The following is a 144,179-nucleotide window of genomic DNA, read 5'->3' as shown; positions in this document are numbered from 1 at the left end:
GAGCTATGAGACAATTTTATCATTCTGTAACTGTTTTCAAATCAAGCATTTTTTCTGAGAAACCATAGGAAGAGCTTGCTGTTTCTAGCCTGTAATCTCATTAATGTAAATATAACGCAGCCTGTCTGGAGCTGTGTGCTAGAGCAGGGTTGTAATCTACTATTCAGCTTATGTAATGAACTTCTCCTCTGGGCCATGTGTGCTGCAAAGAAGTCTGCTAAATGCTTCCAGCTGCTTTAATCCTTTACTTTACACTGTAAAGACTTTGATCACTGTTCAATCTTCTGTAATAGTCAAAATGGTGGGCAATACAGATGAACAGAAAAAACAGTGGGAAGTTTTCCATGAAAACTGGTGGTTCGTGGTGGCGTTTGGGGTGTAAGGAATAGTTCGAATAAAATTGGTCCATGTTGCAGATAAAATCAGAAATGGGATTTAATAAGAGAGATCTTTGTTTGATTTACCATGAGAAAATCCTGCCCAGTGTTGTAACCATAGATACATAAGTGCCTTTACAAGGCAGGTGCAGTTTGTTACCTTCTGTTTCATTTGCCATGGCCAGCCAATTATATGCTAGGATTGAGGAAGGTATGTGCAATGCAGAATAGCCAGAAGCTGAGTTGACTTCAGGAGAAATGCAAGGAAGGGAAATAGATTCAGGGCAGGTATGATCCTATTATTCAACAATTGTATAAGAGAATTTCCTCATTCCTTCCTGAAAATGGAATTTTTCCATATAGTGATTTCCTCTGTCTCTTGACACTCCTCATTCTGATGGGAAGAAATCATTGCTTCAACTACCAAACACAGTATGAACCAATAATGGTTGCATGAAAGGGGTGAAGGCTAAAGTTTCTCCGTAGAGCGGCTCCAGCATTGCAGAGTTGAACATCCAGTCAGAGATCAAGACAAGTATCTTCATGCCTGACCAGTTGCGGAAGATCCAGCTTTATAGTGCATCTAAAATTATGAAGCTTATCAAGCTTTAACTTGTGCTAAAATCTTTTGCAATCGCTGTGTTTTCTGATACTGGCAAAATAAATGGTATTTAGCTGAATGAATAATGATAAGCTATATGAAGGTTAGGGAAAATGAAGATCAATTACAGTCCATATTTTTTTAAGCAAGTTATATAGGATGGAAAATTTGTGCATCCTTGAGGAATAGTAAATGGCACACTTCTGGAGCTGGAATCTGTTCATGTATTGTTGCCTCCTGGGGCAGGCAGACTTTTTTAGTGACCACTGAGGGAGCCATTTCTTGAGTGATCATTTCTGTGCTGTAGGAAGGCAGTGACCCAGATTGGTAATAGGGCTTTGCCGATCCTGCAGTCACCAGATAGCTGGCTGCACGATCCACATTCAGCACAGTGCTCTAACACGTATGGGAGATACGTATGCCCAGAGGCTCCATCCCACAGTGCGCAGGGAAGTGGCCTGGGAATTCAGAGGTATGCCTCAGAGCTGCTGAGATCATGCAGTGTTTGTTCCAAAGCAATACTTATTGAGCCTGTAAAGACATAACTGGGAAGAGAATTAATTAACCTGTCAAGGAAATTCAGCTCAGGCTTTCTGCAGAAAATAACCATGATAGGAGAATGCTGACTGTTGCAAGGGCAAGGCAAAAGAGAGAGGCTTTGGAAAAGGAGCCAGTATGTTAAGCTCATTTGACAAGGACAAGAATTGAAACAGGTAGAGCCACTAGGTAAGGAGTGATGAAACTTGGGGTGTTAGTGGGAGGAGGGTGGGGGGGAAAGGGAGGCAAAAAAACAAATAGAGGGAAGAAGTCTGCAGGATCATTATTTCTGGTCAAAATACTCTGTGGTGTGCAAAACATTCAATAGCTCTGTGCTGCTTTAGACACTTCTACGACTAAGAATTGCTTCAAAGTGATGCATCCAGCTCTCTGATTTAAACCCTCGTCTGCCTAAATCAGACAATTCTGTCAAGAGAGTGCCCTCTGTTGTGTGTAATGGCTAAATACACTTCAGAGCTGATAGCATTTTTCTGGAGGCTGTCGGAGTGGATGCTATCTGCCTCTAGATTCCAGCTTTTAGGGAGCCTGATTCTTCTAAGTTACTTGTGAATACATATTAATTAAGTTTATTCCTGGATGAGCAAATAGTAAGTACCTCCATGGTAAGGTGAACCTGTGTGTAGATGAAAACTGTGGATATAATATATACATATTCTAGCTTTGAATTATCTCCATAATAATGAGATTTTAAAAGGACAATGAGTTTAAAATACATAATTTAATAGAATTATTCAGGAAGTTTCCTCTGTAAAAACTGTAGCAATATTTATTTCATGTACTGCTGAGTTCAATGCAGTACAACAGCATCCACACAGGGATGTTCCTCTTTTTGAAACAGTCCAATCTGTTCTGGGACAATGGGGGTCTGGAACACCCAAGAAATGCAGAAGCACAGCTAACATAGCGATGCTGCTTCAGGATGTCTGTGGTCCTCCTTGCTTCCATTTCCGAGAAGGCTGCTTTGCTGAGATCCACCATTGTTTTATGGCCTCAAGCCAGCAGGGGTTGAGGCAGCATTGCCGTGCTCACCAGAAGTACCATCAAGCTAAAAAGTTCTCAGAATTGAAGGGAAGCGAGAAAGGAGAAGAGAGAAGCACTTTTATATGGCAGCTTGAAAAGTATGCAAGTGCTTCAGGTAACTTTGTGAAAAGTGGTCTGCAGAAAGAGGGCATTAGGGATTAACCTAGACTCTAGCTTTTAGGATCAAAGACCGACCCTCGTGTTGGACATTTTGTTCCAGATCCATTCACTGCAGAGATCCTCGTACCATCCTTGGGATGTCTGAACTGTTGGAGAGAGGGGACTGGGCTAGGGTAACTGTGTTTGGTACAGTTTAGCAGTGCTGAGCTGTAGTGTGTACAGACACATGTACACACACCGTGTTCATTAACGGGGACAAATAAAAATAAAGTGTAATAACTTTAGTCATTTTCCTCTCCTTCAGCTTTAGGATCCTGAAAGTTTCGTGGAAAAGGCCTAGGAATATTTCTTACCTGACACTTTCAAGAGTTTTGTTGAATGGTATTTTAGTACTAACTGGAAGTAAAGTGCATTCCCATCTCACTAAGGAATTGTTCCATGTCCTGACACTTCCCGCTCTTTAGAAATCATGATTTCTGTGTCTAATGGCGTCGTCTTAGTGGTATTAAAGGGCTGTTGTTACCTCAGGTACAGAGCTAACACTGGGCCCTATTGTATCTGACACCAGCTATGTCTCCAAGGTTATATTGTAAACCTCACAAGCTTGTTTTCCAATGCCAGGTGTGCTTAATTTGCATCCATACCATACAGCTGTCCAATACTAAGCCTGTCCAGTCAGCAAGACATCCTGCTTTGAACAGTGTTATGCCTACTGCAGCACATGCCGTATTCGACTTAACCCAACTAATCAATACTGACACTGCTGAGAAGCAGGGAAGGAATGTCAGGTAATACATTCTGAGGACCTTTTAACTTTTGCTACATGAAAAGCATCCTTTTCTCCCATCCCTGACATGTTGGGTTAGTTTTCATGTTCTGTGGGAAGTAAAGGTACTGAACAGATAAGAGACAGCATGCTGTCCCTCCAGTAAGCACTCCAAGAAAATGCCTTCTGATTCCTCTGACGTTGGTGGCTATAAACATGAGCAAGAAGAGAAGGAATGAAAAGCTGTATGAGGATGTTTCTAGGGAAATACGGTTTTAGAAATAGATCAATCTTTACATTTTCACATTTGTGTTCAAACTGGTTTATGATTAAAAAAATAAATGTAAAGGTAGAGGCAACCAGATAGGAATCCTAAGAGAGAGCTCTTGAACTTCAGGAGCAAAGCTAGGAATTTGGAAGAGCAAAATAGGTGGTATGGGGAGAGGATAGGTGGAATGATTTGCTTATAAATTTGGCTTCCAGATTTGATGCACCTGTGAGCACAGGTTGATGAAGAGATGTTCTTGCTAGGATTCAATGCCTGATTACTTTCCCCATGCACATATTATAGTCAGAAGTACTAGATTTTGTATGTGGACGCAGTATTACTGGACAGCTAGGGCTCAAGCTGTGAAAATTAGTTTTAAGTCAGAAACATTGATACATAGCTGCAAAAAATTTTGAGACTTTTTGTGGATGAGTATAACCAGTGTAGCCATCCTCCAGACACATTATTTCTTTAGCCTGGATGGTGGAGATCGGTTCTTACGGAAGTACTAAATTTCCACCTTGTTCCTTCTGACAGTGAAATCTATTTCTACATGGTCCCGGGTAAATTATGTTAATTTTCTATTTTGTAGAGCCAAGTTTTGTGGACCCTACTGTTCTTTGCTTGAGACTATGCTGCATTTTCCATGATACGTTCCTGGTGAGCTCAACGGAATAAAGAGGGGAAAAGTGCACAAAATGTATAATGGATAGATCCTGGAAGTGCAGATCTGATCCACTGAAGCACTTTGCACATGAAAAGTCTGATTTGCTTCAAAGGGACAAATTGCCCAAGGTAAACCTATCCTCAAAGGCTGCACAGATCAAGCTGAAGTGTTCAGGGCCTTACAGGACCAGGCCTAGCAAGGAGTTCTGCAGCACATGGGGAGGCTGACAGGGAAGGGGACCCTAAAGGGAAATTTGGCCTTGGAAAATACTGAGTTTGCGTATCCCTATGTTTCTTATAGAAACAAGTACTGTTGGCATCAAAACACTTTAAAAAGTAGGCATCAGTAGAATATATAACCCTTGGGTTTTCACTGGTACAAAATACCTGCAGGGACATGGGAACGGCAAATTTGCCTTTGGATTCCCCAATATTGTAGGCACAAAGCTCATGGAATATTTTATTTATCTGGTAAAATGGTGCACAAGGATTTTCTGTGGTTTTCTTTTTTCCTCTGTAAAATAAACATCTTTAGTAAAGAAGTCCAGTTCCAAAGAGGATTGATAAAAGTTACGAAACACAGCTGGGCTGTATTTTATAATGACACAGCACAGAATCCAATCATGAAGAGCAGGTGGAAGATGATATCTGCAAGAGAAACGCAGAATAAATGCAAGTACTTCACTGTCAGCTACCTTTCATGTTCTGTTCTTGTTCTCTTCCCATCCCCATCAATGTAATTGTTTCCCTAATGTGGCTCTGTCAGCATATCAAGTTTTAAAAAACAGACTTTGAAAGAGCTTTTGCAAACCCTCTCCAAATAGAAATGTTTTCAGGACGCCTCTGCTAACCTGGTGAAACATATTTGTTTCTTTTTCTTGTTCATCGAAATATTCCTCTCTAGGGTTGGAAGTGTGTGAAAATATGAGCAGAAGTGATGTTCAATATTGAAAATTATTGGTATGGTTTCATTGTCCATGTGCCAGGAGGAGGGAAACAAGTGTATAATGTTGAGAAATAAGATTTGATTTTTCAGTGTTTCTACTTCTGTCCAATTTACTGATTTTATCACGTTTTTCTTTGAGCTATGGATTTTCATGTTGACGGAGTCACTTAAGATGCAAATTTGGGATTGATATTTTGATTGTCATATTTTGCTGTTTACCTGAGAAAGTGTAAAAACTGGATAAACCTTTGCCTGTATAAAATAAGAGAAAAAGAGAGAACATTTGGATGGCATGTTTAAAATAGGGCAAAGTGCACCAGTGTGCTTTGTAAGAGCAGAATAGATAACACTTGCCACATTTTGAAGTTCTGGATATTTTTGTCTCTTGGCTTTACTGTCTGCTTTGTGAACCTGAAGTTATAAAAGGATCCTCAGTTCTTTTATCTGCTGAAATCAATTGAGTTTTGCTGGTGCAATGGAAAATATTCATTTGCAATAATGCTGCACTATTTGTATTTGGAATTATGAAGGGGCTTCCAGATTGGTGTGGATGTAACTGATAAACCAGTATAAACGGCTTTAGTGAAAATGTGATTCAGGCATACCTTGTTCAAAGGATCCGTTTCAGCAGATTTGCTGGACCTGCAGAACTGAACCAACTCAGGGAGAAATTTCTGATGCCTCCAGGAGGCAGTAGTCAGAGGAAAAAGGTTTTGCATTTTAAGGAGAAAAACAGATGACAGTTCAGTGTGTGGGTATATCTGGAGGGATGGACATGACAAGTAAACTTACTAGATGTAGGGTTACACTGAAGTACTGACTAATAGCATAAATCATCTGTACAGCTTTCCTGCTGTTTCTAAGCCTGATCTCTCCCCCTGTTTGTAAGCCTGATCTCTCCCCCACTCATGTGCACCCTGTCAGAGCTTGTCTGGACTATTGCTGAAGTCAAATGCAGGTAAGCAGAGTTTAGATTGCTAACTTGATGTGCAAGTGGTTTGTCCCTTTACTATTAATGCCAAATGGGTGTGTTAATTCACTCTGTAAATGATGAGTGTGTCACTTCTGTCAGAGCCCTGAATCTGGAAGAAACCAACTTCTATTCAAGACCTCTTCCTAGTGTCGTGGAGGGGGGAAGTGGCTTTGAGAGAGTAGCTCTGCTCCCCAGACTCGCTCCTGCACTCCAAGCCACTGACTGCTCCTGGATTCATTGCTTCTGAAAGGGAGGAAGAAAACCTGGAAACCTGATCACTTACTGCGTACAGCGAGCTCTGCCATTAAAACACCTCCTGTTTGTTCCATGCGCCATTTTCGTTTTTCACATGTCTCGAGAGATCAGAGAGAAAACCATGCATTTTCTACCAAAAAACCCCCCCAAACCAACTCTGTTTCCAGCCAAGGAAATGAAATCTGTGTCAGTTTTGCTGCATGTTTTCTGTCCATGCACGTCCAATTATTGCTGTAATTATTGGAGTTCTTTTGATGCAGGAGAGGTTCCTTTTGAAGGAGAATCTTTACTGTGTGTTTTCTGAGGATTTTTGTGTGCCACAACTTTTACAGTGGCTGTCAGTGTAAGTGCTCTTTTCAGTTCTGAGATGGCAGAAATCCAGATGGGTGTTTGCTTACTAATCACAGGTCCTCCTGGCCTGCCCTTTCCACACTGCCTGAAACCTCCTGTCAAGGAGGAAGGGGGTAGCTGAGCTCCATCTACTTAATCCATGACCTCTAGGAAGACTTCTGTTGTTATTTATTGCAAGTTATAATTGTTGCCTGCAAGGCAGGAACAGGAAGCACCAAATCCCTTCCATATTTATCATCTCACATTCAGCACTAATGACTCCTGTCACAACTGACAAGGGCTGTATTGGAGGCAGTGCTCTATACATTAAAGGTCCTTGTCCATTCCCTGACCTTTCCAGATGCCCAGCTGTGAGCATTTTTACATACTCAGCGTGTGGTAACTCTCGTTCCAGGAATAATGCATTGCTTGTAAGCATGGATCCCCAGCTTGGTTGGGACTTAATTGCAGCAGACCCCCGTCTGGATTTCTGGGTTGGAAGTGGGCTTCAGGGATGTTACACTGATTAAGCAATTGTTCTATGCTGAAGATCAAGGAGGGAATTTCATCCTGTGTCTGTAAGGAGGATGTAGATATCTGGCAGCACAGTGAAAAAGGCAGATATGGAGTACCAAGAGGAAACCATGCTTGGTCTTAGCTACGGGTAATGAGTCATAGTCTCAGAAGTTGCATTCTAGTGTTGGCTTGGAAAAAAGCAACAGTCTTTTAAATAGGTTCATGTACATTTTTCAGTAGCTTTAAAATTCTTTTCTATTCTGTTTCTTTTAACTGTCACCTGTGGCTGAATAAAAAGTTGAAAAAAATCTTAAACAAAGAAATACCTACACCCAGCATTTTTTTCTTTTGCAGTTGAAACTTAAAATTTCTAGCAATGTGTTGTATCAGACTTGCCATTTTTGTGCAAATCAGTCCCCCCTGTGTAGTGCTGGGGCCGGGTAAAAAACTGCTATCTTTAATTTGGCTCCTGAACCGAGACAGCATTTAGAAAAAAAGCTGGTTTGACCAAGAGTGATTCTTCCTGTCCTTCAGCAAGAAATATTGTTGAAGTGACTCTGTGTGTGTGTGTGTGTGTGTGTGTGTGTGTGTGTGTGTGTGTGTAGGCAAGGGAGTACTTTGAGCTTTCATTTCACAATAAATAAAATCCACTTTATAGCAATGACATGTTCATTGGGTGAGACAGGAAAAGAATAGTGACTCTCTGATTTACTGAAGGAGGGAAAGAGAAGTCTTTAAAGAAAGACATTTTGGTAACCCTTACCCCCACATCAGTTGGTGCAGTCAGTGCACACTTCCCCATGTTAAACAGCACATCTGTATAGCACTTCCTCTCTTATTCCCCCCTAAGGTCATAGTAGCCTGCTCCTTGATCTCAGTTCCTGCTCCAGTGCAAATTATGTATTTTATGCAGAACAGGACAGCTCCAAGAGCAGTAATTTACTGCAGAGCTATTGTATAGGGGAGAGGCTTTTGACTGGGAATGAGGGCTGGGTAGGTTTCATTCAAGTAGAGGAGAGCCTTGAGCCAGGTTCTCCCACTGCCCCCAGGGTGCCCTTACCACTGAAATATTTGGTAAAATGGTAACAGCTCTACTTCCTCCTTTTTTCAGTTTTTTAAGTGTAACTTGTTTGGTAAATAGGATTCTAGCCAGGAATATTGACAAAAACTGGATTTTTAAATGGCTACGGTATTTCTCAATATGTTTAAACAAATTACTCAATGTTGCCTATAGCACCCATGGCGTGACAGCGGTCAGGGTGCAGGAGTGGCCACTCGGATTAGTGCATCGTGCCAGCTCCCTCTAGTGAAAGCTCTTGCACTTCGTTCGAGCCCTGGCTCCACGTACGGCAAACCTGAGGTAGGTTCTCTACACCTCTATCTAAATTTAGTGCCTGGTGTTTCTCTTGGAGAGAGGCCTTACCACAGGGCAGGAGAACTTCTCGCTGTCACAGACGTGGGTCTCACAGTGCAGCCAGACCTTGGACAGCTTGGGGATGTTACGGAAACGGAAAGCATTAAACTGGAACGTAGCCCGGCTTGTTTTCCCGTTCTCATGCACGAGGATAGAGTTGTCTGTGGCACACCTGTGTTGTGTATGGAGAAGCAGTGTAAGGGCACACATGGCTTCAGTGACTAGTCTCCTGAGGTTCAGTAACTAGTCTCCTCTAATGGAGGTATTTGCAGGACCCTGCTGTGGTCCAGTTTCTGCTCTTGACTGCTGGGGAAACAATCGGGGTCCTGGAAGATAACTGTGACTGCAAAGATCACAACCTGTTGTTGGAATTTGGCTGATTTTACAAGCATTAAAAGGTCAGCAAGGCCTTTCAGGCACTCTCAAAGCCTATGGTTAATTTGCAGGGAGTTACCTACTTTTAAACCAAAATACCAGAATTCAGAGTACTCTTGCTTTCTTCCTCTGCTTTTGTGACTACAGATGCTAATACCATAACACAGGGCCTGCTGTACATTGGGGCAAAGTAGGCAGTAACCCAGGGTAGCAGACAGCTGAGCTGAACAAATTGGCCTGTTCCAGCAGTCTGAAAAGCCTGGGTGGTTACTGCTGTCAGGGCGGAAGAAGAAGGCAGGGACAGTGGGGCCAACACTACTGCTGGAAAGTGAGGTGCTCCTCAGAGCACCAGTTACCACACTTGCCCCTTCCCCTGTTGGCATGAACAGCAGTGGTTTTGCCTTCTCATCTGTGTTCTGCCTTTCTGCCCTCCTCTCAGGTGGCTGGGGTGGCCCAACCCCTCCAACCTGGGGTGGAAATACACAGTCAGGCTTGTGTTTGCTGAGAAGCCTTGGGATAATCCTACTGCACCGTATCATCATGGGTGCCCTGGGGCTGGGCCATGCTGGAGGTGCTCCCCCGGCTCCCACCAGGACCTACCCCTTGGTGATCAGAGGCCACTGGATCTGGTAGAAATACTCCGAGGAGGGAGTTGCCCAACAGTTGTTGAGAACAACTTTGAACCTGAGGAGACAAACCCCAGATCAGCAAGTAATGTCCTGATTGCCTGCTTATTAATTATTACTCCCTCCCTTGCCTACCTGTCGCTTAAGCCCTTAGCTTCCACTCCAGCAAATATGTCAGAGCCAATATCTGATGTTTCAACGATGAAAGGGGCTTCTTTTATACTTGAGAACTTGGCATTCTTTGAAAGAGAAAGAGAAAAGTATTGTGGATTACTAGCAACATGCAAAGCAAAGGCATGTGGCAACTTCAGATAGCTTTGGAGAGATGTAGTCCAAAAGTCTGAGTCCTTACTACCTGCAGGCTCCACAATCTGGGCTTGATAGCAGGGCTATTGCAAGCCCAGTGTGGTTTTAGAAAATATTTTTTGTTAATGCTTGGCTTATAATGGTTATAAATGACAGAAGTTGATGCCTTGTGGGCCGTGGGGCATGTTGTATCCCAGCACATGAGCAGAAAGTGAGCTTGCTGTCGCCTCCAGTACACTAGAGGTGATAGGGGAAGCAGACAGGAGGGAGAGGCTGGAGATGAGTGTATGAAGTGGGAGTGGGGTGGGGAGATAGCTGTGTGAGGGTCAAAAGGAGTGAAGAGAAGTGGAAATAACCCCCCCAACCATCTGTGATTTATACTGGTGGTGACGGCCAGCGTGGTGAGAGCTGAGCAGAACATGGCTCTGCCAGCCAGTCATACATTGAGTAAAAAGAGCCAGCCCACTAAACTTGTGCAATGTGTGTTGTTTAGCTGAGAAGGTTTGGTTACAAATACTCCGATAAAAGTGCCTACCTTAAATCATGCTCCTTTTTATTGCATCAGATCTGAACAAAAATAGCACCAGAACTATATAAAGTGTAATGTGCTTAGTCATAGCATTTGTCTACTCAGTTAAATCTATGCAGCAGGATTTGGGTAAGCATAGTCCCAGATCTCTCCAGAGCTCTTAGACTATCTTTCCCTGATGTGTTTTCTCAGCTACCTGAGTACTATTTTTCTTATGTTCTTCGACGTGGAGAGGTGGCTGTGAGCTGCTACGTTATTCGTATTGTAACCTCTGACAGATTGGATGCACTGAAGTTAAGGTTGAAGGCTGTGTTTAGGTTACTGATATGTGGTTGTTAGTGCACTGAGGAATTCTGATTTAAGCAAAGATTTCTCCCAAAGGAAAGTGCCGAGGTGAGCTCCACAGCTTCAGACAGGAGGCTGGCACCTGCTGAACGGGGCGGTTCCTGCTCTCCAGCCTCTCTCTCTTACAGAGCTAGCAGTGTTCATCAGAAACTCGAAGGGAAAGTGGAGCGTTTGTACTGCCCCGTGCTGCGGGGAAGCCTTCCTTAGCCAGCATTGTTTGCTGGCCATCCTGACAGGCCTGGGAAGCACTTGATTATTTTATCCTGAGATGGCTATCGCGTTTAAAGAAAACAGGGCATAACTCAACCTGCAATTTGAGATGCTGGCACAGGAATCACTACAGAAGTACTGTCGCAAGACTCTTATCAATCCTTTTGCTAAAATGAGCTGAATCTGGTATATTGCTTCTTTTGCCAAACTCCATCAGTCTACACTGTTTTACAGTAGTATCTTTCTTTTCTCCCTAACAAGTTTCAGAGTTGAAGGTCTGATTTCCCTTCAGTCTCCATCCCTGATGCTACATCACAGTCCTTTGCTGTTACTGGTGTGTCACAGACTAAAGCACAGGCGTGACTGAAGTGGTCACTGCGGTGCGATGCAGCTTGGGTGCTGGTTCCCGATGAAGAAATGGGCATACCAAGCACCTGGCACTGTGGCTGCCATGAGGCTGTACCAGGCAGCAGCAGAGGTGAATGGCAAGGCAAAAAAAATCCTTTGTTTCCATTTTGTCAGGGGAAAAAAAGTTTAATCAAAACTGTCATTTTCTCACCAATGAAAACAGGAATGAAATAAAGGAGTGGCCTGTTAGCATTTTGAGCTTGTTATGCATAACAAGCTTATGCTTAGTGGGTGAGTGTATTATATGAAGTTTAGCCCCTCTCCCCTTGACTCTTGGGAGCCCCAGGAAAAAAACAGTCATTTGGCTAAAAAAGAGTACCAGAGATCCATTGTTCAATGTCCATGAGTTATTTTTGCAGTCATTCAGTCATGAGTTGACAGCAGCAGTGTGGTACCTACTGGGACCTTTCTTTACTATATCCAACCTGTGTGCCATATATCAGAAATAATGAGCGCATGGAAGCACCAAAGGCTGCCAAAGCGTTCAGTGATCAGCTGATGCCCTAAATCCGAGGGGGGGATGTATGTGGGGGAGATTTCCATCTATCCACCCTGTGCTAAATACTCTCTACACCTGGTCTATAAATTTAAAGTGGTATGTTACTAGTTGTGCTTTTTTCTAGTTGAAGTAAAATAGAGAGGCTGCTTTGGTACTCTTGACTGTGCTTTGGAAAAAAGACTTAAGGATCAGGTGCTGGCTGCTCCAGCAGGACAAAGAAGCCGTGGGAAGGAAGTTGATGTTTCAAAAGATCAGGGACAAGTGTTGGAAGCAAAATTCCAGCATGACCTAAAGATCTCTGGGGAACATGAAATATCTGTCAGCTGATAGGACAAGGAAGCGAACTGCAAGAGAAATGCGTGGAGCTTTTCTATATTCATTGAGACTATGTCATAGCAGTGGTGCCTGAAGATTCATGCTCCTCTTTGAGTGGAACTACAAACAAGGTTTTACTTTTTCTCACAAAACCTGTCAGCATGTTAGAAATGCACTGCTCAGCAATCTGCCTCATTTGGAGGAATCAAAAGAACAAATGGCATGTCTGCTCTGTTTGGTTTAAGGACATCTCTGTTAATCGGTAGAAATACGGACCCCCATGAATCTCACCATAATTAGCTGCTACATGCTAGTAATGTGCTCCATGACATAGAAAACTCAGAAGCAGCAGCCCTTTTTTCCAGCTCTTAGTCTAGGTTTCCCTGATGGCTAGGAAGTCAAGAGAAGGTGAAGGGGAAAAACTGAATGACAAAGGGCACTTACAGAGTAGAAGTTGAGGGATAACTGACTTTCAAATGAACCAGAGCTCCCATTCTTCACGTGTACAGTGGCCACCCTAGGAACATAAGAAAGTTTCTGTACAAGTGAAACACGGTGTTGAAAATGAGATGAGGCTCACTCCAAGAACAGGACTTACCTTTGATCGAAGGCAGCCTGGTTCACCAAGTAGTTTGCATTGTATGTGCAGGTGAATGAGTAATTCACAGGTTGGCTCTTCACAATTACTGAGGAGTCATTGGACACAATGGAGTTATAGAAGTGATAGACGGGATTCTTAAACTGTAGATGGTGAGACAGAAATGTATGCTGTGAGTATTTGAGGCATCAGAAACAACTCAGTACTTTGAAACATGAAGATTCAATGTGGTGACAAAACACCATCCCCGAGAAAATATGGTTTTGTAGCTCTTTATACCCTGTGCTGCCTACTCTACATGTATGTTCTGTGTAATACAGGTATGTGCAAATGGAGGACCAACATTCAGACCTAATATCACTAAGCCAGGGGGTATTTTGCCTGTAGGTGCAAAGCAGGACGATTTGATTCCTCCTTTCCCCCAAATGTAAATGAGCCCTGATACTGGTGTTTGCCTCTACTTTTCAGCAGTATTTACTACTCCAAGTTTGCTGAAGCAAATGGGATTCTTTCAGGCAAGTTCATCTGATTTGTGAGTCCAGCTCAGACTATTGCGTTGCTACAATCTTTCTGAAATGTTGACCTTGATAATCTTACCTCTGACTGCGTCCCACAGTATGACTTGTTTTTAGGAGACAAGTCTGGAATTGTGAATTGGTAATATCCTGAATCATGGATGCCATTGTAGCAAATGCCTCCAAGTGCCAACTGATTAACCTCCCATCCATAAGGACACTCCGGAATTTTTGTGATGATGCTTTTAGGATAGCAATATACCAGAATTACATCTGAAAGGAAAATAACACACCTACAGAGATATTCATGTGGCATTTTTCTTTCAAAGAGACTGGCTTGCACACCTACTTTCTAATGGAATTAAACTTCTGTGAGCAGGAGTACGTGCTGGAAGGTCCCCTAATGTGTGCAAGTGGGGAATCAGGACTGTAGTGTGCTGCACAGGACTGACCTTTGGGTTGTTCAATTCTGTCTCTGGAGAGACAGAATTTTTGTTAAAATTTCCTTGCCTTTTTGTTAACCAGAACTTCATGCAAATTTTTAATCTTTTTAGAATAGCTGTTCAAAGAGCAAAGAAACTGGTGAGAAATCTGAAGTGAAATATTGCTGCACTGAAGTACGACATATTAGATTGCATTGCAAAGCTAGTTTCTGTTGGTATAGTATCACTGACTCTGTAAAAAATATTATTGTTGTAGTTGTTTGTTCAGTAGGTCTGCATCTATTTGTAGCAGTGTTAGATCTGGGCCACAATATATATTCTTGCCTTCCCTTGCTTGCACTAGTATTCCAGTGCCAATACAAACAGAATTGTTACAATTTTCAAACTGAAAGTTAAGATAAAGAATGAAATGAAAAGTTGAGCTCTGTTAATAGTGTGATAGTTAATAGCAATGCAGTGTGTTTCCAAACACAGCTGTTGTTAATACAGCCATGAATACTGAACATCATAACCTATAGGCTGCTTGCTTTGCGATACCAGAGGAATTTGGACCTTTTTCAAAGAGAACCAGTCAGTGCAAATTTTATTGTCTGATATGAATTTAAAGGGCAAAATACAGACTAATTATTAGTGAACTGAAAATTGAGAAAAATTACTCAAAAAATACCAATTACTACAGTCACAAAAAAATACCCTGCCCAAAATCATTTAATTATTTATTTAAATAAACCCAACACTCTCATTTTTGTGATAAAAGCCTGATTTTCCAGTCTTTTCATGTCTGCTGGAGGCTAGGGAATATGTAGGGAAAGATAAATAGGGGACCCTAACGATTCACTCCTTTCTGATCAACAAACCTTCATGACGCAGGCTGGTTCTGCTTGTGTTGATGGTCAGATCTGCACTACCAGTGACTTTACAACTCCGCTGCATTCAGAGAAACTGCCTGTGCAAGTGAAGATACTGGCATGAATGGCTAGAGAGCCAAATAGTTAAGATATCCCCTGAAATTTCTGTCAGTAATGCTCACCAGCTATTTTATACACACATGCCATGCACGTACAAAGCACACACTCTGTACTGAAAAGTATTTCAACTCATTTCTAGAGCATGTTTCCTATTGTATTCTAAATTACAGTTCTGTCTGGCACCAGATCATTTGGGTTCCTACTCAAACATTTGTGTGCAATTAGGGCCTTAACTTCCATGATTTTTGTGATATAGCAGTGTGGTTCAGGAGTCCAGTGCAGCACATTCATTCAACGCTAGTCATCTGATTGCAGTCAAAGTCCAGCTTGGGCAGCAGAGATCTGCAACATCTAGCCTTTGCTATTGTGGATAATTTCTAATTACTGCTATTTTCTTTTCCATCTTAGGCACAAGCGGGATCCAGGCATAACTATGCACTGTGATTATCACAGAAAGTTAGGCATATGCCTTACTCTTTGTATGGCTAGGATCTTAGTGGTGCTTGCTTTTCTGTGCTAGTTGAAAACAGTCAGATCAATATAAGATATGCAAGGATTAGCTCTCCAAAACCCACAGTTTATCTCTATGAAGAAAAATCTTTCCACTCTTAAAAAGACAGAAACTCCCTTGCAGTTTAATTATAAGAGAAGATCATAGGAGACTAAAATTAAGTTATTTTACCTGCTTTATTTGGATTGCAAGGCCCTGCAAGAGCTTGAGCCAAGATGACCAGCAGATAAATAGTAAGAGTCACCATTTCTTGCAACAATCTGGAGACACAGGGAATAAAAGCTGAATTTGTCTTCAAAATTGGAAAGAAAAAAAAATCCATTCACTGCAAACCTGGAGCTGTAGCTACTGTTTAACATGTTATTCTTGCAGAGAGAAACGAATAACATCACTGATACTCTTTCATCCAAATGAATTCCATCTACAGGACGTGTTTATGGAAGACCACTATTTTCTCTATGTCACTATTGTGACAATTTTACTATTTCAGCTGAGTGGTAGCTTTGAGTTATTTTAGGATTTTTTTGCTCTTATAGAGTCTAAACTTTAAGGGGTTAATATATCTAAATGAAATGGAAACAACGGAAGCTGAAAAAAGACAAGAGGAATAATTAGACAAAATATCATGTAAGTAACATACTTTGCTTATTAATTTAATGCTGAAACTATTCTTTGGCTATCCTGATCTATATAATCTTAATTTTGTGTAGATCAGTTCTGGTAAATGATGTAATCTCTACTGCTAAACTTTGAGTTTTCAGAGTAAGCATATGTAACAGTAATTTACATTTCAACTGCAGGCCTCAAACCTGCAAGCTGTTTCCCATGGGTAGAAACATGTTCCAACAAAGAACAGCTTGCATGATTGGGGCTGGAGTTCTCATGGCTTTTCCTTACAAGACACTCTTCAGTGTTTGCCCTCAGGTACACATAATTGAGAAGACTGTCAGAGGTAAAATTATATATATAAAATTTAGCGAGACCTGTGCCCAGGTGAAGAAAAAAAATCTTCTCGATTGAGTATTTCCAACAAAAAGAATCCATTTCAACATTTTCACTCAGCCTTGATTTAAAAAATATATATACATATGTATGTATGTACACATACACACACATACACACACACAAATATATATAAAAACTCATACATTTCAGTGATGGTTCCTTCTTGTTATAATCCTATGCATTCTATGAGAAGTTAAGTATAATACCTACAGGACAGGAACGGGCTAAGTATTTCAGATTTTCATTCCGGTCTTATTCCAGTAGCTGCGTATTGGCTCTTCCCAAGATGTCCTTCTTTCAAATGAACCCAGCTGGTTTTATCTTCACTTTATATAAGCAATCTTGTAAAAGGAGCCCATCTCTGGTTAAATCTCAACCCACCAGTATTGTCCAGTGTGGGAGGAAAAAAAAAGAGCTGTAGAAAAACAGTTCCTCTGCTCTAGATGAGACTGTTTTGCTGCTATTTGATTTTTTTAAAACCCTTTCTATGGTGTTTTTTGATGGCCTTGAAAATAACTGGACAGAAATCTGCTGAGGGTATATAACTGGCACAAATTTTTTTGTTTTACAAGTTAATTTGGAAAACATAACATTTTTGCGAGGCAACAGGTGCCTTCCAGAATTCAGCTTAATTATAAACAGATTCTTTTGTATTACAAGTAAATTCAATTGAACTCTCACAGGATGTGTCTCTTAAATGTACCTGAGAGAATTATGTGCTCAGCTCACAGTGAAAATTTATAGGAATTAGATATCTGTCTTGAGTGTTTTATTGACAGTCTCACCCTTTCGTGCCATGCAAGTAAGTAGACAGAAATAATTTCAACAGATCATATGCCAACTTTGGGTGTTGTTTTATCTACTTATTTTTTCTATAAGTTCACAGGAATGTAATCTGAATATGGAATGTAGGTAGGATTTTCCATAAGCCTAAATATTATACTATATAATTATGCCATACAATGCATAATGCTGTGTGTATATAAAACTATATAATATCCATTAAATGTCACACTGCAGAATATGTAAAATTCCCCTTTCTACAGAAAGCTCAAAACAGTTTGCTCTTCATATGACCATCAGTTGTACGTTTGCCTTATGACAGTCATAGCTGCTAAAATGTACTTGTGACCTATTATATCCTCTTTAAGTGTTAACTTTTAGTGATAGGTCCAGAAAAAGGACTTGGATATACTTCTGCTGTTTTATGTACCTGAATAAAAACCTTGTGTCTTAAAAACCAGTCTTGCCATGTAAACTGGTGTGTCCTATACTTTGTTGGACAAGTGCATATCCAGCCAGCTCCGAGTGCTGTTAAGGTATTTATGCACTGATCTCTAGCTTGAGTCACAAAATACAGAGGATCTTACTGGCCTTGCCTGTGGGACCCAGTGCTATTGGGATCTGCAGAGCTGATTTTGGTGCCTCCTTCTGTCAAGCTGTCTTAATGATTAGAGCCTCATTCTGCCTCATCTGTGGAAGGAGTTTAATAGGGGTCTACTTTCTCTTGGGCAGCCTTTGGGATATGGGGGTCATGCAATAAGCTCTTCCAGTTGTCATTGGTGCTGGAGGTTTTGAGGGAGGAGGGAGTGGGACAGAAGAACACAGTGGCCCTGACCTTAACCTGAAATGCTGGACAATAAGATTTCAGCTCTTCTGTAAGTACTTTGTGCGGGAAAGGAGTGGTGACATTTATGGGCCCACCTCCAGAAGATGCTCTAAATCACTTCACTGCTCTAAATGCAGACTACATGCAGTGCTTTAAGCCATGTGGCGTTAGCTGCTCACAGCCGTGACTACACCACGCATTGTAAGGGATGCTAGCTCTGGCCCAGTCAGGGATGGTGAGGGTGTCTCTGGGACTAGCTCCATTGCTCTGTTGACCTTGAAGAGGCTGTTGTCACTAAATCCACAAAGTGTTTGTCCTTGGTTTGTCCTGCAGTGTGATTTGGTATCAGCGTGAATGTATAGTGATATGAAAGTGTTTATAAGTAATTAGGATGACTTCCAATTTTTGCAAACTGATCCAAAGCCATTAAGAAACTTTTTTAAAAGGCTATAAAGTTCTGTCCTTAGTTTCAAATAGTAAACCTGAACGTAGACCTGAAGCTTCACTAGGATTGCAGTACAGACCACGTAACGTTAAATAGGCTGCTCCCTCACTTCTTGTAAGCCAAGTCCTGCAAGCCATCATGTACTGATTTAAATGAGATTACTTGAATATGTACGCATGGATAAGGCCCTTTGGCCAGGGATGGTTGTTATTTTAATTGAATTAACGAATAATCCACTGAACAAGAAACAGGGCTCATAAATAATCTGGTGTGATCTAACAAGGGATTATCCTGACCCAAAATCCTAAAATAAGGAAGATTTAATGCCATATGTTTTTTATAGCTTCACCCCAAATTCTTTTCCAGGCATTATGAAGCCCAAATTTGATTTCCAAATCCCAACTTTGACCAAATATACGGTGTGTAAAGATTCACTTATTTTTATCTTTATGTGTGTGTGTCTCTGCACTTAGTCTGGGACTAGAAACCGGAGACTGCTGACACATTATGAGCAGCCCTGTTGTCAAGTCTGTACAGCCCAGAAACAATAGGAAGCCTTGCATGAGAAAGCCAGTCCTTGTGACTTAGATCAAATCAATTCTCCAAACTCAAGGGATCAGATTCAGCCCTGGGGTTGAACTCAGGTCTCTCAGGACTACCCACACAGGACTGATTTGGAGCATAAGGTATTTGGCAGAATTTAATCCAAGGTTGTCCCAGTAATAGACATAATTTAAATATCTTGCTAAAAAGCATGCAAGTTGTCAAATTCATCGTGGCATTTACAAAAGCATTTGAAACACATAGATTAGTTTTGTTCTGAGGATATTATGCAAATAATGAAATTAAAATATTGTTGGTGTAATCCTACAGGTTTCAGTGGAATTACTCCAAGATGGATCTAGCCCTGTAATTTTTGAAAGAAAATAAATCTCTCGCTATCTCCTCACAGAAAAGTAGTCTCCACGTACATGATACCCCTTTTAGGTGAAAGATACAAAACAGAATGAAATCCATGAAATAAATTTCGTGAAAGTGCAAATGGTCTGTAGATGTTTGTATTTGCATATGAAGCAAGCGCAAAATGTACTTAAGCCAAACAGTATTTGATACTTGTTCTGATCAAAGGTGAAGGCTTGGGAAGGTTTAGGTTTCTTCTGGTAATTGCATACACAAAAAAAGGAAAGTCATTAAATTGCAAAGGACACCATTGAGGTCTGTTGCATTTTCCTGAACCTTTTCAGGCCCATTGAATAATTTCAGCGATCCAAGTATCTGTAAAGATTTCAACAAAGAGTAAATGGAGGCCTCATTGTAAATTTTACCTAAAAGGGCAGCTTGTCTCCTTAGTTTTGTTCCTCTCATTGTGACTGAAAGCTGTGTGAATATCTACTGTCTGGTTCTTACATGAAGGAAATGAGGTTCTGCTGTTTGAATATGCAAGCGATACTGTGACATCCATTTTTCATTGTCTTGAACAAGACAATAAAGCTGAAGAGCTCCTGTAGCTAAATGGAAGGCTCTAATGGGGTACGAGTAATCAATGGAAAAGGCTTGCTGATTCTAGGAGTGAAGTCTGGTGACACTTGCCTAGAGGCCACAATGTATTCGTGGTGTTTCCAAGCATGTGTCAAAACCTGGCATACTTAAGAGTTTTGTCTGAGATAAGAGGTGTATCTACCCCACAGATGCAGAGATGCCCATGCTAGATCTGAAAGCATGATATCTGCATTTGTATTGTGCTGGATCTCAGTTAATGCATCCTGTTGTGAAAACGCAGCACCGTGTTGGTATGGCCAGAGCTGTTCTGGATCCTGAGTCTACAGTGAGCTGTGCTACACTATGTAGATTCATTGCCTGAAGTTGTAACTATGTCATGGATTTCAGCATTGTTTTCCATTTTGTAGAACAAATACCTTTCCAATACTTAGTTATTCATACCATGTGGTTGGTCAGTCTTGTCAGCACACGGTGTTGTTTCAGCCTCATGAGTGGATGGCAGAACCATGCAGATTCATAATAGAGCACCTACGACCCACAGGTACTCAGCACCCATAAGTCCTCAGATAGCCTGCATTTTTCAATAACTGTATAAAATCAAATCAGAGCAGGGAAATTAGAGGAAATGGTGTTAATGGGGCAGAAGGTACTACAGAAAAATCAGAGATGGAGGTTAGGACTACCAGAAGAGATGGTCTTCTGCTATATAAATTCTTCGTGTATCAGCTGTCTGTCTGTGTAACTACATAATGCCAAATCACAATTTTTTAGCAATCACCTGCAGCCATATGCTTGGCATGGCAGTATTGCTGTTTGTACATGCACTCCCTGGGGTGTGGGTGAGCACAGATATTCAGCTGAAGAAGCATTCCCTTGACATTTCTGCTGTCCAAGGCATTCACTCAAACATTTACAACAGCAAATCACACAGAACGTAGAATCAAGGCTGAAGTAAAATAATCACATTTCGTGTTCATCTCAGTGGCTGTTCTTGTCAGTGCTTAGCTCTTCTACTGTATTCAAAGTAATATTCTTTGGAAGCTTCTCCAGTGAAGTTTTGCCTGGGATTTGCGACTGTGGGAACAAAGCATTGGTATCCAGCTGAGCTTCCTTGAAGCCTCTGTGTGGGTAAGTGTTTTGTTTGGCCTATTTCTTTATGGGCTGTCTTAAAGTTAGCTAGTTACACAGGACAAGAGTTTAGGGCTTGATTTAATAAAGGCATGAGAAACAAAACAGGCCTGTCATGGGATTGGTTATGTGAGACCGGAATTGATGACTTACACTGGTCATGTGAGACCACAGTCACTCTTGCACTGCTACCTCATTTTGGAGATGCCTGAACTTGCTAGGTGCTTGATTCATTTGCCTGTGTAGTTGCTCCTAATGTAGTAATTGAGAGGTTCTGTAGGATGGCCAAGATACCCACAGGTGTGACACAGGAACTCGAGGAGACTCGTGCTTTTGGAGTGGGATCTGGAGGCCAGGCAGGATACTCAAGGGCATCTCAGATGGCACTAGATGTCTCTGTGTGGTCATCAGCATTGAGTCCTAGGCGCGCTGCTTTGGTTGACTTGACATTCGTTTTTTGTTTCCCTGGCAAGTTGTTCAAGCACCCCTGCACGGTCTGCCTTACACATGCCTCCCGCTGACACAGCGCCCTCACATGGTTCCTAAAAATGGAGTGCCTAAGGGTAACATATAGGTGGAAGTTAAAGCACTTTTGGGAAAAGATAGCTTTGAACTCTACAGACTAGGAGAATTGTATCTGGATTTCCCATAATCCTGGGCAAGGGCTGTGACCACCAGAACTGTCTCCTCCAGCTATGCTTTAAAAAGAGAGTAGCTGTGGCTGCTGGATCCAGTTGAAATCAGTGCTGCTGTGCCATTTGGTATGTGCCAAAGCAGAACTGTTAAGAATACGTGGATTAAGTGTTTTGAGGGAGAATGATGTTTGTGGGGGAGTCACATTCTGGAATTTAGTCACCTGAATTTGGTCTAAGTTGCTTTTGAGATGCCTAAGTGCTTTTTTGGATCTCAAACTCAATGCTGTGCTGTATAACACCTTGTAAGCCTTTTAATTCTTGTTATCTCAGCAACAGGTCTTGATCTCTTGGCAGTGGAGAAGCAGGGGAAGGAGTTTTAGTGGAAGATGAGGAAGACGGCAAAATGGACCCTTTGTGTCATTAATTAGGTTATTTTTCTCAGGCTGGCAGCTTACTCTGACACCGTAACCATTGCTCTTTCTGCTCAAGTAATACTCTGTTTTCTGGACATTGTCCCACTAGTGCAGGGAAGTTTGCAGCAATATAATCTTCTCAGCTTGGGTTGAGCTATGTCACTGCAACTTTAAGAGGGCCTACAGTAGCTATCAGATTTCCTACTTGGTTCCTGGTTGTGGTGCATCGGTCATAATGCTGCCCACCCAGTCTTCACAGTATGCTACAGAAAGGCTAACAAAACAAGGTTGCAGTGCAGCGAAGCGTTAAAGAAAATACTAAAGACAAATTCCTTCTCTGCTGTAAAAGAGAGGCAGTTCCATTGACCTTTGAGGAACTGACCCTAATTTTGTGCTGGTTATTTAAAAAAAACCCAAAAAGCAAAGAAAAATGCAGAGGCAAATTTATGCAGAAATCTTACAACCCTGAGAAATGTAGAGTCATGGGCAGCTATGTAGCACCTTCCTTGGAGGTGCCTCTATCCATTCACACTCCTGAGCCCAGAATCCTTTCCTCACATTTGGTGTCTGCATCACCCCTGGGAGCCCAGAGTGCTCCTGCTCCCTACATACTAGCCCTAACCTTAACTGGGCTGCAGAGTCAGTCTTCAGCTTCCTGCTTACTCACTGGTCTGAGCCAGCTGAATTATAAACCTGTTTTGTGGGATCTGGAAATGACGGCACACGTGAGAGACTGGTAAAAGTTGTGTTCTAGAAGTGGGTTTGCATTATTTCTGTGACCCATGAAGTCTGCATAGAAAGCTGCATGTATCCTTTTGGTGTCTATTATTAACCATTTCAGTATGCAACAGGAGAGAGATGTCTGGAATGGGTTAGGTGGAGTTGACCTGTTTTGGAGAAGGGCAAGCAGACTAGATTAACTTTTTCAGGTCTATTCCAGCCCTGCTTTTTAGAATTCTGTGAAATAGGAGCTTACCCTTAAAAAAATATAGTGGGCGCCTTTGAGGAGCTAGAGAGTAGCATGTGCTTCTGCGGTAAGAGACTAATTTTTATCCAAGTCCTGGGGAAGATTTACGGTGCCAGAAGAGGCCGCGAACACCTGCTTTAAAGACTTTTTCGGAGGGGGTAAAACAAGGTCTAATTCAGGTCATGCAGAATGTTTTACAACAAAGCAATTAAAATGTTATTTTAGTTGAATTCTAACAATATTTGATTTGATTTATTCTTACAGTTTCTGAGACTGGGTGCTTTGTGAATCTCAACTACAATCTAAAAATAGATTTTTTTGTTATGCTTATCAGCAGAAATCCTAAAGGTTTCAAAAGCCAGAGTGCAAATAAACAGAAATCAAAATACTTTCAGTTTCTAAATGTTCATCTACAATTACTATTTTCCTTTGAGGTTGGCCATTTCTCCTATAGAAATGTGAAGTGCCCATGTTAATCTGCCTACCATAAGTCTTACCCTTCAAAGAGTTAAGATCCAGTTGTTTTCTGTATGAATCAATCTTCCAGTATCTATAGTGCTGCCCTTAGGAATCACAGTTCTGCATAAAATGTAAACGCAAACCTCTGCACTTCTATCAATAGCCATTGCTGATTAGAATCACAGTTGTGTTTTCCCAAGCTACATAATCCCACTAGTTCATTCTTAGACCTACTTTTCTTAGCACACGGTATCCATTAGCCTGGTTTTGTCCCAATTTTTAAAAGTTTCTGATTTTTTCAGCACGTTGATAGTATCATGCTTAGAGACGGCCTCACTTACTGTGAAGGGATCTGTTGGTTAAAAAGAATTGTTATGTGGCTTTGAGAGCTACATCACGAAGTCATGTATCAAACTTAACTGTATTAATTAGCTTGTGCTGTGCTTGTAAAGTGATCATAATAATGCTTATCATGATCTTAGTATCATTATCTCTATTCTGCAGATATTGGAACTAAGCCACAGAAAGGCAAAGCCCAGTGTAGGGCTCTTGAGCAGGCCATGCTGCTTTTATTTTCCCTGTGTCATTTAAACAGCAAGCAGCTTGGAGAAGGAGCTATCCAAGCAAACTTTGGCTGGTTCTGTCCTGTGAGTAAGAAAAGCTTTCTATGAAGCTGCAAGGGGCTTGCCTGCACAACCAAGCCATGCTTTCTGGAATGAAGAGGACTCCCTTTTATCGTGATAGGCTCTTTAGAGGCTGTTTTACCACCAAGAGTACCAAATTCTCCTTGCTTGTTGGTTTATTATTCACACCAGCACTTACGACGGATTATTGATGACTCGCAATCACAGTTGAGTCTGGATGACTCATTTGCTCACAGTTGAGTGTATCAGTGGTTTTTCCTTCTCCGATGCCATAAACAAAATGTTGTTTTCTTCCCAATTTCTCAAGACATATCTTTAATGCATTCAGCCCCTAAAGGCCACTTTCTGAGATTTCCAATGGTAACAACTAAATTTCAGACTAATTAAAGGATATAGTTCTCTTCAAGTTGCACCCAACACAGCAATGATATGCACCGAGATGGTTTCTTCCATTCATTGTGCTTGACAGTAGAAGAGAGATGCTATTGTCCCCATGCAGTGGGGGATGAAACTGAGCAACAGGGACTAGAGACTTCAGGGACTCAATTAGGTATTTGTATAATTGTTGCTTTATGACACAAGTCACAAATAAAAAACAGGGGTTTTTTTGAATTGGCTACTTAAACTTAGAATTTCTTATAGAATCCTTCAAGTACCAAATGCAGGAGATGGGCTGTGTTGCTGCCCATGTGCTACTCCTCAGAGATTTTCACAGGCTTCCTCTGATATCCAAGTTTGAGATAGTTGTCACGTTTTTTTTCTCTCGTGCTGGACTGTAGCTGGTATTGCACTGATTCACTCAAAATCTGCTTAACCATCTTGCACGATGAATGTGAGTGTATTTTTTCTTATCTTTTAAAATGACCATTTGTATCTTCTACTGTGGCTCAAAGAATGAATATTGTAATTGGATGAAGTGTGCACTCTGCAGAAAGAGATCATTTCAATCTAAGCTAGCTGAACACAGCAATGAAAATTGTTGTCATCTGCAAAATATTTGCACTTATAGTACACCAGAGATATTCATGAAGTATTACCTACAAGCTATTGCAGAAGGCATGACCCTGCAGTGCAGTTCTCTTCTTCCACGAAAATCCCTCAGGACTACAATCAAGCTGATTAACTTCCAAGGGATTCATAATGTTGCTCTCAGAAACCTGCTATAGCTCAACATGCTGAATTATCTAGAGCAGATTGTGCTGAAGACTATCTAAATTGGTTATGTGTTAATGGTCTAGAGCGGCTCTGCTGCTGTTTGTTTATTCTGGGAGTAGCTAAAATTAGAATTTGACCCTGTGTGCCTGAAGCAAATTAAAGGGGAAAAATTAATTCACTGATTCTGTTGATTTTTCTGAAAATGTGAACTCTAAAGCCAAAGCTAAGAAGCTATCTTCCTTGAGTTGTTAATCAAGTCTTAAAGGATCTGAAATGAAATTGTCTGGGACAATTGAGATATGATACCCCTGAGCACTTTCCAGGTTAACTCCTTAACAAGTTGTGTTGTAGACCTACTGATATGTAATGTTTTGGAAGATCAAGAAGATGTCAAAACCTTGTTTGAAATGCTTGAGAACATCTGAATAAATTCAAGGAGTGCTGTTTGGACAGACCTGTTGACTGTTCATCCATAGCAAGAGCACACAAAGCAGGACAGATATTCTTTGCATCTCTTCATGTCTTGAGATCTTCAAAGCAAGTAAAAAGAATCTTTTAAAAAGAATGTTGAATATTTGACAGCAATAGGTGGTGAAATCCATTGCAGTTGGTTTAAAATGATGAACTTGAAACACTGGAAGAGGGTATGATTTTTCACAGGCTTTTCCTTAATTTCCATTTTGGTTTTCTCAGTCCTTGCAGAAAATAAAGCATGCCCAAATGAATGGTCAGTTCCAAAAATGTAAGCCGAATTCAAACTTCTGACACCTCTCACTGGAAACCCTTTGGAAAAAAAAAAACTGTGGTCAAAATGTCTGCACCCTAAATCTAATTCTTTGAGGGGTTTGTATTATTTTCGTGTAGTAAACTCAGAGGTGAATGAGTATGAGATAGGTAGTATTTCCTGTGTTTGCCGTTTGCTTCAGGCTCTCAAAGAGCTCTACAAAAGAAGACTTGACTCCAGACACCAACTGGCCAGGAGATGGTGTTAGTGGTGTACTATAAACAGACAATATGTGACATAGAAAGGCAGAGTGACTCACTGAGTCATATGAATTCTGATGAAGGCATCTCACCCTTTTTCGAGTGCTGCCCCATCCCTTGAACCTTTCATTGGCCCATTCTGATTATTTTCATTATCTATAATGATTTAGCGTTGCCATTTCAATATGGCAAACAAACAACAGTATAAAAGCAAATCTTCCTTAAATTTTGGTGATACATTAGCTAACTAATGTCTGTAGATCATTTATTATCTGCTAATTTAAAAGAGACTAGATCAAAGCCTACATGGATCAGGATTAGAAGACATAAGTGACGGAAGTTCAGTCATCCAGACCTTTTCAACTCCTGTTCCAAATCTTAATCTTGTAGGTAGTAATAAGTAATTTGGAAAGCTCTTCCTCTCCAGGGGAGCAAATTCCACATGTTCTCTTCCTCCTTCAACAGCACAGACTCCGATCAGGAGCAAACTCAACTGAAATCTCCAGTTGCAGAGTGACTTTCAACCCTTTCAGTCTCCCTTTCTATCACCATTATTAATCCCTATGCCTTTACCAGCTCACTTCTCTACTTTCTACTCTTTCTTCTCCTCCTGTAGTTGCAACCCTTACAGTTCATCCCCTATGCCATTAAAACCATATTCTTCTGCTGTTGTTACTACGTAATACCACCTTCTGGGAATGTGGGCTGGCTTCTGATCTTCACACCTCTTTGAACATTTCCTCTCCCACCTTCCTTCTGTTCAGTTACTACTTTCATTGAGCTCAAACACTGATGCTCATATAGTCTTCTTCACTTCAGGACTTTGTCTATGGTACTTAAATATGACTGAAATGTGTTCAGCATTTGTGCATGAGATTTTCTCTCTGTAAACCTTCCCTTCCAATACTTTGTGCAGCATTTCAGTGGTGGTTTCCTGTTCACTTTTCTGCCTCTGCTCTGCTCACTTTAAGTATATCATCAGCTAGGAAAGGCTGTGTGGTCAGGGAGAAAGTAGTTGGTATTGCATAGTAGATTGTAGTCAGCTAACACAGCTCCTTGGCACTGGGTGGTTTCTGTAATCCCAGGTTATTCATCTGTGGTTTTGCAATTTATCAGGTATTTTAATAACTACCATCTGAAGAGAAGGGAATAAAGACTCTTGTACAGACCATGTTACTATGCTGTCATAGCCTGTCTTGACCCTTAAGTCTCAGTCCCACTATTCTCTCGAGAGGAAGGGAGGAGGTCAGGTAGAGCTCAAGAGTTTTGCTGCTCAGGGGCCACAGAAGCACCAAGGAGAAAGAGGGAAACTACAGCTTTATATTCCCTTGCTCTGTCTTCTTCAGGAATGCTTTCCATGGCTCGGTGTGAAAGGGGACCTGCTCCAGCCTTTCCAGATGCATGGACTGCCCTTGCCTTTCATTTTGCACAGATTGCATGAGAAGGGGTAGCTCCTCTTGTCCTCTTACCTCTTTATTTGTCTGTCCATGCCAAAGTCAGGGGCATCCTGACTAGCAGACAATACAGATCTTATGCTGGGAAATGCCCTGATATTTGTATCTAAATGCTGTATATAGATGTTATCTACAATAGTTATTATCTTTTGGTTTTAACACACTGGACAAAGTGTCCTAGATGGCCTGGGAAAAGAGCCATTGAGATTAAAGGCCATGGAGATCAATCACGCTGATGAGAAGCTACTGATTTATTTATGTGGTTGACTGTATTGTGATGGTAACAGCTTTTTCTGCTTGGTCAGCATCCTCTAATTTTGAAATGTACATAGCTATTCTATTCAACTTCATGTATATGGTCCAAAATCTGAACTCTAGGGGTACTTGGCACCTGTATGTCTTTAAAAAGCTAGACCTAAGTGATTTAGATAGCTAAGTCATATTTTCAGAAGAAGTTATTTGGGAGTCTAAATCTAGTGATTTTCAGGATTGCAAAACTGATGATCCTCTTGCTGTTGTTTTTCACCATTGGAAGCCTCTCCAGCTATAGTTGCCGAAGAAATCCATCGCACTTTGAATTTTACACAATAGATTTTTAAAAATAGCTATCTTTCACAAAATACCTTTTGCAATGAGACTACTTTATAATGAGCTACTGGACCCACCATTTATTCTTCCAGCTGGTCCTCTTCATCCTGTAAGTACGGAGAGCCACTATCTTTTCTGAGGGCAATTTAGATTAATTCCCCTGAGAATTCAGGCAGAAGATGCGCTGAAGATGATCTATGGCCTTTATTTTTATTTAAAAATGAGAACTGTTAAGGAGATAATGCTCCCTTGCACCATAGGGATATATCAATATTTCAATAAAGCTCATCATTTCAGTTTTCCATCCAGATTCTGGATAGAATAAACATGGAAATATTGCAGTGTTCTTCAGGATGGAAATTCTGAATTTTGATCAATTCTGCTTCTAAAGCTGGAGGTGGTGTGTTTTTTTGGAAACTTTTCTCTCCCTGCTCCATGCCTCAAATCTCTGAAACAGAAGTCTTTTATCTCAAGAATTCTATAGCCTGAAATTTTTACTTAGGAAAAATGGAGAGAATTGCCTACTTATTCAGTATATTTATTTTTAAAGATCGGAGATTTAACAAACTGGCAAGGATTGTATGAGAGGATGGAGGAAACTGTCTTTAAATAAGACAATTGACACAGGATTGGATGTTTGTCTATGAGACTGTGGGGAAGCAGAAAAAGTGTGTGTGATTTCGGTACATATGTATGGAATCACAAAGAAAATTCTATTAGCAGTAGAATTCAGGAAATATTTAATCAGTGTTTTTGACCATACCTGCAGCTCAAGCTTGATAAATACTTGACTACTTAAGGTAAGGATGACAGAACTGGAACATTTTCTAGCAGGCTACTGACTGTTATATTAAGTGGGCCTTGTAATCTCTTGCCTCTTTTAAATATAATGCTAAGAAATTGTTTGGGAGCCCTAGTATCATTTTTTGTTAAAATATTTTATTATTTTCCCAGGTCTGTCTTTGAGCTCAGAAATCTGTTGATTACAATTTCATTTAGTTGCATACAAGTACAGAGTGACACCTTTCAGGAGGTTACCATACTCAGTTCTGCTGAGTAAATGATGTTTTTCAAACATTGTTTTGGAAAATAAATTGGCGTTATCATCAATATATAACTATGATAATGAATTATGATGGCTTCAGTCTGCCTTTCTGTAATGCCAGTGAAAGATTTGTGTGCCTATCCAAAACAAGATGAGAGGCTTTAGGTGTCATTTACAGTAACTATATTAGAGACCTATTAGGGAAACATCATTACGTTATAGCCCTTGAACTGACTATTTTGATAGTCCTGGTGCAAGTACAATATTTCTCCTTATTTTAGTGAATAAGGACTGTTACAAGTACCCAGGAAGAGAATGGCATGAATGGACCTGCCACTGTTTAGCGGTGCAAGTCATGTCCGTCCATCCAAGACAACCAGTTTCAGGGCATGGCAGGATTTATCTTCTTTTCAGATGTGTCGAATGTGAGACATACTTCTGAGAAATGGGAAGAAACTCAGGAAGTACAGAACATGCGGCATAAGCTGGCCACATGCATTAAACTGTGTACGTGCTTGAGTGAGACTGTGCTTGTGCTTAGCAATCATTATTTTTCTTATTTTGCTTTCTACATTTTGTTTTTCTTTCAGTTCATAAACTTGTTGAACTGAACATTGTTAACTTCATCCATTCAGATAGAATTAGTGAGGCATCCTCGTGTTTTCCTGTTACATGGATAAGTTGTTTTTGTCGCCTTTATGGAGCTGTATGTGTATATATCTATATAAAAAAGACATGATAATTTTAGAAAATAAAATGAGCCCTTTTTTTTTCATTAACCTCTTACTGATGGTGTTAAAAAGAATCCAGGACTGGAGCCAACATTGCAGCTGATCGAATGGCCCTGGTGACAGTTAAAACTGATTCTGTTGTACAGAAGGCAAAGAAAAAGAAAGTATGGAGCCTGGCTGGTTTGAGAAGGGTTTGAGAATAATACGTTTGCACATTAGGGCATCAAAGCACACTGGATAATTCTGGAGTGCTCTGATAAGCTGTAAGGCAGAACTGAATTCGACAGCTGCATGCAGATCCAATGGCTCAAGAAATGTCATTTTTAAGATTGGTTTCCTTTACTCATTGTGGAAGGCTTTGAGGGGCTAAGGTAAAGGAGAAAGGGGCAGGCTGGCCAGTCCAGGCACTAATTAGGGCCAAGGTCTGTTGAGGAAGTTAATGAGTTTCTAAATAGCCAACTAGCAGCAGGTAGGGAGTAAAAAAATATGCAGCCTCTGGATCCTCCATCTATTTCTGTCCTGAAGTGAAAGATACTTTTAGGGGAGCTAGACTTTTGTAGTCTTGTAGTAGGAAATATTTGTTTGTGATGTTAAAACTTCTTTTTTCTCTCACAGTACAAGGGAAAGTTTAAGCATATTTTTAGTCTGTTGAGATTGGTGATGGTTTATGTACGAGTATCCCCTGAGTCTTGCTGCAGTGCTCAGGAGAGGACATTTTGACTGACTATAACTGTTCAGGTCTCTGCATTTGGCTATGCAGAGCTTCCAAGAGCGTCTGGCATGGCTGCCCTTATTTGCACTTCTCCCCCATCTTTGTATGACAGAAAGTATTTGCCATCTTCCCGACCTTGCCGGGTAAACATTGCACTAGCACAGCTTTTGCATAGCATTCATTTGTTTTGGAAAACAGGGAAAGGCAAAGGAAATGGAGGGAGGTAAGTGAATGAGAAAAAAGAAATGAGATGGGAGGTCAAATTAGCAGAAAGCGGTGGGGGGGATATGCTCTTAGCACAGACCAGAAAATTGCTGCGAAGGGGTGTGGGCTCTTCAGCGCATGTACGATGCTGTGTGGATATGTCACCCCGGATCAGGACAGAGGTGCGTGCTGGCTGGTGTGCCTGTATTCAGGTGTGGGTGTAAGTACAGCCACTAGCTACGCGCCCACCTGTGGATATTTGAATCAACAGTGCAGCGACAGTGAGGATTTACTCACTCAGGGGTTCTCTGCTCTAGAGGGGTCTGGTCTTTTTGAACCACTTGCACAGTGGGCCTGAATTCATCATTTTTGTTCCCTGCGGGACTCTGTGCTACTTGTACTCATAGGTATTTAATAACATGCATGTGATAAGTAAAATATTTTATCTGCTGTAAGATTCTCTTTCATTTTTACCTCCTTATCACCTGCTGGATCTTCATCCAGGAAGACCAGTGCATTTCTTTCAAGCTTTGAAACATTGTCATTCCTGTGGTGGCTCAGTTCTGAGTCACTTCTTTTCTGATCACTATAAAATAACATTAATACAGCAACATGCAGTTAAAAAAAAACCCTCAATCTATTTGGCCCACACTATTAATTGAGCATGATTCCAGGGCTGTAATTAACTATGCAGTATTTGGAAGCGTGTTGTATCCACTGCCTGCCTCCCCTTTGCTGAATTTCTAATCTAAGTATTAGCTGTATGGAACTGAGCAAGAGTTAAAAAGCAGGGTGTAGAACTGAGCTGTTTCTTGACTGAGTATCAGAGAGCCCTGGACTTCTCCTGTGGTGTCATTACATGTCTTCTGCTGTCCTTGTTGAAGCAACCCAAAGTGGTGGCTTAAATTTTATGATATTAATATTGAGAGCATTAAGTGTCTCCAAAACAAATTGTCTGCCACCTTTTCTTTTAAAGAAGAATATTCTCTCCCACCTATAGAATAGGTAGCTGTTAACCTCTTTATAGGTCATCCTCTGCTCTTATGTGATGGCAGGTTTTTTTTGTCATAGATGTAATGGCCTCTGGATACTGCTTTACTTATGTCATGTTCATCCTTCTCTTGTAACTGTTTTAGGTTAATAATCTTTGGCTCAGGAACCTGGTTAGCAAACAAAATACTTCAGTGCCAGTGCCTTTATCAGATATATATATACATATATATATACACACACACACACATATACACACATAACCTAAAACATATATGTGTGTGTATATTTATAGAGAGAATATAGCTGAATGTATAGGCATAATTTCATGAAGTGAAATACTGTTCCCTCTAAACTGGCATAGGAAAGAGAATTGCCAGTGCGTCATGCCTGCGCCATTGCAGGTTATTACTGTCCAGAACCTGGTGCCAGGGAAACTGTGATTTATGCTATGTTATTACTGTGTTATTCATTGCATTGAGTAATAGTTAATTACAAACATAAACATATTGAGTAGTCTGTGGATAAACCCTGCTACATTCAAGTACCTACATGCTAGCCCTGGCACGGGGAATCAGAAGTCTCATATAGTTTTTTCAGATTTTGAATACTCTGTTGCTAATATTTTGAAGCAGATTTTTACATTTGGCTGTTTCATACTTGATGGCAACTTTGAAGAAGTGATTTGAACAAGACATTTTGGACTTGTGTTCTTTGTTCTGAAACTCAGCATGCTCAAGGGGGTGTCCTTTTTGTGTTTTTGAGCTCTGGGAGTGTTTGACAGTGGCATAAGCTTCTGGGAGGATGTCATTTCATCTTGACTTTCCCAGCAGGATTCAATAGTTAAGGTATGTTTCTCTTTCATTGGTTTTATTCTGTTAGATTTAGGAGACTGAATCATTTATGTTCCATAGTTCAGCCTCTGTGTTTTTATATAGAACATATCCCTGTTTCTTGCAGCTTCTTGTGTTCAGGCTGGAGGCACTCTAGGAACTTCTCTGTAGTACAAAGCCCCTTTCCAGGCCCATGTGGCAGGTTCAATAAGGACTTCTGCAATGCCTTGGAGCTCTCCTGAGGGTTACTTGGTGATTTGCACAATGGTTTCTTTAAAACAACTTGTAAACTCTTCTGATCTGATTTGAGACCACTCATAGTCAAATCCCACTACTAGTTTTATCAGCCTTCAGACAGCACTGATAGGATTTAGTGATTTAGAAGCAGATTCTGCAATCTAATTGTTTTACAGAAAAGTAGCCAGCAACTCATGCAATCTTGCACTGATTGATATCTTTGGCTTCATGTTAACTGAAGAATAGTGTGAAAGACATTGTTTTGTGAAGCCTTTTTTGGTAACCTCTAGAGGCTTTTCTCATTTCTACAGTCACTCTAGTATTTTTCTGGGCTGTATTTTAAGCAGGGCTGTAGGGGCAGAGAACAGTCCTTGGGCACAGACCAAGCATGTGATCACAGACACAGAGTGTCACCCTGTGCCTCTGGCTGCCCTTCAGCTTTTGCCTTGTATTTTTAGCTTGCAGTCTCCTTTGTGGAGGAATTGTCTCTTCTTACTATATTTGTACCACATTTAGCACAGTGGATGGATTGGCAGTTCTGCCCGCTCCTCCCATGGTCTCTAGTAAACAGTAAATACTCAGAAGTGATTCCCTAGTTGTAATTAATGAAGGATTCTGTTTCCAAATGTGTACGTGATCGGGCCTCCTTGTCTGAGGGAAATTCGTTTGAACTGTTCCTTGTCTTGGATGTCGTTGTCACACAACAGGTGCTTCATATCACTGCTCTCCTGCAGTCCGAGCTGGTATTTATTCCTGTTCAATGTCAGATCCTTTTGCTTGGCATAGCAGAGCATACCACACAGCCCTTAAATTGCACTGGGGAGCATATTTAATCATACATCAGCAGATTACCTATAATTAGCTTCATCACAGCTATATCCTTGGAGATCTCCAGGGTGAGGATAATGTCTTCTCAAAGGACTGAAGCAACCCTGCAGGGAAGAGGGAGCCCAGCTGCAAAGTACTGCTCTAATAGATTTGAGCTGACAGAGCCTTTCATATCAGTTTGAAGTTATTCATAGTTTAATATTTTGAAGTCCAGCTTTGACTTGCTTGAGCTGTTCTGGTGGTTAAATACAAATACCTCAGGGCTTTGTCAGTCCTGTACGTTATATAAACTCCTCACTTACTTGCTTTCTACTGTAGTGGCAAGACTTGTCAGTTGGGATGGGGTTTACCTTGCCCAGCATTAGAAGTCAGCGGTTTGTCTATATTTGGGCTAGTCAGCTTAAACTCTTTCAGAGCCTGTTAGGAGCAACATATCTGAACTGTCTAAGACATCTACTTTTGGGATCAGATGAACTGTGCCCTAGAGATGACTGTTTCTTTCCAGAGTGACATACAAATAGAGAAGTCCAAGCTTAGCTGGATGAAACTCACTCAGTACATTCACCCCTCAGTCCAGTCCAGCTTTTCCTTAAACTCTCAGAAACCGCTCAGTATTAGCAGAACTAGGTAGGACTAATCACAACTTTTCTCTGTTGCAGGAGGCACAAAGAAAGCAGATAGAAAAGCAAAGCAGGGTGTGGTGAATCATCTATATTGCTTGTTTGGACCTGTGGGTCCGTCCCAGTTCTGTTACTAATATTTTTTCAAAAAACTCCAAATTATCATCCCTTCTGAGTGTACCACATCTGCTACCTCGTAGGCCATTTAGACCCTTGCAGATCTGGCACATATCCAGGGAAACAGAATCGTGGCTCCTCTTGGGCTAAAGCTTTGGTTACAGTATTGTGGTTACGATACATGCGGTATTGTCCCAGATGGGTAACTCTGTTAGACTGAGAATCACAATGTTTTCCTTTGTTGTTGTTTCTGGCATCCCATGTGATTAGCACCAAAGCTGTTTTCATTCCTCTGAATATTAATCATATCATACCAGCAATTAGTTTTTCCTAGTTATTAATATCTAATAACCTAATTTCCTGTAGACATATATTTAAAAAAGACTGTGTTCTGATTTGGAGTGACCTGTGTCTGCGCTCTCCTGCCACAACCAAAGTTGCTACATCAGGATCACTTTTGTGACTTGAAAATCAGAATGGAATGCGTATAGAAAGTAGAAGCAAGGAAACATCTGGGGATGAGAATAAAGGACAAGAATGTAGGAAAAGTCAGGAAAGGAAAACTGAATTATATTTGGGAGGGTACATAAAAAGCAAAAAGAAAAAATTACATAATTAAAATGTAAAAGAAGGACAAAGGCAGGTTAGAACTTCACTACTTAAGTTGGAAAGGGAGCAAATAGCAGATGATAAAAAATAAAATTGTTTCAGGTTTTCAGTCTCAAAGTTAGTTATGTCCATAAGTTTAGCAAAATTCTAACAAAATGGTAGGAGCTTAAGTTAGAAAACAGAAAGAACAATTAAAGAATATTTTAAGGCATATATATAGAAAGAACCAGAATCTGAAAAATGTATCCTAGAATATTTGAGGAATTAGCAAAAGCTGCCACTGAATTGTTAGTTGTCTGTGACAGCTATGGAGAATGAAAAGACACAGCACACTTCAGCCTTCTCAGCATCATTCCTCAGTAGATTTCCATCTGAATAGTGAACCTATTTTTTCCTTCCTCTTATTCATGCATAGGTTTGTTTCTTTTTACCTTTTATGGCTCTTGCATCTTGAATCTCATTCTTTCCAATATGAATATCCAGGAGTTGGTATTGAAATTCAGAGGAACTGGTGTGAACATTTAGACATGCTTGTGTAAAAAAAAAAAAGAACTCCTTGTAGCCTTTATTCTGCCCCACTGGAAAACTTCTGTTCCACTCCGTGGAAAGTGCTGATTTGAAGTATGGCACAGCAGCAGGTATCAGGTCATTCAAATTATTATGGAGAGGTGTGTGCAAATATACACCTGCTACTGTATTTTACTAGACCTAATGAGCACTATGTGCATCAGAAAATTAATATGTTAAAAAGTTTTGAATGCTTGGAGATTTTTGCTACTCCCACTGCTGTATAGTTAGAGCATATGTATCCATGTATGAAAGCCTGCCATTCAGAGAACTGGTTGAAACCACACTTACATAGTTAGCTGGAAATGAATTTCCAGTCTTGCATTGTGGCTCCTATGAATAGTGTGTATGTCACAGGCCTCTTCAGCATCAGGGAGATTCCTCTCCTGAGAGAGGACTGTTCATCTGAACAAGTGTTCAGTGCTCAGTGATGTGCATATCATCTGTTTATGCTCTTCCGCAGCAAACCGTCCTGCATGGCTGAACTTGCTAGGAATAGTCAGGTGCATGTGCAATGCACAGCTCTGAACGGCCAATAAAGAGGACAGAGAAAACCTAGTCTGTGCTCACAGATCTGTCCGAAGATTTCTTAGAGAGAAAACTGAAATGCTTGTCCATTCTGGAATATTTCTGCAGTGACCTGGGGAGATGTATTTCGGGTGCATCAACTTCTATCTCAGATGAAATCTCAGAAGATGCGCTATGCTAGGGAAAATGTCACAGAACATATAACCTAGCCAAGCATCCTGGCATCCAGGAGAATGAAGCCATGAAGCAAACTACATCTCTCCTGAAACACAGGGATGTCCTAGATAACGTGCCAGCCAGCTGTGAGCTGATCCGACACCTCCTGAAGGCACTGTTGCAGTATTCGTAAGCTAACATCTTCATTTGTCAGCCAGTGATCAGGTCAAAATTTCTCATGTTTTTAGATGAAACCAGAACTGAACAATATGGATACATACACTGAACAAAAACAAAGAATTACAAAAATTCCCATAAAGACTAACATTTATATAATACTTTTCATACATTCTTTCATGCAAAAATATCCTTCCGGCTGTAGAGCAAGGCATTATTAAAACCTGTTATTAACATTTTGTAATTGTTTGGCTCTTAGATCTGACAACACCAAGTTAAAGCTAGTGTAATAAATCTGAAAGCTCAAACTGGTTATGATTGAAATAGCCATCATGATATTTCAGCATGAAGATATGAAAGGTGAAGACTGCAGCTTCCCAAAGCCATTTGAATAGGTACATTGTGTCAAATTGTCTAGTATCATTACCATCAATGCCAGTGGGCATTAAAAATAGAAATTTATTAAATACATGATGAAAACATCCTTCATTACACTTCTGCAGTGGTGCTGCTGCAGAAAGTGTCTTTGGCATCTGGAACTTGATGATGCTTTTTTCGTTCTCCAATGCCTTTCCTTCAGTACCTTTTCTCATTGCGTATTCTATCATGAGGATTTTGTCTAGGTTAGAAGGATGGTACTAGATGAAAAGAAATATTTAGATTAAACAGGAATACTAAGTGTTCTAGAGGAAAAGATGTCAACATACTGAACACATTGTCCAAACCCATTATTAATTTTGAGTAATCCAGTCTTGCTTATAAAGGCCACAGGGGTGATATCATGGGCGTTTATTACCCAAGTGTCAGTGGATCGTATCTTCCTCTCTCTTGCAGGGATTTCTGTTCAGCAATCCTAAGGGCTTCTCCAAACAACAGTTAATTATCTTTCCCAACATCCTACCAGATAGGTAAGTACTTTGCCATTTTACACATAACAATCATAAACATGCTGGCTGTGTGGTATCATAGGGAATTCTTAAAGGATTGTAAAAAGAGGAGCATTGTTTCTTCATCTCTGGCAAAGCAGGTGTATAGACATTATGGACTGAGGGACATGTACTGAGTTAGCCAGCCAGCCAGCAGTGGGCATCTCTAAATGAGAGTCTATGTTCCAGCTCCCAGGCAATATGTACCATTTTTACCTTTTGCATTTATTCAACCATCAGCCTGAATTTGCTGAACTCATGGTAGATGTAAACACATGTCCTAAGCAGAAATCTCACAGCTGGCTTCAGTAAATTAACAAGATCATATTAATATATTTATATCCTGGAGATAACTTCTTGACATAAGTAAACAGATATATTTTGCTTCTCAATTAATTTTAGGTGTAGCTTTGCTACCTGTTCTGATAGGCAGAACATATAGCATGTTCTAATAGACTAACTTTGAAAACCTAAAGGCATGAATGAGTTAGTAACATTTTCATTTAATAGAAATGAACACCATTTTCTGAGTGCATACGCAGTGGCCAAAAAATAGTCTTACTAATCACTGTAACTAAAATGATCAACTAAAATAGAAATTTAGAAGTCTTGTTATGAAATATATTTATCTTGACAGCTATGCTGAAGAACATTTGATGTTCACCAGAAGAAGCCAATCTGAGTCAAACATTGGTTCATTTCAACTGTTGGTTCATGTCCAACAAAAGCTCCAAGATAGGAAATCTTGACCATTTATTGTTAGCATAAATATCTAAGAGGCACTTGGATACTTTGAGAATGGGGCTAGGGTGTTTATCTATATAAACATTGTAGGTAAACATCCTCTAGTGATCAAGAGCTTGTGAAATTTGTATAATGATCTGTTCTGTTTCAAACTTCTGACCTGAGATAAACCACACAGTCTCTCCTCCCCTATTTGGGTGTTGTAAGAATAGCTGTATGTTCCTGTGTATCCAGGCATCATAGTAATAGGAGCCTTGTAAATGCCTTAGCAAAACAGATAGATAAAATAGCAGGCGACAGAGATCATCTCTGGCACATCTCCTGGCTATTTCCCCTCTAAATATGAATCAGGCTTCATCCAGGCAGAGCTCATTCATGTCCTTGTTCATGACCATGCGTTTGGAAGCACTTGTTGGATGTGATAACGCACTATTTCATTGTTAGTTTTCTGCATTAAAGGAAAAGCAAATGCAACTAGAGATCCTGTACGGTGCTCAGGACGCTAGCAGGCAGAGGGAAGGGTGGGAACTGGTCTCTGGGTGGTTCTCTGGTCTCTTACAATGGTCAGAGTGGATTGAATTGTTTGGGGCAGAGCAGCTTAATGCCTTGCAGAATCATGGCCTGCTTTCCAGCTGCCTTTGCATATGTTCCTTTATTTTTTTAATCAAGGAAGGAAAATCCCCAATTAAAAGTAAGTCTGTTGAGATGTTTCATACTTACCTGTTAGTTAAAGCAATGCAATTAGAATGCTGTAGATGACAGACAATTCTGCAATAAGCACAACACAAAGAAGCATTTAAAAATTAAGAGATGGAGGTAAAAGTAACTCAGAAGATATTAAATAAATATTTCATCATATTTCCCAGATTCTTCTGTATTCATAGATCCTTAGTTTATATGCAGAAGTTTTAACTCAGTATATGCAGATAAAATGGCACTGTGCCATTAGTGATTGACACTGTGCCACAATGATAAGTTGATTTTTGCAAGGAAGGAAAATAATCTATATCAGAGTATACTGGACGCCAAACTGTAGGTAGTAGAAACCACCTAGGAAACCTATTCCATAAAAAAAAGGTTGCTGACTGATATAATTGTATTGTTTGCATGCATGGCTGGATTGGATGTAACCTGTAGCAAAACATCACATTTAGGAAAATACCTGGTTCAAGAAAAACATTTTTAACTGGGAATTTAAATGTGGGAAATTGGATATTCTGAGCATTTAAGTTATTTTCCCTTTTTCACCTTCCAGAAAACAAAACCAAGCCTAACCTGGATAGTCATGTAAAGAATGTACTTCTTAAAGCCCAGATTTGACCTCATTCTCCATTAAGTCTGTTTTCCTCCTGGGGCACTCCCTCCCTGCTGTTTATGCTCCTCGCGAGTAAGATAGGATGCTTAGAGCACAGCTACGCATATATTTCTTTCAATGGCAGTGCGACCTTGCACAGCTCCTGCGCCTCTCGCAGCTCTTCCTCCCACCCTTCCCCTGCCTCTGTGGCTGGGCCAGCAGGATGGCTTTGCAGCAGTGGGAACAAGCATTTGGGCATGGAGGAGGGGAATGGGACCATTTAGTATCATTGCTACTGAGATGAATGCATGTGCAAGTTTTGCCTCTAATCTGGGTATCTTTGCAGGTATCTTCTAATCCATATGCACAATACTGTTTTGAGTTGTTTTATCAGTGTCTTTTACTGCATCAGCAAGGTGGTGTGTGAAGCTGTTTGGGCTTTCAGATTGGGAATAAACAAACTAGTCACATTGGTTCCTTACTCTTCACTTCAGTCTAAGAACTGGAAAGAAGTGAAATACTTGTAAGTGCCATCAAATGTCAATGCCTGCTTTCCTTTTCCCTATTGCTGCAGACATCACAACTGAGATATTTTGTCATTAGTGTGCTATAACCAGAAAACCCCAAAGCAATGATGCATTTTCTTTCTGTTTCTTTCTGTCCCATAAAATAGTCTATATGGCAGCTCAGTGTCTGAGTACTGCAGTGTAACTTATCTGAAAGAGGTTTGGGAATGCTTGTTTTGTACAAAATGAGGTTTATTTATCAAAAAAATACACCAAATTGTAACAATATTTCAAAATTAGTAGAAAGATAATTGAGTAACATTTCTTGGAGTTAGAACACACACATCCATGGGCATAACTGTCTCAGTTTAGACATACCCTTTTATCTAAGTTAATATCCTAGATGAAAGTATTGCCTGAATTAACGGTTATAATCAATGCACACTTTCATAATCTTTGCACACAGAGAAATGTTTTTCATCCATGCTAGACTTGAGAAAGCTGCAAGGCCCTGGAACTACAAAGGCACATTTGCACATCAAACTCAAAGCATGTGAACAGCGAGTGAAGTAAGGGATGGTAAGAGGAGAAAAGCCTAAGCAACCTAAGTGCACAGAGGTATCTGTTTCCTAATGATCTGTTTGTTTTAGACCAGAAGTTTCATATTGCAATCAGTAAAGATATGTGAGTTGCACTGCACACACATTTTTTGTGAGTGTTGGTCAAAGTTTATATTAGCAGGCTTTGAAGGATAAAAGCTTTAGAATAAAGTGCCATTTTGTGGCAGACCATATTAAGGCTTGCAAACTATCTGCCTACCAGCAGCCAAAAAACTCAGAGCATCTCTTGAAATGCATTTAACGTGGAAAAAGTTTTCTACAGGTAGAATTTGCTTTCTGGCATTGCTTTGACTGTTACTCAAGAACCTGTCTGTGCCATGAGTTTTCAGCTGTTGGTGGTGTTTGCATTAAGTTGTGTAACTGGTTCTTAATGCCCGTTACGTAACGATGCATAGATTGCAGTCCCTGCAGAAATCACAGCTGACAGGGTAAGCATGGTTTCAGTGGTTACTCTCAGCTGAACTAATTCTACATTATTTAAAATCCTCCCTACATAAACCAAATGTTGCAGAGCTTGATTAATATAGAAGCCTGTAAAAGTTCAGATAGGCCTCAGAAAGTATGTAGCTGTGATTGTGTTTTAATATAGTATATAAGGATGCACGTAACAGTGTGATGCAGCTCTCCTCATGTTGGTGTGAGTTTAGCGACAGACTTTTGTGAAGACATCACAAGAATCTTGGTCTAGATTGGCTAAAATATGATAATGTGTACACAGAAAAGACATTAGAACAAGACTTGCACAGTCAAAAGCCATGAGGTATTTTGATTTTATACAACATCTACTGTGTTAGTCCTCTTTCTTGTATTTAAGTGAATTTTAATTAGGCTAAATCAGGATCTGGATTGGGGAGAGAGAGTCTAAAGATGTCTTGGACATTACTTTAAATAGAATCTAGCCTAAAACGGAAAAATATTGAAGAGACTCGAGATTAGGGGAGTATCTTAGTGTAACGAAAATGAAAATGAAATAAATATTTGTCTAAATCTAAATCAGAAGATTTGTAGACAGTTGTAATTTGAAATGTGCAAGTTTACTTATAGTAACATTTACCTCTTTTCCTTCTCTAACATTAATTTAACATCTTTCTAGATGATTGATGTTGAATTCCCAAAGCAAACCCCAAAAGTTAGGTTTAAGGCATTTCTTCATCGGAATTCCCCATCCACCATATATTCCCCATCCCTATCATATATTTTCCTCTGTGGTCCTCTGAAAATGAACATTTTCCTTTGCAAGGAACCTTCTTCAATTCTTCACAGAAACTGACTGCATGAATACAAAATGCGGCACCTCTGCGGTCAGAAGCCACATGCTGTAGCTTTACCAGGGGGACAGATGGGACAGAGACAGGGAGGGAGTGGATCATGCTACTGACCACGGTGTTGCCAAATGGCTCTCCGGCTCTTTGATCATGATTGTAGCAAGCACTGTCCTGCTTCCAGATGTTGCAAGTACAGAGATATGGATGACTTTTTCTCCAGAACTGTGTGACCCAGGCTATGTGAGATTTAACAACGCCCAGATTAGAAAATAAATCATGTTTCAAAATATATTGACTCTCACTTTGAGGGTGGAGCATGAGCAGATATCTATGCTAGTGCTTGAAATATTAGTTAAAATATAGTAGCTAAGACATTTTTAGCTACACCCTGTCTTCCTAGTGTAAACAAACTACAAAATTTTGCTCCTTCTTTTGTCATTGGTGGTACTTCCTGGCCCAGGTACACTAATAGTCAACTAGAGGAGCTAAAATGGAACTAGGAATGAACAGAAATATCTGGATGATCCCATGATGTAGATTGGACCTGAGGCTGATATTTGCCCCATTGTCCTGTTGGAAGCTGTTCCAGAAATTACTTAACTGGGTAGGAGCCTTCCCCAGTTTCCAGTCTGGCCAGTGCTTATTCAGTTTCTCAGTGTTTGCCAACTTTACCTCCTACCTCACAGAGGCTTTCTTCCCCAAATGGTGCTTCCTCTCATGAATTTCCAGAAGGAAGCCTCTCTTGGTCTTTGTTTCTTTAATCACCATAAACATGTTAAGATTATTCTGCTAGCCCTCTTTTGTGCCTGCTACAGTGCCAAGTCATCTGTTTAGAAGATGGGTATCCACACTGAACGCAGTATTGTGGATGAGGTTTTATACCTTTCCTAATAATGACACTTCCTAATAATGCATGGATATGTTTTAGTTTTGTTGGAAATATTGTGGGAAATACTTGTCTTTCTCACATGGCACCTGGCTGGTGGCTCACGCTCACACTATGATCAACTTAAAGCGTTTTTCTTTTTTTTTTTCTTTTTTTTTTTTTTACCATTTCTAATTGACTGTAATGACAACTTAAAATAAAATGCTGTTAGTTCCTAGGTGCACTCTTGCATTTCATCCCATTTCTATTACTTTGGTCCCTAAGATCATCCAATTTTGATTCTCATTTTATGGGCAGTGCTTCCCAAACTTTTATTATTCATGAACTTCATTAGCATGTTCTAACCTTTTGTGACATGTGAGAAATACTGAATAAGAACTATCCACAAAAACATGCATGAGAAATGTGATAGGTGAAAATGTGGAGAAAGTAGTGTTGTGAAAAATGCTGGATAAACAGCACTCAGCTCTGTTTGATCCTGATGACACTGCAATAATATAGGTAGAAAATGAGAGGAAAAACTGTTCTTGTAAGGAAGACTTGGAGGCAGATGCACACCCAGCCTAAGCTGGCCACTAAAGCAGAATTCTGATTTTATGTTACCAGAGCTACTGTGAACTTTTAACAAATGGCGATGATGGATTAGGTGCTCAAATTTGACCAATTTTTTATGCTAGATAAAATAGTGTTTTTTTTCAGTTCTGTGGTGCTGAAAAACAAATGTTTTAAAGGAAGAAGCTGATATAACCTTCTCTTGTATCTCAGGTAAGATTGATTAGCTCCTAATGAGAACCATCAATCATTTCACTTCATTCCCCCAAACAGCTGTCTCAGAATACTTCTGTCTTATGGCCTAGGTTATTTTCCTCTGCTGCAGGGAACCTGTATCATAATCTCCTGCTGCATATAAGGGTAAAACAAACAAAAAATGTCCAAAAAACACTTATGCTAGCCCTGGTATGCAGAAAAAGAAAGGGGAAAGTGAAGTAGGAAGAAACAAGGAGTATATGACCTGCATTATCTTAAATCTGAAAGATCTGTGGAGTGACTGTGTGAAGCTGACAAATAGCTTTATGAACCCCCCGTCATGCTATGCCCCATGTAATGTTCCTGAAGCGAAGCATGGCCGTGTGGAAGTTCCTGAGCTGGTAATATGCACTATCGTTTTGTAAAGTGGAAAGGACAGAGCTGCAAAGAGATCATTTGCAAGAGACGGCATCCTTTTCAATAACTCTGATATTCACCCTGGAATAATGAAGCAATTTAATAGTTCAGGGTATACACATAAAAGATTGCTGCTGCCAGTAAGGTGGAAGGAGCTTGCGAAAGTATCGGGTAATGCTTCAAATAATTACCCCTCCCCCAACACCCAAAACCAAAAACACCTAAGTAGGATTTATGCGGTTGTGAACTGAATAGCTGTTACTTAATAACTGACCAGATATCCTTCTGCCTGATCAATCGGTATCATTTTGGTCAAATGATCACTGATAGTTTGTGAAATCTAGCACTATAATACAATTGTTGGCTCAGTCTTGGGACTTAAACAAGAATATTTTTCTGCAGTTCCCAGATCTAGGACACACATCAGTGGGAGCAGGAAAAAAATGCTTTTGTTTGGGAAACACGCTGTGGGAAAATCACTCAACATGATTTGAATGTCAGAATTAAAATGCAACGACTGGCGTAGCTAGATTACTGCAAAGAGAAGACCAAAGGCAAAAAATTGCTTTTGTCAGGGTTCTCAGTTAATTTTGTAGTGCAGAAACAAATTTATAGTTTATCTTTTCTTTATTGCATTCACAGACAAAATTTCAGTTACATAAAACCAATTATACATAATTACAACAAACTAAAGCCAGGAGACCATGTATATATGAGAGACTGACTTACAAAAAAGAAATATATCTAGACATCTATGGGAACTTTTAGTTCCTGTTTACCTTTTGCAAAACCAAAATCAGTGAACCCATTCTGTGTTTACCTATGTAAATCTGTTGGAGGGTTTTTTGTTTGTTTTTTTTTTTTGTTTTGTTTTGTTTGTTTGTTTTTGACCTTTGGAGATGGCTCTTGGTCTGCAGAGGAAATAATCAGCTCAGAGACAGCAAAATATTGGGGGTTGTAGTGCCTTCATTGGAGTGTGCAGTAGTCCCGGGGAGGATGTTGTTTGCATCAGGTTGTTTAACAGACTTCTGATACTCTTTAACTTTTCCAAGGTGTTTTCAAAAGATGTTCTAAAAATCCTGCCATAACTTCCCATGAGCAGGTCTCATGCCTTTCATATCAAAGGCATTATGACTCTTCCAGTGGCGCATCCCGTAGCGCCCACAGCTCGCGCCTCGCCAGTGCCGTACCAACGCCTCTGCTGCTCTGTGGGACTGCAGGGGCCAGATGCTGCCGGTCTGTGATCTGCTGGGTCTGGCACCGGGGCTCCCAGGCTGGGAGAGGGGCTGGACTCTGGAGACAGTCAAGCACTGTGCACTGCAAAATAGCACTCTCCTGAATACCTGTAACAGAGGGGAGGGATGGCACACCATGCGATTCAAAACCCATGTCGTATAACCTGCTGCAAGGAGCTTTGTGCACTGTGAGTTGAAAGAGCTGCCTATGATCCCAACTGCCAATCTTTACAGAGCTTTGAGTTATAAGATCTGAAAAGTCCTTGTAAACCTGTCAACTGCTAAACAGAGCAAACCTGAGCAGTGAAAATCTCTTCCTTTTAAGACACTGATGAAGGACTTGTCTGGCATCTCATGGTAACTAGGGATTGTGTTATTCTACAGGGATGTTGCAGTCCTTCACAGATGAGTCACAGCAAATTTGATAAGATCATAATTTATAATATTCCTTTTTTTTTCAAAATGGTCCATACTTCCCTCAACTCTGATTTCTTTATTTCTAAATTTCCTTGGTTGTTTCTTTGGAGGGACAGAAAGCAGCTCTGTGTTCCTGGTGGGGGAACTGAATCAGAGGAAACTGTTCGTTGTACTGTCTTCTGCAGGGACTTGGCAACAAGAAGTCAATTGACCTTGACATAAAATAAAGCCATTAGTAGAACTTGAAATATCTGCAAACACAAAACTGGATTTATCCTTTATATAACCAGTCTTGTATGGTAATTTTTAATGATTTACAAATGGCTAATATTTTTATGTATCCAAAATCATCTATGGCCTATATACAATAAATTAGTCATTTCATCCTTCTTGTGTTATTTTTCAGATAAAATCAATATTTAGATAAAATATCAACTTTGCAAATTGTCTCAACAAACAAAAGCAGAGAATTGAAATAACCACTTTTACAAAACTTCCCGCTTGTCCCGTGCAGGGACCTTCTCTCTAGGAAGATGAAGGAACGGGGAAATTTGCACTGCTGTGCTAGATGCTGATTAAGGTCTGCGTATGGGAGAATCTTGTCCCAGATTCTGGCAGTCAGTATCCCTGATCACTTGTACGTAATATAGGTATGTGTGTAATTGCTTAATAGATGAATGGTGCCATGATTGCAAGTTTAGAAGTTAGTTGTGCTAGTTTTAATCCAGTAATGCTTTCTGTTAGAACAAAAGCCCTTTTTGTACTAATGCGGGTAACAAATTCAAGGGAAAAGCTAGGAGCAGCTTTGGCTGAAATGCACTTATCTTTTCAAGATTACAGTAACAAAGATGATGTTTGAATGGAAAGAAATTGCAGAAACACAATGTTCTGTATTACATAGCAGAGAGTAACTGTACTCTTAATGAATTTTGTATTTGTTCTCAAGATAAGGGAGATGAAATAGATGAGACGGAATCATTTGTCTTGAAAGGGGATAAAAAGCATAGCCAAACCATTTCTTTGTACAATATTATCAGTCCATTTCATGGCCTGTTGCCACTCTCAAATGTTTTTAATATATTGTATACCAAAAGCAATAATGCTGACACTGAGTTCTGTGACTGCCAGATTGCACAGTCGTTATTGTTCACAGTCATGTGAGGTCAAGTCCGATCACGGCAGACAAAGGAGCTTTGTATGTATCTTTACTGCCTCCTCGCCCAGTTTTTGGTTTCCTAACTTTTGTAGCACTCCCTGGGTTGCAAGTTTCTTTTTAAACAGGATGCTGTGTACTCTTTTGTAAACATGTCTCCATTACTAAAAGTGACATCATGGGAATCGCTAAAAGCTAGCTGGAGCACAGAGCAGGGATAGACCCTATTTAAAAAGAAATCCCCCTCTCCCTTCTCCCTCCTCCTACCCACAGCATTGTCTAGCAAAGAGATACTTTGTTGCACTCCTCTGGAAGCCAGTGAGGCATTTAAACAAAGGAAGGACTAAGCCTTATTTAAAAAAGATGAATCTTGCCAGCTTTTTCTCATTCGAGGACTAGTGCGCACAATGCGGTTTGCAGTTAGTTCACACAGAGCCAGGCATCTGCTGATTTGCCATCATCTGCAAATCCACTCACTGGCCTCACTAGCACAGTAAACACCTCATCTTAAGAAGTTTAAAAAGATGTATTGCAAAACTCGGGCATGCTCCCACTCCCGCTGAGAGCAGTGGCAAGCCTCCCACTGACTTCGACAGAAGCAGGACAGAGTCTCTTTTCTGGACTCGGGGCCCAGCGGTATTTGAGCTTTTGGGACACATGCAAGCTCTGAAAGCCTGCTCCTTTCGGGCATTCCAAAATTTTCCCCATTTGCTCGATTCCATAGCAACACAGCATCACCATCAAGCTCTGAATGCTGAAATGAGATTTTACTACTAAGCCTGAGGATTTATACAAGCGTGTCCTGTTAAAAGACCTTGCTGAGCTGCAATTGCCATTGGACTAATTCTTCATCCTTTTCAGATGAGTGACAAAATTATCTCTGGATTTATTTTATAACAAGCCAACAGTTCAGTAAGGTTAGAAAAACTAGGAAACTACAATCATATCAGAAGCAAAATTCTTTTTTGATTACAAAGAATAAGCTATGTTTGAGTAAAACAGTATCTATTTACTGTTCTTTCCAAAACAATGTAGAAAATAGCCTAAGCATTTTTCTCATAAGTGATGATAAAGTCAGACCCTAGAGACTGCATAAAGTGATGAAAACACCATTGTGGCTAAGACAATTGTTCCAGTATTACTTATATCACGGAAATAATTTTTTTGCAACCTGAAAAAATACACCAGGGGAAAAGGGTGTGCATGGAAAAAAAAGTGCCAAAAGACCCTTACTAGATTCTGAATGTATTACAGTTTATCTTTAGAATTTAAAATACAGTGCAGTTCAGTTTGTGTTACACTCCGTGACTGAGAGTTTGCTCTGGGTTACATCACAGTATGCTGAACCAGTGCACTGTTTGATCCTGTGTTATGACAGTAAATACTATATGAAAGGGGAAAAACATCGAATAAATTCTATACCTAGAGAAGGTAAAACTGCATGTAAGAAATACTAATGGTCCTTTATAATGTAAAGTACCTAATAGTAAATTTTCAAGTAAAAATGCAAATGCAATGGAGCAATGAAATGATTAGACAACACTAATAAGAATTTTAACTCCATTTCATACATTTTCCTAAACTCTAGATATAAATATTTATTGTGAAGCCTGTTTCTTTGTATTCAATTTTCATGTGATCCAGTTGTTGAACCGTTTCCTCTGATCTGATTTTTGAGATCAGTTCTGTAGCTTAAGTCACAGCTATGGGTTCCCCTTATCGCATGCTGTCCCAGTTGCAGAAATGGACCCATCCTGGAAGCAAATTACTGAGCAGGATGAGGGCTGGATCACTATGTTGGGCCCTTGGCTACTTCTGTAATGTAAATGGAAGTACAGAAATAAGTGATAGAGCACTGGATTTCAGTTTTCTCGTAGTTTTCCCTTTTGACGCACGCTTTTACCACTTAGGATACGCTGCATTCAGTCCTGCGTGCAGGATGTGGCCCAGCTAACTGGCCGAGTCCACAGCAGCAGAGACGGCCATTTCTTTCTCTGTCCTCCATAATTCTACTGAGTCAACAAGATGTTCGTTATGCAAGTGAAATTGAGATTAGGATGTCATAATTGAGATGACACTAATCTGACAGGAGCACTGGTACTCTATAGCAATTAAACCCTGATGTAATTTTTCTCTTCATATAGATGGCCTCTTGGGCTAGATTCTGGGTAGTTACAAATCCATTTAGCTTCAGTCCACACAAATGAAACCAGAATCTACTGTCCCTTGCTGAAATTCAGTAAATCAATCAGTGAAAAACTACTTATTTGAACTAATGCTCCTTCATGAGAACGGAAAAACACAGAACCGCTAACCAAATTTGAAATTCTTGGCCAAGATGAAAAAAATTGGGGAAAAGTTCAGGATGTGAATGTGCTGTAGGAACCACAATTGGATATTGTACTTTCAGTACGCAAAATATGATGCCCTGAAAGTGGTGCTTTGCTCAGGCACTTGGTATTATGCAGAAAAACAGTATTTTTATAAGAACTGTATGTTTCACTAGATGGTATCTTATTGCTATATTTTTGTAATTCGAAAGACAGACATCTTTCACTCCAAAGTCCACCTTGCATCACAGTGCACTCTCTTTTGTTGCTGGGCCTTAAATGGAGGGAAATTCAGACCCAAAATCACTTCTGGCCCATTAACTGAGGAAGACTCTTCATAAGGTAATCAACTGTAATAGCTCCATGATATTCTCCTGGGTGCATTCAGTTATGGGGTATAAGGCAATTCATGCATGCAAGTAGCAGTGTGGATTGCTTGCTTGGAATTACTATTATTATTATTATTGTTATTATTATTATGCATTTTCCTCTGTATGTGTGAGAAGCTCTTCTTACTTGTGATAAACTCAAAATGACAGCCAGAAGGAAAATATCTTCTTGTATGACATAAAAAAGTGTATGTGGCATACTTACATTAGCATAAAATGGTGTCTTATATTTTGTCACTTTGTACCTATGTTGCACTGTTCTAAGTAACAGTGAGGAATCACACGTTTGGAGGGAAATGCAGGTATTAGTCTCTCCCTGTGTATGTAACTCAAATTAAGCCGCAGAAAGGCTATATTTAAACAGTTCGAGACTGCCAAAGCCAAAAAATACCACGAGGCCGTGTTTGTTTATCTGCAGCAATCTCAATCAACATTTACTTTTGCATCCAGCAGAAGACCAGCTGGCTCTGCCGCAAGGCCAGCCGCCGGGTCGATGCCCGTCCCGAGTTTTCTGCCGCTGTCCCGCCGCCCGCGGCAGCCGAGCCGCCCCGGCCCGGCCGCCCCGGCCCCGGCCGCCCCGCAGAGCTCCCCGCCGGCGCCCCGGGCCCCGGGCAGCGGCGCCGGGCCGGGAGGGGGCGGCGCGGCCGCTCCATGGCGACGGGCGCTCAGGAAGTCGCGTCAGGCGCGGCGCCGCCGCACGCGGCCGGCGGGAGGGCAGAGCCGGGGCCGGCGCGTCGCTGCGGGGCCGGCGCCGCAGGTAGGGGGGGCCGGGGCGGGGCGGGGCGGGGCGGAGCGCTGCGCTGCGGCGGTGCCGCCGCGGGGCGCCGGCATGTGGGCGCGGGCTGCAGCGCGGAGCACTGGTGCGCCCGGCGCGGGGGCCTCGGGGCGCAGCGCGCGTGGCCGGGCCGGGTCGGAGCAGCGCCGCGCCGGGTGAGGCAGCGCCGCGCCGGGTGAGGCTGGGGCGGGGCGCGGCGGCGGCGGGGCCGGGACCGGGGCCGGGGCCGGGGCCGGGAGCGGGAGCCGCGCGGGGATGGCGGGCTGCGGCGCCTGGGCAGCGTGAGCGCTGGAGGAGCGGGGTCTGTTGGAGGTACGTGTAGAGCTGCTGATGGCCGGAGAGGCTTTTAATCAGCTGCCTTTTAAAGCCCGTGTTTTCCGTGCGCAAGTGCCGCGAAGGTGACTTTGGGCAGGGTTGGAGGATGTGTCTCGCTTTCGCTGCTTAGGCACTCATGAGCGTTATGTTGTGTTTGTTGAATAGTTAAGTATTAATTTGCCCGAGCCCCAGTAAAATGAGAAGCAAGGTAAACCTGAGATCCGGGGAAAACAAAAAAAGGATAACTTATGCGCTTGGGCAGTGTCGAGATAAGTATGTGCATACGTACATATATATATATATGCTACCTCAAACTGCAGCTCGTGCTGGGAGCTTTGCACATGGAGATGTTACAGGAGAGTATTGTGGCTATGGGTTTGGGGAGGACTGCAAGTAAAGTAAAATGCTGGACTAAAAATTTAGGCCTTGCTCTTGCAAATGTTAACACACAGGTTGGGAACAGTCTTATTCCTGGAAGTCTTATAGCATCGGGGACATAAAACAGTTTCACTGCAGTAACGGGTTGAAGAGGCAGCGTTGGCACTTCACTGTTTTCCTTGATTAAAATGCGAGGAGTCTTTTTCCGTAGAGCTCCACAGCAAAGCGGTTTAATGTGTCTACCTTTGCAGATGTGCGATATAGTGCTGAGTTCTTTTGGTGTATTTGGCCTACCGTTTTGTTTGGCTGAGGGAGAATTATTCTGTTTTCTCTATGAACTGTAAAACTTCAATTTAAAAATCATTATGCAAGTTTGGACTTCTTACTGCTTTTTAATCTACAACGTCACTTCAGTCAGCAGCGTGTTCAGAGTTAGGCATGCATTCGTACAGTGCATCCTTTCCTTCAAAGAGTTTGAAAACTGGTTTGGCTACAGTGAGGTCAGACATATGAAATCTTCTGTGAGATAGGATTGGGAGAGAATATTAAAGAAAAGTTTTACAAATGATAGGTGTCCTTGAGAGAGACATGATGAAAGAGTGAGGTCATGTAATGCAAGAGAGTAGTAAACTTTTGGAAGTGGCTGAAATACGTATCCTTTTGGCTGAATAGTTTAAACCATGTATGGTTTACACACACACACGCACTCACACACACACATATATAAAAAAAAATTATTTATTTATCTTGCAGCTTCTGGTCTTCAGTTCAAGTTGGGTGTCATGGATGAAACTGCCTTGTCCCTTGGAACAATAGATGTTTCTTACCTGTCCGCCTCCGCGGAGTGCAGTATCAGTAGATGTAAGCATTCCAGTGAAGAATGGGTAAGTACGAGTTTTGAATGCAGCTGGCCATTTTTGTCTTATTTTTACTTCAAGTTGAAGATGACCTTTTATTTATTTATTTATTCATTCATACTGTGAAGACTTGAGATAAGGCACTGTATCTCTTTTATGCATGATATAGTTTTCTTCTCAATATAACTTGAAGTGTGAGGAGAAACCACCAGTTCAGTGTTGTGTCTAAGACTAATGTTGCTAGAAAGGAAAAACCTTCATATCAAACCCTGTTAGCAGTCCTGTAGTGTCCTGGTATGATGTTATTAATCATTTTATATGGCAGTAAATGATCAAAGTTCCATTCTGTAATAGATTAAAGTCAAACAGAAGTCTGCCTGCTCTCCTGAAGGATGTGGTGGTTTTAAAAGCTCAGGTGAAAAGGAGTGTGAGGCTGAAGATGGGTGGTCATGTAGCCGTTATAGCTGGAGCTATTCATGCAATACAGGAGGCAGAGAAAATTTGGTGGATATAAAAAAGGAGCTATTAAAAGTCTGTGTCCTGTGTTGAGACTTGGGATTTGAAGGAGGCGAAGAGGCAATGACTATAGAGAGGGCTGGGTGGAGCATGAAAAGCTGCATGGGGACTGGCCTTGTACTGGCTGGTTTTGAAGCACAGATTGGGTGCAGAGTTAGACGCTGCTCTGGAGAGGAGGAGTTGAACTTGATACGGAGGAAGAGTTGGAGACATGGTCAGAGTTGAGGGAAAGGGCAGATGTCTTGGCAGCTGTGTCTTCTACCTGCCTTGACGTAGGAGCCATGAGACTGAGCAAGCTGCAGTAACCAAGAGGATTTGTGAAAGAGAGTGGGATAAAGGCAGGCAAGCAAAAGAGATAGATTGTAAGGAAAGTAGTAGTGAATTTAGTCAGGGCCTGGAGGCAAGCAGGAGGAAGACATTTTTGTTACAATGCCATTAATGGGAAATTGGTATTACAGACAGTGATAGAGAAGGGACTGGACCAGGCTTAGCACCTTGATACTTATTTCAGATGGAGGACTCTTTAGTCTTGAAATAACTGCCAATTCGTGCTACTTGCCAAATTTGATACACACACATTTCAGTTTTTAGTCCTCTTCAGCATTGCACTTGACTTCATGGTTGTTTCCGAATGGGCTGGCTTTCTAGCTGGGTATATGAGGATCTATATTTGTGTTTTTTAACTCTTATGTTGGTTTAAGGTACTGGTTCCACCCTATTATTCCCTTAACTGTGCTATTTTAAACATATTTCAATTTATTTTACCATCTTTTTTTTTTCCCCGTGGCTTCTCTTCTGTTACAAACTTACAATACAGGATTCAGAAAATTGGCATCTAGTGGGCCAGATGATGCATTCTCAGGCAAGCAGTAATTCAGGAGATTTTAATAGGAGCAATCCACGTTTGCTTGTGTAAAACCTGTAGTTAGGAATATTTTCATTATGGTCTAACAAAAAGAATATTTTCTGTGAATGAAGTTACTTTCGATTTTCAGTTCAATAACCTTTAAAAAGACAGCCTAACATTGGAGAAGGCGTGGTGGTTCCTTTTTTATCCTTTTTGCGTGAAACTGCTGAAACTGAGCTTACAGAGTCAATGGGGTTAATGTTTTCTGTCCATTCAGTTTTCTTGCAATTTTACAGGGCCTTGTCCAGTAAAAGTTTAAAACACTTTGCTTATATTATGAGCACCTTTGCATTATTGAGCGTGTAATTTACTGTTTGCTTCTTTCTGTTTTCTCAGTTGTCAGTTAATTTCCTTGATATTTCTTACTAGAGTTAATATTTATTTTAAAATCAGAAAATGCTGTCGTGCTTAGGATATATAAGTACAACACTGATTTTTGGTTTTATTTTTAAAATCTCATCATCTGGAGATTGTATATATATATATATATTTTTTTTTTAGAAAACATTTTGGGAAAACTTGTGTTAGTTTTAGGTAACTTGTTTTTATAGTGCATGGCAGCTCCTCTAATTCAAAGTTTTCATGTGCTCAGTAAAGCATATGTTTGTGGATATTTACATGATTGTCTTTTGCTTCGTAGGGAGTGTGTAACTCTAGGCCTACTCTCTTTCGAGCAGCTACTTTGAAATGGAAAGAGACTCTGCTGGGCAGAAAAAGGCCATTTGTGGGACGATGTTGCTACGTATGCACTCCCCAGAGCCGGGTAAGAAGATTATGGCCTGGATTATGTTTGATGATAATGCACAGTTACAGTGTAATGAAGTTTCAGTAGTTTTTTTTACCTTCAGAATTAAGGTCGCAATGTTCTTGCTTTGTAAAGGAACACGTTTTCTCTTTTGTTTATAGTTATATTTTCTTTGTCACGGGATGAACGCATGGGACAGATATTGTGATACTTGTCTCCTGCTTTTCAGTATGGACTTACTCCTTGCAGAATACTCTCAGCTTTTCAGAATTAGCACTGTAAAATTTTATGAAAAATGCATCTGCTCTGCCAGATTAATAATTGGAATTTGATGCTTATAAAAGTGTAAAGGCTTGCCTTTAGGACACTTAATTCTCTATCCACAGAATAAATACAGTTTTGAGAGTAAGTAGTATGTTCCCCTTCAAACTTGAAGGGATCAGTCCCATGCTTGAGAAGACAGCTTGATTTTCTACACTCAGATAACTCCTGGCTTGTCTGCCCAACCTGGCAACACGAAGTGCTGGTTATGGTAATGAGAATATTTGTTTGCTGGGCACAGTGTCAAGATGGTTGCACTGGAGAGGTTGTACAAAATGACTTTATAATTTTTTTTCCCTGACTTTATTGAACTGCATTGGGCAGGCTTTCCATAAGCTGCAGATGTAAAATGCTGATAAATGGCATATTATAGTTTGCAACCAGTTCATTATTTAGTTCAACTGTACATGTTCTGCAGGCTTTAAATTCCACTTGGCTACCCCTTGCACTGAGCTCTATAATTGGCTGGACTAAAATGATAATTTTGTTATTCCTTTGACCTAGGAAGAGTTATTAGTTCACTTTATTCCTATACCAGAATACAAAACTACAGCAATAACACGCAGATATGGGATAGAAATCCAAATGTGCTGTGGAGACAGTGTATGGTATGGGCAGCAAGACAATTAGATAAGCTGAGTCTGCTTCTAACAGACATTTAAGTGTTCTGACTTGTATAGAGGTGTGCAGGAAAACTGGCTTGAGCTTTTACAGGTTTGTAATTGCTGTGTTAGTAATTAGGCTGCTTCTCTCAAGTTGGGAATTACGCCGTAGGAAGAAAAATCCCATTCTGTATTTTGTCCATTTAAAAAGAAAATCATTACCTGTCTTAAGAAGGAAGATCCTGCGTAGGAAAGGCACGTGACCTGTTTTTTTTTTTTTTTTCTTCCCTGTACTGCCTTCTGCCACAAGGAGAAAATGCCATTCTAGCAGCAGACCATAGCAAACCAGATACTTATGTTAGTCCTAGACTCCAGATGTTATGCTTTTTTGAGCCGCCCCTTAGTTAACTCTGTTTTGGAAGGAGAATGGATGAGTGAGACTGATTTCACGAGTGGCTGGGCCAGTCTAACACCTGGCTGGTGCTGCGAGTGGGAAGTCTCACTTCTGCATCTCCCGCTCCTTCCTGCTCTCCTTCCGTGAGTGGATAAAGCTCACTAACTAAGCAGATAACTACCTGCTTTTTTTTTTTCTTCCCGTCTTAGTTTTCTGCCTGCTAACTGAGCTAAATTTGCTCAAGGAGGGGTGTGATGCGTGCTGGAGCTAGTGCACGTTAAGAGGTAGGGGCTTAGTGTTCAATCAGAAGGGGTAGGATATGGTGGTGGGAGCTGGGCTTCTCCCTTCGGGTGGCGGAGGGCTGTTCCATGAGCTCATTCATCTCGCAGAACCACGTCCTCCGCCTGGCACAGGGTCAGGGAAGAGTTAAATGAGGAAAAGCTAAAGCGTGACGTTACACCTGGAGGGTGAACTTCCTATTTAAAGCAAGATTATAGCCAAGGTTAGAGCACTGGAGCAGACTCAGGAGTTCTCTGTTCCTCTCTCAGCTTTGCTGCTGATTTTTTGGGAGGCCAAGAAACAAGTCATTTAATTTCTCTTTGCCTGAACGTTCTACCTAGCTTTGAGAATATTAACTGGTGATACTGTGTAGGTCTAAGAAATCAGCTTTACCCTCAAGTTCCCTCTTAACAGCCTGAAGCAGCAAGTTGTTGGTTTTAGGTACTACACAGACAGGCTTTAATGTGGGGGGAAAAGAGTGCTCCCACTGTAGTGCATAATTGCTACCTAATCTACAAATGACGTAGAACATTCACATGTTTGAATTTGTGGCAAATTGTATGTGCTAAAGAAAAATAAGTACAAACAAATCAGAATCTTGTCTGATTCCCATTGTAAAATCGGTAGTGGGGCTGTTCTGTAGCTGCACTGTTATTGGTAACCATCATGTCTTTAGCTCTACCTGTGAAACAGTTCATCCTCACTGTCTTCTGTGTCTGCCTTCCTTGACATGCACAGTCCCAACGGTTTGAGCTGTAATTCACTGTTGGCATGGTACCGTCTTTATAATTGAATACGATCTGGGCAGAAAGAGACTAACTTCTTGGTCCAGGTACTTGCTTGGAATATGGAAGACTAAAGTTCGGGTCTGCTTGCCAAGGAATATTTGTTTATCCAAAGTGAAATGCTTCCAAACTAATCCCAGAACAGCTAATGGCCTGGCATGTGGAGTCTTTACCAGGGATGTAGAAGACTGGATTGAGTTTGTTGTTCAGGCAAAGCGCGAAAGTGAAGGTGATTTGTCAAGTAACTGTAGATACCATAACACTTTAGTTACCAACTGTTACAGGGTGCCTGAGTCTGTCTTAACAAATTTGTCTCAAATATGACTTCTGTGTTATGAAAAGTCCTAGCTTATATTAATTTCAAATATAATGTTATAATAAAATATTCTGGCTTGAAGAATACAACCAAAATAAAGACCCCTTTCCTGTACACAGTAAAGCCTGGAGAATGCAATAAAAGTGTTGGAACTGGGAACAAGGACTTTCCGAATTTTGTCTTTTATTTCAGAAGTTTATACGTACTTAAGGGAAGTTCATAACTTGCTTATTATTATGTTATTATGAATGTAGAGACATGACTGTTCTTGTACCGAGAAAGCCTACCAATCTTTTTTTTCCTTGATTTTACAGGACAATTTCTTCAATGCTAGTATTCCTTCTTTGGGCCTACGTAATGTCATATATATCAATGAAACACATACGAGGTAATGTAGCAAGTCTTTCTTTTGCCTTTAAGATTTCTGATCTCGCGGCAGGGAAATCTCCTGGATAGTCCAGACTGAGTGGGTATGTTGCTGTCCTGAAATGCAGGAATTGATGCTGCCTTCAAATAAGTAACATACCTGTAAACTCTGGCTGTGTACATTTTGGAGCTGGACAAAGTTCCTTGGGTTTATGAGCAAGGAGTGTAAGGGTCACACCGATTTCACAAAAAACAGAGCAGCCTCTCCCGTGTAGTGCAAATGGCAGCATCTGTCCTCATATGAGGCTGAAAGAGGCCGTTTTTGTCCGTTTGCATCGTTGTTTTACTGAGCAGATCTGGCTCGATTTAGGCTTTGATAGTTATCTCTAATAAAAATTTAATCTGAAAGCGACCTATTATTCTGTGTCTCCTGTGCCTCAGTGGCAGAGAGCAGCCCCTGAAAGATGGTGTATATGACACAAAAACGATGATGCGTTTTCACGCTGTTTGAAATGTATTTTGTGCTCTGGGATGAAGACACTGGAAGCACTCAAAAATCTTTATTTTGTTCCTTGGAAAGCTAATAGTGCTTGCTAAAGTTTTTAGAGTAATCATTAGCATAAGAAGGTTCTGCAGTGTTTGTTGTAGAGTCGGAGCAAACAAAGAGAGGCCAGCGGGCTGCGAGGAGCGAGCCAGAGGGTCCGAGCGGAAGAAAGGCAGTATTGTGCTGTGCCCATGAGGGAGGAAGCTAATGTCAGAGACTGTTCTTTCTTCAATTCTGATTTTTTTTTTTTTTTTAAGAGTTGAGCTAATAGTTTGGAATACAGAGAAATAACTGAAATACTGTTTAATTTTAACTTTTTTATTAGTTTTAAAAGTCTAGTCCTTGGATAGATTTGAATGCTCAAGATTTCTTAAATTAGAGAGATAAGGGCAACAAAATATGGGTTAATGAATTATTCTGAAATAAAATGCCTTTAGCTCAGAATGTCATTATAGGCAGAAAATTGACAATGTTAATGAAGTTCTGGGGTCCAGCGGGGTTAGGCAGTGACTGTTTCTTGGCCCCAGAAAACAAGGGGGATTTTCTTTAACCTCCAGTGTGCAGTAGCTGTACTGAGAGATAATCGCAGCTTTTCTGAGCTGTGAATATTTTAGTTTAGTGATTGGTTGCAAGTTTCTGATTCAAATAACATATCTTGACTGGGTCTATAGTCTGTTTTTTCTTTTGTCGTTACTACATGATTAGAAAACATAGATTTTTCTAAGCTGTAAAATGAATATCGAAACCTTTATACTCTTCCAGATCCCTTTAATAGTTGTGTGTTATTGTGATTATATGTTCATAGTTACTAAAATATTTGTCAGGAAGAAGTATATAAACTTTGCTTTTTAGAAAAATCTATAAAGCTCTCAAACTCAGATTGGAAGAGGGAAATGGAAAAGCAATTAAGCCTACTTCCCTGACAATACGGTTAGCAAAATTCTTTGGCCTTAGGAGACAGTCTCATTATTTGTATGACTGTCATGTGCCTGACTGTATTGATTAGGCATATGTACTTACCTTAATTACAGTGGAAGTGGCCTATGCATTTAGGTTGTTTGGCATTATACAAGTGTTAAAACCAACTAGAAAAGATGACAAGAATCTTTTATACTGTAAAAAGATAGTGAAATGTGGCAGGGAGGTTTAAAAACTGCCACTAGTAATTCAGGTGACAACTAACATGAGCATTTTCGTCTGTGGTTGGCTTTGGGACTCCCACTGGTGCATCAGCAGTATGTTGCTCCGGCAGTCCTAAAGACAGTTTTTCTGGAGAGGGAGGAGGAAGGGAAAAAAAAAAGGGATAGGCTTTGTATGTTTCTGGAGTGTCTTATCCTTCCTGGACTTTCCAGCATGTGTCCCCTTGTGGTCTTACTGCTCTGTGCGCGATGGCAGCACGTGGAGGTCACTTCTTCTGTCACTTGGAGAGAGGAGAGAGACGCCTCGGGTCCGTGAATCAGGCCCCAAACTCTGCCCTGGCCACAGCAGCCTGTTCCCTTCTTTCTCGGGATAGTAGCCTCCAACAGCTTCCTCTGCCGTGTTAATGAAGGTCTTTCAGTAGTGAAGGTGCAAGCTTCAAATATTTCCAAGGATGCAAAGTAATGAAAGAGCATTGCATAATACTAAATCCTCAGATCCTGGGAATGGCCAGACCTTGATTTGCCCTTCCAGCTCTTGATCCTGCCCCATCTCATGAGCTCTGATTTACGAGCGTGTTGTCTCTAATTGCACAGTTCTGGGGCCCCTGCTGTAGCTCATGGCGTGACTCCCGTTTGTGGTAGCTTGTGCACTCCTGGCCTTGAGCGAGGTAGAAAACTGTGAGGAGAGGGAGAAAAGATGGCCAGTGTTTGCTGGAAGACTGGCTTTTATCCCTTCTCCTGTTGCATCCATCTTATTTAGAACAGTTTTCCTAACATCACATCATATCCACATACTGTGTGGATTTTTTGGTATGTGATTTAAGTGAATGATTGTTTCTTTAGGAAAGAAAAATAGTAACTTGTGTAGAAAGAAAAGGGATGCATGAGAAGGATTCAGAGAATAGAGAACAGGGTTAGTTAATTTAGAGGGGAGAGACTACGGCTGAATAGACTGAGTAAGCTGTCTTTCTTAAATGCTTGAATATGTAGAAAGCCTTACTGATTATTTAGTGATTCTACTAGTTTTCAAGTTTTGCAAGGAGAAGGACTGAGGTACATAGGACTAGGTGTTTAACAAGCCTGGAAAGGACAAAAAGATGACACAAAATGTATTTAATGACTGTGGCTAATGCAGATGTATTTTCAGAAGTTTCTCTGGGATTTTACTGTATATGTACAATGCGAGCAACTTTCCAAATCAGGCTCAGTGTTTCCTTAAGAAGGTGACAAACTTCTTAGCTGTGCATTTATATTCCTCAGTGGAAAGTCACTGCATCACAAAATGGGCACCGCACAGATTCCTTCCTCTGCATTGAGCTGAATAGTCAGTTCCAGTAGACAAAAAAAAATGTATCTGCTGTTTTATATCTGCTTCTTTATGATACAACTGATGCTTTAAGGCCAGTATCACCCTGAATCACAGTAATCCAGGCCTCAGTTGTCCTAGGTGTTCTTTGATATGTAGCAGTCACTTCATCCATAACATTAGCTTAGTGACAATTTATTAGGAAATTCAGAAGGTTTTGGGCATTTTTTTGAAAAACTTTACTTACTTTTATTTCTCAATTGTATGTATTTTTAAAGGATTTGTTTTTCAGTGGATTGTTTTTGAGGGTCACACTCAAAAACCCTTCGTATTTTTGTAGGTACAGAGGGTGGCTTGCAAGACGGCTTTGTTATGTCCTATTTGTGCAAGAGAGGGATGTGCATAAGGGTATGTTTGCCAAGAATCTGACCGAAAATGTGCTGAATAACAGCAGGTAAGAGACTGCAAAATAAACTATTGTTTTTCTATGACTGATGCATATAATATGGTTTAAGAGTTTGGAAACACCAGATTTTGAAAACCAGACCATTTTTAATATTAAAAAAATATAGTATCTTCAGGACAGCCCTTCAGAACTGAAGCGTGCAATTTCTGCTCAAATAATTAAATGAGGGGAGATTTGTAATTCTTAATCTCCAAATGAATGATGTATAGTGGGAGGACAGCAGACAGTAAATGGGAAAATAAATTGCCATGTGGAGACTCTTCAAACCTTTGTTTATCTAATTTTATGTAAGTCATTGTCATAATAGGAAAGCAGCATTTCAGAGAAACTTTAGTTCATGATGCACCAAGAGTGTGAGGCAAAACTAGAAAAAGGCAATTTCTGTCTCCAATACCATATATTAAATGGCATGCTGAGCCCCAGTCGGGTGTTAAGGTATCCGTTTTCCCTGGTCACAAAGAAATTAAACCACATGCTTACTGCTTGAGTCTAGTTTTATCAGAGGCCATGCACTGTCTGCAGTAAGCATTCCTGTCTCTTTTGGATTTTCTGTCTGGATATTCTGTGTGATTAACTTTGGGCGTGTTCATCTGTGCATCTATTTAATTAGACTTGGAAGTTTGCTAAACTAAATGTAATATCCTTGGATTACACAATGTTTCAGTGTGTATGTTTGCTTGTGCCTGCAAGTTACTCCTGTAGTCATATAGAACTCTTTCGCAGCCGGAGTTGTCTGTGTCTTTAACTGTTCTGTTGCAGAACTGTCTCATAAGTTTTACTTTTTAATGCTAGAGTACAGAAGGCCATTGTAGATGAAGCTTCTGAACCAAATGCTACAGGCAGTTTTGCTCAGACGGATCCCAAAGCTATCAACAAAGTGAAGAAAAAAGCTAGGAAAATTCTCCAGGAAATGGTAGCGAATGTGTCACCTGCTTTAATCAGGTAATAAAAATGGCTCATCAGTATTGTCAGTGGGTAGAAGGACAGCCAAGCTCTCTCTATATTATACCAACAGAGCATTTCCCTAGTCATAAATATGCCTTTTCTAATCCTACCTACTTATGATTGCTATTTTTCATTTACGGATGTAGCAGGAAGTTTTTGCTTTTTCAAGGAGTAAACCTTATGATAAGAATAAATAAAACTTTTTTTTTTCTTTTCCCTCCTGAAGATAAGCTCGGTCCAGTAAACTGCTTGATAAACTACTGGCCCAATATTTCTACCCTTTATTGTTTCAGACTGATACTAGCAAGAACAGCTAACTGCAGCATCTTAGATTGTGAAAGATCTTTCTTCCGGTAGCCCATCGAATATTACTATCTGTAGTTATGCATATCTTAGAGAAAGTCTTATCTTAGATATAATCTCCTACTTTGGTGTCTACCTTAACTACTATAGGTGAATTTGTCTCTGTCATACGCTTAGTTCCTTCCACTTATTTTCAGTGATGCAAACCCTACCTCTTTTTGTGACTATATTAAGTTTTTACACAAGACCAGGTGCTCACCATCACTGAACAAGTTTGTCCGCTAGCTGAGTTAGTGTAATTGATCGTTGAGTCTCCGTTAGCTTTCCTCATTTGTAGGAAAGTCTTTGCTGTTTGAACAGCCTTCACAGCGATTGACTCTAACAAAGTTTTGTGCCATAACTATGGCAGGCTAAGGGCCAAAATGCGATTACTAACCATGGTTTCGTTGGTAGACAGGAACTTGTTAAACAATTTGATTTTATAGTAGTTTGATTTGATTGTAAAGTAATTAGATTCTATAGCTTTATTGTTAGTCATACAAAAGCAGTATGAAAGAAGGCAGCAATGAATGAAGTTCTTTGACTTATGTTTGTTCTTCCTTCAGGTTGACTGGCTGGGTGTTGCTGAAGTTGTTTAACAGCTTTTTCTGGAATATTCAGATCCACAGAGGTCAAATAGAAATGGTCAAAGCAGCAACAGAGGTAAGCAGGTTGGGGGAATCCAGTAAGGCAGATTTCTGAGGTAGTTTCTGTTAATGTTTATAGCACTTAATAACTTCTGAAGAGTTCCACTAAGTCTCCATAAATACCAGATTCTGGATTTACCTGTCTCATATCTGTGAAATACCATTCTTAATTAAATACCATGCTCTTTGAGTTGTGTAACCTAAGATACTAAGTCAACTTCCAGTTTTGTCTTTGTTGTGGGATCAAATTTTAACTATAAGGTTGAATCATTATCTCACCTAACCAGCATCCAGTGTTATTTCTTTCTCTTTGCTGAGGCAGCAAGGCATAAATTAATAGGTCTATTTAGGATTTTCAGAATCACTGTTATCTTAATTTGGAATAAAATTCTTTAAGAAATAAACTTGTTTTTTTACATGTTAGCAGTCTGCTGCCAGTCCTTCAATATTTATTGAAAGTGATCAAAACAGCCCCTAAATTCTACCACTTTCTTTACACTCAAAGGAATTAGTAGACAGAAACGCTTACCTAACCACAGCTTTAATCTTTTGTGCAGGGTTCACCTGAGAAAGATGCGTTAGATAAGTATACAAATAGCAAACAAATAATTGCATTAATACTATTTATCTACAGTGCTGATTAACAAAAAACATTGCTGAGGGTAGATATGTGCGATACTTGATTGAAAGATAGGGCCTAGAAAAAAAAAGAGGTTGGTTCTTAATATTTTTCTGTTACAGTGTTTGGGAACCTCACTGTTCATAGATCCTTGTTGATTTGTCATAGAAAGAAATAGCAGTACTTTGGTGACACTGATGGTTTTGCTATATCCCCATAAACTGTTTGATGGTTGTCTCAGTACTCTGAGTCTGAAGAAACTGGGAATATCAGTCATTGCTTTTTTGTAATGCCTACAGCTAAAAACTATGAGTCCATGAGAATTAAAAAGTACATACTAGTCCATGAAAATTAAAAAGTACAGTTGACTAAAATATTCTCATTGTCACAGATGAGTGAAAACCAAAAGTAAATAAACTGAAAGACAGTAACTGGAAAATATCATCAGTTCTGAAAATATGATGCTAGCAATCTCAATGATAGAGAAAAAGAATATTATTCCACATTTCTTATTAACTTTGCTCTATCCTTTTTTTCTTCTCTCCCCTCCATAGATGAATTTGCCTCTTATCTTCTTGCCTGTTCACAAATCTCACATTGACTATCTACTCCTCACGTTCATTCTTTTCTGCCATAACATCAAAGCACCCTACATTGCTGCAGGGAACAATCTCAACATCCCCATCTTCAGGTAAAGTTAATCGATTGAGTAGAACGCTTCTTTGAAAAAAAAAAAAAAAAATTGAGGGGGGTCTTCAGGTGACCCATATTGTTATACCTGCACAGTAGCTGATGGTGTGGTCCAGATATAAGGTAAGCAGGGTATTTTAGGGTCATTTTGTAGAATTCATTTGGTTCCTCTTATGTGCTCACGGAGAGAGTATAAGAAAATCCTTTTGAGAAAATCTGTCCTAACCTAAGCAGGATAAGGAATGACACTCCTTCTAGGAGACTCAAAGAAAGTGGATAGGTGACTAAGGAAAGATGAGTGTGTGGAAAAAAATGTGAATGGACAATTTTTCTCCTTTATGAAGGGCTGACTACTGGTAGGCAACCATAGTGAGTAAATGATGCTGTATGGGAAAGTACCTAATTTGATCTCTGCTTAAATTATATTTCTGGTGGCTGAAGAACATCAGAAAGTCTTAGCTAATGCTTTGTCAGTGAATCAAAATTTGGCAAGCACTGATCTGTGAAGAGCTACTGAGTATTGTGGCAGGCAACGAGGAAAGAAGGGGGACATCTTGACTTAGAGGGTAAAGTGATCTGCTGAGGTGAAAGAGAGAAAGTGTAGAAAAGCCTGTTGATTAGGATGAGTAATATTTGTGTGAATCACACCATGTAGGAATAGCATAATACATTTTAGTTTGAGGGAATTTTAGTAATTTCAAACTTCAGTAATTTCAGTTCCTGTTAGGAATTTTGTACTGGCTGTGTAGTGGTTTCCTGCAAATTATAATTAATGAGTATAATTCTTCTTTATTATGTAGCACATTGATCCGCAAACTAGGAGGATTTTTCATTCGTCGAAAGTTAGATCAGAGTCCGGATGGTCGTAAGGACTTCCTATACAGAGCTTTGCTCTATGTGGTGCGTATTTCTTGTCTTTGTTTCCCTAGGTAGCATTTCAGTTGGCTGATAAGGGGGGGAGGCTGAGTTCCATGTGACTGGGGATATTTTTTATTGCTTTGAATTTATCTTGGGGATCATGCTGCAAAAACAGGGTACATTTGTCTTATGTTTTGAGTGTATAAAATAAATGAGAATTTAATGCCCAGCACCCTTGAGGGTGAGAAGGCTTTCACCTGGGGTAATCCTTATTAAAGTGGAATTAGCAGTCTGTGAATTAATGTTAAACTTGAGTCTTGTTTCTCTGATTTCCTTTGCACTGGGGCATATCTACACTGGTTATACTAACTTAATAGAAATTTCTCTGTTTATGATGTGTTGATGTAATCCTTTTTGCCATTCAGTACACCAGCTGTATTTGCAATGTGGAAGATGGGATGTACCGGGGAACCGAAAGAAGAGAGATTTGCAAATTGGCCAGATCAACCGTTGTTAGAGATGCCGTTCTTGAATAAATGGCATTATACTGCTTGTATATTCATGCAAATTAAATTGCAGTTTGGTCTGGTTTTGTGTAAAGCATTGATTATTGTTTTTGGTTTTCTACAAGTATTCATGTCTCTTCCAGTGTTTTTAAGAGGAAATGATTGCTGATAAGGAGCAATGTATTTCGAATATGAATTTGTCAGTATAATTAGATATTTACTTTTTTCTTTTTCAATCTCTTTATATTCAGCACATAGAAGAACTGTTGAGACAGCAGCAGTTTTTAGAAATATTCTTGGAAGGCACGCGGTCTCGAAGTGGAAAGACATCCAGTGCTAGAGCAGGTCTTTTATCTGTGGTTGTGGATGCTCTCTTTTCAAATGCTACTCCCGACGTTCTAATTATACCTGTGGGAATCTCCTATGATCGCATAATTGAAGGTCACTACAACAGTGAACAGCTGGTAAGAGTGTTTGAACAGCTTGTTTTGCCTAAGGGATTTTCTGTTTATGTGCAGGAGAACTTATTATATAGTTAATTTATGTGCTAATAGTCCTCTGTCACATGTACTTTGTGTTAGTGCTGAAGCGCGTAGAACCGTGAATCACAAAGCCTCTCTGAGAGGGAGTGACTGAGTATGGGTGATATATTTCTAAAAGCATTCAAATTATTAGTTATGGGGAAAAAATGGTTGTTTAGATTTACCTCAAGCTATAAGGTGTGTCAAACTTTATTATCAGTCTGCTGTTGTTTGCATTTTAATTTTAGAAAAGCCTTTTAATTGTGAATTGAAAAAAAACCAACCTGTCTTCCAGGGGAAGCCTAAGAAGAATGAAAGCCTTTGGAGCATAGCGAGAGGAGTCTTCAGAATGCTGCGGAAGAATTATGGGTGTGTCAGAGTAGATTTTGCCCAACCGTTTTCCTTAAAAGTAAGTTTGATATTTTGAAGGTTTGATGTCCTGAGGGTTCTATAGTGAGATGCATTTATTTTGAAATTCTCATTGTGGGTTATCATCGTTAGTGTTATGTGCAGAAGTCTATTTCAGTGGAACAAAAGTATATAGCTTCCCCATTTTGCTGAAGACATCAGGCTTGGGACATACTGGCGAAAAACTGAAATAGTTTTAACGTTGATATTAAGGTTTATATTATTTTTGAAATAGTGTAAGTTTTTTTTATTGAGTTGTTTTTTTTGGTGTTTTTCTTCACAAACCATCTTTAAAATGATCCGTGTACCATGCAGTAATTCTTTAAGTTGTAGAGACATTCGGAGTCGAAAGAAAAGGTATAATATTCTTCAGTTTGAGTAATTGAGTGGTTTATACTAGCGCAGGGGAAGGGCATTTTTTTCTTCTGGATCTTTTTTTTTTTATTTGCTAAGCAAATTAGTAACTATAAAAATGTCATGGATCATACATCATCTATATGTAAAATCTACATATGCCCTGAATGTCATCGTTCATTATTAGTTTGCAACTATTACCTATACTAGTTCCCCAAATAGTGTTCTGCAGGTTCTTGGGGAAGGGGTAGTAGAGCTAGCTCCCTTCACTATTAAATTTTCTCTGATCTCTCTGCAGAATCTGCTAGTACTATACCTAACTTATCTGCATGTCACTGATCTGTGTTCTGCTACTGTATTGCCTTATTTGTAATGTGACTTTAATAAGATTAACTACTGTAACATCCACCTACTAGAACATTATTCAAATTAATTAGGCATTTTTCTTACTACCCTACTTCTCTCAGAAGAGCAGTAGGTTGGAGAGCTTTGGAGAGTTCAGTTACCGCAGCGTGAAATTATTGTGACTGTCTGTGCTGCATTATAATTAGTGTAGCTTGGAAAGATAGTAATTCACTTCCAAATAAGAAAGCTTGGGTCACTTCCAGGCTATTCTTGGTGCAGAGTTAAGAATTGGTCTTGGATCAGTATAAGGAAAAGAAGGTTATCTGCCCTCTTAATCTAGTGAAATGCTAATCACTCTGCACCTTCCTAGCAACCTTTCTCATGTCTTGCTTGTATGTGTATTCAGTCTTGTACTCCAGAAAAGTCTAAACATGAGATAAATTGCTTAAGTATGCTTTGATAAAGATTTGCAGAAGTGCAACTGTATCATTTTAAAATATATGTAGTTATATTGCTGCAGTTTTTTTTTCTAAAGTAGATGAGCTTTTGGGGTTAATTTTGAATGTTAGCAGTTCTGTGAGTATAGAATTAGGAGCAGAAGAGAGAGTTGGCTGTGAAAGTCTTTTAAGCAGCTTTCCTGGGAGGGAAATTTATTCCTGACCAGCAGGCTAAGTGGCTCTATAGCTTCCTACGGCAGTCTTTACAGGCACTGGAAGAACACAGTGTCCTGAAAACAGAATAATGCAAACGGTAACCTATAAGGAAAGACATCTTTCTGAGAAAGAGCTCCCAGCATGTAGTACGCTGCCTGCTTCCTGGGTGCTTTAGCTCATAGCGCTGTGCGGTGTCTTGCAGCCGCAATTTCTGTAGTGTTTATCTATAGAGATGCTCCCCATCCTGGGGTTTATGAGGAAAGCAGCAACAGGCAGTTATAATTTTATGTTGACCTAAGCGAGTACTAGACTTTGCTCTCATTCATGTTAATGAAGGCAGTTCCCATTAACTTTAATCATGGAGAATCTAGTCTCAAGAAGGTTGTTGCCAGCAGGGTACTGACAGGGATAATGTATTGCTTTTGTTGCAGTGTTTTTCCTGAAGTACAGATTCAGTGCTGTGGGAAGTTTGTCTTTTCATAAAATAGAATCACCAGTGAATAAACTGCTGCAAACTTTTAATTTCTGAGACCTTATTTCACCTTTTGTAGTGTGGGCTATTTTTAATTACAATTGCGTTTTTGAATGGTTGCATTTTTCTTATAAATAGCATTAGCAATTGAGTGCAAGAATAGGGTGAAAAAGTACAAAAATAACAAGTCTTCTCTTAATAGGAATATGTAAACAGCCAAAGTCAGAAACCTGTGCCTGCTCCTCTTTCTTTGGAACAAGCTTTGTTACCAGCTATACTTCCATCAAGGTAGAGGTTTTGGGGGACTGGGGAGAGGGAGGACAGATTGGGTGGGTTTTTGTTCTTTTTGTTTGTTTGTATTTTAGTATTCTGCATTAGATTACATTTCAAGCAACTCTCCAAGGATAATCTAATTGCATATAGACAAATTTTAGCAGCTGTGCAATTTATCACAAGAGTTGCCCCTTTTCTGGGGAATTTTGTTTAAATAAGCTCTAGAAATTGTTTAATTGTTTGCCCTTTTTTTTTTTTATTAATTCTAGTGACCTCTGGTTTAATTTTAAACTTTATGGAATAATCTTGTCAGGGAATAAAAATGATACACTTAACAAAATAGGAAGAATTCAGTTTTTAAATTCCACAAATATTTGGGTGTTTTGTGGTATAATTTCGGAGCGAGCAGCTCTTCTTACTGAGGACTTGTGCGCAAGTGCCCCTTTGCTCAAGGAGATGACCATCACTCAGAAATGCAAAACTGCACTTTAGGGCTAGGGCTGCATTTGTTATACAGATTTACATTTTAGTTGAGCTCTTTGCTCGATTTATACAAGCTTGTGTGGCCCTAGCAGAGACAAAGCCAGTCATTTACCTTTAGAAAGTTGTAGCTACATACAGAATACTTTCTAGTATATAGAGTGGCTGGGCTGAAAACCACCTTCTCAGCAGGTTTGGATGATGCGCTTTTGTTGTCCATATTCATTGAGGGGAAAAGATTCATGGGGTGCAAATGATGTAATGGCAAAGTCATGAATAACCATAGAAAAAAGTACATACTCTGTAATGCTGTCTTTCTTTTGAGGAGTCTTATCTTGGACTGTTGTTTAGTGTGAAGAAAGCATCTGGAAAGATATGTAGATGCTCAAATTTTTGTGACCCTTGTTATGCATAACATTCTTGTGTCCTTAACCAGAACGTGTAGTGATGCTATATAATTCAGCTAATATGAATAAAATACATCAGGCTAGGTTATTCTAAGTTTTGATGAAAGCTTAAATATCATACCGCAAATTTTTATTATGTATTCAGACCGAGTGATACTGTGGATGAAGGTACAGAGGCTTCACTGCCTAACACCAGGGATATAACCAGTGAGCCCTTCAGAAGAGAGTTGATAGCCAACTTGGCTGAGCATATTTTGTTCAGTAAGTGTTACAGTGTCATTATCAGCTACTTTCCTTGTCTTGCTCATTGCTGCTTGATAGTGTCATACTTCCCAATTCCCCCCATTCAGGTGAATATTTCATGACTTCAAATGCTTTCTTGACAGTTCCCCCTCCTTTGCCTTCTTCCCTTCCTTCCCTTCAATATTTAATAAATTATTTTTCTGATTAATTACCAGGTATTTATTTTGTTTTGATAACTTTGCATTCCTTGGACTTGTATACTAAAATGCCAGCTTGTTGTACACGGAAGTGTTTGAGCTGATTGTCACACTGATAAACTGATTTCATACCACTCCATGTAAGGAATTCCTTAAATGTCTTACAGGCGTTATTTCACATATTAATCACATGAATTCATCTAGCTGCATTGACCACTGTTGCCAGGTTTTGTAGGTTATGTGGTGTATTGTTAATCAGCAGGTCTATGATTTGTGGTATAAAGGATGTGTACAGAATTGTATTTAGTTGTTTATTCCAGCAAACATTTGAGCTTTACTCAGGCTTCTTCACTGAAGTTATTTTAGTTTGATTACTTTAATACTTTACATGCCTAGAACACTCTCTAGAATTCTACCTTCTATAATTACTATCCTTCTGCAAGGTGAGAATAATCATCACACATTGCTAGAAGGAACTGAAGCAGTCGGGGCCTGGTGACTTGCCAGAGGCTTCTTAATGCAGTAGCATCAGGGTGCGGTTGAAATGCTAGAGTTCATACCCTTTTATTATTATTATACAGACTTAATACACTTTATATCTCATTCAGAAGGCACAGCTCCTATGCAAGTACCACTTTTTTTTTTTTTTTAATAATGGCTACAGTTTCACTTTTAATGATGTTCTGAACTTCTCAGATATATAACAAGTCCCAGTATAACTTTATTTTGTTTACCTTTAGCTGCTAACAAATCCTGTGCTGTGATGTCTACCCACATAGTTGCCTGTTTGTTGCTCTACAGACATAGAGAGGTAAGGCTTCCACGCTGCTTGCATAGCTGAGCAGCACTTTGTATGGCCTTACTAATTAAAAAATATATATTTTTTTATTACATAATACTGATGAGAGTACTGAAGGGGTACTCTGAGTGCTAATATTTTGGTTAGTAGTGGATGCTTGAAGATATATTGTTACTGCTGAGATAATAATACATATTCATATGGAAGTTTTTTTTTTTTTAACTTCAAAAAAATTTTTAAGACTACATGATCTTGGTTCATTGTATTATGATTCCTTTTGGATCCCAGATATTTAAACATGTATGTCATTGAATATGTTAGCAACTCTTCCATTAATTTTCAAATGAGTTTTGTTATTCTTTAATGCTAGAATATTATTCCATGATGGCAGAATGATACTAACATTTAATTGAATTTCTGTGTATTGCTCTTGAAGGAATGGTTTCTGCTCTTAAATTTTTTTTTTTTTTTTTGCATTTTTGTCTGAAATTCTTTCTCCTTCTAATCTGAAGCTTTTATTGCCCATAAATTAAGAACAAATTCAAAAGTATTGGTCAAATATGTAGCCTTCATAGTCAAGGGCATTCTCAACCATTCCTGTAAGTCCACTCTTCCAATTTCATAAAGTGACCGGAGGAAAGATGAATATTACAGTGTGATCTGAAGCCATCTTGGCAAGAAGTAAGGCAAGCAGAGGCTTGAGGAAAAGCTTTTCCCCATGTTCCCACTAATTGAACAAAAGTTCTGTTAATTGCAGTATTCTTAAATAATCAATCATTTACCTCATAGTGGAGGTAATGGAAATAAGAGTTCTCTGATGTATTCTCCTAAAGAACTATTCAAGTGTCTGCAGGTTGTGAAATGAACTAGGAAGCAAACAAAAACCTGCATTCACAATCAGCTGCATGGCTTTAAACTGTAATCCCATGTAATTCAAAACCTGTGGGCTATTTCAGCAAAACTTCCATGAAAACAACATTTTCTAATATGATACGTTTTGCTTTGGATTATTGAAAATTGAAAGTTCATTTATGTGTTTGCCAGGTACATGGTTATGTGGTTTATAGATAACAGCAGAGATAAATTTTCTGTGCAAAAAAATTATTTCATCTTGTTGTTCTATTTTTATTTCTAGGGAACTGATCTTTCCAGGTTGGTGGAAGACTTCTTCTCCATGAAGGAGGAGGTCTTGGCCCGTGACTTTGACTTGGGATTTTCAGGGAATTCGGATGATGTTGTCATGCATGCTATCCACTTGTTGGGAAACTGTGTAAATATCACAAACACTAGCCGAAACAATGAGTTCTTCATCACTCCCAGCACAGTGATACCTGCTGTCTTTGAACTCAACTTCTACAGCAACGGAGTACTTCATGTATTCATTAAAGAGGCCATTATTGGTATGTGTTGGGGTTTACCAAGGAGAGGCTAGTTTGTGACACATTTACATCAATACATGGAGTCAGAAGTATCTGCACAAAAATAAACAGTTTTACATATAATTTACTTATATGAACATCAGAAATCCCCCGCCCCCAGCCTTTCAGGCCATGTTTACCTTAACAAAGATAACTTGAAAGTAAGATTGTTTTTGTTCTGTGGGATGTCTCCACTTGTTTTTCCTAACATCTTTTACCTTTCTTGGAAGTGTTGGTATCAGGTTCTGTTGGTCACTGCTGTAGGCAAGGTGCCACACTATCAGAGTTCGCCAACGTGGCAGAACCTGTGCTGTGATCAGCAATATTTTAATGAGACTTTGTTTCAATCTGACAAAAGTTGAAGATAAATGAAATAGTGATGATTTCTGTCCTTATTGATGTTATTGATGTTGGCCCTGTGTAGAACTTGTTGATGACTGGATAAGAATCTCAGCTTGGAGTTTCATTTCTTGTAACTCTTATACACTATGACATAATCCATCTTTTTAATCCTCTCTTCTTGATTTAGACATTACTGAAATTCACTTTGTTAGGGTAATTTTACATAGGCTAGATTTTTCATTGCATGTGGTATGGTTGACTGCTTTTAAAAGCCTAGAAATAGGCAAGCTTAAATTTCCTTCGCTAAAAAACTCTTTATAAAACAAACTTTGTTTATGTTTGTTTTTGCTCTAGCCTGCAGTCTTCATGCAGTTCAGAGTAAAAGGTACAGAAACGGTACCAACGGTGCTTCTTCCAGTTTAATTAGTCAAGAACACTTGGTCCGCAAAGCTGCCAGCTTGTGTTACTTGCTTTCTAATGAATTTACTGTGTCTTTGGTAAGTGAAATTAATTGCATTAATTGTTATCATTTCAGACTTTATTCTGTTTGGAACTGCCTTTGTTACTTTAAAGACCATTGATGCTTGCTTTGACTATCTTGGTTCTGGTATGTTCACTGTAAATATAGTTTAAAGGTATGGGTAGCAGGAAATCGAACTTCATCTGAAAAAAGAAAGTAGTGTTGTTCTTATTCCCTTCAAGGAAGTATTTGAAGATTTCAGTGAATGTAGCTGCATTAGAACAGTTCGTCCAAACAATCTCAGGCTTAAGATCTTAGAGTGAGTTACCTTGCCATCACTATCTTGCTTCCTTAGCAAGGTATGGCAAAAACAATCTGGTTTAGGTGGTACATACATAGTGCCTGCATGCTGCTCATGCAAATGATGGATGGATAGTTTGGGGGTGAGCCTGCGTCGTTTCTGCTCTGCTGGCAGTAGGCTTTTCTGAGAAAGGAAGGCCAGTCTCTGTCAGGTTCCCACAACTTGAGCCTGGACTTCTTAACACCTTCTCACAACATATTTCACCTCACTTAGGTCTTTAGATCAGCACGACTACATCTGCACTCCCCCAAAGCTTTCTAATAATTTTTTTCATCTAAACAAACACAAGTCTTTGAGACTACCAAACTCATTGCATATTTGATTGAAATTAAGCTGGGAGCTAAGGCTTCAGATTCTAAAGATATTCTCAATTTACATGATAGTGCAGTAGTCACAGTGTGCCACACCCAGCACTTAGTAGCAATTTTACACATGGCCTGACTTTGCTTTTTGTTTTGTTATGAAACGCTGAGAACTGAGTTTTAAAGACACCCTGCATACTTAAAATTATAAGCGCTAGACCTTTTTTCTTCTTATACGTAGAAGTTGCGTAGAATTCTAGAAATTGTAACCACTCTTCTCAAATGAGTTATTAAATTTGAACACTGTTCTCTGACACTTGCTTTTTTTTTTTTTTTTTTTTAAATGAAGCATAAACCAATTTTAATATATTTGTCTGGGCAGCAATGCAGCTTATATGGTAGAGTTATCAGTAATCTCATCCTCTGCCTTCAGTTAATAATAATTATTATTATCTTTTTAAATCTAGAAAAAAATCCTACATAATTATAAAACAGTGTAAAAGAGGTTGGTATTTATTCAGAGTTTCAAAACACATGGGGGAAGGATTAAGGTGTAATTTTCTTTAAATTACAAAGAAATAGCTGGTATAAGTAGCACAAGTTTTAGTTTTATGAAGATTTTATTCCAGAACTGTTAAACTAAAATCCATTTAGAGCCAATTGGCAGGGGAAAATACTTAGTGTGCTTTTCTACCAGTGTAGTAATGCCTTTCTCCCCAAAACTTGGACAAATTTTAAATATCCTATTTCACTATAATTTTTTAAAATATCTGTCTGCCTGCCAAAGAAGGATAGAGATAAGAGTGATGCATAGGGATTATGCTGGTAAAAGGCAAATAACTCGCTTAACAGGAATAATATTGATATATCTAAAACATTTGTACTGAATAGGAAACTGGAGAGCCTATAATATGTGTGATTTTTAGTACATTTCTTTTTATTTTGTGTAGCCTTGCCAGGTGATATATCAAGTTTGCCATGAATCCGTGGAAAGGCTAATACAATACGGTATTCTTCTGGTGGCTGAGGTAAGGTGACAGAAACACAGAACTTGGTTTGGTTTTTGTGCTTGACTTTACCCATAGGTAGATCATACTTGTTAGTTATGCAACTCGCTTTAAATATATGTTATTACTTAAAAATTGTAACATCTTAGCAAGTCCAGGACAGATACTACTACTTTCTTTTTTTCTTTTTTTTTTTTTTAAATAAGCACCAGACATTTGTGTATGTACAGTATGTACCAACATACTGTAATGCTATGAATGACTGTGTGTAATTTCACTGCGTCATTAAACTTACTAAACATAGTACATTTTTATACTATCTTGTAAAATAAGGAATAATTTTATTACTGAAGGCCTTTCAAACTGTAGTATAACTACATGGATGTTTAATTTCTACTCTTAAAGAGTCCGTAGTCCAGATCTTTAGTTGTTTTTTGATCCCCTTACACTGGTCTAGGAAGTATTATGAACCTCTTCTGTTAGCACAGTCTGAAGTTTTGCTGCTGTGTTGGAATCGCCTTGCGGTGCGATCTGACTGTCAGGGGTGCACAGTGCTACAGAAACACGGGGACTAGGGGTCAGCTGAGGCAGCACACCTTGGTTTCCCAAACTCTTTTGTGCACACTAAAGGAATTTTGACAACCAGGAGGAAGTGACAAAATACAAAAGTGTGCATGGAAAAAGCTAACATATTTGGCTGCTTTCTATTTGCAGCAATCCAGTTTCAAGGGAGGCTAGATCTACATGTGGTGCATTTGTTAGTGGCCACTGGCTTAATCTAATCTTACTGCATACTTTGTGTTGCATACTTCCATTTTTAATATATGCAGTTAAAAGTACTATTAATTTGATGTTCCTAGATACTAAACTTTCTCCTCTTTTGTAGATATTACTGCTTGCTTTTTATCTCAAGTATTGACATGCTGTCATGAATTAGAGTGCAGTTGCTGTTTAAAAAAATCAAAAAATGAGTACAATTCAAAGGATTCAGTCAAAAAACCCCCACTATGTTCTGTGCCTGAGGACAGGAGGAGAAAGATAGGTGTGAACAATAGCAAATGTGTGTCTCTGTCTCCTCAAGCATGTAACCTGTCTTGCAGGTTCTTTTATGAGTTTCAGTACGGAGTCTGGTCCTTTGCCGTTCATAGCTGGGCTATAGACAGCTGTTAGACAAGCTTTCATATGCAGCCTATGTTGTGCAATATACACCACTAAGGCAACACCTGAATGCTTAAGAAAGGAGATATCCCATCAGTAAATTTCTGAAGTTCAAAAAGAAAAACAACTCTGTACCTGCTCCCTTCTTGTAAAACATCTTCAGATTTTGCATAATCAGTGGCAAACACTATAAGCAGTGCTTGTTTCATGACTTGGGACAGTTTGGAAATGTTTTGGGTGGGGGTTACAGCCTGTTCTCTAAGAAAGGTAGCTAGCTTCTGCATCTTCCAGTTATTTCAGTTTACTGCTGACATTAGCACATTGATAGATCTCCTGTTACAGTCAACTGGATTGTTCTATGCTTGCATTTTAATGGTTTCTTTTCCTGTGAGTCTAGTGCCTGCTCCTAAAACTAAGAAACAATCCTAATACAGTGTTCTCTTTAGTATTTTTTAAACTTATTTCATGGCCTTTGCTTCATTCAAACTCAAAAATTTGATCATACTATAAGTTTGGAAGGATATTAGGTTTCATTTGCTAGAGGCCTTTCTCTTTGTTATGGATATTATGAAGGTAATTACCTATATGAAGTCTCTGTTATTTATTTGTTTTTTATCTTGCTGGCTTCATATTTCTAAACGGAATAATTGTAGGGTTTTTTTTTCTTAGAGACTCAGCATTGATGGCATTTTAAAATCTTTCTGTTTTACTATTTTGATCAATGATTGATAATAAGGTTTCCCTTTTTCTTTAGAGCATGTATTTACCATGTCTGAAACTTCTTTCTGAAGGTGCACTGTTGAAATTGATGGGTGCATCAGATTTTGATCATTGACTGTCTGGAACATTTCTGTTACACCTGAATTACTCCACACCTGAACTTCTGACATACCTGTATTATCGCACAGTAGAACTAAATCACTACACATCTAGATCTAGTATGTACATACTTGTCACTTGTGCCTGTGGCCTCTAGTGGATTACCTCATTATGTCCTTGCAAGGGACAGCTTCTTGGGATTGTTTTTCAGACATAATTCTTAGCATACCAAATAGCATCTGCTGATAGGAACTTCTGTACTGTTTAATCCTGTTGATCTCTACCATAGCCAGGAAACTCTGTCACTACCAGGAAACTCTTATCTGTTCTTTGATTCACCATTTTTAGATATCTTCAGTCCATTTCATGCAACTGGAGCTCATTTCTGAGTTAACATTAATTCCACATAAATTGTACAGTCAATGAATCTTTACAGACTTTTGCACAGACTGGGCAGGCTTGGCTTTTTTTTTTTTTCCTTTGAATTGTTCAGTATGAATAGAAAATGATTCTTTTTCTCTCCTCTTGATGGTGATTAACATTTTTTTGCTTGTTAATTCTAAACTTTAGCTTACAGTCATACATTTTCTTGTCCCAAACCAGCAAAATATATTCAACTTAAGTGAGGCTAAAAGCAGAAAAAGTTCAGGTATTGTACTTTGGTCCACCTGAAAAAAGAAGTTGAAAAGGCAGCCCCAAAACAGTTATATTAAAATCTCAGCTCTGCTCTATGGGGGATAACGTAGTCACTGGGTCACAGTGCTTTCCGCATATTGTAAACATTCATTTTGTTACGAGCCTGAGAATGCATGTGCACAAATCACAACACATTGCTGCAGTTCCAGATCAAAAGTTGACAGATGCTGTCATATGCTTCTCATCTGTAAACTTCAGTGTTGTCTGAGGTCTGTTTAGCACATGTGTGCTTTTTGCTTTTCTTCATTTCCCTCAAGCACTTTATAGTTATTAATGGTTTTACCAAATACATGAAAAGCGAACAGTGGATTCTTTTATTCCCTCACAATATTCAAGCTAAGAAATTCCACCACTGGCATTCTTGCCATCATGTACTCTTCTCAAAAGCCTGGAGAAATTTGACCTGTCCTAAGGTGCCTACCTGCAAGCAAGTACATGGGTTTAAATCCATATTCTTTGGAGGTGGATTGCTGGTGGGGCACTTGGAGGCTGAACTTGGATGCTGGTTGCTCAAGGTGATTAGCTGGACAGAATTGCTGTGACACAACAGGTGAAGGGATTTTATATCTCAGCATACTCGAGTTTTGAATAGTTTAGGGCCTTTGTGATTATAACTGGCTCTTTACATTTCAACCAATACCTCGTGTGCGACAAATATAAGAACATCATTAGAAGCAGTAACTTACCACTTATAAGTGGGAAACGGTGACGTTCAGCGATAACTGATAGCAGCACAGGCAACAGTGGTATGGAGGTTAGCAACATCGCATCTAGATAACATCTCAATTTTTCTGTCATAACACAGTTGAAAATACTTTCTTGGCAGCTGCAATGGCACGGCCTCTGGCAGGGAGATTTGGCAACATTTGCAGAATCTGTGTGACAGGCAAACTAAAGAAAAACACTCTCTTCTCACCAAATGTCTCTTCTCTCTGCTTACCTGAGCTCTAAGAATTGGGTCTCACCTGCTTTCATTAAACACTTAAACCAATGGATTGATTAAGTCAGATGGTGATATAAACCAAGGCAACAAATAGTTTTATTTTGGGTTTTTACCTATTTGCCACCTTGTCTTTCAAATTTAAGCAGGATGATCAGGAAGATGTTAGCCCCAGTCTTACAGAGCAGCAGTGGGATAAAAAACTCCCTGAACCTTTATCTTGGAGAAGTGATGAGGAAGATGAAGATAGTGATTTTGGAGAAGAGCAGAGAGATTGCTACCTTAAGGTAATGTTATCCTAAGGCTAATAATGTTGAAGCCTATTATGAAAGATACAAACTGCTTCACTGGTTCAGTAGGGGTACTAATACAAATTTTTTCTGAGTGCTCATTCTCAGCATTAGTCTGCTGCTACAATCAATAAGACACCTTTCTCTCCTTCCCATGGGGAAAAAATGTGAAGAAACATCACATGATCTTGATGGTCAGTGTCATGAAAACTGCTGAAGGCTTCAGTATTTTATGCTGTCCTAAATCTTTTATTATTTACTAACAATACATATTCTAAAAAGGGGCACATATTGCTGGTATTTATTTTCAGAGTCAGTTTTCCCTCATGTTGATTTTAGACATATTACCATTTTTTTAGACAGGACTGACACAAAGACTGTTCAGGATATCGTGTTAATACTTGGAAAATTATGTCCATCTCTATGAATGAATGGTAACATTCTCTTGGCTGAAGAAGGTGTAAGATCTTTAGTTTTATCTTAGGAAAATAGTTATTAAACTATGAATACCCTGGTGGAGAAAAAAATTAGTGTAGATATGTTATGTGCAGTGGTTCTTCATCATGATAAGCTACTTTTTCGCTGTGTTTTCATAACGTGTTCTGCCCCTGTAATCCTTGTAGCACTAAGAATTATTTTGGCTGCTGTTTTGCCATATACTGTGTTGCAGGTCGCTTCTCATTTCCACTGGTCTCTGTCACTTATGCTCTTGTTGCCCTTCCTTAGGTGAGCCAGTCTCAAGAGCACCAGCAGTACATCACTTTCCTGCAGAGGTTATTGGGACCTTTACTGGAGGCGTATAGCTCTGCTGTCATCTTCGTACACAATTTTAGTGGTCCTGTTTCAGAGTCTGAATACCTTCAGAAGTTACACAGGCACTTAATAAGCAGGACAGAGAAAAACGTTGCTGTGTATGGTATGTCAAACAGTTTGTCTCTGGAACTGTGTTTTATTCCTTCTGTTCCTCCTAGCATCAAGGTAGCCCAAATTCAATTGCAGTTTGTTTATCTCTTTGTTCTGTTCCTTGCAGCTGAGAGTGCTACCTACAGTCATGTGAAAAACGCAGTGAAAGTCTTTAAGGAAATTGGGGTAAGTGTTCTGTGATTGAAATCGGAGACTGTTAAATTTTGTTTTAAGAATAAGCACAATTTTGACAATTCATTAATCCTGTGCAACATCAGCTTAAAGCCTGTGAATAGACCTGTGCAACTGTCTTGTGAGCTTTGAGCATTTTACTTTCTTTAAGGCTTAGGGGTTCAGGAGACAAGCACACAGTTCAGAACAGGACACTTGTGCTTGGGAAAATCTGTTGAGAGAGTGGCTAGGTGTCCAGGCGTGTTAGTTCACAGCAACTGAAGTTTCTGTGTTCAACTGCATGTTTTGGTCATTCTTCACTGGGGGTCTGACAATGTCAGAAACCTGGCAGCATGCTTCATGCTTAGTGACAGCTGTACCTAAGTGTGAAGGTCTACTTAAATCTTCAAGAAGTATTAGTTATTAAATTTTGGCTTAGCAGTGATCGCTGTTCCAGAAGAGTCATCCTAATGGACCTCCAGTGTCCACCATGAGTATAAAGGTGTACTATAAAATAATGGATCAATCTGGCATTTTACCACTACATTTTGCATTTTAAGTTGCATATCTAGATTTTGCAAAAGGAAGACCTTCTTTCATCAGAATGACGTGGTTTCCTGAATACCAGACAGGACTTAGCATTACAGTTTTGAAAGCATCAGCATTTAGGCAAAGAAATCTTGCCGGATAAGGGATATGAAGTCTTTGTCCTTGAATTCTGATGTGTTAAACAAGCTAACAAAATAAAGGGATCTTTCTGTAGACAGTATGAGCTGTGAAGAAAGCATTTATCAAATCCATCATCTTAACTCTAGTCTATACTGCTGTTAGAAAAGTAGAACCAGACGGCATCTGCTTTTGTATCTGCTCAGAGCATAGCATTTGATGTCTTGCTTTCAATATACTTAAACTTTCAATTATGATGCTTTTTAGTGCATGTTTTGTCCCTCCCTATTGTTAGTAGTTGTCCGTTTATCATACGATGTGCTTTTTACTTAGTTTCTCTTCTTCCATGCCACTTAAACAGTTTCAATAGTTAGTGAATTCGAATGATATCTAAAGTCATTGTCATCCAAGCCTTCAAGGAAAAAAGTCTCTTGTAAATGAGGGCAAATTTAGTACAGACCATAAACTGTTAATCACAGGAGAAGAGACTCCTTGAACATGGTGATAATTACATATGTTCACCCTGTGTCTAGGTTTTCAATCAGACGAAACAAAGGAGAGACACTATTTTGGAACTAAGCACTACGTTCCTACCTCAACGCAACAGGCAAAAACTACTGGAATTCATCATGAGCTTCATGGTATTATAGACCACATATAGCACCTTCATCCAGGGACATGAGGACAGGTTTTGAGACTCTGTCAAAGCCTGGGGACATTTGCTAGTCCTTCAGAGTATAAGGTGCCACTGTTTGGGTAAGGCCTTCTCTGACTTGAACCACTGGAAGACAAGTGCCTTCTTACGTATGCATTTATGAGTTTCTTACAGTCCCAATCCTGTTGTAATGCAGTGATACTCAGATGACACTTCGGATATAAGTGATCAGACATGTTGCAAAAAATAAAATAAACAATTAGAATTAGGTTTAAAATGAAGAGTGACATTTTATCAGTGTTATGTTTTAAATAAATTTACTTTTAAGACTGTAACAGATGCACAAATACAGATATTTGTGCTCTGTAGCTAACCCTGACATCTTGAGTTTAGTGGCAAAATTGCTTACGACATAAACAACTTCCATTCCAATCCAGTTTTATTGTTTTAAATAAATGGTTTATAAAATTTTGCTTCGGCAGGATATATACTTTGTGGATAAAGCCATAGCTTTTCATAAATGTTAACATAAATGCCAAAATTCTAATGAGAGTAACAGTTACAAACATCTGAGGATAATGACCATGTAGCAGATGATTGTGAGAATTGATGTTAGCAGACACACCTTGCACTATTAGAGCTGTGTAGTGCAGTGGTAAATTGCACTAATCACTGCTTTCATGAAGAATGTGATAGTAGCAGTTTTGTTTTAATTATGGCATCTGTCCTTCAGCCAGATGAAAGTCAGGAGACGGTTGCTTAAATGTGAATACCTTGTAAAATGTTAGATTATTATTTAATTGAAAAAAACCTATTAAGTTTTTTAATTAACAGGGTGTCAGATTTCTTGGTTTTTCTTTTTTTAAGGGGAATAAATTCTTGATTTGGTGAAATAATTTTATTTTTGGCCCTAAAAATTTCAGCAATAACTTTTGCAACTCTTTGGAAAAGAGTGTTCATGTTGTATTTTGTTGCTGAGCAGATCTAAATTGGCATGAAGTAGTAGCATCTGGAAATATTAAAAAAAGTCATAAACAGTGTTCTTGTGGTTCTGATCTAACTGGTGTATGAAAAGAAAAAACAAAGCGTTGAATGATCCTGTCCTATGAAACAGGACTCCAGTCTTGCAATTCAATCCGTTTGCATGAAGAACTTGCACTGTGTAGAGCTCAGCAGATTTCATTTTGTCTCCATGTGAGTGGAGATTAGGCTGCAAGTTGTAGTCCTGTATTTTAGCACAGCTGATCTAGCTGAAGCAATAACTTGGTGGTACGCAAAGCTAGGTTGCTTGTGAAATGTGTTCTCCTCATTTAGATTGCCTTCTATATGAGGGAAATTAAACATTTCAATTACTGTAATGTTTCACTTGATTCTTATGTCCTATCTTTGCAAGCAGAAAAAGCCCCCAAAATTCATCACGGAATCATGCGGATCTCTGTTGCTTAACTTAAATATGGAAAAGCATACTTGAATCCCAGCATTTGCACTGTTATGCCAGCACAAAACCGATGCACACAATTTGAGTTTGTGGCCAAGGAGCTTGCATTTGTACTGCACATTTGTTAACAAGAATATTTCTGTAAATTTTTTTTATTAAATGCTATTAACATTTGTAACTTGCAGTGTATAGTTTGTTAGCATTATACACTTAAGCACTGTGAGATGCGTGTGTTCTGTCACTAAACCAGGTGCTCTAATACACAAGAATTTCTGAACCAAAGCTATATTAATACAGATAGAAAATGACCATGTAATTGCTTTTGTTTTTACATACTTCTGCTATCTCAGCAGGACAGTGACTACACTGCACATAATTTGTTCTTATAAAGTCTACCAGCCATTTACAAAGCAGTTTCATCTCATTCTAGCTAACGTGCACTTTTTGTTAACCCGACGAATGCTCCACTCAACAGTTGTTGCTGATGGCTTCCATTTAATGTCAAAAAAGACTAGGTGCTTGTTAATAATGAGGTCTCATAGTTTACTGCTCTTCAGTAAATCTGAAGTGTACTAACAGTCAAGATTGTATATAAAAAGAATTTTAAAAATGAAGCAATATGAAGCAATTGAAACTTGAGTTGTTTTATAAAGAATGTTCTGCTGACATACTAGCTATCATAAAACCTAGGAGTAGCGTGGTTACCAGCGTGTTCTGGCTAGGTGTTACAACTAAAGATAACTTACGGATTACCTTAATGAATCTGGTTAATAGAAATCAGTAAGTGGGTAGGGTAATGTGCATGTGAATAAACATTAATTAATCCGTGTAGTAAGCAGAGGGAGGGTACAATTCTAAAATTGGTTTGTTTTTATATGGAAAAATTGCATGTGAAAAATCATGTATTATGAATGATCTATTGCCCCGGAAGCCTTTGTTTTCTGCAGCAAGTGTGTATGTATACATATGTATGCAAGCATGTATATTATGACACACATGACAGCTATGCTTTTTCCTGAAAATGAAGCACAGAATAAAAACTATCAGACTGGAACAGTCAAAAACTAAAACCAACACTTTTGCACTGTATTTACACCTTCAGTGTCTTCTGATTTTGTTAACCTCTCATGTTTCCTTTGCTGATACAATACCAGGTTGAATTAATTTTGATACCAGTAAGGAAGAAATTACTGGCTCTGAATTACCACAAATGTATTTTAAGACTCTCCTCTTGCAAAGACTTACACAAGTCTCGTAATCTTTATGAGCATGTTACTCAGGTGTGCAAGTCTTTTGGGGCCAGGGTCTTTCAGGATAGGATGAATGTGAGACTTAATCTTTCCATATGCATCCTGTCGATCTTGTGTTCTGGTGTGATTGAAGGGTAGGATCCCATGTCCCATGCTGCCACAGCTGCCCACCCCCCAGGACATAAACTTGTTCGTGCGTTTACTTCTGACTCACAATGATGTACATGGCACACCCACCTTCTCTCTGACAGTATAGGGCTTTATTCACATATCTTTGATTAGGAAGCATATACAGTTGAGTTTAACTGCCTGCTCCACAAAGAAGTATCAGAATCACAATTTAAAATACGGTTGAGCTGGGAAGTGTTGTAAGATACAATTGCTGTTGTGTCTCTGTGCTTGTGAGCCCGATACTGCTTCCTTGAGAATGTTAACATGTTTTACTCGTTCCCTGTAATGCTGTGTCTACTGTAGAAGCACAGAAGTGTACTGGAGTTATTTTAATAAATTAAACTTTGCTAATATGACATTTAATACGTTCTTCTAGTTTTTCTTTTTTTTTAATAACCTCTTAAGATAATTCTTTCTATGTCTTTGTCCATTTCCAAATAGCTTCTGAAATTAAATCATGGAAAACTGTCGTTCTAGATACAGATTCACATGAAAGCTGGAGACTGAGAAGAATCTCTGTACCAGTTTGCCCACTGAATATTGGTGGCTGACAGTATCTTCTGTGGGGTTTCATATGCTGAAGCACAGATGATGGCAGCTCTTAAAGGCAAAATACTGGTTTAGGGAGGTTGCCTCTGATTGCTGGTGGCAATTCCTGTTATGGCATGAGAATAATTTAGACTGGCACAAGCAGTTATGAAACACTAAGACAAGGTACAGTGAAGGGAGACATTGAGGCATACTTCCCCCCCCCCCCCCCCCCTGCAGTTAACTGTTAAGGGAAATGTCATGAGCTTTATTACTAGAAATGAGTCTGGGCTAAGGCACAGTGGGGAACATTCCCCTGGTAGGAGAGACTAAATGCCTCTTTATGCAGAATCAGCCAAAGCCCTCTAATGTGTTAAGAAGTTCAGAATCTGTTATAAAATACGAATGCAGGCTACAGCAGATTTCAACTATTCTCTTGCTGTTTGAAGATTTGGAGGCCTTTCATTGTCATGTTTTCATCCGAGTTCTGTATACATCTTGTGCCTTCCAAGAATTTTGTAATAGCAAATTGATAGTTTACTTCTGGCTTTTGTTGTAACTGGATTTGCATTTTTAAAGGTATTCTCTTATTTTATTGCTACATGCAGGCTGTTTGCTTGTAAAGATTGGAGCAGTTTGAGCAGGAATATATTTGTTCCCTCAAAACATACAAGTCCATCTCTAATAGCTGAGCCTGCCTGTGGTTTGTGATTGCCAGGATATCAATCAGGCTCTTTTGTAGGTGGGAAATATTAGAACATGTTTAAAGATGTAATGGGAATGATTAGGTAGCGCTGAGTCAGGTCATGAGCAAAACTCCTCCTCCCATGGTATATGTGCTGGAGCCGAACCATCTCAAAAGATGACTGAGGTGACAGCATGACTCCTGTGTCACTGTCTATTTTTTTCACAAAGCGGAGGTGCCATTTTACTTCTCTAATTTCCCATCCACTCAAGGCTCTTGTACAGGGCTTCCTCTTTTAAGGGCTCCAGAAGTTTTTTTCAAGGGCAGTGGGGGGACTCATTCATAAATCTGAGACTGCTCTCTGATTCTGCAGATTGTTCCTTCACATGGCAATTTCAAGATGACTCGGATAGCAATAAGTATTTGTCAGCTATTCTTACAGCATCTGGCAAATTTGAATCAACTGGAGTGGGACTTTAATATAATAAAGCCTGCATAGATGATGATCACTTAAATGCAGGAGGAGGGATGCTGTTTTACCCTTCAAAAAAAGAAAAAAGTTTAATCAAGTAATTCTTTGAGAGGCCTCTAGCAATGTTCACATGCGAGTGAGGCTGAGAATTAATTGACAACTCCAGGCTGAGGTAGGAAACTAAAATTCAATTATTGTCGATAGCTTGAATAAAACCCAGTTTTTATTGGTGATGACCTTACGTGTTATTCTTTGTGGAAATGTCTTCCTATTTCTCAGTCTTTTAAAATCCCAAATGTCAGATTAAGCATTTGTTCTCCTGTTTTTGCTTAATTCAGTTTTCTTGTAATAAAAGCTTGTCAGGCTTATTTAGAAGGATCACTTGATTTGAGCTCTCTGCCTTGTTCTTTCATATGGTACACCAAGTTTTCAGCAGCCCTCTCTTTTCAAGGTAAGATCCACATTGATCTGAATTGTTGCTTAGAACGTTTTCTTTTCAGACTTTTGTAAATGTTCGTTACACTTTTCATTTGCTAGGTGAGATGTATTGTCTCTATTTAATTTTTCTGTAAGTCAGCTCATCAATTAGTGTAACTGTCCAAAAAGTATCATAGTTGATTCTGTGATTAGAATAAGGAACTTTCTGATTCATGTGAAGAAGCGTGTATGAAATGTTCATTGTTCTGTTGTGCTGGAGGTCAGACTTCAGTGATCATAGAGCAAAAGAGACTTTTAGATTTCATCTACACCTTAATCAGAAACAATTGTCACAGAAACAAAAGCCATGTAATTATTCGTATAATTATTAACTGTACAAATACATGTGTATGTAATTGTGCAATGCAAAATTTCAAGAAAGTATGCATGGAATAATTGCTACAAGTAATTCGGATAAAAAGGAAATTCTCCAGCAGAGTAATAATATTGGTTCTTAAACTGATGGTACTTCCAATCTCTAGGTTTCAAATGCTTCAGAAAGCAAGAATATTTTGCAAGTAAGGAAACTTAGACTTGGAGATCAGATGACATGTCTGAGGTTATGCATGGATGGGTTCATTGACACCTATGAACCTCCTAATTTGCATGTCACTACTTCTGATGCTATCTCCTATTTTCATTAGCAAGTGATGGAAACTTCAGGAAGGGTGCATGCATACAGGTATTAAGTTAATTTTTCTCTCTCCTTAAGGAATATTCACTGTCAGAATGGAAGAATTGCTGAGTTCCACTAACATCTGTTCTAAGGCTCATCTATTCAGTATTTTCTTTAGTGACCTGGAGGATGGAATAGAGAGTACACCCTGTAGAAAGCAAGATCTGGGAGACCCAAGGAGTACACTGAAGGTTCTCATGATCCCAGTGGCAATGATAAATTTTGGAAAGATCTAAAAGCAAAAAGAAGGATGGAGTTCAGGGAAGAGTACCTGGTATTACAATTAAGAGAGGAAAAATTGATTGCACAAGCATAGAAGAAAAAAACTGGCTGTGTAGCAATTCTTCAGAGAACTTGAGTTTACTGGCAGATCACAACCTGAACATGAGTCAAAAGTGACATGCTGTTATGAGAAGGGCAGATGTCATGCAAAGATATTCTAAGCCTGTGTGTGGATGACAAACACAGGCCACAGCTTTCCAGGTCTATTCAAACTGATAAGGTCTAAGGTGGGATACCATGTTCTGTCTGAGGAACTCTATTTGAGGAATAGTATGGGCAATGTGGAAGGAAAAAGCTCTTAACTTTTGTTTTCCTCTCCCCAACTGGAGGCCTAAGAAACTTGCTCCATGAGGAAAAGCCCAAAGAACTGGGGTTGCTTGGAAGGGGGAAGTGGCATAACAGTCTTCAAGTACTGTTCCTGTGGAGAAGAGGAGAATAATCTGGATTATTCCCTGGATGTAGGAGTACCCAGGCTGGATGGAAGTAGTGAATTTGGTCTTCAGTTGCAGTGAAAAGAATCTGCTTAGATATTAGAAAATCTTTTAAATGTTAGCACAGAGACGTACTGAAATGGATGGTCTGGGGAGAGTGAGGTGTCCTTTGTTCTGCATCTTGGGCCCTTGGCTCGCTGTCCCTGACCGTGTCGTGCTGTGTGGTGGCGAGCAGAGTGGATCAAAGGTGCAGCTCTGCCTCCCAGGTCCCAGCCCCTTGCCCTTGCCTACTGCAGACGGGTTTGCGCAGGAGCAGCTTGGTCAGGCTGCTTTGATGGGTCTGGCTGGTTCTTCAGCCTGGAGTCCTGAGATCAGGCATATCTAGTATAAATTGTACCTCTGGTTCCCATTATCATTCGGGAATAAAATATGTGAGGGCTTTATTAAGGTAGCTCTGTAGAAATGTTGATGTAGTGTCTGCAATGGTCAAAAAGCAAATGGAATACCAGGAATGACTGGGACAGTGATGTTTTCTTTTGTTCTCTAGTCCTACGCCAGCGAGCTGCATCCTGAACTCCGTGCAGACACTTCCACTGAAAGGTGTGTAGGAGCCAGCTGTGTTTTTTTGGTAGCAAAATCTCGAGGGACTGAGCAGCGGGTGAGGAATCCAGACTCAGGCATTACCTCCCAGCCTGTTCCTGACCTATTATAAGAACAGATTACAAATTAACTCTGTAATCTGTAAACCAATTGCAACTTTGGCCCTGTGCTGGAAATACTGAAAACCAAGTAATATTTTCTTAGTTTACCACTATCTTGACTATTGCTTTATCTCAAGAGTTCAGGCTCCAGCAATTGTGTCTACCCAAAGACAACAAGATTTATAAATGCCACAGAATTGGCAGAGGCACTATTTTAGCATAATGTGTTTTCTTTGGGAGGCTTTCCAGGACCTTGAATAAATACTTGAGCAAGATCTTCATGTGAGCTCTGTGCTGTGTGGCGACTGCTGTGTTATCAGTACCCAAAATGGCTTGTTAACAGCTGGCTGGACTATGTCCATAAAGTAAATGTCTCACCTTTGATTTATCCTTCTGTTTCACATGAGGCTAAGGGAGGGCTGATTGATTAGTTTTATTCCCCAGTTAAACATTTTGCATGTTATCAAGGCCGTGGAAAATTTTACAGTTTCACCTTATCGCTATATTAATACATATGTTCCCTAAATTTAGCTGAAGCCTAATTTTAGTAGCCTGGTGCTAACTTGAATCAGACTTCCTCTTCTCTGTGCAGGATGGAGAAGGCCAATTAAGCTACCAGTTGGAAAGCTTTAAGAGCCCTTTTTCAGTGTTGATATTTCCCCCTAATTAAACTTGATTATCATGATTCAGCACCTCTGCCTTCAAATCTCTCCTATTTGGGATGGCTGGCCATTTATATCCTCTGGTTTCCACAGTTTCCTCTTCCTGTGCACCGCAGGTTTAGACAGTCATCCTTCCCCTTGTCCTTCCTTCTTAACAGCAGCTCTTCCACCGAATGAGTCAGCTTTCTCATTTAAATAGAGCCTCCAAAATATGAATTCACTTTAAAATCCAGAAAAGCTAATTAAAGTTAATGAGTATTTTGACCTATTTTTTTCTTCCTGTCAGAAAATACTCTTTCCTTCAAAATTAATGAGTTACAAAAGCAGGTGTATTTTTCTCTGTGTTTCCTAATTTCAGCAAGGCATTTGTGAAAGAACTAAATTTGAAGAACGGCTTTGCATTGAACTCATAGCTTTGTTTAGTTTTGAAAGTGCAGGCAGAAAAAGCCTTTTCTTTTTCATGAGGAACTGAAATGTCCATTTTGTTTTTTGCAAATTAAAACTTCGATAAAAGAAAGGAAATAAAAACCTGCAAAACTGGTTTTCCATGAAAACTTTCAACAAAACAATTTAATCTGAAATGTTTGTGATGTTTCATTCAGTTATCATTGACATGTCTTTCATCTCCTCCTCTTTTGGGAGGCTAGAGTGATTAATCCAGTAATACTTGTTTTCCTCAAGTAATGTTATTTTCAGAAATGCTCAAAATGACTAAATGAGATGAATTTGAATACTATGCTGCTGTTCTCAAGAAAACATGTTCTATATAAAGAAATTTTGTTTTGCAAGAACTGTACTACAATGCATGTTTCTTGAACAATATTTTTGAAAACCCAGAGGGAATCATTGCATGTAATAAATTGAACATTCCATCTCTTAGAGATAAGAAAACTTCGATGAGTCTTGGGTAAACATTTGTGTAATATTTAGATATAACGTGAACTAATACTGGTTCTAGGTTTTGTTTCACGTGGACTGTGTATTAGTTTCTGACATAATTGAAAGGAAACATTTCATATGGTAAGATTAACATTTCTTCAGAGTTTTCTAATTCCAGGAAACAGCTTTTATTTCTGTTTTGAAATGAAGATGATGGAGAGGGATCAGCACTCCTATCAGAACAGGAGTTGTAATTTTTACCTGCTCCGCTCTGAACTGGTGTTTCCCAAATCATTTTGTCCTGAGCCCTCTTTGCCAGCCCCGGACACCTCCATTCTTCCCTCAGTACTGCAAACTGTTTCCCTTTGCCCAGTATTGCTTCTTTTTGTCCCGGAGTCTGGGAAAGCTGTCTTAGGTATTAAAGAATTTTACCCCTTAACTAGCTGTAATTGTTAACTCAAGTCATAGTTTAAAGGTAATGCAAGCAAAGAAGCACAAAAATACTAGAAGCTGGTATTTCTGGATATACTCCAGAGACTTAAGAGACAGAATGCTGGGCAGGGGGTCAGTGTTGGGTGTGGGTGTGTTTTGTCTTTTAATCGGTGTGTATAAAGTTACCCCTTTGCTTTTGCAGAGGCAGTAAAAATGCAAAAACGTTGGAACCAATGACACATGTAATTAATTTTCTGAACTAAGTAAATTAAGTACAAATTGGTTATTAATAATTCAAAGCAAAATGCTAGATAAGAAATTGAAGCAGCTTCTTTATCATTTCCAGCCATTAAAAGATTAGTCTGAGCAAGGCAGTCCAAGGCTCCGTTATCTCTTATTAAAGCCTCACTTCTTCATTTATCAAAGCATCAGGTCTCAGTGATGCAGACATTGCTGCTCCAATAACCTGGTGCAGGGTGCCCTCGCCCTAACTCGGCGTAAGCTGGGCGGTTTGGTGCAGAACATTTGGCATATGCTGCTCTGCCTGGAGATAGCCTGGGCAGCTGACACCAGAGCAAAGGAGCTTTTACAGGTTGGTCTGGGGTTTAAATCCATGTTAGGCGGACAACTGCCCAATGGTCACTTTGGTGATCATGGTTATTACTGCACACAACATGAAGAGGTGCGGTGGTTAGCAAAGACAGAGGTAAATCTCCACCTCGGGGCCAGGGCTCCGCTGTCACAGGCCCACCAGAAAAGCGAGGGTGCAGTGGCTGGGGGCTCTGCGCACACCGTGAGTGCAAGAGTTTGTGCCTGCTGCTAGATTCAGCCGAGAGGCAAACGAGAGCCTGGAGGGCTGGCGGCAGGTCAGTGCTCGGGGGGACGACTGGCACTCTGATGAACGGAGGTACGGGCCTCAGCTCCCGGCTGGGTAACGGACCCATCTGCGACCTGGGGACCACCGCTTCATCCTGCATGTCCTCTAGCAAGCCCTCGTTCCCGGGACAACAGGGCACGTAGCTCTTGCCTGCTGTACCCTGGTGTTGGGAGTAGTGCCGGTGGGGACCAACACCACCGGAGTGCCCCAGTCCGGCGCCACGCCAGCAACCCCGTGGTGCTTGGCACGGCCCGCGTCCCTCCACCCTGGGCCGCGCTGCCCCCTCCCTGCCCCCGAGCCGGGCGAGTGGCACCTGTACGGCCCCCCAGCGAGGCCGAGTACAGCGTGCACTGGGGGCCTCCAGCCTGGGCAGGGCCCAGCCGCCCGGCAATGCCGCGTGCAGTGCGGGCAAGCAGCGGGAGGGGGAGACAGGGAGACTCTCAAGCCAGCTAGCTCCATGTAATTTCCTTTTTTTAACACTAAAAATTCAGTTCTCTCTGTTATCATCATGCGACTGTAACAGTTTCCACTGTCTGCCTGGGCTCTGTTATATTTTCTTCATCCCATCTTGTTCTCGTACAGGGGGTTAAACTGAAGTCTGACCACTCCCTAGTGTGTAAACCACACAAGCTTCTTTGTTTGTTTAACTTGCCTGAGAAAACACTCTTTCCCCACTGTGTGCCTGCTGTTTGCATTCAGATAGTACTTTGTGAGGTATGAACAGCCTCTCAGATATGTCAGGGCTATAATAAAATGAAGTAGAAAATGGTCTTTCACAGGGATATATGTAGAAGCCACTTATGTCCGTTGGTAGCCAAATTTCCAGTGACTAGAAAATAGTGGCACGAGGAATTTGGCCGCAGAAGTTTTAACCTGCCTTTTTTCTTGAAGGATTTTGCCGTGTTGTTAGTAAGCAGACAGGGATGGGCCCAGCTCCATCTTCGGTGCGTCCAGCAGGTGGTGGTGGAGCTTCGTCTATGGCTGCAATCGCTGTCCAAGGACTGGGCACCTCCATTGCCACCCCTCAGCCCCCGGGCTGTCCCTTAGAAACAAAACACCATTTCCTTGGCAGCCAGATGCAATATTTGCTTAACATGGAAAGCACTTTGTTTAGGGCTGAATTTATCTGTTGCTGACTGATTTTTGCAATTGCCGGAGTCGGGCTGTGTTTGGCACCTGACACTAACAATGACACCTTGAAGCACCGTTTTTAATGCCTGTGGGCACACGATGGTGTTCGTGCTGCTCCATGAGGCAGAAAATTGTCATTAGCAGCAAGGTGCAGGGGGAGGGAGGAGCTGATCAGCACTTCGCCTCGCCTTCCTCTGGCAACCTCGGATCTAGACAGACATGTTAAAGAAACTAAGCCATCACTTAAAGTCTGCGCCCGAGCACACCTCAGTGCTGAAGTGTCAGAGGTGCAAGATCTGCCTCCTGGGGTGTAGGCCAGTATCAGGTCTTCCTTCCACCCAAACATGGTCCCCGCCAGTATCACAGGACATGCTCCAGAGCTGCAGGAGGCCGAGGGTTGTGTCTTTTGCAGGTAGGTGGAAAAGAGAGGCTGTACCCATGGGGTGTTTCAGAGAGCCTGGCAGGGCTGCCAGCTCAGCTGATCCCTTTGGATCTGAGGCCTTGCTCTGATGCTGGGGGGAACCACCAAAACGCTGGCTGAATGGTGGTACAAGGTGTTCTCACGGCATCCCTGCATCTCATAAATCTTTTGCAAAACACCGAAAGCATTCTTATACTTTTAAAATGTTTTTAAGTCCTTTCCTTGTGAAGACAATGTTCTCAACCCCAGTGTCTCAGGAAGAAGAGTCTTTGGAAGACCGATGAACAGTCTAATTCATTAGCCCACAGTGGTTTTAGCTTGGAAACCTACTGATGCACCAGTGCAAAGCAGATTTGAAGGATTAAGAAAGCCTTCAAGCTGGGGGAGTCAGCTCAGTTCACTTTACTGTGCAGCATCTACAGAAGGATGCGTGGACACAGCCAGTGCCCTGCTGAGTGCCTCTGGTAAATATCCCAGTGTCCAGATGGCCTTGTGGACCCCAGGAAATGTGGTCTGAGTGCATCTGTGGACAACAATATCGATGCTGACAAATCCTGCCCTTTCCTGTCCCCGCTCCTTCATACCAGACAGCTGTTCCTAGACAGCTGGTTTGAGACTCTTCTGGGAACTCATTTGAGTGAAATTCTTCAGTTTCCTCCCCATCCACTTCCTTTCTTTCTGGGTTATTTTTCAGCTCGATCCAAGTCCCAGTCTGGCTCCTTGCACAGTGCCACTAACCTGTGTCAGCACAGTAAAGAGACTGATGGACAGCCAAGTTGGTGACAACCAAATGATGGAGGAAGGTTGAAAGGAGGGCAGGAATACCTTACACCAGTAATTTGAAGGGACCCTCACCCATAAGGCTTCAGGTTTCTGTGATGATTCAGGCAATTTCCAGCTAGCATAAAAATGTTGTGGAGAACAAAGCAGCAACGATAGGACCCATAGGTCCCCTCAGTCCCCCTTAGATCATGTGCAGGGCAGAGCTCACACCTGGGCCTGCTCCTGAGAAAAGAGCAAGAATTGTCTGAGAGATGTTTTAAAGTAAGAAAGCTCATGGCAGTGGCTGCCAACACAGAAATCATAAACACACAGGTGTGTTCTGAAATGGAAAAACTTGCATTTAACTCCCTGCACCTGTTTGCTGCCACCTGACATGATGATGATTTTCATATTATTACTATTTTTATTATTCTGCCACTAAACAGTTTGGGATCTGAATTTGATTTCTTCAGTAGAAATGGCAAAGAATCAATTCCTTTGTCATTAAACCGATTGTGGGAGAAGAAATGGTCACTCTGATGCAAGCTGAACTCTGAAAGAGTTCCTCCCACATCTGAAATATTAGCTAATTCAGCCTGGGGGAGATTTATAGATACTAATGTAACCACTGGAGGGCACCTTTAAAATTCACAACTGCCCTTGTATCAGCTAATTTGTACCTGAATGATTCATTTTGGGCTTATCTTGTTGCAGCAAACATTTCCCTTTTGATTTCCTACATTCCTTTTTCTTCTCACTCCATTATTCTCAGATCCAGCAGCTTTTGGAGCATTAAGGACTGCAGCTCTCTCTCCTCTGCTCCTCTGCCAGCTAGCAGCAGTGCAGTCAATATTACTCTTACAATCAACTTTGACAAATTAATCCTCTTCCCTGTTTGCAAGCATCTGCCTGCTCCTCTGTGCCACAAATCAGCCTAGCTGGTGGCTGCCTCCCCGCCGCTCTTGCTCCAGGTGCTTGCTCTGTAACCCAGACAGGCATTAAGCCCAGCAGGCAATATGTGTATTCAGGGTGAAGAGCCTTTTGCAGAGCCAACTGGCTACTGATGGCAGGACCGATGCTGCTGCATTGCTGCCTGTTTTTATACCACCCAGGTAATTCGATAGGATATGCGGCTAGCTCCCCTGGCTCTTACCTTTGGCTGAGGGAGTGCCATCTCTGGCAGCTGAGCAGATGAAGCATATGAGCTCGCTCTGCGTCTTCCCTGCTGCAGACTGTGCTGGAGCCCAGCCCTGCAGCAGCTTCTGCCTGTCCGGGTCCCAAAGCCCACTTCAAGCCTCAGTGATGCTGCTTGACCTATCCTCGCATCTTCAGAGGTGCTGTAGCTGTGGGGTTCTGGCCCTTAGGAAGCAAGACAGGGTTACGGTCAGGGAGTCGGAAATTTGTAGCTGCAGTTCCACTAGAGCCCAGCTATGTCCTGTGAGCTGGGACGAGGGCAGAGTGAAATGGGGCTGTAGCTCATCGTAGAGAACAAGGAAAAGTTCTAGCATCACCCTGTTTGAAGGCAAAATAGATTTCCTCTCTCTCCTATGCAGCATAGACTACAGTGTTTATAGGTTGGAGTACATTCTTGTTTGCAAAAGTGTCCATCACCTTATCGCTTAGTTATACTTTCCACAATGCCTAGGAGAGTCCATGACAGACCATGAGCTCATTCCTGAAAATAAAAAGTGTAGGAGATAAGTATGCAGAAGAGCAAACATGTGCCTGGGAAGTGGTGGAAGAGTATTGCCTTTGGTGCCAGGCCCTCCACGGTTCCATCGGGCATCCTGGGAGACAGGAGGTTGATACAGTCTGAAGGCAGGCAGAGATCTCAGCTTGTAGACAGCCCAGACACTGTCAAGATTTTTGTAGACGTAGTGGAAGAGGAATGTTTCAGGGAGGCATATGGAGGAGAACAATAGGACAGGCTTGATGGTGTTTGAAAACAAACCTGGCAGAACAAAACACCAAATACTTCTCTGTGAGTTCAGAGTATAGAAATGGCTCAGCACCGAATCAGAAATGTGCTGGAGCTGTCACATGGGAGAGGAAAGGGAAGGAAAGACAGGGCCAAAAATGCTAGCAGTTAGATCAGCGCATGGTGCCCTGGCACCATAGTTCAGGAGTTCTGCCTCTGCCATCACTCGGTTTGATACAGAACAAGGCCACAACCATTTTTAGTTGTCTCCTGGAAGTGGTTTTAGGCATTGCACTTTACAAAATAAAACAATTTCTAAGTTTCAGTCTTATGAGCAGCTGCTTCATCAGCCTTGGTTCCCCATCAGGAGCGAAAGCTGCTTTTGAATCAAACACCAGGAGGCCAGCTGCGAGGGAAAGCCAGGTCTCATCCTTGCCAAGCCTCGCCTGGGGGAATGGGAGGGAAGGATGACAAAAAAGCACTGCTGTGCTTCTGTGCTAGGAGATTGCCTTGGGTTATTCGCTGAGTTATGCCATATGCCATTAAACCATTCCACATTAGACAAATCTGTGCTCTGGATGATTTCCCTTTGCTGGCACAGTTGAGTGGAGATATAAACATACACAAACACTTTCTTTCTCTGTAATTTCCCTCTGCATGGTAGATGAGACCTGAAAAAAATCAACAAGCTTGCAAGAATGCATGTTTTCCTATGGGCTATGATGTTCCTCTAACTAGTGCTTTTGTTTGCCGGCTGAAACAGATCCCTGGTTGCCCAGTGCCTTCACTGTTGTCACTGTGATCCCTGTTGCATTTGTTTGGTACTTCCCTGCTGCAGGGTGGGAAGATTTCCAATCTGCTACAGCCTCAGCTAAGCCATTCTTTTCTTTGCTGGCACCAACAGCTACTTGCAAGAATGTGATATTTGCAAAAGCTAGACTTCATTAAAAGGCCTCGAGAACCTCAGTTTGGTCTGCTCTGCTCTGTACTGGGCTTGTGTTTGGAAGTTTTAAGAAATGAGGTTCTCTAGACAGGTGGGATATCTGTTTTCTTGTTCTGGCAATTTCAACCAATTTGCACAAGTCAGAATAATCACAGATACAGTAACAAGATATAACAGCATTACTATACAATTCAATCTATTTGCTGCCTCACGGTGCAGCAGTCAGGTGGCCCAGCAGCATGCACAGGCTGGCTTGTCCCTCAGCGTGGCGTAGCGGTGAATCAGCTGCCACTTATACTGCCATGTGCCCATCAAAGATGTGAGGGATGCAGGAAGATGTTCAATGAGGTGGTGGTTAGAGGTTACAAGGAACATTCACAGGAGATGACATTTTGTTGGTTTTGCTGTTCATGGAATTCCTTCCTTTACCAGTGTAAATGGTTTCTTCCCTCATCTTTAAATTCTCTGCGTTGTTGGCTTCTGGGCTTTGACTATTTCTGTTCAACCCATAGGGGACAGAATTGCTGTAGGAAACTAAGGGGGGAAAAAATGAATCTTTAGCTTGACCTGCAATATCAGAGAACTTGAAAAATTGTGAGTGTTTTTGTAGAGTCTGTATATCATCACTCTTTTCAACTGAGCATCCTAAATGCTTTATAAATATTAATTAAATCTCATGTGGCTCTTCTGAATTATGTAAAGACAGAATTGCCTCATCCACCAGAGGAGAGGATCCAGAAGCTGCTTAACAATGCGAAACAGCATCAAATGACACCAGCTCAGTGAATAAGAACATAACACCCACGTGCAACTTCTGGTCAGGAAAAAAATGTGAGTGCCTGGACTGTATCTTTCCACCCTTACAAAAAAGTAAAACTGGATCATGAAGGATCATGAGGGCCTCTCTTCCCACACTCTCTTTCCCTCTCTCTCTTTTCGCTCTGTGGGAAAATACTGCCTACCTGGGTAAACTTTATCTAGGGTTAGGGTTTCAGAAAAGTAAGCAAGCTAAAGAGAATAATGCTAATGAAATCCTCTCTCTCTACCTAGTCCTAAGACATTTTTGAAGGATGGCCATGTGCCAGTGGACTGCTGCATACTGACTCCAAGAACTGCTGGAAGACAGGGGCTGGACGGAAAGGATGGAGGTCCTGGGGGAAGGGGGGCAGAGGGGCTAAATGAGCTCCATGGAGCAGCTTGAAGCTGGAAGCAGGACTGCAAAACAAGCACAATGCAGACACCTCATTAGACAGCAGAGCAGAGTGATTTTAGGGGCCATCAACGGATTATCATTGTACTGGGGATGCTGCTGGTTTTGGGGGGGGATTTTCAAGACCATTCCCAGGCATTAGGGTCACTGAGGCTCTCCCAAAAAGACAAGCTAAGAACAAACTGCCTGCCAATTACATTCCTACATACCGAGTACTACATAAATTACATACCACACCCAGGTGAAGAATTTGAATTTGGACTCTAGTTCATTAAAAATTTAATCAAAGTGGGAACTGGCACTTAGTAAATGCAGAGAGACATCAGTTGTTTACTCAAATTTCTCCTCTCCTACAGAAGTGTGTTTTTATTTTCTCTTTCAAAAGCCTGAGAAAGACACTGAAATAATTGTCTCTCCAGGTGAACTTCTCCAGATGTGTCTTTTAAAGTCACTCTGGATTAATTGTTTTTAGTAAGATAACTGCAGCCCAGGAAAAAAATTGAAGCACATCTGCACATCAGGGTTTTTTTTTTTTTTTTTTTTTTTTTTTTTTTTTGTGGTATGCTGGATATAGCAAAGCAATCTTGTAATGTTCAAAAATTTCAGCAAGTACAGAAGACATGGAAGAGCTGTTATCTGTTCTTCACTATTACTGACTGGCTTTTTATACAGAATCTAGTTACTCATAATGAGACACACTTCTTGATAAAAAAAAATCTCTGGGGAATGGTGGGGCAATTGCCCGTTTCTAATAAGTATCCAACAGTATCCACAAGCTAGAGGAATGGACCAACAGGAATCTCATAAAGTTCAGCAAAGGCAAATGCAAGGGACTCACCTAGGTTGCAATAACCCCTTGCAGAAATATGGGCTGGGGGCCGACTGGTAGGAAACAACTCGGCAGAAAAGGACCTGCACGGCCTGCTGGACAGCAAGGGGATCATGAATCAACAGTGCTTCCCCTGGCCATGAAGGCTAACTGCATGGTAAGCTGCGTTAACAAGACTGTAAGTGATTATTCCCCTGTACTTGGCACTTAAGAGGTCGTATCTGAAATACTGTGTCCAGTTCCCCCCATCCCTTCCTCATACAAGCTGCTGTCTTCAACGACCTCAAAGGAGGGTCTAGAGAAGACAGGGAGAGGCTCTTCTCGAAGGTACAGTGATAGGATTAGAGGCAATGGACACAAGGTGCAACAAGGTAAATTCTAATTAGATCCTAGGAAAACACCACAGTGAGGACATCCAAACACTGAAACAGGGGCTCTGAGGGGCTGTTGAATCTCAGCCCTTGGAGGTGTTACAAATTGCACTGAGAAGGCCCTGAGCAACCTGGTCTGAGTTGCCTTGAGTCGGAATGAGGGTGGTGGTAGACCAGGTGATTTCCAGAGGTGCCTTCCAACTAAAACTATTCTCTGAGTCTGTTTCTTCTCAGTTTCTTGTTGGGAACTGGAACAGACTTGAGGAATCCATGTACATTAGTTCTGTAGGCCATGCTGAAATTAACAGACATGAACAGACTTCAAGGCAGTAGGTCTGTGTTGTAAAAGTACCTTTAGGAATTACGGTCATTGTAAGGTCGTAATTGTTTTCTTTTTTGAAAATGTTAAAGTGGAACTGGTTTTCTTATTTTAATTCCTTTCTCCACCACATATGAATTCACCCCTGCTGAGTTTTAATCTACTGCAAATTTGCTGGCTTTGTTTCTTGTACAACTTCTTTTGAAGAGCCCTTGTAAAGAATTGCATGGACGCTGGATAAAAATGAAAGGCGGTTCAAAGCATGGACCTCTTATTCCTGAGAGTCTCAGTACTACCTCTTATTATGCATAGGGAAAATACTGCAAAATCATAGCCATCAGTTATAACACGGCTGAACTGAATCTGTTATTAGCTCTTGCGAGGTATGTGTATTTATACACTACATGAAATTCAAGGGAGAGGAAGGGGCAAATGTGGATTTATTTTTTTTAAATGGTCCCAGATCAATGAATTCTCTGTGAATTAAAAAGACTGACATTATTTTAATGTATTTCATTTTACAACAGTTGTTTTCCTGTACACAATATTCATACAGGAAAACTAATGAGACTGTCTAAGTAAGTGAAAATGAAGTTAATTATTAGGTAGATTTCTCCCTGTTCCTCCTCTGTAGGATCCATCTGTCTTGGGAAGCTGTTGTTTTTTTATGCAGAAAGACTATATAATTAGCACCAAACAAACACCAATCTCACATTACATGTTTTTTTTTCTTCTGCAGGGAAGAAAGAAAGAGGCCTGGGAGTACGTTGCAAAGAAACAAATGGCACTCATAGTAAAACACAGTGTTGAGAGTGGCTCAGCTAGATTATCATTTGGCCCTCCTCAGAGGGACTTTTTGTGAAAAGCAGTATTGGTTTCCAGGGTCCTGAAGTAGGATTTCAGCAGTGATTTGAGCCCCTTGTCTTTATTTCAATTAAGAGCTTTACATCTGGTTAAAAAGACAGAAAACATATATACTCACATTCTTTCTCAGAAGAATTTCTCAGCACATTCTTTCTCTTCTTTTTTTTCCATTTTCCTTTTAAAATAAATACCTTTTGATTTTTTTTCTGTTTCCCCACAGTTGGAGGTGCACCAGCATTTTCATTACAAGCCTGTGGTTCTCTTTTTATAAGTGAACTGTAAAAAAATTGCTTCAGACTTCTAATCTGATTCCTAGGGTCTTCACACATGAGATCTTTTAAAACATTTTATGGATTCGTAAAAATATGTTAGGATCTGCTGCAGCCCTTGGATTAAGTCAGTTGAATCTCTACCATAAAACTTTAATAAATATGTTTTAATACACTTTTATTAGTGTATCTCTTATAAAGCAAATTATATTTCATCACAATTTCTTTATAGCTTTATTTATGCTTATTACAAATAATAAAAAAAAAGCTTGTTCTTTCTGCTGCTTTAGGAATTGATTCCTGACTCAGATTATATCAACACAAGCCTAGGGCTCTCAGAAAGGTTAGTGCATACTTGTGTACCAAGACAACTCTCACATTTCCTTTACTTTGACCTCCCTAGTGTGCTTATTTTAAATATTTCCTGAAGGATTTTAAATTACATCAGTTAGCTGGCAGAGATCTTTAAACAATGTTGCTATACCTACAAAGTCTCCCTGGGGAGGATGGTCAGGCCTGCAGAATACCTCTGCAGAACGTCTGAGGGCATCAGGATTCCAGAAGGACAAAAATCCCAGGATTTTCGTTTGCCCAGGAGAATTGACATGAAGTGAATTATCCATGATATTGTAGGGTTAATAAAATACAACTCTTAACACGACTCTATAATTTTTTTGAAGTACAGAAAGCCAGGACTTTCCCTGCTGGAAGAGAACCTGGCCTGTGCCATTCTGCCTCTGAGAGCTGCCAGCACCATGTCCTAAGACACAAGTGCAGGAAACCCTCCAGTGAAAAAACTGCCCAAAGAGGAAATTTATTCCCAGGTATCCAAGTTCATGGTTGAGAACACAGGCTGAAACACAGGAGAACTTTTCTTGTGTGTGATCTGTATCCTTCAGCACGGTGGCATCAAATGAGCCCAGGCAAGGAGTTTCATTAGCCTGCGTGAATATTTTTTCCGACAAACAAACAACGTGCATTTCCTCTGAGCAGCTTGGAATGGGGTCCCATTTCACATTAACTACTTTACCTCCTTCCTGTCATAAGGATGTATATAGGAGAGCTCTACTGCCCTTTCTATATGCCACTGCATGATTTACCTATTCTACCTCACCCTCTTTCTTTTTACCTGCCCTTACAGTGCTGTTCCTTCTCTGCAGCTGGTCCTTTGGATTAGATGCTGGGGTGCTCGTCAGTTTATGGGAAACATATATCTCAGCATGGAATAGGTTTTTTGGTAGTCTGTGTAGATCTGGTGATGTTTATTCTGCTTCTGAAAGTCAAATGTTCTCAAAGGCTGCCTTAGAGCAGAGGGCCCACAGGATCACATACAGATTGCCAGTGTGCTTCAGGAATGTTTTTAAAGCAAACACCAATACTATCCTTTATTTCTGTGATTGGGAAGGTTTTATGTAATGATAGGAAGTGAGACTCTCTCAGTCACAGGAAGCTGTATAGGGATGATGAGATTTGGGCAATGTGGATGCGCCCTGAATGTGACAGCTGTGCCAGGCTGTATCGTGGCCCATTAATAGCGGGTGATGGTACCCTGTAAGAATTTTGCTTTCCTGAGGCATTATTATTATTTACTGCCATATTTAGGAAGGATTTAGTAATTCTTTCAAAAATCAAAGCCGGAATTTAGAAGTATGTTGTTCTTTTTTCATGTTATTCCCCTTTACCCTCCTTGCAGCTCCCCTCAGAAACACTTGAGTTTTTCATTGCTCTGACAGACTGGGGAAATCCTTGCACTCTTCTATAATAAACTGTGAGCAAGAGCCACCAGGTCAGCCCTCTCCCTCGTGTCAGGCCACAGTGCCAGCTGATGGCACACTGTGGTTGCATCTGTCCTACTGATTTTAATACTCCCCTAAATGCCTCAAAAGTTTTTTCTCCCCTCTTGTTCAGAGTTAGGCACTTGGGTTACCTTCCCTAGCTGGCCTCTGAGCTGATGCAGTCAATGACTGTAAGTGCCCATGAGGAGAGCTCTGGAAACGGCCAGGACACCGGAGGTATAACAAAATTCTCCCCATTATAAGGAGCCTGTGAGGCAGAAGTGCAGAGTTTTCGTATTACCACTTGTTCCATAACTCCCTGGTTAGGAGTTTTATAAAGAAAGGGGATTCTTTTTTCTTGCAATATTGCTCATGTAGGGAATCATCTGAAAGCACTGGATGGTGACCTTGCTAGAGCAAAGATGTGGGAGCAGATTTCTTGTCATCCGAACGAAGAAGAGGGCAGGTTAGGTTACTGCTGTGGGGACTTTAAAATGTCTTTTTGCTAAGGTTGATGAATGCTTCAAAGCAGGTCTCAGGTTTATACTTCTACAGAATATTAAAAAGTACCTCAATGAATCATATGCAGTCTGTGTCAAGGGCACTTGCCCTCTGGCGAAGCTGTTGTGATTGTTGGCTCTGACCAGGTGGCATAAGCCTGAGCACAGAACTAAGGTTACCCCAGAGAAGGACCACAGAGCTGCAGGGAAGTCACAGCACGCAGGGGAGTCTGGTTTACAAGCAGAGACATGTGACACAGGAGCCACCCTGGTGAGTCCCTTCAGTGTGCAAGGCGTTACAGTGCCTTGGAAAGACTTACATTGCTTAAGAGAGAAGGAGTTACCTCTCTGCATCTCTAAAGGGATTGACAGAAGTATAACCATCCTAGCAAATTCCTGTAAAACATCTTATGACTGACCAGGCAGCACCATGGCCAAACAGTGCTAATCCACACATCTAGAACATGCTGAAATGAAATCTGAGGTTTGGAAAACCGCGCTCTTTCAATCATTAGGATAAACATCTGAAAGCAGTGGTGTCATGGGTCCATCGGTAATAAGAATATCTGTGTGTGCTTCTGCTGTCATTTGTTTCAATTCTGGCAGTATTTTACCTGGGGATACCAAGCAGATGGAGAGACTGGCTGAAGGTGATAAACTGATTTGTTTGAGAGTCAGTGAACCCTAGCCACAGATTTCTGCTTGTCATAGGCAAGTGCTTTAAAACTTTATGCCTTAGCTTCTTAGAGCACATTTTCCATGTATCATCCCTGAATTCCCCTCTGACATGCAGCCGTTCCCACAAAGCCATTCAATTAAAGTGAATTTCAATTTGCTGTCCCCTTGAAGGCTGTTACACCAGGATGTCACACTACAGAGAGGAACTGAGTGCCAAGGGCATAGCTAGCCTTCTGCCAGTAGATCTTGGGAGCACGAGGTGTAGGACACTTCATGGATGTCTCTAAAGAAGCCTCCTACCAGGGCTAGCTGAGATGTAATAAAAAGGATTTCTTATTTCAAAGCCCATGGCATCACTTACAGATTGGTTGTAGCTGTGAATAAGTGCACTTATCTGCTCGGAGAGGCAACCAGGCTGGTGAAAACTCTAGAGTCGCAGACAGAAGGCAAATGGAGAGCTTTAAATAAAAAGCAATTAGGTATTTTGATGTTAAGGGTGGCTGCAAAACCATGACCTGTAACCCAGGTTCTGCTGCGAGGTAAGCATATGCACATAAATCACTTAGCATCCATGCCTCAATTTCTCTTTGCAGTTTATGGCTAAAACCACCTCCTACATGGCAGGAGCAACAAGGATTCATTAAAATTGTACTGTGTTTTGAGAAGAGTAATCACAATACCATTGCTACATATAGCTATCATTTAATTTGCTGCTGTAAGGAGAACTCTTGTCAAGGTAATGCTGTTACGTGTGTGTCAGGCTGTCCAAGTTGTTACAGACTTAGCCTTGAAGAATCATCTTAAAGCAGGCCCCTATGCCAGATGTAGGTGAAGCGTAGTGTGGTTTGCAGTAAACCCTGGAGATGGCTGGGAAATGAAGGTTTATGAAACATGGGGTTATCGAACTATTTCCCATTCCACCCCAAGATGGGGATCACTTCCATCTAGAATGGTGTTTCTGATAAGAAAAAGATGCTTATGGACAGGGGTGGAAAAGGGCTTGTGGAAGTGGCCATCCTGATAACTGTCTAGGAGAACTTAGAATTTCCATAGAGTTGATATCTTCTGATGAAAAGGTGTTGATGATCTCCAGTAGCTGCAAAGTACAGGGTCTGACCAAAGGCCTTTCTTATTAACCCTGTTTACTTTAGTGTTCTTTGGATCAGACCATAAAGGTTTAGCTATCAGCTGAGCTAGCAAAAGCAGAGGATCTGTTCGATTATGTTTTCCAGCAGTCAGTGACTTGTTGCAGAGCTCTGTGTGCCTGCTTCAACACAAGTTTTACTCCTGGAGCATCTTTTATCATTCTCCAAAGCCTGATATGTTACCTGGAGGACACTGGCATGGAAATGGTTTTTCCTGACCCACAACCTCAGCTCTAGAAACTGCACAATAAATGCTTCCTGCCTGGGCTGTCTGGGCTCCAGTTTCATTATTAAACCAATTGTGAATATTTCTGCATAACTGGAGGGAGAGAAAGAGAGTTAAGGGACCAGATCCAAGTGGCATGGGAATGACTACAAGTCCATCAGATATAGCAGTAAGCTACCATAAACACTAGTGTAAGATCCTCAATAACAAAAGCTGTCAAAGCCATATTGCAGATAGTCACACAAGAAGGGAATGGCATAGCTCTGACCGAGGCAGGTGTTTTATTCTTGTGGCCATGACATTCCCGCAACTGCAGTATTAAAGAGACCATGTTAAGGAGCAGTTTTATACTTGGATGAAATTTCCCAAGGACATGCAGCTCATTAAATCCTCATCCTGTTTTTTTTCCTGGAAAACAGCAAGTAGAAGAGTTTGGGAGTTACTGAAACAGGGAGACTCATGTGAATAAAAGTAATAAGGCTGTGGTTTCCCTGGACATGCATGTTTCCTTTACAGCACCCTGTTTTCTGTTGGTAGAGTAGCGTACGAGCAGCCTAGATGCTGCAGTAACAACACTTGACGATACATCATTTGAAGCACCTCAGCTGCCCCAGGAGCAAATCCAACAGAAAAACAAGCGTGAGATGATGACTATAAATTAACAGAAAATCCCCTCCCTAATCATAAATTCTTCAACAGTACCCTGTGCCAACTGCCTGCTACTCGGAGTTATCTCAAGCTCCTCCGTACCAGCCCAGTTAACCTTTGCTCCCCCAAATTCAGGCACCCTCTGCATGCCACAACGGACCCTCTGGTCTGGCTCCCTCATGCCCGGACCAAAGCCCCAGTCCTGCCCTTTTGAACTGGGGCTGCATTTGTGCAAGGAAAAGGACTTTCTGTGTTGGCAGAAGGACAGCTCACTTCTCACCTTGCAGGTCAGAAAATTGGGGAAGGCTGAGCATAGGGTTGTGTGCTGGGGTTGCCAGAGTAAGACGTGCTGCAAAGCCTGTGGGACTCTGTGCCCTTTGGTAAATGAATCATCCCAATATTTGTTTTCCTTTCAGGCTGGAGCAAGAAGTGGAAATTTTCCACTGGAAATTTGCCTTTGGAGTCACCCAGATGTTTATTTTCAGTAGCACTGAAACATCGGTAATTTAACATCATGGAAATGAAATAAAATGAAAGGAAAAGAAAGGAAAGGAGACTTGGGAAATTAGTGTCAACAGTTTCCTGTCTAAAAAAGTCCTTGTTTGAGAGTCAAATTAACATATTTCCTTTGAAAGAAAAGGATGTTCATGAAACTGCACTTATATTGGAAGGCAGTGATAACTGCAGCCAGAATATTTAAGGAAGTGCTTGTGCCAGGCCGAGGACCCAGCTGGCCAGCCTGCTGCCTCTGGCTGCTGGCGGACTGTAACAGCAGGGCAAGTGATTCCTGCTCAGCGGCTCCCACGTTCTGCAGCTTGGAGATTTCCTGAGTCCAAAGTTGTGCCTGTGTCTTTGTGCCTAGTAGGCCTTAATGGACTCTTCTTCCATGAATCATTTAATCACTTTCTGATCCTATGCTTTTGGCATTCATGATATCCTGCGGCAGTGAGTTCCCCTGTTTAATTATTACTTTGTGTGAAAATGTCTTTTGTTTGTCTTGTTTTAAATGCCTGCCTGAGAGTTTGGCTTTACCTGCATGCACAAGCAGTGGTGGGAAAACGACTGGCATTAGCTGGGGAGGTGACGGGACACAGTGAGGGCTCTGCTATCTGGGGCATGTGGCATCTGAGACAACAAGGTTATGGAGAATGAAACACTGCTTCATTTTCTAAGGTGTTTTAATGGGCCCTTACTTCCTACTTCAGTCTGTTAGGAAAACGTGCCTGTCTTTTTTTCTCTTTCATACACAAACATGAAGACTGTGTCTCTCAAAAGAGTTAGACGGGCTTTCGGTCAGTCAAAACACTGGCTGAGATGAAGGGAAGATAAAGAAGCCAGCTCTGAGTTTTCTCTGGTGATGGAGCTAGTCCTGCTAGCACTGGGCTTCAAAGCCTGCAGCTTTTCCTGGTGTGCAGGACAGCTGTCACCTGCAACAGAGAGCCGACAGATCATACAAAAGTCACCTCTACAAAGAGGCCCCAGGACTAGCAAGAAAGCACAAAGTCATTGCCTATAGTGATCAGCCCTCAACAGCAATAGTAGCAAATCAGTGCTTTCCCCCGGCACTTCTCACCAACAGCTTTCCTTGAAAAGAAATCTTAGGCATGGAAATGACAGTAAAATACTTGATGGTCCCTCAGGTTTTGGGACATCCATCTCCTTCCAAAATTAATGAAATGTGGGCCTGAAAATCCCACTTGACTAATATTTGAACTGCTGAAGTTCATCTCAAAACCTCAAGAGTGAGCACAGGCAGGACCTCCTGGGATTTGAGAACATGAGCAGCTGGCAAGAAGGAAGACGTTCCCGTTGTGTATGTGTATGAAACACATCAGATGATTATCTTTCATCGACAAATTTCCCACCCATCATCTGCTCCAAGTTACGCATCTTAAATTACACATGTCCCTTTGATTGTGTGCTAAGTGAATTTTTGTCCCCAGAATAAACCTCCTATTTTTAACTTTGATAGTGCTTAGAAACCTAATTCATTTCAGGAGCACCTTGCCTGTACTGCAGACAGTGTTTACACAGAGCAAAAAGATGGTGTTTGTGGTAGTAACTGATCTGTGAAGCCTAATCCCAGCTACAGGCATTAGTGGGCATTATCGGCATAAGAAGCAGTGGGGCAATTAGTATGGGATAACACAGCTTGGACACATTTCATGTAGACTTGGGAATGAGAACTGAGACCAGGAATGTTTGGGTATTTTATTGAAGCTTTCTTGTAGCTTTTGTGAAATCTGATGAATGTCTGCAGAACTGATTAATATTAAATACTTCAGCTTGTTTCGTGTGTAGTGGTAGTACTGCATATTCATTTGTGATGCCTGCTTCAATGACGTGGCTGAGTAGACTGAGTTTTGTTTGGGGTCCCACTGCCGCAGGCTGCTGCAGAAAGAACCACTATGTTCAGAACCAATCATTGTAACACAAGGAAACCAGCAGAATCACCAGAATAAATCTTGGGAAAACGTCCTGCAAAAATCGTGGGCTTTCATCTCCAGGCAGAAACACATTTGTTTTAATAGCTGGTCTGAAAGGTGTATTTTGAACTCATTCTTGAAAGGTGTATTTTGAACTCATTCACTCTTACCTTCCTGCAGATTTCATATTGATCTTCTGTCATTTGAGGCTTTAAAAATGGAATTGTTTCTTTCTGCTACTTTTGGAAAATCTGGTTTGTTATTAATAGAAGCAGAAATATACAACAGCCAATGGATGGATCATGCCACAGCTGACAGGCCCTAAACAGGGCTTTTTAAAGCAGTGAATTGTTGATTCATGCAAATCCGAGTATTTCCTCATAACAGAATTGAAATATACAACTACAGCTCTCTGCTGGGAAATCTTACAGTGTTCATACCACAATATTAGACATGATTTTTCTCTGTCAAAACACTGATGGGAACTTTGAGTTAAGTAAGCACATTGTGATGAACTGTACAAATCAATCCAATAGTTGATATCTTCTGTATTTTGTAGCAGAATAGGAGAATTAGAATTGAATAATAATATTTGATATTTCTTTTGCATATTTTATTATAGGTTTGCAAAATATTCTATAAAATTGCCACATCTTTACAATACACTTAAAAAACCAGCTTCTAGCTCCTGATCCTTACAAGTCCACCAGCTTTGTATGTGCCTGATACTTGCCAGACACCAGAATGGATGATGTTACCTTGTTCACAAAGTTTTCATTTTGAAAATGCAGATACTGTGTTTTGCATGTTGACACACTAGAGACTTTTCATTTCCAAACATAGACTGGGAAATGAAAGGGAATGTCCCCCAGCTGTGTTTGACATATCTGAATAGGTAAAATGCTTTGCAAATCTTAAAGAACTAGACTTTAAAGAACTTAAAGAATCTTAAAGTGTTTGGTTCAAAGAACTAATGTAAAACAAAAGAAAAGAAAACTGTCATAATTTGGATTGACCTTCTGGTTCTCAGAGAAAATTGTAAAGGTGTCACTGATCTAATTGTGCCTTAATTACCTTATAAGGAGACTCAGATACTTTGGAATATGCTTTGCTCTCCAACTAGGGGTCAGAAATAGCCAGGTAAATGATGCAAAGAATATAAAATATGATAGAATCAAGCATTTCTGTATGCCCAACACTCTGATGCCTTATAATTTAAGATCTCCAAATTAATGTGCATCGATTCAAACAGCTCAAAATACCCTGCAAGAGCTAATCAGTCCAAAAGTACTTATGAACAATAATCCAGTCAGTTCATGAACAGTGCTAATGATAGGAGATGAAGCCTCTGTACTTTTGTGAGTTATTAGCTATATTATCTAATCTGATACTAAAGATAATTTTCTACCTATATACATGAAAAAACAAAGTATGAAGAAAATTTCAGCCCAGCAAGTGGTCATGTATGTGAGGGGGATCTCAGAGAGCTGCTGAGATCATAAAGTTGAAGGTAATTTATTGTTAGCTTTTAAATTGGCACCAGTATTTCCATGATCAAAATGTCATCTTTCGAATGAATGGAAGTGTCACACTGTGTCAGGAGCCTGAGGGTCTTATTGGCCCTGACCAGGCCCACCTGGGCCCCCAGCCACAGCCTTGCTCATGGGCCCAGGCACCCCATTTCAGCTCAGCCTGGAGCCTTCAGTCCTGGCCTTAGCTGTGTCGTGCCAGTTTCCAGCCTTGCCTCTGTCCTCCCGGATGGACCTTGAACCCACACTATCGGTGGGTCCTGGATGGACCCCTCACACATACGTTTGTAGCCTTGTCTCCAGCCTTGTCTCTGGCCCCATCTTTTGCTCCTCTCTGGACTCTCTGGAAGGCTTCTGGCCCTGGTTCATTGCTTGCTTTGCCTGAGGCTGTTGACTGCCCCCGTTACCAGTGCCTGGTGATGGCTAAGAGCCGACAGGCTGACATACCCTAATCATGGAAATCTGTGCAAGGTTCTTGATTGCTTTGACAAATTCTTTACATTGAGACTTGTCACACCTTTCCTAGCACTAACCTGCCATGACATCAAGGTTTTTGGATTACTGTCTTTCGAAAATTGCATTTACCACCATATCCTAGCTCCAGGAAAAGCCTGCTAGTCTACACCTTCCATGCTTTTTTGGAAGGTTGCCTGCTTCTATCTGTTTTTATACACCCATATGGGCTAAAATGCTGTGGAGCAATTTCTCCTAAGTGCTGTGGAATGAAAGGCCACTGCCGAAACTGGGAACTGGTTATAGACTGACACAGGCTGTAACATTACTCTGGATGGGAAACAGTGTCTGCTGTGGGTCAGGTTTAAGTGGGTGGTAGAAAGAGATATTCTTGAAGTTTCAGAGCTCTGGGGAGATAAATCAGTTGCTAAACAGCTCTAGCCAGCTTGTAGCAGCAAATGTAGTGATGGAAAAGAGCCACAAATGCAGGGTGTGTAAAGCAAAGCTGTTGCTGCAGGGATGGCGCAAGGTGGGGAGAGCCTCTGCCTGGCTGGCTGGCCCTGATGTCTGCCAGAGTGACTCCTGATGAAGCACTGTGGAACAACTGCCCCAGACCAGCTGCTTGGCAGGTGACTAGGTAGTTCATGTTTTCCCTCTGTGACAGGCAGATGCTTTGATCCCAGCGGCATGACTTTGATGAAGCCACTTCTAAGCTGAATTTTATCAATGTTTGGGCTGTTGGGTTTTCAGCTGAGCCTTGGGGAGCATATTTATGTTGGTGGAGCTATCCTGAGTTACAGTGATTGGATATCTGCTCTAGAAAGGCTAAGCATATGCTGGCTAAGTAAAGACACCTCTAATATCTAGAAAGAATAGGCAGTCTTTAGAATTTCTGAAGTTTAAAGGAAAGAGAAGGAAATAGCCAAATAAGCATTTTTACTTGGAAACTTTAGAAGAGCAGCAAGTTAATTAAAAAGTGACATGGCTGCAGCAAAATAATGATGTTTCTAGAAGCTGAGACAAAATGAAATAATTTCAAGGAGATTGGGAGGAAGGAAAACACATTTGCTTTTTCTTTCACACTAAAACTTCATTTCATTGTTAATGAAACACCATACATCAAAAATGCAGCTTTCTTTTCCATGTCATAATTAATGCTGAAAGAGCACATATCTGACAACGTCCCTGCTTGCCCAGCACCGGATAGTGACCTCTGTAGTTTTCCTTAGATGTTGGAGAGCTTCTTTTTGGTTTCAAACCACTGCATTGGTGGGAAAAAAAGGCAAGTCTGCTTGATGTCTGCCTGTAGCTGTTGGAAGCTTCTTTGAGCTTCTTCTTTTATTCTTTTTTTTTTTTTTTAAGGGGAAAATTACAGGTACAGGAAAGTTGGACTGTTTATCTTTGTCACCACAGACTATTTATTATTATTTCTTAACAAAGAAAGATAATCTATGCCTTAAATTTAGTTACAGTAGATTCCTACATATGAGTTAATACTTTAATGGGAACTCATACTTTATCTCTGCTGTAGGTTTCCCTGCCTCTTTGGGCTCAATCCCTTATATAGACTTATGTGATTTGTTTCAAAATCCATTTTCTAATGGACTGCTAATTGGTTTGTGATGTCAATTGCTATACTAATTCCTACTTGCTGCACAACGTGCTAACTACTTTTGAAAACAATTTCACACTTTATTGAGAGAAGAAAAAGGAAATCATTTTTAGACTCCTTTAAAAAAAAAAAAAAGAAAGAAAGAAAGCATGGATAGGAATGTTGACCAAAGATTTGGCTGTTATAGTCCAAGTGTCAAATCCATCCTAGTGTTGTTTTAATAGCAGCAGGGGCAATTGCCACCAAAAGATTAAAAAAAGAAAAAAACCTTAACTTTTGTGAATTAGGTGTGAAATTCCAGGTGCAATGAGTTTAATATATGCCTACTTAGTATGTTCAAAAAAAAAATCTGTGGATGCAGATATCTGGATATCTGTGCATGCAACCTACTGAGCTTGCACGGACACATTTTGGTAGCTGGGCCTCTGGTTCACGCTGATCTTGGCTTAAGATTTGCTTTTGCCTCCTTTCTGGGGACCAGATTGGAGTTTGAGAGATGCATGGACTTTACAGACAAGCTGGGCTCCTCTGGGTTCGTTGCATAAATACTTCAGCTTTCCTTATCTAGCAACGAGTTTCAAGACATACAAGAAGACTTGCAGTGACCAGAGTGAACAGCTCTTGAGGAAGACTGTAATTCAAGAAAGCTGGTCTATGAAGCCAAGAGGGGCAGATGTGACCCCATACAGAGCGATACTAGGCAGAGGCTAAATAATATGCTAGTTGAAACTAGTCCCATTTTACTGAAACACGCTTTCCAAGGCAACAAAACACTGCAAAGGAAACATGGGCTGTTACCGGAGCACAGAGATTTGTCTTCATTGCACTGGCATGCTTAAAAACCTGCTGCAAGCTGAGGCTTTTACAGCTGAGGGCATTTCAGTAGTTAAGTTTAAAGGTGATGAATGGGTGGCTGTACGGCACTGATTCACATCCCTCAGGAATAAGACATTTGTTTGCCCACATGTGACAAAGTGACCATTATCAATGATGTGTCAAATATGATATCCCATGCCCTATAATAAGTCTTTCATAGAAGCAGACTCTGTCTGAAAGATTAGAGTCTTCAGCTGTATTTCAAGTGCTGCAAGGCTCAGGTACGTTGAGGTCTGTTATTTATGGTTTGACCCATTGCACAGAAGCCTGGTGTGGATTTAGATTTATCCACTGAGTGTTAAATTACCTATAGCAACCCAGGCAATCTGTAGGCAGCCTGATGCATTACCACTATGTCATCAAAACAATACACTGTATTTAAATTCTGCTGCAATAATGACAAAAAAGCCACATTCCTTGAGTAATGCATAGTATGTCATGCCTTTCCTTATAACTGATGGCACTGAGGTCAGTTAGTTTTGCTACAATATTAAGCAGTTTATAATAACCTTTAAATTTGCATTGTAGTTAAGTGAACTGCACATTTGCCAGATAATATCCAGAACATGAAATGCTATTTAGCAGAAAACAGCAATAAAATTACTGTATAGTTTCATCTGTGTGTATGTTTTAATTAGGCAAAGAATGTTTTCTGTGTAAAACATGAAACTATTAATTCCGGTTAGCAGACAGATGAAACATTTAATGACTTGGTTAGATAATCAGAAGGAAAAAGCACATGAAGCTGAAAGAAAGAGATATGGGAAAGTTTCTCTGTAAGAATATGGAAAACTTAAAGGGGAAGTTAGATGGGTAGAGCCCAGAGGAAAAAAAACTGGTAAAAACAGTTTGGGGATCTTTAAGCTTCTGTTGCTATGGCATTAACCTCTGCATGTAATAGATAGAGAGGAGTCCTAATCACCAAAAAAAAAAAAAAAAAAAAAAAAAAAATCTGTATGGTATTATTAAAAGGCTTGAGCTATACTTTACTATACAGAAAAACTCATAAATAAGAAAAAAAAATCTTAGTAGATACAAAGATAAAGCCAGGAAAGAATACCTGGCACCTTGCTTCTCACAGGTGGGGGACTCAAGCCTTAACCTGAGCTCCAAATGGCAGCAGATGGGAGCACAAGTTCACAGAGGCTGCAGGGATGTAGAGAAAATAAATCATTTCAAACAATTCCTAGAGAGATAAAGTAAAGACCACTAAGAATAAGGCTGGAAAGAAATCTTTGTGTTTTATTTAGGACTAAAGCCCTGGAAAATCAGTGGAAATGCTTGTGTTGCCTTCAGTGAGCTCAGAAATACATCGAAAATATTTCTTCTAAAGAACTTATTAATGATACCTAAAAAGTAAGCACATAACTAACTGTGACTAGTTAACTCTTTGAAGTAAAAGTGTAGAATAACAATTTACACAGAGAAATCACTGTTTTTTCGCTCTCTTTCAGGCCTGACCTTAAGGATGAAAGGGATCATCAGGTCACCTAATCTGACCCCTTGTCAACCAGCTATCCTTATTTGAGCCCATAAGTTCCAGCTGATCAGCCAGTATTGCCATGTTGCTCTGATTTAGCTGCTAACTTTGTCCAAAGAACATTTTTCCTTCAGGAAAAAAAAATTCAAATTTTGATCTTTGCTTTCTTGATTGAGTTTTTGAGAAGTCATCTCTGTCTGGGAACTTCCCCTTTAATCCACTCCCATGCTCCAGTCAATCCTATATGCCTTAGGAAAGGCATATCTATATCTACCTCACACATCTTAAATGCTACAAATATTTGGCTGACTGAGCCAGCCTTTTTCTTCTCAGGGCACCTTCCAGTGCACCTAGTCCTTAGTTCTGTAATAAGACACAGGTTTTGTCAATGTTACATAACACACTTCCAGTTGCTCACAAGCTTGGACTCTGGATTAGCTCGTTCCTCTCACCTGCCGCATGAGATACTGCCTGCTCTAGGTGAAGGTGTGTTCCTGGCTTAAAAAGCCAGTATGCCCCAAGAAAAAGAAGACTGCAGGAGGAATGTAGCTAAGTTTCAGGTCCTGGAAGGATAACTGTGTTTTCCTAGATGCTTTGGGGGAGAAGAATGTGCTCTTCAAAAGAATGTGCTGGGGGCTAATCCTCTCATGAAAGGCACTGATGCCTATTACAGTGTGGCATATTATGGCATAGGCTCAACTTGTGGTGCAAGTGAGACAAAGTTTATTTTGCAAGCAGTGCTTTATATATCTTTACTTGGATGCTTGTTCCCTTGTGGTCTCTGTCCTGATAAGGCAGCTATTTGTGCAAGTTCTTCCACCCTGCTTCTGTCCAAACCACAGTCACATCGTCCTGCTTACTTCAGCAGTCTGCTCTTGTCCCTGTCCTCTACGTTACAGAGCTCTAGTTAATCCTAAAAGGTAGATGTGGTAAAGCTTAGTCTTTTTAATATAGCAAAGATTCTGTAACTAAAACCACCTGTCTCTGGATGCTCTTGGTGGTCTCCTTAAAGCTCAAACATTTTTGTTTTTTTATTAGTGTTGTTTGTCTCTCTGTGTGATTCCAGAATAGCAACTGACAATCTCTAGTGACTTGAGGGCTCCTTAGACTTTCCCTGGAAAAAACTTACTCCAGTAACAATAGACAATGAAATGAGAGTGAGGGAAATAAGTGTGGGGTGGTTCTTGTTGTTGGTAAGGCTGCTTTAAATCTAGTATATTTCAAAAGGCTTTGAAGGTAGGTAACTTTTTTTTAATAAAGTTTGGTCTTATGCCCAATTTCAGGAAAAAGCTAAGCTAAACAGAAAAAATGAGGTACTGGAGTGGAGTGAGGCTGACTGAATGGAAGAACTTAACCTTCTGGTAGGCAACACTATGAGTAATGATCTTGAGAGTCTTTGAGCCTTATTCAGTAAGCAAAGTTGAAGAAATATGTCAATGCTCCACAACGTAGGCTTATTTATAAGTGTTCTGCACAGAGGAGTGGATGTGTAGGAATATGGCTCTTGGACATGAACAAGAAGCTTGGCAGATATAAACATACAGATAAGGTGCTCATGGCTTGCAGAGCTGCTGGGAGAGAAGTCCTTCCTGGACCTCTTGTCATCCAGCTGTATGCCTGGAGGAGTATGCCTGGAGCTCTCCTCTCTCATTGTGTAGTGTGTCTCCCTACTGTCTTCTCCTAGTTTATTTTGCTACTGATCACCAGAGCTGCAGCCACATGTGTAGGTGGATGGAAGGAGAGCATGTTTTGGGAGAGCCTGCCATTTCACAGGGGAATATATAGTAATGATAGTCCTGTTGAGTGCACGTCAGTGGATTGGGGTGTTGGAGAAAGGAGCTTTATGGGTATGTAAGATTAGGCTAAATGAAGGATGCATTCCCCATCTTCATCTTATCAATACCAGCTTTTTGAAAAGTCTCTGCAGACTTGCAGTACTTGCAGACACAGGCTGGAGGTCTCATACAGTGAATAGTTAACTTCTGTAGGTGTTTTTCATGCTAAAATGAATAGGAAATTAGATGAAACAACCCACACTGTTACATCTTAAGGCCAGCATGGGCTTTCTCTTTCTTTGTGTATTATTTCAGAAGGTATTGTTGATCTTGCAGTATTGCATGAAAGCTTCATGGCATTTAACAGACTTATTTTTTCCTTCTTCTGAAAAGGTTGACTTTAAAAATACAACTTGCTGGAATAACTATTCCCATCCTATCTACAAGTAAACAATCCTGCATGGAGGAAACTGTCTTTATCCTGTGTGCATCTCAGAGGTTACTTCTGAACATGTGCTTAAATGAATTTTTAATTAAGAAATGCTCTAGTTCTCCACCCCACCCCCTTTGCTAAGGACTTGTTTACTGCAGCTTCTGCCTAAGACTCTTCAGGAAAACTATGGCTGCCTAGTATAAGAGAGACATGGAACTGCTGGAGAAAGTCCAGCATAGGGCTATGAAGATTAGGGGACTGGACCATCTCTCCTATAAGAAAAGGCTGAGAGAGATGGGCCTGTTTAGCCTGGAGAAGAGAAGATTGACAGGGGATCTTATCAATGTATGCAAGTGTCTTAAGGGAGGGTGTCAAGAGGATGGGGCCAGATTATTGCTGGGCACCACTGCAAGTAGGACGAGGCAACAGGTACAACCCAAAACATGGGAAGCTCCATCTGAATGCGAGGAAAAACTTCTTTACTGGGAGAGTGACAGAGCACTGGAACAGGATACCCAGAGATGTTGTGGAGTCTCCTTCTCTGGAGATATTCTAAACTCGCCTGGACATGATCCTGTGCAACATGCTCTAGGTGACCCTGCTTGAGTGGGAGGGGGTTGGACTAGATGATCTCCAGAGTTGCCTTCCAACCTCAACCATTCTGTGATTCAGGCCCTTCCAAAGAGAAGTGAAACTTGTGAGTCTTGCTGTGGCAGTGTAAACACCCGTGTCTTCTGCATTGCTTCAGGGTGATGAAACACATCAGCTTTTCTTTCATCCTTTGAATTCCTAGGTATAGCATTGCTGTCCAGGGTTATTTCTGTTCTGACTGGTCCTCTCCATTGTAGGAGAGGTCTTGCCGGGGCGGGGAGGGGGGGTTGGTAAGCTAAGGTGACACTTGCTGTCATAACTGTCAGAGTCCTTGGGCAGTTGAACTATGATATATTTCTTCCTCCTTTCAGTCTTCTGAATGCATACCCTGACTAGCAAAGGCCGTGCAGTGAGTTGTGAGAACTGGGCTCATATCTGGTCACCTGATGTGGAATTTGGAATGAATATGAAAGATGAGAAGGGGCTGTAGGATACAGTAATGTTTCATACTTGCTTATTAGCATGCTGTTAGAATCCAAAACCAGGGTAAAGAAGGCTGCCTTTCTCTACTTGTTTGATATTACTCCTGTGTGTTCTCAGACCCCAAATCTGGGTTTAATATTCATGTATCTCTGGGGCCCTGAAGACTTGTTTCACTTGTGTTTTGATGAGATGCGGAATCTATTTGTACTTGCAAATGCTTCAGAGGTTTTGATTACAGGTGGGAGGAAGTGTGTGTTGGTCTTGGCAGAAAGTTGGTGCTCTGCCTGCACTGATGGGGCTGTTTGATGTATAATTCTGTTCCATTCCCCTGTTAGCAGGCTCCTCTTGCTCCCTTGTCTTCTGCTTTATAAGTGTGTTTTTCTTGCATTCAAGAGCGGTTTTTGTTTGTTCATCTTTTAGTCTCTTTGATCTGGGTCACAAATGATCTCTAATTATTCAGATACTCTGTTGTCAGGGCCCTAGGACATATGCTTTAATGCAAAATATAACCTTCTGTACATTTATTTAAGAGTTATGTACTACTTTAAAGAAATTCAAGAATTTCGGGCTGGAAGAAGAGCTATCATGGTGGCTATGCCAATGGGGTGAGGGTAGGGGAGGAAGGCAAAATGAAGAACTGGCCTGAAACTTTCTGGAGTTAATCAGGAATTGTCTCCTAACACCTTGGCACCAGTGACTATATGAAGCCTTTGCTCTGGTGGTCAGGATTGCTGTTTAAAACACTTGCTCCTGGCAATGCAATTGTGCTCCCCCCACCCCCCAAAAAACAAACAAAAAAAACCCCTTAGATCTGTTCAGGTGAGGGCAATGATGAACCTTTTTCTTTGATTTGAAAAATTGGCCAAGGGACTCTGTTTTGAAAAGCCTATCTGTCTTCCTTTCATTTTAATCAGCTACCTGGGGGATTAAGGTGCTTGTCTGTGGTGCACTAAACAGTGTGACTTGGTATTAAGCAACCTAGTAAGATCTGTGTTTCAGTCTGATCTAAAATGAGTGGACAACTGATGAGATTTGTGGGACTTTTAAAAAGTAATTATCAGGAGAGGTTGCCCTAGCTACCTGGCCAAGGAATTCATTGGTTTTCATCAAAATATTTGGACTTTCTGAATAACTTCCTGGAGGGAAATGGGGTTTTGGTGAGAGTTCTTAATCACATTCTACTTCACGTTTACTCTACATCTTGATCTTTATAGCAAGCAAGCAGTATAATGGTTTACTTCTGAGAAACAGGCGTTATGGCCTGCCCCTTAGGGACTTCTGGGGAGGTACAGAGAATTACAGCTGACATTAAACTTGTTGCAGCAATCACAAATTGAAAATGTAGAAAGCGAGGAAGCGTCTTGCAATTATCTTTGAGGTGCAGACACGCAGGAACGCCTCATTCACTTGTAAATTAGAAAGGAGCTGCTCTACTGCTGAGAAACATGCCTGCATATTTTAGCACTATGATGAATAACTTAGAAGCTTTCAATCTAGTGTTGCTTACAGTGTCAGCTCATCTGCATACAGTATTTTAATTAGTGCGAACAATAATTAAGCAACAATGGTGAAGTCTTTAGCAATTATGAATCAGTATCCGTGTTCATACACCTTACTAGACTCTTGCATGGCAAATGATACAGAAGAAGACTTAACCCCTGAAGGAGAAAATGAAGCTTTTGGCAGGTAATGTGTACAAGCCAGGCTGGTGGTGATGCAGAATGTGGATAATGGATATAGCAGCTTGCCTTGAACACACTAGCTCTGTTCTTCCTTGGCTGGTGGAAATGGTGTGCTTCCGTAGCTGGATAGCAGGAATGTACTGTGCTACCTCCCCCTTTGAATGCTGCTGCCATGCCACTGAAAGACAACATTTTTTTGTACTGTAAATGTAGCTATAGTTTCTGGAGATCAATGTCATCTTTTTGTAAAAAGTCTGAATTTCCTATTCCTGAAAAATAATGCCTACTGTGGACTTCACAGCCTTGGCACTCTTGTGTTGCAGGCTTAGGCCTGTGGTGTGGAGGTTCTGGCCCTCAGTGAGCTGCTGGAAGCAGCTAGGTGGATTGAAGCTGCTCAGGGTTTTTGGTGAATGAAACTGCTGTTCACCGGGGACTCCAAGAAGCAAGCTAGGCAGCACTTTATTCAGAGTCTGTGATGCCAGCAATCCCGCTTCCACTTGGAGCGGTATGGAGTTATTACCCCTTGTAAGGGTTTTTGGTTTGTGCCCATCTGGAAAGACCACTGCCTTTTCAAGTTGGCTCTGGATGGTGACTGGAGACTTGCCACATAAGTTTTTTTGCTACATGTGAGGCTTTCTTCAAGGTTTCCCATGCAAGATATGGATCTCGTGAAGCATATGTTGCTTGGGAGAAGTAGTGAAATAGACTCCGCAATACTGAAATGTGAGAGAATCTAACCCTGTTTGAAGCCTTGCTACCAGTCATCTGAGTGCTCTGTCTCTACATGAAACTAAAATTCCTTTTGAGGTAACCTTCATGGAGAACTTAGTCAATGATGTAAATTGCTGTGATCAAAAATCCTGTAGTGTATTATGCACAATAAGAAAATATATCTTCATGTGATGCTTGGGGGCACCTTAAGAAACAGATTTGCTTCTAAGGAAATGAGTGCTAAAGCAGGCAAATTAGTGCATTTGCAGATAACTGCAGTTTAGAATCACTAATGCCTTTTGTGAGTTATTCCTCAAGAGTACGGGATTTACTTCTCAAGAAAAACACTAGGATAATAGTCATTACTAATCCCCTGGGTGACAGCTAATTTTAAGCCCAAACTTCAATTATATAAAACAATACCTGAACTGAAATAAATCTTTAGATGTACTGTAGGCAGAAGCTGTGTATTAGAGCAATTCAAAATAGAAGAAATAATTAATGCTTTTGCTATTCTAAAACCTCTGCATGCCCATTAACTAATTACCCTCCTGCCTGCTGATATTAAACTTAATACTGAAGCATTGCATTCATATCCACAGCTGTCATTTTTGTCTATAAATAAGTTTAATTATGCACACAGAAAAACTGTAGGGCACTTGCATTGTGTGTAGAGTACTGAGACTTAATTATTACTTGATTGCATGTAAGGACTGGCTTAGGGTGAATAATTCTGAAAACCTAGACCAAAAGCATACAACAGTGTTTCTTAAAAGCAAGTATTCTTGTACCCCCAGTGATTAAAACTCTTGGCTGTAACACTTTATGTACTTTTTGCTTTTTTTGCTACTTTCCAGTCAAAAACTCGGGCTGTATTTTCTACTTAAGTTTTATTTCTAGGAGGGATTAAAACAAGCTTTGCTGTTCACAGAGCAACCTGAGATGGCTTTCTGTGGTTGTAGTCAGATAATTGAGTGTCTAAGGTTACAAGCAAATTAACTATGCAAAAGCAAATTAACTATGCAAAAAGCTCCAGGTGGGATCTTTGTACCTTATCTTTCCTGGGTAGATTCTCAAGTCCTTCACAAAAATATTCCATTATAAATTTTACACATTCCCAAAATGCTCTTCCTCCTGCAACCCATAATTAAATCTTATACCCTTCTAGGCAATAACTCCCTCTAGTTGGCAAGGTTTCACTCCTTATGCTGGTGGGCTTCATGCAAGGACAGTGCTCTAATCCTTCTCCTCTGTAGGCTTAGGAGTAGCTGATTCTGTGTGCTCCAGCTCTTGCTGGTGAGGTTACTGAACCTGTCATTACTTGTCTGATTCACCCCTTTGTCTTTCTGTTCACTGTGATGGGCCTCTAGATAGACCTAGCATAAGTCAAGTCTAGTGGGGTTGTTAGTGATACAGAAGGGAGGGGTGGTCTTCACTTGCAGAAAATCCTGCTCCATGGAGACACCTCATCTTCAGCTGAGTGCTGGAGCTGCTGTAAGTGAGCAGTGGGAGGTAAGGAAGGATAGGGACAGCTTTGACTTTGTTGCTTCCCCCTGGCTGCAGCTCAATCCCCAAAACATGAGGCCACTAAGCTCCTAGGACTAAATGCAACTTGAAAAAAGGGACTTCTGTGGGAGCACTGACTTCTGGAAGCTTATCGGTACTCCCAGCTGGTGAAGGGACATCTATTTTGTCCACATTATGTGACTCTTCAGGTAGACAAATTCCTGCTGACCTCACTGAGCTGCATTGGATCTGTGTGCTGTGCTTTGACTAGGACAAAACAGCTATAGCCAGGGTGTCTGTAGCACTGCATCCTGACACCAGCAGTGGCCTAAGTGGATGCTTAAGGAAGAGTAATGATTTGCCTTGAGCAAATCCTGGCCTCTGTTCTTCAGCTTGGGGAACTTCCTGTGCTGGAAGTACTTTCTGGCTAATTATGTGAAAAGAAATTCATTGAGGGTTATAAACTTGCATGGTTTCTGGAGGAAACTAGATAACTTTAGCTTTTATATATTCAAGAATTTGGATATTGCATCCAATACTTTGTCTCTTAAACCTGAAACTTGGCTTGTTTTTAACTATTTAATTCAGATAAAAACTTTTTCTTCCCTCTCCCCACTTTTCCACAACAGAGCAGGCTGTCCAGTTGGAAGTTAAGCAGGGTGTACAAGTCCTGAGGCCATTTATCCTGCTGCTAAGAATCAACTAGCAAAGGTAGCTGCTTGCTAATGTAGCTATATGGGAAGCCATGGGGGCAGAAGTGTTCTGTGCAGCACAACAGATCCTGGGAGCCTGCAGTACAGAGATCAGGGAGGCTGTTTTTCTTTCCAGGTGTGTGTCTCTTTCTTGACATGAAACTAGGTTTTTAACTGTACCTGCTAGAAGCAAAATGATAAACAAGGTTGTAGCTGGGCCTTTCCCAGCAGGAAAGACTGACATAGACTTTCACAAAAAGTATTATGTGAAAGAAAGTGATGCTTTGATAGCAAGGCTGTCTTTCAAATGAAAGACATCTCAGATCTGAAGGGACAGGAAAAACCCGTGTGGGGGAAAAACCTGAGTCAGGTGTGATACAGAAAAATCTCTTAAGAACAAGAGAAGTCTCTGTCCTGATGGAGTACTTGACAAAATGTTCTTGTGTCAGACCAGTGCTGTGCAGTTTTATAATCCTGGAGGATGAAATAGTCTCACCTCTCATGATGAGATGCGTCTCCAGAGCAATGTTGCTAGGATTGAAATGGTACCTTGGATTTATACCCTACTCTGCAGCATTGTCAGCCCAAGTGATACAAGCCAGGCTGCTGGTGCCTGGCCCCCAGCATTATGACTTTAAAAACTGCCTCATTTCATCATGTTCCCAGAGATGTCTATATTTTGCTCTTTAGGAGTTGCCTGTTGCTGTGATGATTAGCACTGATCTCTTGTGGTGTGGAAATTGCCTCTTTGCCTCTTCCAGCATTCATGCTCCTGTAGCCCAGCAGTTTGTGCATCTTGCTCTCCAAACAGCTCATGTTCCTCCAGACAGACTTGGTGTCATTTCCCCTCCTGCCTTCAAGACAGCCAGCTGCTCTGTGGCTTTGATTCCCCTCAGCCCCCAGGGCTGTCTACCTTCCCTCCTCCAGGTCGGAGGAGGCTGCAGCAGGGCTCCCGAAGGGCTGTCCTTGAGGAGAAGGGAGCTACTGAGCTTCTCAGTCTTCCCTTCACTCTTTCGTGAAAATAGCAACAAGGTGAAAGAAGAGTCCTTTAAGTGCATTAAGATTATTCTATACTCTGTTATTCTATGAGGAGGGCAAGTGAAGCAGTCAGGTATGGGAATTTTTCTTTAAGTGGGATAACCAGAACCATGCTTGGTTTAGTGTTTCTGTGCTCATAAGCTCTGCTTTGATCTCAAGGTCAGCAATATAACTCATAAGCATGTGCTAGGAGCTCTCTACGGATGTGTAGTACTTCCTCCTTCCTTGAATGAACTGCTGTTTTAGCTTCCCCAGGATCTAAAAGTTGAAGTTTAAAGGCTTGCTTTTAAGATGCCTTTTCTCTGCCATTTGTTTTTCTTAACTGGGGAGGCTGCTTTTTCTCTTCTCCATTCTTCCCAAAATTATTATTGAGGCAGAGTTGGAGCAGAGGTAACTTGATGATCCACTTTCTTTCTGAACCAGAATATATTTGAGGTTCATGGAATGTCTCATGCTTTTTTGGCACTTTTTTTCCTCCCCCTACCCCCCCCCCCCCCAATGGTGAAGCAGAGTTGTCCTAATCACTTGGTTAATTATGTTTCTTACCTGATAGAAAGAAGTGGCCATTTCAAGGGGCAGCATGATTGCCTGAGGCTTTTTAGAAACAAAGTGGTCTGAGAATAAGTAGGGAACTTCCCTTGTACACTGTATCTTAAAGACACAATTTCTCAGGCCATTGTTCTTTGAAATACTGCTTTAGCTGTGGCTAGCCTCATGAGATGTGTTTCTAAGCCCAACATAAGGTTTGGGTTGTTAGAGTGACCTGGCTTACTGTTGACTATTCACACTGATCCTGAGGATCCTGAGAATATCTGGGTTCTTCACAGGCTTTACTTCTTTTCTAGCATGGTTTTAAAATAGCCAGTTTTCTTATGGAGTTTGTTCCTGTGATCTGTAAATAGGATATTTCTAGGTGAGTGTTGATGTGGCTGCACACCATGGTATTTGTCAGGAAATATCTTATCGTATATTTGCCCTGAACTACCTGGCTCATAATGCTAGAGCCCAAACTGTGTTCAAATATCTAACTTCAGAAATAAGTACTGAAGCCTTCTGGCTCCCATGCTGTCAGTAGGGATTTCTGCAAGAAGAAATTTCTCCCCGCCACCCCCCTCCCCCCCCCAGGAAACTGCTGTAGACTTTTGCTACTCCAGCACTCTAAAATATCACTTCTAAGCTGATGATTCTGTGCTCAAAGCTGCCACAACTGTAAAATGTTGAAGTACCCCCTGGTTACAATCGCTGGGCAATGTGAGTTTGATGCAATGTCATAGTGACCCAAGCCAAATGTGTAGCCTCCAGTGCCTGCAGTTAGACCTCAGGGCATGACTCTGTTAGACTTAATTCAATATAACTTTGGGCTGCATTTACACTATAGTCCAAACTCGTTGCACCAAATATAAGCATGTGGCCTCAGGGAGGTTCAAACAGCTAGCTGATCTGATGGGAAAATCTAACTTGTTTTTCTGGGATTAGATCAGTCTGATCAATAAATTAATACAGTCAGCCTTGCAGCCAGAAGTTGCTGTCTACTGCTTCTGCGGAGCCTAGTGAACACAACAGCCAGGGACTGAACTGCTCTTCTCTCTGGCACTCTCCTATCAAACTGCATCATTTGTCACGTAAAAATGCACTTCAGGTTCATGAGCATTTCTTTCGACATGGCTTCTTATTCAGCTATCTTGGCCCCTTGATCACACTGGAAAAGCAGAAAAGCTTTCTTCTTCTTCCTTCTCCTGGTGTTGCATAATGAACTGGATTGGGGAACTGATTTCTGAGAAGCAGCAGTTCCAGCCGTTGGAAGGAGCAGTGCCTGGGTGCAAGCACTGGGGAAGGAGGTAGCTCAAGACCTGGGCCCTGAGGGGTGCTGAAGCCCAAGTGATGCAAGCAGGAAGGAAGCAAATTAAAATGAGAATAGCGGAGCTGAGCCCTGAAAAGTAGTGTAAGCTACTCTCATCTGGGACCTGGTCCCCCAGGTGCTGTGCAGGTTTCATTAAGGGCTTATTACTCCAGAGAGCATCCCCCCCTTCAATAAGGAGTCACAGGGGACTTGTCCATCAAAATAAGGCCTGGGAGGCAGCAGAACTTGCTACAATGGTGACAGCAGTGAGAATACTTCAGAAACCCTGTGAAAAGCTCTGATAACTTGTCAGTCCACTGTGTGTATTCCTATGAGGTATTCTGTGTCTTGGAGAAATCACAACTGGTAGATGCTCCTGTTGCCATAGAAACTATCCTTTTTAATAACAGTAAATAATTGTGCAACTAATCAGCTCATTAGCCACTATTGTGGAAGCTCTAACTTGCCTCTGTTCTTGAATGCAGTTTTTGCTCATTAATATTGAGGCTTTCCTATCTTCTACGTCTTTGGTGTTTTTGTAGTGCATGAGGCAGAGGTTGCTTTAATTTTAAAATGAAGTCCTCTCGTGCAGCCATATGGCATGAAATGGAAGTAAGTGTTTAATGAGAAACTTGTGGGACAAGTTTAATGTGACTTAGCAGCTAAACTCCCCAGTCAGTTGGAGCCAGATATGAGGACCATCTCCCTGCAGCTTGGGTGGCCTTGTGAGGCACTGTGCCCCAGAAAGAGCTTCCCTTTCCTTTCCTCAATTGCTCTCAGTGCATGTTCCTCCTTGGTACAGGCTGCCAAGAGACAGCAAGGGATGGTGGAGTGGGGAGAGTCTTGCCATCTGCAATGTCTCTCCCACAGATATAAAACCTGTAGCTGAGCGTACTCTATGGCTTGGGGCATGCACCTGGTCAGTGAAGATGGGTGGCCCAACCACAAGCTGATACATACCAGCATCTGGCTATTGTGCAGCCCACTTCAGCAGATGCTGTTGAAACTTGTGGCTGAAGGCCTGTACATGAGACAAAGGTTTGACTTGTTTCTGGATCTATCCTCTGCACAAGAGCCTGGAAACTGCCCCTGAGGCAGCTGTGGTTAAGGACTTCTCTTTGAGAGGGTGGGGCTGCAGGGTGAACCTGTGGTGTCCTGCAGCTGGTTCCTGAGAGGTGAGGCCTCTGAGGATGCACATGCTCCTGTGGAACTGGGCACTGAAAATGCCACAGCTGCTCAGTGGTGGTCTGGGCAATTGCACCCAGTGGCTTAGGGCACCAAAATGTGCCTGGGGCACCTGAAGAATTTCTGTGTGCGAGGTGAACTAATTCTCTCTCACCACCCAGTTCAGGCTGGTGTACAACACCTGTGTGACAACTGCTAGAGCAGGTGCTCTGCCCTGTAGGAAATAGCAGTATTTCTCTTCTGCATGCAGAATACCGGAGGAAAAACTACTTGGGATTGTACAATGCTTTTATAGCAGTGCAAGAACTGAATCCAGATCTGCTATGGTCTGTGCTAGAGCTGAACTTGCTGGCCTGAATAAATTATCCAGGCACTGACAGCAAACTTCTGCTGTAACTCCTCTTTAAATGGGCTGTAAAGTTGGACACAGAATCAAGGATATGAAAACTTGAAACTGCCTTCTGTTTTACTAGTACTACTTGCACTTTTCAGGAACTGTAAGTATCTTCCATGAATAAGTAGCTAATGTAATAGATAAGCTGGCATGCTTTGATAAAGAATGTGATTTCATCTAAACAGCAAAGGATATGTGAATTGTGAACCAAGGAAAAATGTGTAGTGTGAGAACTCAAAGGGGATTCTTCATCTGGATGGTTTGAGGATGCAACTACAGTTTGTTACTGAAGACAGAACTATTTGTCTCTTGACTTGTTTTGCAAACCAAAACTTCTCTAATGTGCATGCCTCTTCTGCTTATTTTTCATTACTCTGGCAATATTTCTGGCACCTTTGATTCTGTCCAGACCTACTAAGACACAGGTCAGGCTAAAAAAAGTGTATATATCTGCATAAAACTTCCAAGCTAGCAACTTGGAGAGCACCTCCTCCCCTTTCATTTGTTTATTTTCAGAAACAGTCTTTTTCTGATCACAGAGCTTGAAAGACTTGTTCCTGTCCTTGCTTTCCTGAGTATCTTCATCTGTCCTACAGGGACAGCTCAGCTTGCTCTGGAAGTCCTCTCAGCTGTCTGGACACTCCCTCAGTGCAAAGAAAAATCTGCAGCTCTCTTGATCTCTGGCCTTGCTATCAAGGTTCCTGGCCTTTTCCCAGCTTGGTTATTTATGACTTTTACATCCATCGTCAGCTCTACTCCTCCCTGCCTCCCATTTGCTACAGAATCAAACTGTAGCAAGGTTATGTACTTCCTGAGTCGCCTCTTGCAAGTATCACAAGTTATTTCCAAGAAAGCAATATATAAAGGTAATTGAAGGCGTATAACAACCAGGAGAGGAGGATATGTCCTGTACATTTAATCACAATTTTGATTACAGTACTTGGTACACAAGCAAAATCCATTGGTGTGGACTCTTGAATACTGAAGCATATACAGAAGCTGCCTCAGTTTCCAATGTTGTTGAATGCAGTGTTTAAATTGCTGTGGGAAGCTCTTTAGCACAAGAAAGAAAAACCTACCTCATTTTTACTGACACCTCCAAATGGATATTGGATGTAAATAATACTGCCAAACAGAAAATGAGACAGGATGTGTGTGTAACAGTATCAGGATATATTATGCCTTGCTCAAGGAAGAAGGCCAACTCGAAGGAAGCCAGTATCAGGAGCTAGGTTTTTACTTTAGCTTCCTTAGCAAGTTGTGTGGTGTGTGTGTGTTTTTTTTTTCTTTTTTTAACTAAAGATGAGTAGTTAATCCTTGTGACTTCTTGATTGCAGATGCTTATGTGAAATCTTTCCATGACTGCCTGTGCTGGTAGCTGCACAGCAAACTGCAGGAAGGAAAAGAGCAGAAGCATCTCCCATGCAAGCCATGGCCTGCTTTCCCTAGCTATGGTGAGCAGGGTTAAAAGCAATTTCTGATGTGTAGAAAACATGATCCTTCTAAATTATCATAACATCATGAATTGGGGCAAAGCAGCAGCATTCTGAAATAATTGTTCCGCTTTGCAAAATAAAGTTATTAAAACAGATTTGAAACTTCATCATTCTTTTTACAGATTCATTATTAAACTTGAAGTAAACACTTTAAAACCATGTTGTTAGTCAAACTTCAGCAAAATAGGTATTTTGATGGTTCTCTATTTGAATGTATTGATCTCCAAGGCTTTCATTCCTGTAAACTATTTTGATTTTTGAAACTGCTTTTCTAGTGTGAAGTTACTGGTGGTAGGGAGGAATTCATCTAGCCCCTAGGGAATGGTGTCTATGCTGAAAATGGATGTCTCTTGTTCTCTGTCATTATTTATGATGTAAAGGGAGTCCTTTTTCTCCCGCAGGACTTGTTCTGACCCAGTTTTCTTGAGTGACTATGTAAACTGGACCATCAGAAATCAAGTTGTCTAGGTAATGTGCAGTATAGACTTGACTAAACTTGTAAATCTGTTTATCAACAGTGACTTGAATAAGTTTGTAAACTTGTTAAAAGCCTGTCTGTAAATCTAAAGATGGGCAAACATAACTCAGATTTCTTGAACTGAAGAAAGAAGTGTCCTGGCTGCTTCTGTCTGCTAAAGCTAATTTCTCCCCTGATGTTGCCAGCAGGAGGGAGTGGAATGGACAGAAATGAATGCATTCAGTGTGTGCTTCAGGCTTTAGATAAGAAAAGGTTGCTGTTGCTAAACTCTCTTACTGAATGAAGAGAGACCTGAGAGCATACAGTTATTTCATCAAGATTATGTATGCTCCATGGGTGGGTTACCTAGCCTTGATTTTATCAAAAGAAAGCCTAATACTAAGAGTAGATGCAGTCCCACTGCTTTCATTGCATCTGGCATTAAAAAAAAGATAATGTGCTTTAGCACCTTGCTGAATTGGGGCCTGTATAAGCAGGCTGACAAAGAACTGTCTCAATGGGGCTGCCTAACAAAAACAGGGAACAAAATGTAGAATGAAACACAGTGAAGTTAAACAGCCTAACCTGCACTAGTACCTCTCTCACTTTACATTTAGGTTATTGCACATGGTTGACCTGCTTAAGGGATGTAGTTCCGTCACTTAAACCTAGATAGACAAGGTATATGGATGAGCTCTTTTGTATGGGGTGGAGAGCTTGGATCTAGTATGCAATTCTTGTGAATATCACTTGTTGGATATTGTCATGTTGCCCCATGCTATTGCCACCTCCATTCATCGTAAGGCAAAGACTATTACTGTAAAGACTGGTGATTACACCAAGTCTGTTTGAACTTCTCTGCTTGGCTTAGTTTTACTTGAGACTTCAGCTGCAGGTTTGAGCAAAGGTCTGCATGCAGATATATACTTTCTCTTTTATTTGAAGAGTGAAAGCTGAGCAGTATCTTGTTTGCAGGTAGCTATTTTAAGAGAATCTTGCAGTGGCCTTCAGCTCTGCTCTTTCCATACACGTGTCAGCAAAGATTGTTGTGGGAGGTACAAGTAGAGATTTAAAATATTGGATAAAGAATGGCTCTGCATGCTCATTCTGCTAATGCTCCTTCCTTTACAGTTGCTGCTGGTTTGGCAGCACAGCTCACTTCTGTAGTTGTCCTAGGTGATGCCTCTGTTCTTCAAACCTGAGGTCAGCTGAAACATCAGAAAGGAATTGAGCTGTGACTTCTGGAGCTCTTGCCTCTGAGCAGGTGAGCAGCTCCTTCTGCTGAAGACAAGTAATTAAGCAGTGCTTCTGGATGCATAGCATCTCTTGTGGACAGTTTTACAGTAATGACAGGGCAAAAGGGGAGGGGAGGATATGACTTCAACTGAACCGGCACCATTCCTTGTGGTTGAGTTTGCACTGAAATAGTTTGAAGAAATGGATGCTGGGTTTCAAATTCCTGGCTTGAAATCTAGATCTGGGTTTAGTAGCAGCCTCAGCTAGAGACTTCTCATGTGCCCTTGGTTAAGGATGTCTCTGACTACAGCCCAAATAGGGTGTTACAACTTGAATGGACTTAACCAGCCTTTAAACTGCCTCCTTGAGTATTTGAGACATGCAGCTGCAGCAGTATTGCGCCTCTTCAGCCCAGTGCTGCATGTTGTGCTCCTGTAGTCACCATGCACTGTCTGACAACCATAGTGCAGTCCAGAGCTAGCTTGCCTTTGTCCAGGCATACAGTATACCTACACTGCAGCTGAAGCATGAAAGTCATTGAATTTCATGACAGCTTTCCCACCTGTAGTCTTTTCCCTTTCTGTAGTCTGTCACTCCAGATAAATTCTCCCAGGCAGAAGTTGCTTTTCCTGACTTGTGTGCATGTACATGCATATTTGTATAGTGAATTAGATGTTACAGGAACCAAAGTGCCTCTAGACACCTCAATAATGCATGCAATATGCCCCAAATAGGAATTACTGTTTTGTGCTTAAAAAAAGCAATACATAAGCTGAGAATAGCTAACTAAAAAGCATGTCTGCTGTCACTTTAACAAGCAGATGTGCTATGACTGCATGTAATATAAGGTTTGACAATAACAATAAATAGCCACTGCTGATGGAATAGGACTTGTAATATTTCTGATTTAAGTACTTTCCCTCCAAATGCCTCCCCCATAAATTAATGTGCCGGGGTGGGGGGAAGAAGTACCTTAAATTACTGACAGGGAGATGCTAGCTAGGAATATATCTGAGAAGGTAGCCAAGATGGCCAGCAGAGGAAGAAACTTTATTTGTTTTTCTGTCATCTGCATGGGCTGTATCCATCCTGCAAAGGAACTTCTCAATATTCTGGGGCAAATCAACTTTCTCAGGTTTTGTAAGCCTTGTTGATCTAGAATCATAAACCATAGAACTTGGACAGAAGATCTTTCTCTTATTTGGCGTTGGAATGTTTCTTAGCTGCCAAGAAAGACATAGGTGGCATTCAGCCTCCTCTGTTTTAAACATTTTTAATATTAAAGTAATAACCATCTTTATGCCTTTCTTTCTGGGCTTGTACGTGAGATAATAGCCTAATTGCAGGTGAACCTGCAAAGATGTGAATTGCAAGCATGTTCTGTTGATTTTTGGCATGCCAGGTTTAACCTGGCAGCACTACTGGATGTCTCTGTAAAGACTGAAGTCCTGGTACATGTGCAGTGAGTGTTCAGTTTGTGCAGCATTGGCTAATAGAATTTCTTTTCTTAGGTTCTTCTTTATGGGAGCTGTTATAGGTGTGTCCTCTGATACTTGGCATGAGACATAAAAGTGATAACTGGAAGGCTAGAAATTTCCTGCTTGCACTGGGGAATCAGTCTCCTTCATGAGACTATGTAAAGAATTGGTTTTCTCACTGCTAAAATGAGAAAGCAAATGGCAAGCTCATGCAACAGATAAATGGCTAGGGAACTAAAATGCATGGAGGGAGGCAGGTAGAACCAAAGGCTGGATGGAGCTGAAGATTAGCGTAACTAATGGAAACTGTTCAGTTCAGGCTCCTCTGCCAGACGCTTTTTCCAAATTCTCTAACCTGGCTTTTAGAGATGAGTAGAGGTCTTTTCTTGTCTGTTCTTTAACTCCGGAACAGAAACCAACAACAAACTAATTGTGTGTAATGATGCAAGAGATGCTACAAGGATATGCCTTTAGAAATGAAGAAATGCTCAGTCATGGCTGGGATGGCTGTCTGGCCACAGAGCAGGAAGAAAAACTACACTGTGCAAAGTCCACTTCTGTTTTTTCCTTCCTTCAAGAAAAATAACTATTGCTAATATGTTCCAATAGCAATTTTATCTTCCAGCAAGTTGTGGCCTCTTGGCAATGCTGAGTCCAGACAGGAAGGTGAATGAAACATGCTCTGACACTGGTGTAAAGCAAGTTCTTGCCAACCTTTTCTGAGGAAAGCTGGATTTGGATATTAGCAACAGGACACAAAGGAGTAGGGAGTTAATATGAGGCCTTGAATGTTGTTAGGAATGCAGGAAACCTGGAGAGATGGAGAAAAGGAGGAACCCCTTTTGTAGCAGGAGAGCCTGATTTAAGTACTGGACTATCTAAGTAAGAAGGAAAGCTGCTGTTTGGCAGAGGGAAAGGCTGTGATTGAGGAAACATGAGCAGAAAGGGATTCTAGATTTTTTTTTTTTTTAAGTGCTACTTGGAAGAATCTACTAACTGAAGCAATAGCTAACTCTGCTTAGGCTGTTGCATGGTCCTGAATAGGTGACATCTACAGTTCTTAGAGTCTGGGCTTGTATAGCTGGGAGAAGTCTGGGGGGTAGATGGGAAGGGCTTGCACTGGTTGGGAGTCCTGGAGCAAAACACCTGGCTGCAGAGCTTCTGTCTGATATGAGAATAGTCTCTTCTCTTACAAGATGAGCTGAGGTGCTGTCTGGGTTTTGGAGGCCTATGAATCAGTTTTTCTGAGCAGCTCCATAAGAATGCTACAGTCTCAAGTCATGCAACAGCCAGGATATTTTGACAGACCTTCTTGATCAGATTCTGCTTGGTTTTACTTATGCCATAAAATGAAGCTTTGCTTTTTTGTCTTTTGTCCTTAAACATACCAATGGAAACTAAATGTAAAATCCCAAGGGACTCTGCAACTGGTAGATAGTGCCTGTTGCTGCTGGCTAATCCGTCCTTCCTGTGGGTCCTGCCACCTGGGAGTTGAGCTGGCTGCTCCCCTGACCACTAAGCTCTTGGGCTGCTTCTAGCCCTGCTGCCTCCAGGGGTTAGAACAGCTCAGCTGTCCTTCAAACCAACCTTAGTTTTATCAGGTGGCCTTTATTCAAGGCCATGGTTTTCATAGTTGATGTTTTTGAGTAGGGCATGCAGTTGGGTAAGGGCTGTCCAGTGTTCTCAGTATGAAATATGTTGCTATTTCATTTAACATGTTCCTCAAACACTTTCTCATGTGCTATCCTACTGGTTATCCTTTATCGTATGCTTTTTTCAGCAGTTGTGCTATTTTATCGCTTTGGAGCCTCGGCACACATTTAGCAAATATTTACAGCACTGTGTTCATTTCATCCCAAGTGATTTTTAAAAGACACATTTGGATACTTTCTGCTCTGCGTCTACACCTTTCTATGCTACAGGTATCTCATGTAGACTGTCACTCACCCTTTAAAATGTACTACAAATATTTTAATTCTTAGTCTAGTATCTAAGCGATTATCAGGCTTGCTTTCAAGCTCTTTCTTACTACAGCTATATAGCTAAGATAATTGTACCTTACTGCTTAACCTTTCTAAGATATTTTAATGTAGAGAAGAGATCACCTGAGTCAATCATTTAGAAAAATAAGCAATTCAGTTGGGTTGTCTGGCCTTTCAAAAGCTTGAAACTGGAGATACTCTAATCATGCAGCTCCAGCTAAGTTGATGTTGGTGTCACAAATCACAAACTGTGCTTAAAAGTTGGTGAGCTGGAAGAGATCAATATGTTCAGGGTTTCTCTGTTGCTATTTTTGGAAACATATCACAAAGCGTGTGAAGAAGGTCAAAAAGCGGTATACAGAGGAACACAATATGAATGTGGAGTTCTAGAGGCTGTTCTCTAACTCTGAAAAAGTTATACAAAAGGCAGCCTTGCAAAGCCTAACCACTTCCATCAGAGCAGGAAACCTGACTAGAAATCACCAAATAGTACCTTTACACTAAAATCTTATCTTTTAACAGTAGTAATCACAGTAGTTCAGGATGTTTCCTGTCAAATAATTACAAACTGGATATTAAGAACATAATCTGGTCAGCTTAAGTCCCTAGGAAATATTTCTTCATTTGGTTTCATTTGAACAATGACAGGAAAAGCAACTGTACTTGTAGCCTACTTTAACCTTTCACCAGTTCAGGTCTGACTGTTAAGTGCAGAGAGCTGTGCTGTTCAGAGCTCCTCTCTCTATACTGTTGAATGTTGCCGTCCACTATTACTTTTGTGATCTCACTTGTTACTGCTAGCCAGTAGCTTAACCCAAGTTTTAAGGTTTTGATTCTCAAACTCGGTACTTTGCACCACAACTTGATTCTTGCTGCAAGGTTTGTGTGCACAGCCCCACTGTAAATGATAATTGAAGTATGTTGCTTCTTTGTACTTGAGCCTAGGGACTATGATGTGGTAGGTCTGTTACGATGCACACCCTGCTGTGCTCTCCTTTTGTAATCAGCTGGACTGAAATGGTATGCTCAAGAATCCAGTTTTGCCAGGTGCACATAATCTCGTGTTTGCTTAGCCCCCTAAAGAGTTTAGGAAACAGCAAAAACTTCTATCAACTAAGTTCTAAGGTGAGATCAGGAATGCATGAGCTCTGGCAATTTCTGGTGGAAATATGACACTAATTTTCTTTTGTGGGAAGCAAGACTATACTATTCTAAAGGTAGAGAAACTTACACCCCCTTGACAACCTAGTGGGTACTGCTCATCTCCACTCTCCTAGGTTTGGGGGCAATTCATTGAAAGACCTGAGGCTTTTCAAGGAAGCCTATAACAAGGAGTGCGATCCCACAAGACCTGGGTGTATCAAAACTGACTGACTTTCTTGGGCCTGGCACTGTGCTAGCTGCCCTGCTTTTGGGGCCCAGCCTCACCTTTTCTCAAAGCTACCCCATGTGCTAGTTCACCCCAAGAGCCTCAGCAGAGCTGGAGTCTTAACACCTTGTCTCCAATTAAATGTGTTGATCTGGATGCTGCTGTTGACAAGCCTGGATCTGTTGTGTTGGCTGTCCCCTCTGCTATGAAGTTGTACAGCCTGGACCGCATTGACTTAGTTTCAGTAGCTCTTTCAAGCGTCTTGCCTAGAGCTTTTGCCCATGGTTTCTACCCATAGTTGGCAAAATTCCCTTGTGTGCTTCAGTGAAGTGTTTCTCTCAGCTTGTGGTGACTTGGGATATTAGAGGCAAGAGATGTGGCATTTCCCAGTAAATCAGTAATAGTCAAGGGGGAGAGGGTGGACTGTGCGGGGGAAGAGCAAGAAGAGAACTGGAAGGTGATAAAAGAACAGAAAGTTAATTTAATGGAATATAAAACTGAAATAATTGATGGTGATATACAAGGTGAAAGGAAATGAAAAGGACAAGATGACTTCCAAATGGAACTGGAGCACATCAAGAATCTGCCATTCCCTGAGAACTAAACATGTCCTTTAGACACTAAGGACATAAAGTGAGGGGAGGGGGAGTGAGAGAAGTGAATTAAAGTGCTATAAAATAATACTAATTGTTTAATCCTCAGTTATGGATATTGAAAGTTCATGTCCATAGGGTCATGCAGACTAGCATGAGGTGTTTCTCCATGAAACTCAGATGTGCTTCACTGCCTCACCTAAGCAGGTCAGAGCTATTTACTTCTGCAGGAATAACAAGTTAGAACTGAAGGTTTGCTTTTCATCAGGCTGAAACTGTGTGCTTTATAGAGACAAGTAAAATCACGGGTGCTGGTAGTACAATCTTCTGCCCTCTGCAGGAAGAAACATCCAGTTGCATTTGATTTTAAGTGCTTGGGACTCTTCCAGCACAAAGGAGCGGAGAAGAGTAACCCTGCATGCAGAGTAGAACAGCCAGGGAGGGAAGAGTTGGGTTGCAAGAGATGTGACTTGGAACCCAGGTTTGCATCCAGGTTAGGATAACCTGACTGGATATGTGTCAAATGAAGAGATGATGTAGGAAGTGAAGGTCCATCAGTACCACCTGATGCAGTGCCTATGTTCTACATCACGTGAGGTTTTACGATTGTATGATGTCAGAACTTGTGATCCTACAAAGCTGAGTGCCCAGAGCCAAGTGTCAGTCACTTGACCTCACCGTGTCATGAGTACAAATCTGGAGTTAATTCTCTTATAGCTTATACGAAAGAACAGAACAGTTTAGGCTTATTTTTAGATGGGGGAAGGATGGTAGATGATCATGGGTAGATGTCTTCAAGTGATTCATCTGTCTGTAGAAAAACTGACTACTAGAAGAAATGAAAACTATTTTTTAATGCATATGATGACTCTTGGTCCCCATTATGCAGGCCCTTTAGGCCTATTTACAGCAGAGGAATGTGAGTACTCTAGTATCTCTAATGTGAAATACGGTAGAGTTAATAGTGAATCATTTCATTCTGAATAGTATCAGAATGGGGAACTGACTTTAAAACACAACTATTTAACTTGTAACTGAATTTCATATCTTAGCAGGAAAAAAATCACTGCTGTATTTGTCAGAACTGACAAGTACGTTAGCTTGAAACAACTCAGGGAAACAAGCCAGACTATGTTTTCCTGTGTCCATGAATAGCTCAGCTGGAAGACACATGTTTTGCAAAGTCCTTGTAAAACTGGATGGTATAAAGGAGAGAACAGCATTCATCTTGTCATAGTTTTCAGTAGGTCATTGGGCTGGCTGAGGTTCATTGGCAGTGGTAAGTGGCCATTTTGGCTTTGGTACAAATTGTATCAATTTAAGTGACTGGATACCCTAAAGATGTATCATGCCTGAGAAATTAGAGGATCAATAAAAGACCTGAAGTACTTATTGAAGCTGTTTTGAACCAAGACAACACGGATTTAAGATGCACTGTCTTGACTCTAGTGCTTGGTAAAGTTAGCACTGTAAAACTGCAGCAGACTTTCACTTAAGTAGAAACGAGGCAAACTTCAGTATTCTCACTACAAGCCTTTAAATCTCAGTTAAATATGAGTGCTTTGTCACTAACACTTTGCATATGTCATTTAAATGAGCCTGAGTTACTGTTACTGGAGTATTGGGCACTCTTTCATAAGAAATGAGATGAATTAGCCCAGTTGTAATCAAAGGGCTTTTAAAATTGTTTCGAAAGGTATAATGCAAAGCATGCATTTGTACAAATTCTTGTTCTGTTTCTGTGTCAACCTCTGAAAAGGGGAAAATCTGAAAAGCAGGTTAACAATCTTTCTTGCATGTCTTTGATCATAATTAAGTAACCTGAGCGTATCTGAGGTTTTCAAGAGTCATCTCAGCAATTCTCTGAGTACTCTGTACTCCAGATATGTGCGTACAAGGGTGCAGGAGGAACACATACTTAATCAAAATCTTACATATGGAATTAGTCTTCTGTAATGCAGGCTGTTTTCTAGTCAAAGTCTTTTCCACCTCAAGTTTTAAGGAGCAACGCAAAAATCAAAAGCAGATCTAAGCCTAGAAAGATGGGTACATAAGCAAGTACCTGAGCAATTCTGAGATCGGCAAGCAGCAGATTTTAAGAGGACAAGCTTATATAAATCCCAAAATATCCCATGGAGATATGCAAAACGTTCTGCCTGTGTTCTGAGATAGACTGGGTTGGATTCATGCAGTGGTGGATGTAGTCTTTTAGTTGTTTTGTAATGAGTCCTAGAGACTAGGACCTGGTCCCAAGGACCTGTATTTGTCCCATTGGGTCCTCATGGGTATCTTGTAGAGAATAAAGCTTGAATGAAGTTATTGGAAGTAGTTGGTGTGCAGCAAGATAGGGTAAGGCCCCACAGAAGACTGCATCAAGCTTGCAGATGAAAGCACTTTTAAAACCCTGGCAAAGGCTCTAGCCAAATTCTGCAGCTGAGGCCTGTGACTGCTTTGCTGTGCCGTGTCCCTCAGGAGCAGTGTCTTTTGATGGAGATAAAATATAACCTGCTGGAATGTTTTTTAGACAGTGATAGTCTGAAACCAGTGGGAGTCTTTCTGTTGGAGTTGGTTAGGGACAAAAGGCTTGTGATCTGTTTAACTTTAGGGGCAGTGGAGAGAAACAAAATCCTCACTGACTGCTTTTTTGAGCATGAGGATACCTTTATACAGAAACTTATATTCTGCAAAGCATTTCTACCAGTGCTATCTGCATTGTTATAACTTTTTGTTTGAAAACTTTGTCAGTTGGTGCCTGGGATGACTGACCTTTCTTTGCTAATCTAAAACATATCAGAAGTCCTTTTTAAAAAATTAGAGCAGGCTTTTATAGATGAGATGTTTCCTGAGCTGTTGTGCCAGTTGCAGCTTTGTTGCAGAAACTAATTTTGCCACAACGGTTGTGACAAGATGTATATAAAGTTGTCCAATTAACTTTCTGAAGAAATGGACTCTTGCTTTTTTCAGCATAGCAAATGTCAGGCTTGGGATGAAAGGATTTATATGGCTCTGTAAATGAATAACAATAAATGGCACAGAATATTGTCCTGCAAAAGCATCACTTGCACTGGGGATGGGCAGATTCTTCACTTCTAGTGATTGAGAGCCTGATTCCCAGTAACATGTGAGGTAGAGCTGGAATTTGGGTGTCCAGGACTGTAATCCTGGAGCTGTTTTGTATTGGGACTGTGTGTTTGGGGACCAGAGAAGCAAAACCTTATGTCAGAGCAATGACCCATTCTGTCAGCCTTTTTCTCATGTCTGGGCTATATGATAATCTGCTCGGCTGCACAGCATAAAAATGTGATCCTGTTGATGCTTAAAAATGGGATAAAAGAGGGCATGTTAATTCATACTGGAGCAAAGTTATGCAAGAGCAGCTCTGTTGCAGGGCGCTCTGGTTAGTTTTCAGTTGCCCGGCTGCCCAGTGCAGTACAGCTGACCTGAACTGACTCTCTGAAACTGCGCTAACTGTGCAGCTGGTTCCCTGGCAAGAGACAAGCGATGAACAGCCGGTGCCTTTTACAGGGGTTTTGGCAGAGCAGGCAAGTTGGGGCAGAAAGTTGGTGTGTTCCAATGAACCAGCTGATGCAGCAGCTCCTCAATAGCTGTTACAGGCTGGCACATGATAGACCTGCCTTGCAGTATTTCTTACTGCACTGGGGACCTTGGGACTGGGAAAGTGGCTGGAAGATCTATTATCATGTTTTTCTCTCCACTCTTCCCAGTTCATCTGAGGACCAAGTCTTGTGAGTGTGTTACTTATCTATAACTTTATCTTCATAAAATCTTAATTACTTAAACTCCTCACAGAAATGTAAATGTTAATTTTGGATGATCTTTGGAAACAATTTTCTTCTGGCAGTGGTTTTGATTATGAATTTTTGTATCTTGTTTTGAAAAGATCCTTATTCTAATTCTTAGAAAACTGGAAAAATTAAACAAAATATATGCTGCTGGTACTGTGGTGGGAGAGGGAGAGCTGAATTTTAATCAAGTGTCATGAGCCCTTTTTTTCCTCTGAGCAATGAAGTATTTGAGCAAACAGATCAATCATTAACTCAGTTCAGCAAACTTATGCTCACATAGCACCGAGGCTATACAAGGGAAGGCTCTGTAAAGGTCATATGTATCAGGCCATTTGGGTCAAGTCTGTATGCACACTCTGCTCTGAGGCTCCTCTTCCCACCCCAAACACTTTGGAAATGTCGATCCTTTCTGTTTAAAATCCATGCTGACCAGGAGTGCCAGCAGCTAACGTAGCTAACCCTTTCCTTCCCTGGGAGATGTGCACTGGTGCTGCTGCACTCAGCCTTGCCTTGCAGGACCTAAGCTGGCACCCTCTTGTCTGAGAAGTCTTTTATGTTCGGTATGTTGTGCTTTACATCCCATGGTTTGAGAAATGCTCTACTTGAAGCAGCTCAACTGTGCTCATGCATTTTTCAAGGCTTTATGCTCTGCTTTGATCCTCTGAGAACAGTTCTACAACTTCTGCCCTCTTTTGGAGTTAACAATTTTCTTTGCCCCATTTTAATGTTTTACATGGTAACTAAGGCATACACCAATGACATGCTTCTGTCTGCGCATTTGTGGATGAGAAAGGCAGTGGAGAAGAGGGCAGAAAACAACAAAAAAAAGCCTCTTGTAATCATTACATGTACATGTACCCCTGTTGTTCATCCCAATAATGATTCCTGCTGTATTTCAGAACTTAAAAAAAAACTTCAGTAGCTCCTTCTGCTTCATACTTCCTTTCAAGAGGACAAAACAATTTCTAATAGACTTCCTTCCCGTAGCCAAACAAAGGTCTGTGGGATGCTTTCAGGTAGCAGGTATATTAACTTGCTGCAAGCTGGTGTTTGAAGGGGTTTTCACCTTGAATTGCCTGAAAGCAAAGGGCTGCCCTATGGACCTACTCCAGCTCTTGTAGCTGCTAGAGCTGAGTCCTTCTTGTTCCAGTTGTTGCTGTTTCTGTTACCACTCTTGCCTGGTGGTGAATGTTAGTGCCACTTTTCTTGTATCTTATCTTCAAGATGTGACCCAACCCCCCTCTCTGCAGCAGGATAGTTGTCAAGTGATGATATCTTTTCCACCAGCCATCTCTTCTGGTTTTGAAGTGACAACCTTTCCTTCCAATGAAATTTGAGTCTCTGATAACCCAGCTCCCCCCTGCTCTGCCCTTGGAGCTGTATTTTTCTTTGGCGTCTGGTCACTGGTATGATAGTTGTCCCAATCCTTAAATGCGATGGCCCAAAGCCCTTGTTTACTGCTTGTCATAGCTTTTGGCCTGTGACGTTTCTACTTGGAGATGTTATCTTTAAGCAACAGTTGTCTTAGAATATATTTGCACAGTTTTATAACTATCTTGCCTTGACTAGATCGAGCCTAATTTTGAGTCTGCTTTTTTCTTTAACTACCAGATGTTTTAAAGCTGGGAAAAGCACATGATCCCTGGAGAACTTTAAAAAAATAATAATTTCTGAGAAATCCCTCTGCTTATTATCTCAGACTGATCTTTTGTTCTCTGAGCAGAGAGAGCTTTTTCCTGCCTGTTATGCATGGAAATAAGTATGAAAATAATTCCAGGTACTTGATGTCAATTATAGTGATACTATTTAAATGCAAATTTTGTTTTGGTCAGACCGATCCAATAAGATGAATAGAGGGCATTTATGTAAATAAGTATATTGTAATAAAACAATGAAGTATTTGTAATTTTGGTTGTTAACATTTTCCTGTTTTCCGGAGGCTGTGCTAGCTAGTTTTTTTAGGAACAGAGGGAGTGATCGGAGTGGCACTTGACATTCAGTGTTGTGGGATAAAATTGTACAGAACTGTAGGCTGCAGCCCGAAACAAATCGGGTTCATTAGGTGCTCAAAAAGTAGAGGACTTGCAATTTTCTATTAGCAGCATGCTAATAGATAACTATAGAAAAATAATCTAGCGTCATCTTTTAGAGACATGGTCTTTAGAATATGATAGCCTTTCACTTATTTTTTTAAATTTGTTTTTCTCCTATTTAATGCTAGATTTGTTGGTAATACACCTACTAACATTGTTGTATGAATGAAATCGGATGCAATTGTCTCTCTATATAAAGCTACTTGTTTTCATACTGATAGCTCAGATTAACTAATGTAAACTGCACTGTTAATGCCAATATCAAGGAATGTGGAATATTGCAATCTATTTTACTTAGGTGTAGAGCCTAAGTTCATCTCTTAGGCTCCCTCTATAGTCAGTGGAGGCCAGGAGACACCTCCATAATGATTTAGGGTGGAACAAATTGTTCTCTAGAGATGTCTTTCTCTTTCCATGGGCTATAGAGCCAACCTGAATGAGATGTTCAGGTAAGATAACTATCAAATTACTAGCATTAGGAAGATGAATCACATCCTAAAAGAGTAGTATTTCTTGCTGCTTGAAGTGTCAGCTCGCACTGAGTGGGGATGGCAGTAGTATTTCTTTAGGACTTGGTACTGCTGTGGTGAAATTCCTTTCAAAACTAATAACAAGAGGTCTGTCCAGTAGGAATAAGGAAGCTCTCTCCTATATCTATATCTGACTCTAAGGTATGCTGAACCTCAATTCAAGGCAGGATTTTAGTGGCCTGTTGGTGTTTGGTAAGGTCAGAAGTAAGCCACACTAAAGAGGCAATAATGTCCTTTTATCTTTTACTGTTATCCCAGTGTGTACCACATAATTCAACATGCATCATTTTATAACTTTGTGCTTAGATTTTTAATAAAAAATATCAGTTTGTAAGCTTCTAAAAATGATTTATAACAGGTTGAGAACAAGAAGATCGAAACTGCTACTTATTTAAAATCAGTATTAACTTGCTTTCATCAAACTTTTGCAAATATTTGGGGTCTTGCATGCCACTACTCTGAAATGCATGTTCCAGGAAACTGGTGATTGGCCTGAATTTTTATCTTGGGATAACTTCAGATGCTGGTGTTTGCAATATATTTAGTAGATTTTATGGGATATTTCCAAGCAGGACTAACATATGACTTGTGTAACTAGAACACTGATTTAAATCATTTCAGAATGTAAATAATGCTCAAGTCTCAATATTCTAAATATTTCTGCTTGCTTCTACTTTTATGATGCTTAGGGTTTTCTTCAAGCTTTCTTCCCTCACAGTTCTGAAAGCAAGAAACTTGCTTTCTATTTTAAAAGAAAAATTGAGATTTCCAGGCAATCCCTGACTGAGGTTCATCCCATGTGACTGAGATACTCCAGTTCCTTGGCGGCTCGCATGCAGTTTGAATGCCTTGAACAATGAGTTTTCAGTCCCCCCTTTCCTCCAGGGGGCACATGGGATCTGGATTTACTTATGCCAGTGAGGCATCAGAAGCTACGGGGTGTGAGTCCGGGTCTGATGGATGGCTCTCCATTCAGTACTACAGTGTAGGTGTCTTCTTCCTATGTTTGGTTTAGCAGTGCAGCTGGATAATTTATTGGACTGAGGATAAAACTGCTGCACTCTGGGTTTCTAGCCACATCTATTGTTCAGTTGTGCACTTGTAATAACTAAATAAGCAGGAAAAGTAAACTGGACTCCTTGTTTCTAAAGATGATGTAGAATGGCTGTTTTACCTTTGAAACAGAAAAATAGGAATTTTTCCTTTATGGACTGTGTACAAGATGAAAGTCTGTCTACTCCATTACAGGAAGAGTCTTTTTAAAAGGTTCTGGTGACTCTAAGATGTCTGTGTGCTATCCAAAGAGGAAATTTGGCTCCAGGGTGATGCCTGGAAGTACAAGGCAAAGGTTTGTGTAGATCCATCCATTCCTTTAGGATGGCTGGAAGCTGCTCTTATTTGGTGGATTTGACGTAGCTCTCGTTGCCACACAGCAGATGCAAATTTAGCAATGCCAGGATGTGAATCTTTATTTCTCTCATCTGCTTAGTAAGGTAAAGGCCAGATATGTATTTTTTTTTTAAAAGTTGCACTCAGAATGGGAACATGGTCTATTTTTCTTTATAACCCCTCAAAGAAAATTCTAAGAGAATTGAATAGTTTTAAATTATGAGACTTTCTCCTTTTTCTGCAGCACTATTTTATGGAATTTGCTAGAAGTTGCTAGAGAAGTAAAGAGTAAATTCTTCTATAACCGAGTTATGGAAGATGTGGATGGTTCAATAGACCTACAAAAGGGAACTGTCTTCTAAATTGTATAGAGATTTAGAATAATTGCTCTACAGTCCTATTGTGTTATGTTCCATTTGAATTTTCTAAATGGATGTGCTGAACAAATAGCTTAGAGAAAATAATCCATCCAGCAGTCCTGGCTCTCTTCTACTCTTGGAATTTCTGCAGCTATATCAACTCTTTCAAATTTACAGAAGTGCACTAGGATTTTTTTATGGCTAATTGTAGGTCTTGACTACAGATGTAAAGGTATTCTAGTCCAGCCATCTTGTTTGTACTTGAAGCTCGTGCCCTGTAAATCTTGATTGAATGAAAGCCTGTGGAATAAGAGCAGGTCAAGATGATGACTATGTTCCTCTTAAATAACTAATGGACTTAGAGCCTGTGGGTACTCTGGGGAAACCTTCTGATGTTCAATAGCTTCCCCCTAGATAAAGATAAAACCTGGACCTAGAAGATGAAACCATTCCTTAGAGATCAAAGATGAGAACAAAATCTGATCTTATGACCCAACTTTTCTGGGCCTGCTAGTGTAAGCCAGAATGGTACATGTGGTTTTTAGTATATTACTGTGTGTTCAGTAAATAGGGGTACTCAGAAGGCAGACTGTCATGACCTATAACGTAGTAAAACTCCTAGGGTTATGCACAAAGAACATTTTACCTACCTTCAGTTCTTGTAATTCCTGTCCAAGAATAAAATCTGATTACATTAAACCATTTACAGAAAACAAACCCAGCAATACAACAAAGGTATTACAACTTCTCACATTGCTTTAATTACAGATCAGAAAAGGCTTACTCTTTAGCCAGAACAACCTGCATGGAAACTTTCAGGTCCTTGGAACAATTGTATTTGAATTCTGGTGCAGGTGAAACTAGACAAAACTTCTTCCAGATGATTTCACTCCTTCCTACATCAAAGGATGCCTGGTAAGGCTATAAGCCATGAAATACCACAAGGGTATCATTTACATCAAGAATCGGGGGGGGGGGGGGGTTGGATTTTGATCAAGTGTGAGGAGGGACCTTCTTACACTATGCAAAAAGCCTCTGGGGCTTTTTTTCCTAGATATGGGCCCTCTGAGAAATCCTTGTTATTTTTTCTAAATATATTTTTAAAATATTTTTATGTATATACACATTTCTATATATAATCCACCAACACTCACTTATCTGCTATTAATCTTAATAGAGGACACTAAATTTGACCATTTTGTTATGGGAAGGCTATGGTCCTATCAGGGTTATACTGAACTGACTTGCAAAATGTGATAGAACAGGTTTTATGACATGTTTGCCTATTTTTAATTTGTAACTGATGAAGTTCCTAAGGTCTCAACTGGCTAAAGGCTTTTAATATTTGTAGCTATACTTCCCCCACCCATGTTGATAAATGGTATGGTGCCCTGCTGCTTATAGACAATCACAAATGTAACTTTGATCTATTCTTGGGGGGAAGTCCTTGGGCTGTAGTTAATGTCTGCTGCTTGTATGACCTTGCTTGGAATATTTGTCCTTAGAGTAGATGGGCTGAGAATACCTGGAGCAGGGTTTCAACGCTTTTCCTCTTGGCTTTTTTTTGCATGTGGTGGTAGTTGTAGCTGCAGTGGCTTAAAGGCATTATGTGACAAAGGCTGTGAAGATATGTAATACTCAAATCAATTTGTCTAACAGAAGTTGAAGATGGGCTTGCTTTTTCTTCAAGTCTCTCTAAGAACTGACAGAATAATCTTTCCTTAAAGACATGTTTTACCTGGGGCAAAGAAAAGGTATTGTCAAGATAATTGCAAACAGGACACACAAAACAAGGTAACTTATAAGACAAATAGGGAAGTTGGGGGTGGAAGGAACCCAGTTAGGAGGTTGTGTTTGAACTGCTGAGCAGGATCACTTGCTTATGAATGTTATTTACTTTCCTAACTCTGTTCAAGCAGTTTCTGATTCTTCCTGTACAGAAAGCTAGACTTGTATGTATTTCTGTACCCATGTCTTACAGCTGTCAAATGTTGGATATAATAAAAACTTCCAGTCCAGTGTTTGAAGCT

The 144,179-nt window shown here is 40.6% G+C and overlaps 2 protein-coding genes across 10 annotated transcripts; one reads left to right on the top strand and one right to left on the bottom strand.

Annotated features, from left to right (window-relative positions):
* Positions 1-4,822: 4,822 nt before the first annotated feature.
* Positions 4,823-16,763, bottom strand: TECTB (tectorin beta). 2 transcript variants are annotated; one of them, XM_026117508.2, is made up of 11 exons: positions 16,670-16,763; positions 15,630-15,718; positions 13,619-13,809; positions 13,022-13,164; positions 12,868-12,940; positions 9,947-10,050; positions 9,786-9,869; positions 8,820-8,982; positions 6,579-6,648; positions 5,542-5,574; positions 4,823-5,024 (listed from the first exon to the last, which is right to left on the bottom strand). In XM_026117508.2, exons 2-11 carry the CDS (start codon positions 15,703-15,705, stop codon positions 4,972-4,974), a joined length of 990 nt encoding a protein of 329 aa, XP_025973293.1. In that variant the 5' UTR covers positions 15,706-15,718; positions 16,670-16,763; the 3' UTR covers positions 4,823-4,971. The 2 variants fall into 2 exon arrangements, with proteins under 2 accessions (XP_025973293.1, XP_025973294.1); XM_026117509.1 differs by having other exon boundaries at positions 16,674-16,763.
* Positions 16,764-37,687: 20,924 nt separating this feature from the next.
* GPAM (glycerol-3-phosphate acyltransferase, mitochondrial) lies at positions 37,688-83,907 on the top strand. Of its 8 annotated transcripts, none has more exons than XM_064514222.1 (21): positions 37,688-37,706; positions 51,949-52,079; positions 54,116-54,238; positions 57,232-57,305; positions 60,613-60,726; positions 61,531-61,680; positions 62,592-62,688; positions 63,846-63,982; positions 64,782-64,881; positions 65,597-65,809; positions 66,162-66,275; positions 68,301-68,386; positions 69,404-69,519; positions 70,439-70,509; positions 71,633-71,897; positions 72,612-72,754; positions 74,331-74,408; positions 78,147-78,287; positions 79,017-79,206; positions 79,321-79,379; positions 80,564-83,907. In XM_064514222.1, the coding sequence occupies exons 2-21, from the start codon at positions 51,978-51,980 to the stop codon at positions 80,678-80,680; spliced, it is 2,490 nt and encodes an 829-aa protein (XP_064370292.1). In that variant the 5' UTR covers positions 37,688-37,706; positions 51,949-51,977; the 3' UTR covers positions 80,681-83,907. The 8 variants fall into 8 exon arrangements, with proteins under 8 accessions (XP_064370292.1, XP_064370288.1, XP_064370287.1 ...); XM_064514218.1 differs by lacking the exon at positions 37,688-37,706 and adding an exon at positions 50,356-50,484 and having other exon boundaries at positions 78,150-78,287; XM_064514217.1 differs by lacking the exon at positions 37,688-37,706 and adding an exon at positions 50,356-50,484.
* The last annotated feature ends 60,272 nt before the right edge of the window (positions 83,908-144,179 follow it).

This window comes from Dromaius novaehollandiae, chromosome 6, assembly GCF_036370855.1.
Source record: "Dromaius novaehollandiae isolate bDroNov1 chromosome 6, bDroNov1.hap1, whole genome shotgun sequence".
Classification (NCBI taxonomy): domain Eukaryota; kingdom Metazoa; phylum Chordata; class Aves; order Casuariiformes; family Dromaiidae; genus Dromaius; species Dromaius novaehollandiae.
The sequence above is the reverse complement of the archived record's forward strand: the minus strand, read 5'-3'. Positions and strand labels throughout refer to the sequence as shown.

Excerpts from the sequence above, each read along its gene's own strand:
- TECTB (XM_026117508.2), bottom strand. The coding sequence starts at position 15,705 with ATGGTGACTCTTACTATTTATCTGCTGGTCATCTTGGCTCAAGCTCTT. Across the intron at positions 13,165-13,618 it reads ACTGTGGGACGCAGTCAGAG|TTTAAGAATCCCGTCTATCA; the intron begins GTAAGATTATCA and ends CACCATCTACAG. Across the intron at positions 6,649-8,819 it reads AGAAGTTCTCCTGCCCTGTG|ACATGTGAAAAACGAAAATG; the intron begins GTAAGGCCTCTC and ends TGATCTCTCGAG.
- GPAM (XM_064514217.1), top strand. The coding sequence starts at position 50,379 with ATGGCGACGGGCGCTCAGGAAGTCGCGTCAGGCGCGGCGCCGCCGCAC. Across the intron at positions 54,239-57,231 it reads TATGCACTCCCCAGAGCCGG|GACAATTTCTTCAATGCTAG; the intron begins GTAAGAAGATTA and ends TTGATTTTACAG. Across the intron at positions 74,409-78,146 it reads GTATTCTTCTGGTGGCTGAG|CAGGATGATCAGGAAGATGT; the intron begins GTAAGGTGACAG and ends TTCAAATTTAAG.